The following is a 140,972-nucleotide window of genomic DNA, read 5'->3' as shown; positions in this document are numbered from 1 at the left end:
TGGGGAAGGGGACATTGAGGATTTAGGGCTCTGTCACATCCCCCATGTGCCCTGATGTCCCAGCTGGCCCCGGGCTGCCCCACACACAAATATTCCTGGTTTTCCTGAAGTGTTGGCATCTTTTGGCCCCCTGACAGCTGGCATACGCGGGCAGGGTGGCACTCAGTGGCACAATGACAGGAAACCTGCCCTCTTTCTGGGTCAGAAAGGCCTGGGAGCTGTCTGTGCTCAGCTCCTGCCCTTCCCAGCGCCCCCATCCCAAATCCCACTGTATTTGCTGTCCCTCAGGCCGCTCCCTCTTACTGCTCTCCAAATGTCTCTCTCCCAGTCTCCATGGTGTTAAATTATATTTCCCCAGCTGGATTACTTTGCATTTGTTCAGAATGAATTTCATTTGGCTATTTCCTTCCTAGGCCTGACCCTTCTTTCCCAGTGCATTATCTTTTAGCTCTTTGTCCTCACCAGGATTTGCAGCACCTTCCCATTTCATATCCTCTGCAAATTTAATTAACAGGCTCTTTACCCTCCCTCTTTCAGATCAAATGAAGATGTTAAAGGAGAGCAGACCTGGCACAGATCTCACCACTAACCACTAACAACAATACAAGTACCTTGCACTTAAATTATGCACTTTCCATCAGAAGATTTCAAGGGCCTGTGCTGCAGAAGGATAATTATTAAAGCCGGGAACTCCTCTCCACTGGGGAATTTAATATTTGAGGTCTGCCTCAGGGCATGTGTCTTGTTGACTGTTGTGTTACCACTGGCCTTGACAGGCCTGGGATCGATGGCCCTGCGGTGCTGCTGTCCCTGTCCCTGTCCCTGTCCCTGTCCCTGTCACGCTGCTGTGGAGCTCCCCGCAGGAGGGACCCCCAGCTGGAGCCCCAGGCAGTGACCTGGCGCTGCTTCAGCACTGTCACCTGCTGTGGTGCCAGGAAATGACTCAGGGAAACGCTGACATTTGGCTGGGTTGGGAAATCCGGGGTGTTTCAGCCTCAGTGTGGTCATGGCATGGGGACAGAGGGGTCCTGGGTGGGGCACACGGGCTGTGATTCACCTGCCCTGGGCCATGGCAGGAGGGACTCTGGGGGCTCCTGGGGCCAGCAGGGTCAGCTCCTGGTGGGAATCACTGCCCTGGGGATGAGCAGTGTGAAAATGCGTATTTTATGATTGGCTTTTCGCAAATATTCAAATGAATATTATATGTGTTGTGTTAGAAAGTAATGCTGTATTAATTCTCTTAAGTAGTGTGTTAAACATAGTTTTAGGTTATAAAAAATGTTAAAATAGAAACAATGCTTTGTAGGATATTTTTTTAAAGAAAGGACTCACAGCGAGATAGCAGCCACAGGACACCTGAATCTTTCAGAGAACAAGGATTTATTGCCCTCTTATCAGAAGAAACGAACATTTCCCGCCTCGAAGGCACTGTTAGGATTCCGAGGAAGAAGCTGAGAATGACCAGACAGAATCCTGTATTTGAATGGAATTTATGCATCATGTATGAAGTGTATGAATATGCAACAGGCTGTTGTTTTTAAGGGTTAATCCTCTGTTAACGTGGGTCCTTTTTCAGGCTCGTGCTGCCCAGAAAAAGGTACCCGGACATTTGTAACTCTTTGTATTTATTGTCTCATATTGTCCTAATTCAAATTGTCCAAATTGTTATTACTCTAATTGTATTACTATTTTTTATAACCATTTTATTAAACTTTTACAATTTTACAACCAAGTGATTGGCGTTTTTCACAGCAGTGCCCCCGGGGCAGGGCTGAGTTCTGAGGGTGGGGCAATCCCACCTTGTTTTCCCTTCAGCACACACTGGAAACTTCCCGTGCTCTCTGCATGGGGATTACAAACTGGAGCTTCCCATGGGAATAGAGGGTGGCAAAACCCCCCAAAACCTCTCTAAAATCCTGCTTTTGCTTCATTTTAATGGTGGCACAAACTGTGGGACAGCTGCAGCATAAAAGGGATTTGCAGGACAGAGTTCTTCACACAGCAATGGCCTCTGTTTTTTTGCTGTTTTCCAACATTTAACAGCTGAATGTTCTCCTGTGTCAGTGCTACCTGCATGATGAATAATGCACGCTGCTCCTGCTCTGTGTGACTGTGTTCCCAAATCCCAGCTGCATTCTGTGCCTGCACACGAATCTCCAACCAAATCTGCTGCTGGCCCCTCCTCCAGGGCCACCACCCTGGCCACAGCATCCTGCTGGGAGTGTACCCCAAAAAGGGCATTTTCTGTGCTCACTGCTCCAACTTCCTCAACAAAAATTGCCCTCAGACCACGGGAACTGAGTGCACGAGCTGCCAAAGGGAAAATCCCATGGATACAGGGGTGCAAAGAGGATCCAGCATCCCTGCAGAGACTCTCCCTAAGGCTGGACAGTAGGGCTGGAAAAACCTGGCTCTTGGAAGGTGCTTATTAGTGCCTTCCTGGTAATGCTCCCAAAGTCCCCTGTGCTCCAGGCTCCTGCCTTGCAGGAGGAATTCTGTTATTCCCTGGCTGTGCAGTCCCTGAGCCTGGCATTAGTCCCTGTGACATTTTTCTCTCCTGATAAGTCAGCTCATATCCTTGATTTTCACAGCAATATTTCAGAGAGGCTGAGCTGGAATTCATCTGCTGTTCATAACAGAAGGAAAATAACCCCCAGTGCCATTTCAGGGGAATATTGATATGGCTCTGAACAGGGGGAAGGGACTGTGCAATTCCAGCTGGAAATTGGGACTGTGAAATCCCAGCTGCAAATTGGGGCTGCCCTCCCAGCACTGAGCTCTCAAACACCCCCTCCAAAGAGCAGTGGGATTAAGAACCCAAATTCCTCACAGGATAAACCAGGAGAGAAATGAGCTGACAGTGGTGGGAGCTGGATTTTTGGTGGGCCGGATTTTCCAGAGCAGCTGGGGCTGCCCCTGGATCCCTGGCAGTGCCCAAGGCCAGGCTGGACACTGGGGTTGGAGCACCTGGGACAGAGGGAGCTGTCCCTGCCATGGCAGGGGTGGGATGAGATGGGATTTAAGAATTCCAAACCAGTCTGGGACTCCCTGATTCTATTCCATGACCTACTCCTGGTAGTTCCTGCAGCACTGGGCTCTAACCCTAATTGATAACTAATGAGTTAACCCTTAATCAGCCACTCAGGTTGCCATTTCTCTTTTCCACATGGGTTTCCTGGCTCTGCCTCAAGGAGTTGGGACCCATTCCTATATTCCCTGCCTTTTGTTTATGCCAAATTTTCAGCACCCGCCACGGTTTTGCTCAGGCAGTGAATCAGCTGAGATGATGACAGCCAGTCCCTCTAATCTTCTCCCCAATTTTCCCACCTTTTCCAGCACAATCCGTTTCCTCCACACCTGCAATCTCCACCCTCATCCATGGCCAGGGCCGCTCTGGCTCTCGTTCTGTGCTGGAGATGGGAGATAGAGCACATCAAAGTCAGGATTTTCCCCTTTTCTTGCTGTTCTCTGCACAATTTATTATCAGGGAGTTGTGCCAATCTCGTGCTGCCAGGGCTGGGAAGGCGCTGCTGCTGCTGCTGCTTCGGATTAATTCAATCCAGGTAAAGTTGTCTGGGCTGTGAATTGTCCCTTTCCCGGTGCCAAGTCTGCTTGGCCAGGTTATCACTCCTCGGGAGCAGCAGCAGCCAGCTCCTCCTGAGGCTGGAAAATGCTCAAAAAATAAAAATATAAAAATATCCACTGCAGGTTTGCCTTGGAGAGGAGGGAAATTGGAAATTAGGGAGCAGCAGGAATGAGGTGGGGAGCCTCCAAAAGCAGCTCCTAGCTGGGTGGAGTGGCCAAGCTCAGCTCTGTGGAAATCTCTCAGATTCTCCATGCCCTGAATTCCAGTTTGTCCTGGTAAATTATTAATCCAGCAATAAAAGCATTTCCCCTTTCCAGGCCTCAAAGCTCTGCTCGGGGCCTCCCGTGGCTTTTATCTCCTGCTCCATCCCAGAGGAGGAAATGAGGTGATGGGATGGTCCCAGGGGAGACAAAGGGATGCATTTGTGTCCCTGAGCTGGTGTTTTCCATGTGCTGCATCTCAGGAAAAGCTGCCCAGGCACAGCTGGGTGCTGGGGTGTCCCAGCAGTGAGGCCACAGCAGCATCACTGCCAGAGGGCAGCTGGAATTTGGGAGCAGCTGGCACCCAGAGGGGCAAAGTGCCCCATGGGAATGTCACCTGGGGGGTCTGGGCTCTCTCCCACACCCCCAAGGAGGCCAAGAGATTCCCTGGGTCTAAGAAACCAAGGCTTTCTTGGCCAGGTGCAGTGAAAGCCCCCTGTATCCTTTCCCTGGATCGTGTCCCCTGGGGGGCTCTGCTGGGGAAATGGGGAATGCTGGGGCTGGAACAGCAGGAGTGGGAATGGAAAACCCCAGTGGGACCATGGGATGGCAGAGCAAGGAGAAGATGGACAGGGCTTGGAGCAGCCTGGGACAGTGGGAGGTGTCCCTGCCCATGGCAAGGGTGGCACTGGGTGGGCTTTGAGTTCCTTCCAACCCAGCCTATTCCATTATCCTGTAATTCCATGATCTCTGCTTGCCATTTGAAACTGGAGCGAGGATTTCCCTGACTGGTGTCCCTGAGGACAGGATCTGCAGCGCACTTTGCCATTGCTGTATCCCACAGCTCTGCCTTTCCTCCTTCCCTCCCCCAGGTGTTCCCTGCTGTGCCCCTCCCTGCCCTCTGGCAGTGACTTCCCCCCCCTTGGCAGCTCCGTGTCACCGACACCGGCGCTCCTGTCACCCTCGCGTCACCTCCAATCGCGGCCCGGCTGCGCTGCTGCAGCCCAGGAGGAGGCAGCCAGGCAGAAAGCAGAGCAGATGTCAGCCCTCCTCGTGTTTACAGGGGAGAACATCACCTGGCATCACCAGAGACACGGGCAGTGCTCAGTGATCTCCTCCTGGGGAGCCCAAGGACGGCCCCGCACCTGGGGCATCCCTGAGCCTGGAGCCAGGAGAGCTTCAGCATTCCCTCATCCTGGCTCTCAGGAGGGAAACCACATTTCTACAGAGCACAAAAGCTCCTGAGAGCAGAGCCTGGCCTGACTGCGTGGCCCTGAGGCCCTGAGTTGCTGCGGGCTCTCCTGGCAGAGTTTGTCCCCTTTGCTGTGTCACCAGAGCCTGGGACAACTTCTCAGCATCAGCTCGCTCTTGGATGTCTCTGTCACTCTGAACTGCTTCTCCTGCAGGGCTTGGCTCTGTATTCCCACCTCTGGACAGCTCTCCTGGAGCCCCTTCAGGCCCTGCAAGGGCTCTGAGCTCTCCCTGGATCCTTCTCCTCTCCAGGTGAGCACCCCCAGCTCTCCCAGCCTGGCTCCAGAGGGGCTCCAGCCCTGGAGCAGCTCCATGGCCTCTCTGGACTCATCCAGCAGCTCCTGGTCCTTCCTGTGCTGGGACCCCCAGAGCTGGAGGTGGGGTCTCACAAGAACAGAGTAGAGAGAGACAACCCCCTCCCTTAAATCATCATAATCAGCTGCTCATCCACGAGCTGTTGGTTCTGTTCCACGTTCCAGTGGGAATCCATGGCTCTCTGGGATTGCAGGAGCTGTGAGGGGCTGGGAAGGGTGGGAAGGCTGAGCTGGTGCACACCTGTAATGAGGATGATTGAAGGCTGAGTGCAGGATGATACAGAACAATATCAGTAAGTGGTTTTAGTGTCAGCAATCTTCAAACTCGCTGTCAAAGGGAACATTTAAACGATTTTCCTGCTACTCCAACGCATCCAGGTTATATTTATATCCAGAGAAAACTGGTGCTATAAATGTCAGCTTTGGAGAAGGGCTGGCTACATCCATCAGAGCAGGAATTAAGAAGGAGGGAGGAATGATGTATCATTGCCAGCTGATGGACTTGTCTGCAAGGAAAATCCCCGAGGCCTGATCCATGGCAGGGAATGTCCCAGCCCAGGAATATCCCAGCCCAGTCCTGGTGTTTGGGGCATCCTCTGTTTGTGGGGACATGTCTTGGTTTGAACAGCCAGGTGTCTGCTAGGGAGGGCAGGAGCCTCCCCTGAAATGGAAAATGCAAACCCCCTCCCTGGAATTATTGTAACTTTGAAATTAAGGGGCTCTCAAGCAAAGATATGGGAATAGTAATAACAGTTCTTCACTAGGGAAGAAAATAAAAACTTAAAAATTAAGTAATACAAACCAACACTGCCAGGGTCAGAGCATGCCCTGTCCCCTGTGTGTCAGGGGGTGGCACAGCCCCATCCCATGGGGGCTCAGCCCTCCTGCAGTGCCAGCTGTGGTTCTGCTGGAGCAGGGATCCTGCACAAGGGGGGAGTTTTCCTCTGCAGCTCCAGGGCTGCTGGAGATGGGCCTGGGCTCCCTCTGGCATTGCAGGGCAGCAGAAGCTGCTCCTCTGGCAATGCACTGGGCCAAGGCTGCTGTGCTGTGCCAGGCTCACATTGGATCCAGGTAGGAATGCTTGGCTCCTGCCCTGGGCGCAGCATCTCCCCATGGGATGCTGGAATTGGATCAGCCCTGCAGGGACACTCAGTGGCCATGGACAGCAGAGATCTCCTGCAGGGAGGATTGGCTGGGGGAGAGATAAAGAACAAACTGCCCAATGAGCAGCTTTCTGCTGCCCTGCATTGCCAGAGGGAGCCCAGGCCCATCTGCAGCAGCCCTGGAGCTGCAGAGGAAAACTCCCCCCTTGTGCAGGATCCCTGCTCCAGCAGAGCCACAGCTGGCACTGCAGGAGGGCTGAGCCCCCATGGGATGGGGCTGTGCCACCCCCTGACACACAGGGGACAGGGCATGGTCTGACTCTGGCAGGGTTGTTTTGTATTACTTAATTTTTAAATTTTTATTTTCTTCCCTAGTAAAGAACTGTTATTCCTGCTCCCATATCTTTGCCTGAGAGCCCCTTAATTTCAAAATGATAACAATTCATAGGGAGGGGGTTTACATTTTCCATTTCATGTGAGGCTCCTGCCTTCCTAAGCAGACACCTGGCTGTTCAAACCCAGAGAAGATCCCACATCTGATGTCACCATCCCACCCTGGGCCAGGGCTGCTCCAGAGCCCTGAGCCAGCACAGACCCTCATGGGCACTTCAGCTGCTCAAAGCATGCTGTGAAATTTGTTTTTCCCTGGTAAACTTCTGCCCATATCCTGTCCTGCCCATCCTTTTCCAGGTGGGATGAGGTTGGAATAAATGGCCTGTGGGTTGTTGTTGCAGATGTGACAGAAATATGATCACATTTTCAAACATGACACAGGGCAAATTGGCCCTGGCAGGTGAAGCAGCAGCACAGGGCTCCTGCTAAATGCAAGGACTCGCTGAAATCCCATTAATTGCTGGGCAGAAAATACAAACAAACAAGGGGAAACCATTGACATTCCCGAGAACCTTTGGGTATCAGCGGGAAATCATTCCCAGCTCGGTTCACGGGTTCTGCTGACAAGTCCAGGAGCAGGGAAAGGTCAGCACTGCAGGGCTGGGAGGGCACTGGGGGTTCCTGTGGCAGCAGACACGGCTGCCTGTGTGTGCCTGAGCCCTCCCCCAGCTCTGCCTCCCATGCCTCCCTCCGTGCCTGCACTCCTGCCTCCTGCTCCGAGCCATCTGCCCCTACAAAACGCTCTGGGAACGGAGCCCAGGCCATCCCTGGAGCTGAGGGAAGGGAAAAGCTTGAACCTCCCCTTCAGTGAGCAGTGGATTCCTGCCAGGGAATCACCTGTGCCCACATCCTGGCAGTGCCAGCCGGGTCCTGCCTCCATCCTGGCTGTGCTGGAGGGGAACAGCCCCGCTCCCATCACAGCCAGACTGCCCCAGCACCTCCCTGCTCCTTCACCCCACAAAGTGAGCGCAGGGAAACCAGGGATTGGCATCCCAGAATCCCTGAATGGTTTGAAGTGGAAAAAGCCCATCCAGTGCCATCCCCTGCCATGGCAGGGACACCTCCCACTAGCCCAGGGTGCTCCAAGCCCCATCCAGCCCAGCCTTGGACACTTCCAGGGTGATCAGCTTGAAAAAAAGGGAGGTGAAAGAGTAACTTTCTCAGTCTGGGGAATAAAACTTTGATTATTGGTTCAGGGATTAAAGCAAAACCAGAGCCAGAGCCAGATATTGGTAAATTCTGAATAGATGGAGAAGTCTAGGGGCAATTAACCCTCACACCCCAGGGCTGGGGCAAGTTCCACCTTGAGTCCTTATTTTCCCTCAGGGAAAACCACATTTTAATTCAAAGATTTGTTGGAGGGAAGGGGCAGCACCCCACAGGATGTTCTGTCAGGCCTTCAACGCTCCACTGGATAAAGGCAGCAACAGCTGTCCTTGGGCCATGGATGGATCATCTCTGCATTGATCTGAGCTAAAATCATTTAAAAACCAGTTTTTAATGCCTGTCCCCTACACTTGGGCTGGCACTGCCAGCTGGCAGGTGGAGCAGGAGGATCTGAGGGGATCTGGGCAGGGGGAGCTCCTCCGTGGGATTTGGGGATCAGGCACATCCTCACACTCCTGCCTCCACCTCAGGAGGATTTTGGGACCTCCCTTCTGGGGTGCTGCTGAGGAGGATGGGGCACAGGGGTGGGCACTGGGATGGAGGACAGGGATGGGCACAGGGATGGGCACAGGGATGGGCACAGGGATGGAGGACAGGGATGGAGCACAAGGATCGGACACAGGGATGGGCACAGGCATGGGCACAGGGGTGGGCACTGGGATGGGCACAGGGATGGAGGACAGGGATGGGCACAGGGATGGGCACATGGATGGGGCACAGGGATGGGCACAGGGATGGGGCACAGGGATGCAGCACGGAGATGGAGGACAGGGATGGGCACAGGGATGGAGGACAGGGATGGAGGACAGGGATGGAGGACAGGGATGGAGGACAGGGATGGGGACAGGGATGGGGCACAGGGATGGGGACAGGGATGGGCACAGGGATGGGGCACATAGATAGGACACAGGGATGGGCACAGGGGTGGGACACAGGCTGGGTGCCCAGGATCTCTCTCCAACAGGAAATAGGAATAAAGGCCAGCCAAACAGACACGATGTTCCTCTCTAATCAGCCCCATCCTCCTCCAAACCTCAGCTCAGGCACCTCCCGGGCCAGGTATCATGAGTGAGTTGTTAATCACCCTCTTGGGCTCCTCTCCAGCCCATGTGCCCTTGACCCTGGGGGTTTTTAGCCCCCTGTGTTCCCTGCACCCCTTCCCTGGAAGAGCAGCGAGCTCAGCAGAGCCTGGCTCTGCTTTCCGACAGCACCACGGAATCCGAGACGGCTCCGAGAGGGGCGAAGGATTCCTGGAGCCTGGGAACATTTCCATGGCATCAGATAGTGCTGAGGGTGGAGAGGGAGCCTTGAAACCAGACCCTGGGCACTCTCGCCTGGATTCGGAGGCTGCCGGGGTCGGGTTTCAGCAGCACAAAGCGGAGGAACTGTCGCTGTCCCTTCAGGACACGCAGCTCCTGTGGAGGGGAAGGCACCACCCTGCCCTTGCCCGGCTCTCCGGGCACTGCCCGGGCACAGGGGGGTTCCCAGCAGTGCTTCCCACACCTCCACCCTGCCCTGCTCCTCCTGTGCTTGGGTTTGGGGGTTCCCAGCCATCCCAAGCACCCCCCCAGCTCCAGGAGCTGCTGGGCACCCCAGTCCCAGTGCTGTGGGAAGGACAGGGGCTCCCTGAGCTCCCTGGGGCTCTGGGCTCCTCTCTCTGCTCAGCCCATCTCCCTGGTGGCTGCTGCAGACAGCCAGAATCCCATTGTGCCATTCACATCCCCTGGACATGATCCCTTCACCCAGGGTTTTTCTCCTGGGAAGCTGAGAAGCCTCAGAGAAAAGGAAAACAATTCTGATCTCATTTGCTTCTCCTGTGTTGTGCTCATGTGGAATGTGTTTGGAGATTGTTCACCCACAGGTGATTGTTCCATTGCATTCTGATGGGAGTTGTTTTGGCTCTTTGGCCAATCAGGGCCAAGCTGTGTCAGGACTCTGCAAAGAGTCAGGAGTTTTCATTATTATGATTTTAGCATTCTGTAAGTATCCTTTCTGTATTCTTTAGTATAATATAATATAATATAATATAATATAATATAATATAATATAATATAATATAATATAATATAATATAATATAATATAATATAATATAATATAATATAATATAATATAATATAATATAATGTCAGCCTTCTGAGAACATGGAGTCAGATGCATCATCTCTCCCCTCGTTGGGTTTCCTGAATTTACAATACCCATGGGATTTTCTTCTTTCCCTGCTGGAACTGTGTCTCATCCATGGGGCTTTTGCCTTCCCAGTGCCTCAGACAGCCTGGGCACTCCCAGGCAGGCCAGGGCTGCCAGTCCTCAGCTCAGGAATGCTGGAGGGATTAGTGCTTTCCCTGACCTGAGCCGCTCACCGAGCCTTATTTTTGTTAGGGAGAGAGGGGATTAGGCAGTGTTATTTCTTGGTTGTAATCCTATTTTGAAAGATACTCGGAATCCCGTGGCCCTGAGCAGGCAGGACCTGTCTCAAGCTCCTTTCCCAGCTGATATCCCAGGCAGCTCCAGCCTTCCCAGGCTTTGGCACCCACAGGTGCAAAGCACAGGTGGGAACACCCTCCCTTCCCCAGGCACTGCACTGGGACACTTCCCACACCACAGCTCAGCTCTGGAGCTGTGTTTTTATTTCAGGCTTTGGTCTGACCCAGCCTGAGTAAAGAACGCTGGCCTTGCCTGCACTGAGGCATCTCCCACCTTCCCCAAACCCCCTTTCTGGGAGGATTCGGGGATTTTTGTCTCCTTGCAAGTCCTGCAGTGTTTTGTCCCAATCCTTCCCTTCCAGCAGTTGAAACATCAGAGGAGCAAAACTGGAGCAGATCCCTGAGCCCTGCCTGCCCCCCCTCAATTCCTCCCCAGCTTTCCCCAAGCTTTTATCCCAAGTTTCCCTCCAGCACATCCCCCCCATGGCATGCTGCTTTCTGGAAGGGCTCACATTTCCTGTCATTTGCTCTTTCCAAAGGGCTGGAAAAATTGGGAAATGAGGATGTCTTGTCAGCCACAGGGGAAACCACAGCATTGCTGGGATTGCAGAGCATCCCATGGGGAGTAGCAGCCTCCCAGGACTGTCCCACAAAACCTTTCCTGGCCTTTCCATGGTGCTCCTTGCTCAGGGCAGGGACCCACATCCCCAGGGAGAGGTGAGGAGCTCCAGACACCTCTTTGCACAGAATTCCCTCGTTCTTTAGGCAGGAGGGGGTTCCTGCCATGGTTAATCCATGGGAAGCGGTGTCTATCCATGGGATTTCCAGCATTTCCCAGAGCTCTCCCCTTCAGTGCAGCTGACCCAGTGATGTTCTGGTGCCCATTTAGGAGAGCACACTCCGAGATGTTTCCAGAAGGATGAGTTAAAGCCTTCCCACATCCAAAAGTCCTGGTGGTCCTCTGAACATGCCAGCAATCCCTGCATGCAGGGCAATGGCCATGCTGAGGCTGAGATGCCCTCAGGAGATGTGGGGCCACGGGATTGAGGCCCCTGCACTGGGATTTGCTGTGGGGAATGAGAGCGTGGCAGGACTGGCCCAGAGCTGCCCAAAGCCAGGGAGTTCTCCCCCTTGCCAGTTGCTCTGGGAAATCTCATTTTCCATCTGCCTGGAACTGGGAGTGTCTGAGTGCAGGGCAGGGAGTGCTGAGCCTTAGCAAAGCGTGGAGGCCATTCCTGAATGCCATAAATCTCCCTCTGGGCTCCGAGGCAGGTGTGAAATACAGGATGCTCCTCGTGTGTCCCGCAGCTGGGCAGGATTTACTCCACGCCAGGCTCTGGATGCACATTTCTTATCTCAGCCCCGAGATTTATGGAGTCCCTGAGATTTATTCTGCCTGTAAAACGCTGTTAAATGCAGGGCTGAGTTGTGCAATGGCCATTGTTTGGGAATGCTTTGTGTCTGCTGGCAGAAAAACGGGCACAGCCCCTCCCCGAGCAGCTGCCAGGTGGGAAGAGGCTCAGGAAGGATGTGAGGAACCAGCCAGGGGCTGGAGAGGGGCTGAGATGCAGCAGCATCCTATCCTGGTCCTGCTGAGGAGGGCCGGGGGCAAGGGGGTGTCCAGGAAAGGGGGAAAGCACGGAGGGAGTGAGGGGATGGTGAAAATCCCAAGGCTGTGCTGCTGGGGATGCAGCTCCATCCCTCTGCTCCTGCTGGAAGGGACATGTGGGCAAGGGGGTACTGAGACAGAGAGGCCAAAAAATGGGGAATTCTTAGGAAAAGGGATGGAGGGAATGAGGGGATGGTGAAAATCCCAGTCCTGTGGTGCTGGGGATGCAGCTCCATCCCTCCCTGCTCCTGCTGCAGAGGAACACTTGGACAAGGGGACACCAAGGGATAGGCCAAAAAATGGGGAATTCTGGGGAAAAGGGATGGAGGGAGTGAATGGCTTGTGGAAAACTCACTCCTGTGGCTGCTGGAGCTGCACCATCACCCTGCTCCTGCTGCAGAGGGACACCTGGGGAAAGGGATAAGAGCCAAGAAATGGGAATTTTGTGGGAAAGGGATGGAAGGAGCGAGAGACCAGCCACGAACCCATCCTGCTGCTGCACCAGCTCAATCCTGCTGCACAGCAGCTGCTCGGGGGGGATTCCCATGCAGGCCGAGGGCAGATGGGCAGTGGGAAGAGTTCCCCGAGCCCCAGGGCTGTCACCCCACTGCCTGATGGAGGACAGGGATGGGTGTCCCGGGATGCGCCCTGAGCCCCGGGGCTGTCACCCTGAACCCGGGACTGTCACCCTGAACCCTGGGGCTGTCACCCTGAACTCTGGGACTGTCACCCTGAGCCCCGGGGCTGTCACCCTGAACCCGGGACTGTCACCCTGAACTCTGGGACTGTCACCCTGAGCCCCGGGGCTGTCACCCTGAGCCCCGGGGCTGTCACCCTGAACCCCGGACTGCCACCCTGAACCCCGGGACTGTCACCCCTCATCTCACTCCTCGGGACTGTCACCCTGATCCTCGGGACTGTCACCCTGAATCCTGGGACTGTCACCCCTCATCTCACTCCTCGGGACTGTAACCCCGAGCTCTGGGACTGTTCCCCCGCTCCCCGGGGTTGTCACCCTGAACCCCAGACTGTCCCCCCGCTCCCCGGGGTTGTTCCCCCGCTCCCCGGGCCGGGCTCGGCGCGGGCTGGGGGAGGCGGCGGCGGCGCTGCCGGCAGCAAAGGCTCTTTTGATGGAAAGGAAAATGTTCGCTTTTGAAAAAGCTGGAGCCGGGGAAGGAGCCTGGGGGTTCCCATGGAAACGCTGAGCGGTGCCGCAGCTCAGCCGCAGCTCCGGGGGCTCGGGCACAGCCCCGGGCGCATCCCGGGACAGCGGCCGGGAAACGGGAGCGGCTGCCGGGAAGGGCTCGGTCCGGGGGCTGGGGGACGGAACCCGGCCGTGCTGAGCGGAGCAGGGACCACCACCAACCAGCCCGCTGTGAACAATTCCTGCTGGGGAGGAGTGACAGCGGCGGGAGTGCCGCCCATTGGCTCCCGCTCCTATCTCCGGGAGGATCGATAGAACAAATGAGAGCGGGCAGAACAATGCGAGAGAGAGCCCTGCAAACCCCAATTACCCCACAGCTAATTAATGTGTTTTTAAACAAACATTATGGCAGCGCTTCAAACGGCGCCGAGGCGGCCGCAGAAGTTCCACGAGGGCGGCGGAGCAATTCCTTAGCCCGGGGCGGTGGGGTGGGAAGGATCCCAAAACAAGAGTGGGGAGGGAAAACAATTGCTCGATCCGAGCCCAGCTGGGGGAAAGCGGGAGCTCTGTGCAGCGCACAGCGCGGGGACTGCGCTCCCCCAGCATCCCGCAGGGCTGCAGATCAATAGTCCTGGAGAAAAACAGGGAACGGCGAAGAAAAGGAGGAAAATGCACCGCAGCAGCTCACGCAGCCCTTCTAGGAAGGAGCAGACAAAGGGATGCAAGGCCCAACCTTCCTGCAAGGACTGTGACCCGGAAAGCTGACCCCTGAACAAAGGGGATCCTTGGGAAAACAACGGAGCACGGCCCTGATGCTCCCTGACAATGCGGGAGAGTTATCCCGGGCCGGGCTGAGGAAAACACAGCAAGGCCGGGAGCCCTGGAGATCCCTGCACAGCTCCCCGACACACCCCGGGCAGCTGGAAACCCCCCCGGCCACGGCTCCAGGGGAATTCCAGCCACAGGAGCAGCATCCTGAAAACCCAGGGGAAATTCCAGCCACAGGAGCAGCATCCTTAAAACCCAGCTGGATCCTCCCGAGGAGGGGCAGCCCCACAGCTCCAGATGCTCCAGTGCACACCAGAGAGGGGTTTGCCCACCCCAGAGATTGGGGAAATTGCTGCCTGAAGGAATTGGAGATCATCTGACAGCACTGAACCTGTGCATGGACCCATCAGGCTTGGGATAAAATCAGAGAGGCTGAAACCAGGCCTGGATGAGCACAGTGCAGGCTCCAGAGCTGGGCATTGTGCAGGAAACATCCACTGGGGATCCTGGAAAGCTTCTGAGCAGCCAAAAGGGGCTCCAGGAGAGCTGGAGAGGGACTGGGGACAAGGCAGAGGGACAGGACACGGGGAATGGCTCCCACTGCCAGAGGGCAGGGATGGATGGGAGATTGGGAATTGGGAATTGCTCCCTGGCAGGGTGGGCAGGCCCTGGCACAGGTGTGTGCATCCTGTCTGCAGCTGGCACCCTGAGATTCTCCTTCCTCCTCCTCAGCTCCAGGACATCTCTCTAAATCCATTTCTGGCCCTGATCATGGACACTCAGGCTGAGATCTTGTAAAGAGGGCAGGGTTAGATTTGATTTCAGAAAGGTTAGGTTAGACTTTACAAAGCCTAGATTAGATTTTAGGAAGAAATTCCTCCCTGTGAGGGCGGGCAGGCCCTGGCACAGGGTGCCCAGAGCAGCTGGGGCTGCCCCTGGATCCCTGGCAGTGTCCCAGGGACACTGGGGCTGGGAGCAGCCTGGGACAGTGGGAGGTGACCCTGGCATGGCAGGGGTGGCACTGGGTGAGCTTTCAGGTCCTTCCAACCCAAACCATTCCATGATCCTGTGATTTCCCCCAGACTTTCCTGGCTCCTGCCATGTGATTCACAGACAATTCCCATGAGGGTTGTTGTGTTTTTTGCTCAATCCAACTCGGCAAATTTTTCTCCCAAGAATTTGTCGAGGCTGTTAGCACTGACACACTTTTCCAGACTCTGGGTGGAGTCTGCAGTTGGGGAAGGAGGATTCTGGAATTGCCCCCTGTTGGTGGCCCAGGCCCTCAGCCAAAGTGCTCAGATGGCAGCTGAGCCCCTGCTGGGAGTCCTCTGTCCCTCCTTAACCCAGCAAGGCCTTGTTTAGCCCTGGAAAAGCAGCTGGAGGATCTCTAGGAGGGATTTCACTGCCCAGTGATGGGGGACTGGGTTGGATGGACACAAATCCTGCAGCCTGGATGAGATGGGACACAGGGAATGCTGGATCCAGCCCAAATCCTGCAGCCTGCATGAGATGGGACACAGGGAATGCTGGATCCAGCCCTGGTCCTGCAGCCTGCATGAGATGGGACACAGGGAATGCTGGATCCAGCCCAAATCCTGCAGCCTGGATGTGACAGGACATGGGGAATGCTGGATCCAGCCCTGGTCCTGCAGCCTGGATGAGATGGGACACAGGGAATGCTGGATCCAGCCCCAATCCTGCAGCCTGGATGAGATGGGACACAGGGAATGCTGGATCCAGCCCTGGTCCTGCAGCCTGCATGAGATGGGACACAGGGAATGCTGGATCCAGCCCAAATCCTGCAGCCTAAGCCTGAAGTCCCCTGGGGTCAGTCCCTGCTCAAACAGGGTCAGTGTTGGAGGCACCTCTGGCTTTTGGCTCTTCCTCCCTCCTGATGGTCTTTGCCTGGTGCAGGGGAGCACCCAAGCCCCAGAAATCCCATTTTTGGGTCATGACTCCAATTCCTGGTGCAGAGGAGCACCCAGCTCCTACAAATCCCATTTTTGGGTCACGCCTCACTTCCAAACTCCCTGCCAGGAGCCCAAGGACAAACTCCCAGCTCTATGCACTGCCAACCCAGGCACCCACCCCCAGCCAGTGTCGCTGCAGCTTCTCCTTGCTCCCAAACCCGCCGGTCCCAGCCTGCCCTGGGTCCCCATCCCTCGCCTCCTGTGTCCAGCCGGGATGCACAGGGATGGAGCAGCAGAGGGGGCGGCCCCAGGCAGGCAGGGGAGGTGTCACAGCCCTGGGGCTCCTTGTGCCCGGGACAGAGGAGCTGTCAGCGCTCAGTTGCAGCCCATTAGCAGGGTTTGAGCCCAGCGCTCCTTGTTTGGGATAACTGATGGGAACAGGCCGGAGAGAGGCAGCAGGAAGCCCCGGGAAGGAGGTTTGTGCTCTGCTGCTCTGGGGGAGTGCAATCCCAGCTGCTCCTCCCTGGATTTCTCAGTGCTTTGTTATCTCCTTCCCTCCTGCTCCTGAGCCGTGGCCCAGGCGGAGCAGGAAGCAGCTGGGGCCTGGATTACCTGGGACAATTCCGTGCCCTGACAAAGCTCTGGAAGGAGCAGGAAGGAAGCAGCACAATGGCCCGAGGCAGGATGAAGGGTCCGTGCAGGAAGGCGCCCCCCCCTCCCTCCCTCTCTCCCATCCCTGCCGTGTCTGGGGAGCTCTGCAGGCATTCCTTCCCTTGGATGCTGGGGAGGAGGGGGTGGGAACCTCCTGCTCCTCGTTTCCCTGTGCTCCAGGTGCTGCAGGATCCCAGCCCTGGAAGCACAGGTGAGCAGCCTGGCCTCGGGGCTCCCCAGGGAGATGCTGTTCCACGAGCTGACCCTGCAGGAAGCTCCTTGGTGGGAGAGATGCTGCTCACTTCCAAAACTGTAGAAAGGTCTATTAAACCTTATCAAAAACACAACAGCAGGCTGAATAGAGAAAATATTACAGCACCAGGAGCAGAGGATTTCCCCACCATGTGCTCACCCACACCATGGAGGTTTCACCTTTTAACCCTTTAGCCCCCCCAAAGTTCTGTCCATCGACTCCTCCTTCCCTGCCCAGGGGTGGAGATCCCTTCCTGACACCTTGAGTGGGGCTCAGGTGCTGCCACAGGAACGAGTGACCCTCCCAAATGTCCCAAACCCAGGGCACCCCTGATAACAACACAAGGGGGTAAAACACAACTATAAATCCATAAAACTGCTCCTGGCATACACACAGGATATTTGCCTTTTAACTGTGAGGGTCAGCCATGGCATTGCTCATCTGTCACACTGGGAGAGGCTCAGGAGCCAGTGGTGGTGGTGCCCTGTGTGTGGTGTGGCAGTGCCATGCAGGTGGCACTGTCCCCTCTGTGCCACTCTGCCCTGAAGGGTGGGGAAAGCACAAAGCAGGAGAAGCACCAGGGGAGCTTTGGATTGGATATTAGGAACAATTTCTTCTCCAAAAGGCTTGTCCAGCATTGGAACAGCATTTAAAAGGATTTAACAGGGATTTAAAAGGCGTGTGGATGTGGCACTTGGGGACATGGTCAGTGGTGGCCTTGGCAGTGCTGGGGGATGGTTTGGCTTGTTGATCTCTGAGGGTTTTTCCAACCTAAGCAGTTCCATGTTCCCTTGTGCCTCCAGGCTGGATTCCCCCTCCTGCAGCCCTGCCCATGTCCCTTCCCCGTGCTCCATCCCATCCTCCCTCTCTGTTCTCATCCATGCAGATCCACGGGGCTCCCTCTCTGCCACCCCTGGGGCCTCCGCTCTGCTCTGCTCAGGTCATTACTCCTCAAATTTCCTCTTCAACTCTGGCAAACCTCCCGAGGAAGCGCAGCTCTCCAGGCAGGGAGCCTGCTCACCTCTGCCCAGGCTCCCTCCTTCCCCTGCCTCCCTCAGCCCCGCAGGTGCTGCCGAGCTGGGAATTCAGGTGTTCGCCTGGATGGCTCCCATCAGGAGCATCAAACGGGAACGGAGCACAAAAGGCACCTGGGGGGAAATGAAAGCTCCTGGTGCATGGCTGAGAGGGCTGAGGGGGAGCAGGGCAAGGAGCAGCGGGGTTCCAGCAGGATTCCAGCGGGGTTCCAGCGGGGTTCCAGCGGGGTTCACCCCCTCCCCTTTGGCACAAGCAGGGGCTGGGAATCACAGGATCCGGGGGTGGTCTGTGCAGCTCCGTGTGAGCAGTGCCTGCCCCTGCCTCAGGGCACGGATGCAGCCCTGGTGCAGCAGAGCTGGGAATCTCCGATTGCTTCCTGAGGCTGCTCCGAGCAGTGGCACCGTGGGAATTGGGAGGGGCAAGCCAGGGACAACCTCAGTGTGGCTCTCAAAGGCTTGGCCTCGCTGGGATCGGTGCTGGAGGACTCCAAGGACGTGTCATTATCCTGTGTGGAGAGCTAGCAGATGTCTGCTGGGATCTGTCCATCCCTTCTGACTCACATTCCCCCGGGACAGCTCTGGCTGCTGTTTCCCGTTCAGAGCTGGGAGCACACACGGATCAAACCCTCTGCAGGGCCCTGAAGCCTTTGCCAGGGAAGGGTGGCAGTGCCAGCTGCCCTTCCTACCCCGTCACGCCTTGCTGGGGTTTAGAATCCCAGATCCTGAGTGCTCACATCCAATTCCTGCAGCAGCGCCCGGGGCCTGCAGAAGGGACTCCTGCAAGGAAGCATCCACTGCTCTGAGCCACTCAGCCTCGGGCACAGCAGAGGTCACCTCATCCCAGGATATCTGGCCCTGTCCTGCAGCCCAGTGCCACCCCCAGCCTCTCCTCCCCTCCCTGTGCTCCTGGATGGCCCAGCTGCTCCTCCTCCCCTCTCCCACAGCCTCCCCCACAGCCTGCTCTGACATCCCAGCGTTATTTAATGTCTGTTTTGCTGCTAGGAAATGCAGTTTGGTGGCTGGAGATGGGGAGGGAGCCACGTGAGCAGCAGCAGCAGCAGCATCCCCACGGATCCCTGCAGGCTCTCAGCCCTTCCCTGGTGCTCCAGGGGGTATGGGCCCCATAGCTTGTTTAGCTGACCCTACTAGAAAGTAACATAAAGGAAGTATGGAGGGTTTGGATTGCTCTGGTGTAGGTTCGATTCCTGCTTTTCTAAGTGCTAGGAAATGAGAGGCAGCCAGGGCTTGGAGCATCCTGCCTTCCAAGGGTTAATGCCAGCTGCAGAGCCCTGATTCTCCCTGTGCCTGGACAGCACTCGGGAGTGCAGTCAGCACCCCCAGACCCCTCATCCTGCTTGCCCTGAGCTCGGCTTTCAGCACAGGGAGGACCAGGAGCAGCTTCTCCCCGATCCAGGAGCCCTGAACGTACAGGCAGATTAATTTAGCATGAACAAAACGCTCTTGCAACACAAATGCCCTGCAGCGCCAGGGCCCTGGCTGTGCTGGGAGCGGGGCTGCCGGGTTGGAGCGGCGCTGCCCGCCCCGGGTGCAGGCAGGGATGCGGGAGCAGCAGGACAGGGTCACAGGGAGCCTGGGAGAGGGGCTGCAGGCGGTCCCTGGGGAGCAGAGCACGGAAATGGAGGCAGCAGGACAGGGATGCTGCCAAGAGCTGTCCCAGCGTCCCTGCCCCGGACAGATCCCGGCGGGAGGAGCAGAGCAGGGAGCGGGATCTGCCCCGGGACACGGCGGGCACGGCCCGATCCGGGCTGGGAGCAGCACGGAATTGTCACTGGTACCGCGGATCCATCACCCCCCGGGCAGGGCAGGGGGGATGTGACAGGCAGCAGGCTGAGTGACACGGGACAGCGGGACCAGCCCGGCCCAGCGCCCTGTGCTGAGCTCCCCCAGCCCTGCACACACAGGGACGGGGGCCCTGGAGAACAGGAGTGGGAGCGAGGTGACCTGACAGGCTGGGAGAGCTGGGGGTGAGCAGCCTGGGGAAAGGGAAGGGCCAGGGAGAGCTCAGAGCCCCTGCCAGGGCCTGAAAGGGCTCCAGGAGAGCTGGAGAGGGACTGGGGACAAGGATGGAGGGACAGGACACAGGGAATGGCTCCCACTGCCAGAGGGCAGGGCTGGATGGGATATTGGGAATCAGGAATTGTTCCCTGTGAGGGTGGGCAGGGTACCCAGACAGCTGGGGTGCCCAGGGTGCCCAGAGCAGCTGGGGCTGCCCCTGCATCCCTGGCAGTGCCCAAGGCTGGGCAGGGCTGGGATGGTGGGAGGTGTCCCTCTGGCAGTGGGAGCCATTCCCTGGGTCCTGTCCCTCCATCCCTTGTCAATTGTCTCTCTCCAGCTTTCCTGGGGCTCCTTCAGGCCCTGCGAGGCCACCCTGAGGTGCCCCCAAAGCTTCTCCTGTGCAGGTGAACAATGGCAGCCGTGCCAGCCTTTCCTCCCAGCAGAGCTGCTCCATCCCTCTGCTCATCCTGGAGCCTCCTCTGGCCTGGCTCCAGCAGCTCCAGGTCCCTCCTGTGCTGGGCCAGGGCTGGGGCAGCTCTGCAGGTGGGAAATCACCTGAGCACAGGGGCAGATTTTATCGAGGTCTCCTCTCTTCTCCAGGCTGAAGAGGTTCCTCAAGCCACTCCTCATCACAGAGATGCTGCACACCACTTTCAATCCCATTTTTCCTGTTGCCCAGGAGAGGAAATTCCTTCTTGACCCATCATGAGTTCATTTCCCAGCGAGTCTGATGAGGGACATTGCCCAAAACCTTTTGCCAATCCCTGCAGATCCTCTTGGGCAGATCCCCCTGTGCCCATAGAAAAAAAATAAAAGAAAATTTGGGAATGGAATGACTCCAACCAAATGGATTGGGATGAAATGAGGTGCAGTGAAAGGGACTTGATGCCTTCAATGAACATTCATGGATTCTTGATGCACAATTTCCTTCCCTACTCACTGAAGGAAATTTTCCCCATTAGAACCCATTTATTTATGTACCCAACAGCTCCATTTCTATTTTCGTGACACAGAGTCTGACCCAGTGCTCTGTGAGGCTCCACATCCCATTTAATCCTTACAAAACCCCACACAGCCCCCTCAGGCCACATTTGATCCCTTCCCTCCCTTTGCCACCGAGCCCATTTCCACGCTGGGTTTTCCATCAGCAGATGGGAAATATCATCTTTTCTTTCTGTACCACTCTTGGGGTGAATCTCCCTGCTTCTGGCAATTAGCTCCTATTCACACCATCAATTTGCTCTAAATTCCCTCTCCTGATGGCAATTCCATCAGAATCAATTCCTTTGATTCCCAAAATCAACCTGCAGTGGTACCTGAGGCTCAGCCTGCCTCGGGGACCCCACCAGCCCCATTTGCTCCTTCTTTCCCCTCTCTCTTTCATTTCCTTCCTGCCTCTCCAGCTGAGTTCTCCCCCTCCCTCTCTTGCTGGGCCTGGCTTTGTCTCCTGCCAGCCCTGGTGTTTTCCTGGGATTTACAGCCTGGCTGTGTTCTCAATTAGCAGGTTCCTTCCAGCTTTTATGGCTTCCGAGTCACAACATTTCCAAGGCTGTGGCAACATATTAGAGACTGCAGATGTAAAATAGGTATTAAAATAGGAATTAACTGCACTGAGATCTCCTCAGCCTCCAAATTCCCAGCTCCTGGGAAGGCTCCACGAGCCTTGGAGGCAGATGTGGCTTCAGACCAGGCTCTCTAAATTACTTTTCCTGGAGCATCCCAAGGAACAAAATCCTTCCTGCCTTTCACCTCCTACCTTGGACACTTCTCTTGCATCCAGTTGGAAATAAAGGTCCTTCCAACCCTCCCCTGCTTTTGCCTCCTCCTCCTCCTGCAGCTCCTCAGGAGCTGGGCAAGGCTGGAGAGCCCTCCCTGGTCAGGTTCACCCCTTTCCCAGGACAGATCCCCTCTGGGATAAGCTGGAGCATGGTGGGAGCAGGAATTATTTTGTGGATGGAAACAGCCCAGCCACCTGCAGAACTGGGATGAAACATCCTGGAGCAAGGGGTGGCTCCCAGGGGGGAGGTTTGGGATGCCAGACTGGAATTTTGGGCATCCAGGACCCTCTTTCACAGCCTCCCAGTGGGACACTGCTGATGGCTCTGGGTGTGATCCCTGGGCTGGAACATCAGGGCTGCTCTGGGGACGGTTTGGCTTGGAAAGGCACCCCTGGGGCTCTCCTCATTCCTGGAATTTTGCTTGGAAAAGCATCCTTGGGGCTCTCCTCATTCCTGGAATTTTGTTTGGAAAGACATCTCTGGGGTTCTCCTCATTTCTGGAATTTGGCTTGGAAAGGCATCCCTGGGGGTCTCCTCATTTCTGGAATTTTGCTTGGAAAAGCATCCCTGGGTCTCTCCTCATTCCTGGAATTTAGTTTGAAAAGGCACCCCTGGGGCTCTCCTCATTTCTGGAATTTGGCTTGGAAAGGCACCCCTGGGGCTCTCCCCACTCTGGGAATTTGGTTTGGAAAGGCATCCCTGGGTCTCTCCTCATTCCTGGAATTTAGTTTGGAATGGCATTCCTGGGGCTCTCCTCATTCCTAGAGTTTGGCTTCTTAAGGCACCCCTGGGGCTCTCCCCACTCTGGGAATTTTGCTTGGAAAGGCACCCCTGGGTCTGTGCCCATTCCTGGAATTTGGCTCGTTAAGGCACCCCTGGGGCTGTCCCACTCCGGGAATTCTCTCTCACACTCCAGAGCCCTCTCTGGGTCTCCCTGCAGCCCCTGCCGGTCCCTCCCGAGCTGCCAGGCTGATCCCGAGCCCAGCCCTGCTGCCTCTCCTCTCCTCTCCTCTCCTCTCCTCTCCTCTCCTCTCCTCTCCTCTCCTCTCCTCTCCTCTCCTCTCCTCTCCTCTCCTCTCCTCTCCTCTCCTCTCCTCTCCTCTCCTCTCCTCTCCTCTCCTCTCCTCTCCTCTCCTCTCCTCTCCTCTCCTCTCCTCTCCTCTCCTCTCCTCTCCTCTCCTCTCCTCTCCTCTCCTCTCCTCTCCTCTCCTCTCCTCTCCTCTCCTCTCCTCTCCGTTATTGGCTCAGGAAATGAAGCCCAACATCCCTCAGGAAAAGCCTGGGAACTCGCTCAGCTCCCCCCGCTGCAGCCGGGGCCGGGAGCAGCGTTTGGGCAGGAGATGAAGCCTGGGGAGATCACAGGGAGGGGTTGGGGTGGGGAAGGAGCCGCTGGCAGAGTCCATTCACACCTGAGCGAGGCTGGAGCCGCTTGGTGACCCCGAACTGCAGAGCAAACAGGGTGGGAAGGATGGGCAGCAGCAGAGCCTGGCCCAGCTCGGTGTGGGGGACAAGAAATTGTCCCCTTGTGCCTTGGAGCTCCACTCGAAGCCAAGCAGGACAAAACTCAGGGGTTGTGCCCCACAGCAGAGCCAAGCCAGTGAATGCAGCTGTAAATACAATCAGGGAAGCGTCCATGGGTGTGATTCCTGAGGAGGGGGGGTCAGGACGTGGCAGAAATGGGAATTCCCTCCTTGGCAAGGTGGGTGGCAGGAGCAGCAGGCTGGAGCTGTGGCTTGGCTGGAGCCATGTGGACATCAGGAATGCTGGGGAATGTCTGCGGGTGTTTGCTCTGCTCCCAAGGCGTTCCAAAGAATAATAGCACTGATCTTGGAGGGATTTCAAGCAGCTGAAATTAGAATGAATGCTGTTTTTAATTTGGACTAACGAGCTTAAAGAGCAAAATGAAAGACTCCCAGCAATTTTGCAGAGTCAAGACACTTAACACGAAGCCGGGGAACATCAGAATGTGATCTTTGCAATGTTTCCCATCTGATCGGCAGAAAGAGCAAACAAGCCCCAGTGTTTGAGTCAGATTAAATGGTTAATTATTACTGCTATTGTTGAACTCTGACAGTGTGGCAAATCAGTGATGGATGGCAGAGAAACGAAGCTGGGCTGGCTGGGAGCAGCCTGCAGTGCTGGGGGAGCTCAGCGCGCTCCGGGGGCTGGCAGTGTCACAGCTGGAACTGTCAGGGTCACCCCCTCCTCTGGGGACACAGGGACCTTCAAATGGGCCTGGCTGGAGGGGGGCATGGCCTGGGGGGAGCCATGGGGTGAGTGTGAATGAAAACCCCAAAGATGAGGAATACCTGCGTTTGTTGGGGTGCTCCCTGCTCAGCAAAGCTCTGTCTGTGGCACAAAACCCCCGAGGGATTTGCTGGACACTGACGTTGTCCCTGAGCAGCCTCTCTGGGACTGAGGTAAAATTAAAACTCCTCCTGCTTTGCCCTAACAGACTCTGAGGTTTGTTGGGAGAGCATCTGGCCAGATTATCTTAAAAAAAAAAAGTGCAATTACAACAGCGGTGAGGTGCAAAAAGGAAAATAAATGTCCCCAGCTGTGCCACAAAGGCTGTTGATGTGACAGCCCCTGTGCCAGCTCCTAATTTCTGGAGAACCAGGTCTGTGCAGCTGCTGCTTGAACTCCATCCCACAAGGGGGAAAATGAGGGCTTGGTGATGATGCTGCCCACAGAGGGACCTCAGGTGCTGAGCCACAGTGTCACAGTGTCGCCCTCAACAGTGTCATCCCCTGGATGATGCTCCCACACTGCTCCAGCCAGCAATTTAATTGTTTTTCCTGTGGAGCTGAGTTAAGCCAGGCAGGAACATCCAGCACTTTCAACTTTCAACCAGGCCTCGATGGTGCCTCTCATCACCTTTCAGTAGAGGTTTCCAGCTTAATTTGTTGCAAAGAAAACCTTTAAAATAAAGGTTTCAAATAAACCTCAGTGTTTCAGGTGGACACCAACATTCCAAGGTTTTTCCAGCTTGCCAGGACAGTGGTGCTGGGGTGAGATGAACTTCCAGGTGTTTGGGGAGCTTGGATAACGCCCTGATCACATCCCAAAGGCTCCTTGGGATGTGTGAACAGCCCGTGCTGGGCCAGCACATCCAGGGGGAGATCACAGGGAGGGGTTGGGGTGGGGAAGGAGCCGCTGGCAGAGTCCATTCACACCTGAGCGAGGCTGGAGCCGCTTGGTGACCCCGAACTGCAGAGCAAACAGGGTGGGAAGGATGGGCAGCAGCAGAGCCTGGGTCAGTGTGGGGGGACAAGAAATTGTCCCCTTGTGCCTTGGAGCTCCACTCGAAGCCAAGCAGGACAAAACTCAGGGGTTGTGCCCCACAGCAGAGCCAAGCCAGTGAATGCAGCTGTAAATACAATCAGGGAAGCGTCCATGGGTGTGATTCCTGAGGAGGGGGGGTCAGGACGTGGCAGAAATGGGAATTCCCTCCTTGGCAAGGTGGGTGGCAGGAGCAGCATCCTGATTTCTTGTAACAAAGATCCCTCCCTTCCCTCCCAGCTCCAGCCACATCCCTTGTCCTTCCCTCTCCTGAACTCTCCCCTTTTCCAAACACTGCCCAGGAAGCAGAGAGTGCCTGGGCAGGGGGCAGAGGGAGGGACTGTGACCGTGTTCACAGGGGTCTGAGGGTGAGGGAAGAGATGAGGATCTGACTCCATGTTTCAGAATGCTGATTTATTATTTTATGATATATATTATATTAAAACTATTCTAAAAGAATAGAAGAAAAGGTTTCATCAGAAGGCTGGCTAAGAATAGAATATCAAAGAATGATAACAAAGGTTTGTGGCTCGGGCTCTCTGTCCAAGCCAGCTGACTGTGATTGGCCATTAATTAGAAACAACCACATGAGCCCAATCCCAGATGCACCTGTTGCATCCCACAGCAGCAGATAACCATTGGTTACATTCTGTTCCTGAGGCCTCTCAGCTTCTCAGGAGCAAAAATCCCAAGGAAAGGATTTTTCATTAAAGATGTCTGCAACAAGGGACGTGCCCGGAGCTGGGCCCTTCCTTCCCACCTTGGGCAGAGTCCCTGCCATGGGCACCGTGCCCGTTCCAGCTGCCAGGCCGATGCAGAAGCGGCTCCATCCTCCCTGGCTTCCCTCCCTCCCTCATTCCCAAGCCCTCCTCCAGCCAGGGTGGGTGGAGGAGCCTCCTTCCCGCCCCCATCCTGTGCGAGGAGCATCAAGGTGAGGATGGGGAGTGGGGTGGGACCTGCCAGGCTCTCAGGGCCAGCAGGAATTGAAACAATCCAATTTAGCCGCTGCTGCTCCCAGGGACATGAATAATGGGAAGTTGATGCTAAACTGGAGCCATAATTTTCATACCAGTGCAAACAGATCCAAATTGTGATAAAAGGTTTTCATCTGCCGAGGCTTGGAGAGGCCCCCGCGCGCTGATTTACGGCGCCTCTTAATGTCGCATCTGACAGCACTTTGCAAACAAAATGTTCTGCCCATAAACTCCCAGACAGGGACTTGGGGAGCCTGGGGGAGGGGGAGGGAGGCAGGGGGTGAGGGGGTGCTGCTGGGACACTGAGATGCTGGAGCTCATCCAGAGGAGGCAGCAAGGCTGGTGAGGGGCTGGGAACACAGACCCTGCGAGGAACGTTTGAAGGAGCTGGGCTTGTTCAGCCTGGAGAAGAGGAGGCTTAGGGGTGACCTTATTGCTCTCTACACCTTCCTGAAGGGAGGTTACAGACAGGTGGGTCGGTCTCTCCCACCAGGCAGCACTGACAGAACCAGAGGGCAGAGTCTCCAGCTCCAGCAGGGAAGGGATAGGCTGGAAATTAGGAAGAAATTTTTCACCAAAAGAAAAATAAAATACTGGAATGCTCTCCCCAGGGAGGTGGTAGAATCACCATCTCTGGGTGTGTTTAAAAAAAGACTGGACATGGCACTGGGTGCTATGGTCTGGGTGAGGTGTTGGGGCATAGGTTGGAATCAGTGATCTTAGAGGTCTCTTCCAACCTCATCATTCTGTGATTCTGTGATTCTGTGATTCTGTGTGTCTGTGATTCTGTGATTCTGTGATTCTGTGTGATTCTGTGTTTCCCAGTTTTCCCACCAGGGCAGCCAGAGAGGCTGTGGAAGGTGAGGCTGAAGGCAAAGCAGCCAGGCTTGGGAGGCTCCAAGGAAAGCATCCATCTCCTGCTGCCCACATCCATGGCCGTGTGTCCAAATGACAGTTCCCATCCCAGAGGGGATGTCCCCAGCCAGCAGGAGCAGGGAATTGGCTGCTCTGGCTGGGAGCATCCATGGCTTGGCAGGGCCATGCTGCCCTTGTGTGCCTCCTCCCCTGGGAACTGAGCACCAGCAGGTCTCCTTGGGGAATCCATGCTGGCATTCAGTCAGATGGATCCTTCCATTCTGGATCACGCCTGTAGGAGCATTGGGGGGTGGGACGGTCAGGATGGATGGAGAGCAGAGATCTCTGCAGCCAGGTCAGGAATTTGGGGTTTATTGCAAAGGGCCTGGGGGCAGGGCCCTGCTGGGAGCTGCCAGGCACAGCTCAGAGCAGGACTGAGAGAAGAGAGGGGCAGAGAGGATGAGAGGATGAGAGAGTAAAAGGGGCATAAGAGAGTAAAAAAGGTAAGAGAGCGAGGTTCCCGTTCCAATACAATAAATCTTCTTCTGTGTTGAATATTCTGATTCTCACTAACCAATCTAGTACACAATATACAAATCCTATAACATTTACATACAGCCTATAAGAATCACTACATTACCACACTGTGTTACATTTTAAACCCTAAAAACTCCTCTTTGGGCCTTTCTGCCAAGCTGTAGGGTCTGCTCTGACCCTTGGAGCTGTCTGCAGGCAGAGGGTGTTGTTCCATCAAAAGGAGATCACCTTCAGTGGCCACACCATTGTTTTCCAGGTGTTCAGTAACTGAGGTATCTCAAAGCTTGCTTTCATTTCAATCTCGCTTATAGTTTCTACATTCCCCAAATCTTTTACCAGACAATCATATTTATAAGGCTTTCCTGTTTCACCTTCCCCAACAACGCCTTTTCTGAGACCCTGTGACCCAGCCCAGGAGGTTTTGTCACACTGTCCCTCGGTGTTTCCATCCCTTTCCTTCCCTGTGCCATGGGCACATCAGATCCTGGTGCCCACGGCTGCCTGAGCCAGAGCCGGGAGCCATCCTGGGGAAAGGATCCCCAGAGCAGCAGGAGCAGTGTCCCTGTGCCTGTGCCTGTGCCTGTCCCTGTCCCTGTCCCTGTGCCTGTCCCTGTGCCTGTCCCTGTGCCTGTCCCTGTCCCTGTCCCTGTGCCTGTGCCTGTCCCTATCCCTGTGCCTGTCCCTGTCCCTGTGCCTGTCCCTGTGCCTGTCCCTGTCCCTGTGCCTGTCCCTGTGCCTGTCCCTATCCCTGTCCCTATCCCTGTCCCTGTCCCTGTGCCTGTCCCTGTGCCTGTCCCTGTCCCTGTCCCTGTCCCTGTGCCTGTCCCTATCCCTGTCCCTATCCCTGTCCCTGTCCCTGTGCCTGTCCCTGTCCCTGTGCCTGTCCCTGTGCCTGTCCCTGTGCCTGTGCCTGTCCCTATCCCTGTGCCTGTGCCTGTCCCTGTGCCTGTGCCTGTCCCTGTGCCTGTCCCTGTGCCTGGGCAGGGCTGAAGGAGCCGCTGCAGGGCGGGCCGGGCCCGGCAGGGATGCGGCGTTCGAGGGGAGCTGCGGGAGCTGCGGGAGCTGCGGGCTGATGGATCCCAGCCCCGGGCACCGAGCACGCAGATCTGCTGCAGTTTGCACCAGTGGAAGCTTTCTCAGCCTGCCTGGCTCCCTTCCCGGAGATAATGAGCTGCAGTAATTGAGCCCGGAGGTCAGGAATGTGCGGCTGCTGCTGCCAGAGAGGAGAGGGCACTGTGCTGTGCGGGGAGGCTCGGCCGGGGTGATGCCGTGTCTCCATGGATATGGGGATGTGAGCGGTGCTGCAAGGACCAGGAAAGCTGGGAAGAGCAGTGCAGGCACACAGAGCCAGAGTGAACACTCGGTGCTGCCTTCCAGAGCAGAGGGGAGCAGAGCCAGCAGCACCCCGGGTCCAGACGGTGGCTCTGGGGCTCTGCAGGAGCTGTGCCCGGGGGCAGGGTGGGAACAGCCCAGGGCTGCTCCTGGATCCCCTTTAGGATCCAGCTCCAGGCTAGGGTGGGATCTTCTCTGGGTTTGAACAGCCAGGTGTGTGCTGAGGAAGGCAGGAGCCTCCCCTGAAATGGAAAATGCAAACCCCCTCCCTGTGAATTGTTACAATTTTGAAATTAAGGGGCTCTCAAACAAAGATATGCCAATAGCAATAACAGTTCTTTACTAGGGAAGAAAATAAAAGTAAAATAAACAATGCAGTAACACAAACCAACCCAGCCAGGGTCAGACCATGCCCTGTCCCCTGTGTGTCAGGAGGTGGCACAGCCCCATCCCATGGGGGCTCAGCCCTCCTGCAGTGCCAGCTGTGGCTCTGCTGGAGCAGGGATCCTGCACAAGGGGGGAGTTTTCCTCTGCAGCTCCAGGGCTGCTGGAGATGGGCCTGGGCTCCCTCTGGCAATGCAGGGCAGCAGAAGCTGCTCCTCTGGCAATGCACTGGGCAAAGGCTGCTGTGCTGTGCCAGGCTCAGATTGGATCCAGGTAGGAATGCTTGGCTCCTGCCCTGGGCGCAGCATCTCCCCATGGGATGCTGGAATTGGATCAGCCCTGCAGGGACACTCAGTGGCCATGGACAGCAGAGATCTCCTGCAGGGAGGATTGGCTGGGGGAGAGAGAAAGAACAAACTGCCCATGGACAGCAGAGAACTGCCCCAGCTCTGACAGATGGGGATAGAACACACACCCCCAAACCATATCTTGCAGCCCAGGACAGATCTCATCCTGCTTTTCCTGTGTGGAAGCTGGGCTGGAGCTCTGCTGGTCACACTCAGCTTTCCCTGTCATGTGGGTGACAAGAAATTTAACAGGATCTGGTGCTGTGAGCAGGTAGGGAAGGAATGATGGCCCCAAATGCTGAGACCTTTTTATTTCTCTTTCTCTCACAGGGGACCCTGGCTGGGAGCAGGAGCCCTGAGACAACAAAACCTGCTCAGGTTTGGGGGAACCTCCACAGGGTCCCTGCTGCAGCCCTGAGTGGCTGAGCTGGAAACACCTGGAACATGAGAGATTTATTTCAGGCACTGGAGCTTTTAACAACCCATGGTTTGCTCCAAAAAACAGGACAGAGGGGGAGCTGGGGCAAGGAAAAGCACAGGATGTGCCCTCAAACCCACGGGGGAGCTGCTGGGCACATGGAGCTCTCCTGGAGCTTTTCCCCTCCTTGCAGGCCTGGGGATGCTCTGGCTGTTGTCAGAGCACCAGCAGCTCCTCGGCAGCTTCTCCTGGCAGGGCAGCTCTGCTCTGAGCCTCAGCACCAGCTCCCTGGCCTCCCAGCCCAGCTGCACCAGCACAGAGTGTGTTTGGAGCTGCTGCAGGGAGCCCCAGGCAGGAACACCAGCCCCATTCCCTGGTAATTGCCCCTGGAAAGCACAGCAGGACACACAGGGCACGTCCCTGCTGCCAGCTGTGCTCCCACCTGCGCTTGGTGGGATCAGGGTCTGGAGCTCTGCTTTGGGCTGGGTGTGGGGTTTGTTTGTGCCCAGGCACTGCTGGCAGGTTCAGGGCCAGAGCCTCAGCACAGTCCCACCTTCTGGAGGTGGAATTCCATATGCCACCCTCCTGCCCCCATGGGTGTTGGGGAAGATGAAACAGGAAAGCCTTATAAATGTGATTGTCTGGTAAAAGATTTTGAGAATATGGAAACTATAAGTGAGATTGAAATGAAAGCAAGCTTTGAGATCCCCCAGTTACTGAACAACTGGAAAACAATGGTGTGGCCAGCTGAAGGTGATCCCCTTTTGATGGAACAACACCCTCTGCTTGCAGGCAGCTCCAAGGGTCAGAGCAGACCCTACAGCTTGGCAGAGGGGCCCAAAGAGGAGTTTTTAGGGTTTAAAATGTAACACAGGATGGTAATGTAATGATTCTTATAGGCTGTATGTAAATGCTATAGGATTTGTATCTTGGACCAGATTGGTTAGTGAGAATCAGAATATTCAACACAGAAGAAGATTTATTGTATTGTAATGGGAACCTCACTCTCTTACCCCTTTTACTCTCTTACCCTTTTACTCTCTCACCCTCTCATCCTCTCTGCCCCTCTCTTCTCTCAGGCCTGCTCTGAGCTGTGCCTGGCAGCTCCCAGCAGGGCCCTGCCCCCAGGCCCTTTGCAATAAACCCCAAATTCCTGACCTGGCTGCAGAGATCTCTGCTCTCCATCCATCCCGACCGTGCTACCCCTCAATGCTCCCACACACAGGCAAGGAGATTTTGGTCCCTGGGTGTTCAGTAGCCCTCAGGAGGCAAGGAAAGCCCCCATGGCACTGGGGCACAACCAGGAGCTGGTGTGGCACAAAACCTTTCTGAGTGCACATCAAAACCAGATGTGGATACAGAAAACCCCCCAAAAAAGGAAAAAAATTAAACTTATCTCAGTTATTAAATATTTTAAAATATTAATATTTAAATATTAAACGTATTTTAAATAACAGCCCCAAATGGGAAGGCCTGCAGAGGTTTGGGGTCCAAAAAAAGCCAGGGATGAATAGCAGAGGTCAGGGCTGATGGGTTTCCAGCCTTCCCAGCGAGCTGGATGGGGCACCAGGCAGCTGGGAGCAGGGTGTGACATCAAGAGGGTTTTTTGCTGCCTTTTGGTTGCTGCTGGGTGTGAGAATTCAATGCTCATAAAGCCCCCTGGGAACCCCCGCCCTGCTGGGTCCCTGATTAGAAAGAGTTCCTTTATCCCAGTGCCAAAGGAGCCAAACTTCACCATTCCCATCTCCCCCTCCAGGAATGCCTCTGGGTCCCTGCTGCACTCCAGAGCCTTTGAAATCCTCATTTCCAGCAGCCACAGTGGAGCTTTCATGGCCGGGGTCACGGCTCCTGCCCAGAGCTGTCACTGTGCCTTTCTCTGGCCTTGAGAGCTCCCTCATTTCATGGTCCTTCTCTTGCTGTTTGCAAAGGATTTGCTATGGATTTGCTGCTGCCAGAGCTTTTCTGGGGGGAGTTTTCCCTCCAGTGGGGCTGACGGTGCCCCTTGGCTCTGCCCCTGGCTGATCTCTGAGGGGCTCTGGGTGTGGGGATCTCTGAGGAAATAAAAATCAGCAGCGTTGATTTTCCAGGCTCCCAGATTGCCAGGAGGATGGGTCAGGGCTCCTGCCAGGGGCATCAGCACAAACAGGCCCCAATTCCAGCAGTGCCAGGGCTGTTCCATCCCTGCTGGACCCTTGGGGTTTGTACCCAGGGCTGGAATTCCTGCCCCAAAGGGCTGAGTCTCCCTTCTCCCCCCAGGCATTTCCCACCCTGCTTGGGACAGCCTCATCCCACTCCTGCTTTTTGTCCCCTCTGCTCTGCACAGGCAGCAGCACATCCCTGCTCTCCCCTCTCCACACCTCAGGCAGTTTTCCCCAGAAGTCTCCCAGGATCCTGCAGCAAGGATGAAGGATGAGGCACCTGCTGGAGCCTGGGAAGCTCTGGCAGGTCCTGTCTCCAGGGGACAACCCCAGTTTGCTGCTTCCTTCCAGACTCACCTGGTGCCATCAGCCCCTGGGCTGCTGTCTCAGCCATCTCCAGGCTCCACAAAGTCCTGCCACACTCCCAGAGGGATCCCTGAGGGCACAAGGGGGTGGTTTCTGGCCCAAAGAATGCAGGATTTTCTCCTGGCTCAGCCAAATGTGTGATCCTGTCCAAGGGTGGCCCCAGGGACCTGGTCTAACCCATTTCCAGGTCTAACTCTCCTCTGATCCCTGCTAAATCCACATCCTTGGGTGTTCCCTGTGGCCATGGGTCCCTCCAGCTACACTTTTGCTGTACACAGGAATCTGATTCCTTTTATCTGCTTTCATTGGGAGCCTTCTGCCTTCCTGCTCTGGCACTTCCCACGTGGAGAGAAGGGGAGAGGGGCACAGGGCTGTTCCTGGCCCCTGTGATGGGCAGGCACCTGCACCACATCCCAGCAGCATCTCCTCCCACACAGAGTGACCCCAGCCCTGCAATCAGGGAATGGTTGGGGCTGGGTTGGAAGGGAAATTAAAGCTCATCCATGGCAGGGACACCTCCCACTGTCCCCAGGCTGCTCCAAGCCCCAGTGTCCAGCCTGGCCTTGGGGGATCCAGGGGCAGCCCCAGCTGCTCTGGGCACCCTGTGCCAGGGCCTGCCCACCCTCACAGGGAACAATTCCTAATTCCCAATATCCCATCCATCCCTGCCCTCTGGCACTGGGAGCCATTCCCTGTGTCCTGTCCCTCCATCCCTTGTCAATTGTCTCTCTCCAGCTTTCCTGGGGCTCCTTCAGGCCCTGCAAGGCCACCCTGAGGTGCCCCCAAAGCTTCTCCTGTGCAGGTGAACAATGGCAGCTGTGCCAGCCTTTCCTCCCAGCAGAGCTGCTCCATCCCTCTGCTCATCCTGGAGCCTCCTCTGGCCTGGCTCCAGCAGCTCCAGCTCCTGCCTGTGCTGGCCCAGGGCTGCAGGTGGGGTCTCACCTGAGCAGGACAGTTCCTCTCCAGTTCCCTGCAGTCCCTGGAGTGCAGCACCTCCATCCCCTCTGCCTGCTGCTTCCCAGCATTCTCATATTCACACTCCCAGCTCGTTGTCCCTGTGCCCCTCCAGGCCAGAATTCATTATCCATGTCCTATCCCAGGTCTCTGCTGTCCTTCCCCTCCGTGTGACCAGCCCAAGCTCTGTCCCCAGCTTTGTGTTCCACCACCAGGCAGAATCTGTCAGATCCTGCCCAGCACAGGAGGAAACATTCCAGCTTGGGAAGGCAGGCAGAGCCCCTGGGGGAAGGGACACGTGGGATGGGAGGGGGGAGAGCTCATGCCCTTAGCTCAGAGCCCTCAGGAGGATCCATCCCCTGGAGCTGAGCTCCCCTCTCAGGTGTGGATTCCGTGCCAGGGCTCCTGAGGAGCTCCTGCCCTGCTGGCCGTGCCCAGGGTGTGAGTGTCAGCAGGGATGAGCTCAGCACCTGAGCTGAGATGTTCCCACTTGGCTCTGGTGTCTGTGGCTCACTCCTCACTGCTCAGCCCCATCTCCTGCACACTCCCTGCAGAGGAAAATCAGCCACAGGTCTGACAGAGGCTGGCACACACCCCTGAGCTGCTGCAGGAGGAGCCCAGGGAGATGAGGAGGGTGAGGCTCCCACCTCTGGCCTGATGAGTCTGACCTGTGTCTGCTTTCATCTTCTCAGGAGGACGGTTCTGCACGCAGGGCCAGCAGCACAGAGCACTGCAAAGGGGAGCTGGGAGCTCTTCTTCCTAAATGGGAGCAAAACAAAGAGCTGAAAAAACCTGAGAGGGCTGGAAGGAGTTCAGGCCCTGTGCAGAGGCTTTCTGGGAGACACAGAGGGGCCAGACCCAATTGCCTGGGGCAGCAGCCCTGCCCAGGGCTGGGTGTTCGGGGTGTCAGGGGCGGCCTCCAAGTGCCCAGGGCTGGGGAATGGGTGAGGGGCTGACCCCAACACATCCCCCTGGAGCCAGGAGAGGAGCCAGCGTGCCCTGGCCTGGCACTGGATAAGGGATGGGGGCCTGCAGAGCTGGGGCTGGCACAGCACAGGTGTGGCACCCTGCTCCTCCACGTCCCCTGCAGCACAGGCTGTTCCCACCCGCCCCAGGGCACCCCGGTCCTGCCACTGCTGTCACCTCCTGCGGGCAGCTGTGCCTCAGGGCCATGGGGAGCTCCAGGGACAAGGCAGGCATGGAGCAGGAGGGAAGATGGGACAGGCAGGAGGATGAGGAGGAAGGGAAATGAGGCAAGGAATGGAGCAGGCAAGGAATGGAGCAGGCAGGGACAGGCAGGGGATGGAGCAGGCAGGAGGATGAGGCTGTCAGGGATGAAGAGGGAGGGAAGTGAGGCAAGGCAGGAAGATGGTGCAATAATCAACATAAAGAATAAGGTGGAATACTAATATTTTGACTCTGGAACACTTAGAATAGTTTTAGGAAGCCTCAAGGAATAGAGGGATGCTTTCAGGCCACTTTCTACAGCTCTTTCTCCTGGTTCTGGCAGATTCCCTTTCCCTCCTATCCAGCCTCTTTAGTCATGGTGATACCAACGTTTGTGGGTCTGTATAGCAGACAGGACCAGATTCAACACATACATATTTTTAATTTTGACTCTTTAATCAGATCTATTGCCCAACTTCCTGTCCACCTCCACGGTCAACCACACCAAACAAAGAGGGATACACAGGGATAAAGGCAGACACAGATAAAGAAGAGGATGAGGATGAAGGAGGAAGGGGATGAAACAAGCAGAGAATGAAGAGGAAGAGAATGAGGCAGGCAGGGGATGAAGATGTGGAGGATGACGGAGACATGGAATGAAGAGGCAGGGAGTGAAGAATGCAGAGGATGAAAGGCAAGGGATGAAGCAGGCAGGGATGAAGCAGACAGGAGGATGAAGAGGGAGGGGATGGAGCAGGCAGGGAAGAACAATGCAGAGGATGAAGGAGGCAGGGAATGAAGACATAAAGGATGATGGAGACCCAGGGAATGAAGAGGCGGGGAGTGAAGAATGTAGAGGATGAAGAGGCAGGGGATGAAGCAGGTAAGGAATGAAGCAGGCAGGGGATGAACAATGCAGAGGATGAAGCAGGCAGGAGGATGAAGAGGCAGGGGATGAAGCAGGCAGGGAGTGAAGCAGGTTGATTTTGGTCCAAGCAGCCAAGCCCTGCTGCTGCTGCAGGAGTTTCCCTGGCCTGATTTATCCAGGGCTGGCCCTGATCCCTGCGTGCTGCCTGGGACAGAGCAGGGCCTGAGGGGCTGGAGCTCACAGGAGACCCCGGTGAGGAGCTCCAGCAGGGCAGCAGGGGGGCACACAGGGGGCACACAGGGGGCACACAGGGGGGCACACAGGGGGCACACAGGGGGGCACATAGGGGGGCACACAGGGGGGCACACAGGGGGACACACAGGGGGCACACAGGGGGTACACAGGGGACACACAGGGGGCACACAGGGGGCACACAGGGGGGCACACAGGGGGCACACAGGGGGCACACAGGGGGCACATAGGGGGGCACACAGGGGGCACACAGGGGGCACACAGGGGGGCACATAGGGGGGCACACAGGGGGCACACAGGGGGCACATAGGGGGACACACAGGGGGACACAGGGGGCACACAGGGGGCACACAGGGGGCACATAGGGGGACACATAGGGGGGCACATAGGGGGACACATAGGGGGGCACACAGGGGGCACACAGGGGGCACACAGGGTGGCACACAGGGGGCACACAGGGGGCACATAGGGGGACACATAGGGGGGCACACAGGGGGCACACAGGGGGCACATAGAGGGGCACACAGGGGGCACACAGGGGGCACATAGGGGGCACACAGGGGGCACACAGGGGGGCACACAGGGGGCACACAGGGGGACACACAGGGGGCACACAGGGGGGCACATAGGGGGGCACATAGGGGGCACACAGGGGGGCACATAGGGGGCACACAGGGGGCACACAGGGGGCACACAGGGGGGCACATAGGGGGGCACACAGGGGGCACACAGGGGGGCACATAGGGGGACACACAGGGGGCACACAGGGGGCACACAGGGGGGCACACAGGGGGCACACAGGGGGCACACAGGGGGCACACAGGGGGGCACACAGGGGGCACACAGGGTGGCACATAGGGGGGCACACAGGGGGCACACAGGGGGCACACAGGGGGCACATAGGGGGGCACACAGGGGGCACACAGGGGGCACATAGGGGGACACACAGGGGGACACACAGGGGGCACACAGGGTGGCACATATGGGGGCACACAGGGGGCACACAGGGGGCACACAGGGGGGCACACAGGGGGCACATAGGGGGCACATAGGGGGGCACACAGGGGGCACACAGGGTGGCACACAGGGGGGCACACAGGGGGCACACAGGGGGGCACATAGGGGGCACACAGGGGGCACACAGGGGGCACACAGGGGGGCACATAGGGGGCACATAGGGGGGCACAAAGGGGGCACACAGGGGGGCACACAGGGGGCACACAGGGGGACACACAGGGGGCACACAGGGGGGCACATAGGGGGGCACACAGGGGGCACACAGGGTCAGGAAGAGCAGGGCTGGGGACACGGTGACACCCACGGGCTGTGCACACCAATGTCCCTCACGTCCCTCTCATTTGATTAATGGTCCTTCTGGAGAGCTGGAGAAATGGTTGGACTCGGCAGTGCAAGAGCAGAGATTGGCAATCATGTGAAAAATAAGGGAAAGGGTTCAGTGAAAGCCTGGCACTGTGAAATGATTGGAATTAATTCAAAGGCAGCCAGGTCACGGTGTCACCAACGTCACAGTGCCCTGCTCGGGGAGAGGGCAGAGCCTGGCAATGTGGGCATGGCCCCATGGCCACCCCATCGATCCAGGCAGGAGCCTGGCCCTGGATGAATCAGGGAAATGCCTGGAGCCACATCTGACAGCTTGAGCAGGGACAGGAGTGGATGTGTGAGAAATGCCAAGGGCTGGGGGGCAGAGCAGGGGCACAGGGCAGGGCTGAGGCACAGCCTGAGGGAAAACAGCACCTCTAGTGCTGCAGGGAGACATTGGGGACATTGGGGACAACGAGGAACCGCCCCAGATTTCATCAAATCCCAGCTTTGGTGACGGGAGCAGGTTGGCAGGTGAGCAGAGCAGGCTGTGTGCCCTGCAGGCACCCCAGCAGTGGGGATGTGCGTGGGCAGCGGGGTCAGGCTGCAGCCAAGAGCTGCAGTGACAATGTTTGCTGCTGCTGCTGCTGTGTTTGTCACCTCAGAGCAGCTCTGAGTTCCTGGCTGGGCACAAAATGATTCCATTTCATGAGAACAGAGAGAAAAGCCCAGAGCAACAAACCCATTGAGGGACAAAGGGGAGCTGTCAGCACTTGGGAAATGAAAAGGAAAGCAGCACCAAGCAGTTGCCAGGGTGCTGGGTGGGCTCCTCCAGCAGGATCTGCAGGACAGCTGGAGGGATGCAGGGATCCAGGCAGGGATGGGGTGCGGTGGAGGGAGGGCTGGGGGATCTCATGCTGGAGAATCCCTCCCATAAAACCTCCAAGTGCAGCCCAGCAGGGCCAGAGGGAGCACAGAAAGCTCCTGGGATGGTCCCTGCTGGACTTCCCAAGATGCTTCCTTGGATATTTAAATCCCTGAGGCAGCCCTACCCATGAGGGTATCCAAACCCTTCACACTTCAGCCCTGCATGGATTTAATTTCCACCTGTGGGTGATGCTAAGGGATCACAGGGCTCCTCTGGCAGGATCAGAGCAGGGAAGGGGGATCCCCAGGCTGTGGGATGGGATCCAGAGCACACCTGGGACCCAAAGCACACCTGGGATCCAGAGCACACCTGGGATCCAGAGCACACCTGGGACCCAAAGCACACCTGGGATCCAGAGCACACCTGGGACCCAAAGCACACCTGGAATCCAGAACACACCTGGGACCCAAAACACACCTGGGATCCAAAGCACAACTGGGATCCAGAGCACACCTGGGATCCAGAGCACACCTGGGATCCAAAGCACAACTGGGATCCAGAACACATCTCTTCCTTCCCTGCCTCTTCATTCCCTGTGTCTCCATCCCCTGCCTGTTTCGTCCCCTTCCTGCTTCATCCTCATCCTCTCCCTCTTCATCCCTGCGTGTGTCTCATGGCTCCACCCTGGCACTGCCCATGGTGTCATCCCAGGTGCACTTTGGGATGGGGCAATGTCCCTCTGACCTGCTGGATCAGCTGGCTCCCTTTGGGAAGTGGCAATGGGAGCATGAGGGACTCAGCAGGAGCAGGAGGGACATTTCCAGCTGAACATCCCGATTTTCCCAGCTGAGAAATGGGAAGTGACAAAAGCCAGGCTCCTTTTGCCGAGGCAGGAGATGCTCCTGGCGTGGGCAGCACACTCAGCATTCCTCAGGGACACGTTCCCTGGAGCTGCTGCCACCACGGCACAGGCAGCACCCAGGGATCCCTTTTCCCCTGCAGGGATTTGCTCCTGCAGCCAGCCAGGCGTGGGACATGTGCTGATCCCAGTGTCAATCCCAGGAAAGGCCCCACTCTCTAAACAGGGCTGGGATCAGGGGAGTTTGGTGGAAGGATGAACCTGGGCTGCTTAGGGTGAAGGTTGAGTAGAAGCTTAGATGGAGATAGGACATAAAGTTACAGGGTGGAAGTAAGGAGGGGCTTGACAGCTGGCCTGCAAGCAAAGCTGAGTTAGAAGAAATAACAATGGATGATTTTGGAGTGTATCCATAGCAAGGAAGGAGACAAAGCTGTCAGCATAGAAACAGATTTAAAAAGATACATGAAAATTTTTGTAAGCTGACTGTGTGCATGGGTAGATGTGTACAGGTGCCTTATTAAATTTCTGTAAAATTTTGCCAATTATATTGATGCTAATTGCTTTGCACCAATGAATATAAGAAGTTATTGTGATGTAATTAATGACTTAAGATCACACTTTGTCAAGAGTATATAAGCTGAAGAACACACAGAATAAAAACCTTTTTTCCTCTTAGCCCCTGATCCTGTGTGCATGCCACATCCAGCCTAGCAGTGACATGGAAGCTCTGATTTGTTGGGTTGAAATCAACCATCGTGGTTACACTAACTTTCTGTTATTCTGCTCATTCTAATGCACCTTGAATTCATTCATAGACTAGTCCTGGTGTAAGAGGGAGGATGAGCAAGGAAGTTCAGGATAGGCTGGTGGTGGGTGTTGCAGTGTGATGTCAGGGTTTGCCTCAGCTACCCCGAGTTTCTCCCTGATAATTCCCTCCCAGGTGTGTCAGTCACCTCTCCTTTCCCCTCCCAGCACTGTCTGTCAATCCTGGCATTCCAGAGTGATTGGCAGATCCAAAGGATGCCCTCTACCCCTGGGGGGCATTGGGCCATCCAGGTGTCCTTTGTCCCTCCCCTCCTGTACCTCCTTGGTGGCTCCCTGCCCCTTCCCTGCCCCTCTCCCCGGGGTTAAAGGAGCAGCAGCCACGGGCTCAGGGAGTTCTGTTGGAGCTGGTGCTGCATTCAGAGGCCTGAGGGCCAGAATAAAGCTCTGGATCCAAACCCTCCATCAGAACCGACTCCTTTCCTTCACCATCTCCTTAAAGCTTCTCTGCCAGAGGGAAACCTGAGGAGCAGCCCCTGTTATGGGGGGAAGCTCCATCCCAGCACCACCAGAGCTCCTGCAAGGCTGGACTTGTCTCCATGTGCCCAGCTGCAGCACCCAGGCAGCCAAAAGTGTCTGTGGGGTGAAACACCACACACCCAGCCAGCCAAAAGTGTCTGTGGGGTGAAACACCACACATCCACCTAGCCAAAGGTGTCTGTGGGGTGAAACACCACACACCCAGCCAGCCAAAAGTGTCTGTGGGATGAAACACCACACACCCAGCCAGGCAAAAGTGTCTGTGGGGTGAAACACCACACACCCAGCCAGCCAAAAGTGTCTGTGGGGTGAAACACCACACATCCAGCCAGGCAAAAGTGTCTGTGGGGTGAAACACCACACATCCAGCCAGGCAAAAGTGTCTGTGGGGTGAAACACCACACACCTAGCCAGGCAAGGGTGTCTGTGGGGTGGAACACCACAGTGCTGCTGTTTGGTTCAGCCACAGTGGCCAGACAAGCTCAGGCACGTCCTGTCCAGCTGTATTGGCAATATTCCAATGGGTGGGGGATTGTAGTTGGAGAGCTCATGGTAGTGGGAGGAGTAGGGTGATTTCTAGGTCGAATAGGAGGAATAGGATGGCTACTAAGAAGAAGCAAATTGAGAAGGGGAATGGGGCAGATCCCAGGGAGTCAAATCCACATTCCTATGGGATTTCTGAGTCAGGGTTCATTTGGGCACGTCAAAAGTTTAGCATGGTGAGGAGGATGCTTAGGGTTAATGATAGGGGCAGTATAAACAGGATTATGTTTATTACTCTTCTCTGGGTTTAAACCAGACTTTAAGGATTGGAAGTCAATTGTAATTAATATACTGGAAGAGCAAGATCCTCATCAGTAGATAGAAATGCAGAGGAATAACCATACAACATCTATGAAATGTCAGTACCAGGCTGCTGCTTCAAATCCAAAGTGTGCTTTGGCATGAAGTGGTGTTTGATTAGGGGTGAGAGGCACACTAGTAGGAATGTAGAGCCAATAATCTCATGTGTAGGGGTCTGAGGGCTCCACCTGGACTCTGCAACCTTCCCAGAGAGATGTCCTGCAAGAGACAACTTTCCAGGGCTGTCAAGCAGTGCTTCAGCCACTGAGTAACCTCAGCAAGGGGCAGGCAGCTCGGCTCCGAGCAGGGATTTCAGCTCTGAGCAGGGATTTCAGCTCTTGGTGATTTCAGCTCTGCCTTGTGAGGTGTCCCCAGGCCAACACAGGGACACAGAGACAGGAGCTCCGTGTGGTTATTCCAAAGAGTTCCTTTATTCCAGCACCCTGCCAAGGACACCAGTGATGGCAGCTCCCCCCTGAACAGGGCAGAAATTGGGGTTTTATGGGGAAAAAGCAGGGGTGGTACAAAGGGGAAAAACCAATGGGTCCCAACAAATCTACATGGGGTTCCAAAGCGTGCTGGGAACTCACCATGACCAAGGAGGAGTCCTCAATCCAGGAGACTTTGAGAAGATCTGATCATAGCCCATCCAAGGGATACCTCTCCAGGGGAGGGGGCTGGCATGCCCATCTGTCTCCACAGCCCCTGACAGCACAGCAGGTTCTGGGTGCTCCTCGTGCTCCACACTCCAGGGTGTGCAGGAATTCTGGGTCTCCAGCCTGGAGCACTTGGTTTAGCCCTGGAAAAACGCAGCTGAAATCTCCAAAGATACCCAATACTCTGCAGAAACTCCAGAAGAGACAAGGATCTGTCTAGGTTCTGGACATGGAAGCTGAATTTTCCACCCTTGTCCTGCTTCTCCAGTCACTTGTACTGGGATGTGTTGGTGCATTTGGAGGTTGCAGCCTCTGCTCCAGGGAACAGGGACAGGAGCAGAGGGAACGGCCTCAGGCTGGGTCAGGGCAGGCTCAGGGTGGGCACCAGGAGGAATTTCCCCATGGAAAGGGGGCTCAGGGATTGGGAGGGGCTGCCCAGGGAGGTTTGGAGTCCCCATCCCTGGAGGTGTCCCAGTGTTGCAGTGTGATGCAATATCCTGTTTCAGCTATCCCAGTTCCTCCCTCAGGTGTGCCAACCTCTCCCTTCCTGTCCCCCTTGCCCCCTTGCCAAGTGCTGTTCATCAATCTTAACATTCCAGCAGTGGCGTTGTCTGATTGGCAAAGTTCAAAAGATGCTTCTCAGCCCTGGGGTCATTGGCCTATCCAGGTCATTGTCATCGTCCCCTGAGACTCCCCCCTGGTTGGTGGCACTCAGACCCCTTCCCTCCCCCTTTCCCCGGGCTTAAAAGACACAGGACCAGGCGGTTCTTGGTTCTGTTGGAGCTGTTGCAGCATTCAGAGGTCTGTGACCAAGGAATAAAGCTCTGGATCAAACCCTCCAGCAGGACCCGACTCCTTTTCCTTCACCATCACCTGAAGCCTTTCCACCAGAGGCAAACCTGAGTTCCTGCTTGCCTGGACTTGTCCCAAGCTCCAGCTGCAATCCCCAGCCAGCCAGGGGTGTCTCTGGGGTGAGACCACCTCAGCTGCTGCCTCTGGTCCCGCAGCAAGGCCAGAGGAGCCCAGGCACGTTCCATCAGGCAATATTGGAACATATTCCAATATCCCAGGAAGGGCTGGAGGTGGCACTGAGTGCTCTGGGCTGGGGACAAGGTGGGGATCAGGCACAGCTTGGACTCAATGCTCTGGAAGGGATTTCCAACCTCAGTGAGCCTGGGATTCTGTGCTTCCACATTCCCCATCCTTACCTGATAGAGAGGAGGAGAATGGCAGAGGATCCATGGATGGAGATGTGCTCCTGGAATGGGCAGGAGCTGCTCCCCATGAGCAGCCTCTGCTTTGGAGCTCCCTGTGATTCTCAGCTTCAGGAGCTGCTCCAGTTCAAAGACATTGCCAGGCTGGTTTTGGGAAGATGTGGTGAACTCTGCCTGGGTGAAGAGCACATATGAGGGATTGGTGTCCAAAATCCAGGCTCTGGGGAAACTCCAGGAACTCCTTTGACCCTTTCATCCCCCAGTTCAAAGACGTGTGATGTTCTCAGCACTTCAGGCTGCGTTGGGAACTGACCAGAAACTCCAGCTCATTTGTTTATAATCAGCTCTGAGTTTTCCCTGGATCCATGGAAGCTGGCAAGGGGACATGGCTGTTTATTCACCAGAGCTTTGCAAACACAGAGTGCAGGGGGAAGGGGCTGGGAGGCTGCAAATGCAGCTTCCTGATCCAAATGTTTGCTCTCCCTTTTCCCCTTGGGTCTGCACAGTGTGGAAAGGGGGTCAGGGAAAAGCGTCCCTGCTTTGGTCACATTCCCATAGGAAGCATCTGCTGCTAAACATATGGTGTGGAATAAAACCCATCCCAGAAACACAAACACAGCCTTCTCCTTGGTTTCTGCCTCACAGAAAATTCAGGAAGGGGTTCTGGGAAGAGGGGAGATGGTCTGTGGGATGTAGGTGGCACAGCAAACTCAGAGTGGGAGTGGATCAGCAGAACTCCCCATGGATCCATCAGCTGAAGGTCAGGAGGGAGCTCTGAGCTATCCCAGCTGTGCCAGCTTCCCTGGAAAACAGAGCATGAGGAGATGGAAATGCTAGGATGGGGAATGCAGGGCGTGTCCAACCCATCAAGTACCTTTGTGCCTTTTGGGCACGGGTTTGTGGCTGCTGCTCTGCCTTTGGTGTCCTGATCCATCACCAAGAGCTGGGAACGCGTCCTCCATGGAAGCTTGGCCTGGAGTGTCCAGGGATGTGACTCTGCACCCTCAGAGCCTCTGCCTGGTGCTGCAGGTCCCTGGACTGGGAACAGACCCAGAGCTCTCCTCTCATCCCTGTCCTCAGCCAGGCACAGCCGTGCTGGGAGAGCCTGGGCTGACCAAAGGGAATTCCACACCTGGAGCATCACATCCAGGGTGTGAACTGGGAGAGTTACTGGGAAAGGGCTGAGCTGGGCTCCAGAACAGGGGCCTGGCATCAGTCGGGAGTGGGGAGTGATTGTTTTGTGCATCACTTGGTTTTTGCCATTATTATCATTATCATTATTATCATCATCATCATCATCATCATCATCATCATCATCATCATCATCATCATTATCATTATTATTATTATTATTATTGCCATTATTATTATTATTATTAACCATTTTTATTTGCCATTATTATTTACTCTTAGTACAGCATTTTACTTCATTTTCAATTATTAAACTGTTCTTTTCCCAACACACAACTTCTATTTTGATTCTCCCCATTCCACCAGGGTGGGTCACATCTGGGAGGCTTCTCCAAGCTGCTCAGCCTTGCCCAGGCTGGATTCCCAATAATTCCCCTCTCCTACACCATTGTGCCCACAGGATTTCTTCCCTGGGATGAAGAACTGATTGACCAAAACCAAGGAAAAAACAGGATCTGGAGAAAAGACAACTTGAGACCTGACCTGAGCAAGAGGCTGGGCTTTAGGACAGACTTTAAAAGAAACTGTAATTAAAAGCACTGAAATAAATAGAAAAAGGGATTAAATCCCACATGGATTTACCAAAGGCGCTCCATGGCAGGTTGGCTTTTTTTTTGGAAAGTAGCTGCTTTCCCAGACAAAAGAATTCCAGGAGATCTCATCTCCCTGAACCTCAGTCAAGCATTTGATGTAAGGCACAGAAGAAATTATTAATTAAACTGGTGAGGATGGGGATTAATGGAGAAAGGAACCTGGGAAATGCCCAGAGGGGAGGTGGCAATGGATGGAGTTAAACCAGCAAGCTCAGAGCTGCAGGCAGGCTGCTAATGGAGTTCCTCAAAGATCCATTTGGGCTCTGATTTTCTTTAATATTCCCACTAATGATCTTTGCACAAAAGGTAGGAGGCTGCTGATAAAACCTGCTGGAGGTTCAAAGGAGAAGCCGGTGATGGCAGCAGTGGAATATCAAACAGAAGAGCTTGGGTGACCTCAAAGGCTGCAGGACAAGACCTGGAAGGGAATTCAAGAGTCCAAATGTGGGGTCAGGGGCTCAGGAGCTGATCCAGGAAATGCAGAGCTGCTCCAGGAAATGAAGAGCAGGAGGAGCTGCTGGGGAGTCCCTGGGAGAAGGAGCATCAGCTCAGTTTGGAGCACAGGGGAAAGGGAGGGTCGGTCAGCTGAGCTCCAGGAGCTCCTGGGGACAGAGATCCCTCACTCCAGGACCAGCCCTGCCACTCCTGCTCCCTCTGAGCCTCTCCCCCTTCCCACCTGGGAAGGATTTGGTTTCCCTGCCCACCAGGATTGCTCTGCCAGCCCAGAGTGCTGCAGGGAGGGGATGGAGGAGAATCCTCTGAGCTCAGGGGGGATGTGGCACAAAGGAAAACAGGGCTGGACAAGTCATGAGCCCTGGAATAACAGAGGGAAGAGGACAAGTTCCAGCAATGTCTACTGATCATTTGTGTGACTCTGGGAGGGCTCTGGGAACCCCCAAGACCTCCAGCCCTGTGGCCACACAGAGATGTGAACCCCATGCTCCAGATTTGTACAAATTTAGCAGGAATTTCCCCATGGAAAGGGGGCTCAGAGATTGGGAGGAGCTGCCCAGGGAGGTTTGGAGTCCCCATCCCTGGAGGTGTCCCAGGAAGGGCTGGAGGTGGCACTGAGTGCTCTGGGCTGGGGACAAGGTGGGGATGGGGCACAGCTGGGGTGATCCTGGAGGGCTTTCCCAGCCTCAGTGGCTCTGGGATTGGGGAAGGAGCCACTGGGGCAATGCTGTGTCACTGCTCTCTTCCCTGCCTGCTGCCAGAGGTTTGGCACTGAGCTGGCCAAAGGGACATCCATCAAAATATGTCACCTCCTCTATGTCACTTGGCTGTGCTCCACACCTCAGGTGACGAGGTGGCCCCACGTCACTGTGGGCAGGGGCCAAATCCCCTCCCTGGGAGCAGCTGTGCCTTGGCTTCTGCTGTGGGGGACAAAGCCCCAGGGGTTCCCTGGGGCCACACACCCCTGACACCCCTGACACCCCTGACACCCCTTCCCAGGGCTGGTCCATCCGAGATGTCCCCTCTGTGCTGCCAGGCAGGGGGAGGTGACAGGGCTGGCGTGTCACCACCCCAGAGAGCTGCCAGCCGAGGGATCCATGGCGGTGGCAGGACACACAGCCTGGCGTGGCTCATCCCGGTGCCAGCTGCTCCTGCTTCCACTCCATCACCCCTTGGAGCAGCTCCACTGCTGGCAGGGCTCCTGCTCGGCAGGGCAGCTCCTGGAGGAGGCCTGGGCGTGTGGCAGGCTGGTGACAGGGACAGGGACAGTGACAGTGACAGGGACAGCCAGGCTGCCCCAGTGACACGGCCCCACTGCCAGGGCAGGGCAGGAGCTGCACATGGGGTGGAGGGAGAGGGAAATGCCAGGAGAGAGCTCTGGGTGTATTGTAAATGCAGGGCCACCAACAAAGGAAGGAATGATGAGGAGGATGTTGGTGACAGTGTTCAGAGGGGTTCTTGGATGAGGGGAGAGACGAGGATCTGACTCCATGTTTCAGAAGGCTGATTTATTATTTTATGATATATATTATATTAAAACTATACTAAAAGAATAGAAGAAAGGATTTCATCAGAAGGCTGGCTAAGAATAGAATAGCAAAGAATGAATAACAAAGGTTTGTGGCTCAGACAGAGAGTCTGAGCCAGCTGACTGTGATTGGCCATTAATTAGAAACAACCACATGAGCCCAATCCCAGATGCACCTGTTGCATTCCACAGCAGCAGATAACCATTGGTTACATTTTGTTCCTGAGGCCTCTCAGCTTCTCAGGAGGAAAAATCCTAAGGAAAGGATTTTTCATAAAAGATGTCTGCAACAGATGCCATCTTATCAGAAGGCTAATTTACTACTGTATATATTCTATTCTATTCTATTCTATTCTATTCTAGAATGTCATACTATACTATACTATACTATACTATACTATACTATACTATACTATACTAAAGAATACAGAAAAGATATTTACAGAATGCTAAAAACATAATAATGAAAACTCCTGACTCTTTCCAGAGTCCCAACACAGCTTGGCCCTGATTGGCCAAAGAGCCAAAACAACTCCCAGCAGAAGGCAATGGAACAATCACCTGTGGGTGAACAATCTCCAAACACATTCCACATGAGCACAACACAGGAGAAGCAAATGAGATCAGAATTGTTTTCCTTTTCTCTGAGGCTTCTCAGCTTCCCAGGAGAAAAACCCTGGGTGAAGGGATCGTGTCCAGGGGATGTGAACACACATGGGGTGCTCATGGGGTTACCTGGAGGGGGTGGTTAGAGGAGGGAGCCCCTCCCTGGGCAGAAGGTGCTGCTGTCTCCAGGAGATTTCCTGAAGAGAGGCCCAAGGCTTTCACGTCCTCCCTCCAGGGCCTCTCCCTCCTTCCCTGGAGGACATTCTCTCCATGTTTTCATCTGGAAACAGCCCCACTGCCACTCCAGAGATCCCAAACTGCTTCAGCCTCGTTCAAACCAACCCAGCCTGGGCTGCCTGGGCCCTGCTCACAGGACAGAGCAGTTTTCCAAACATCCTGAAGGAACAGTTTGATCCTGGGGGATGGAAAAGGAGGTCCAGGAACCTGCTTAGTCTCACTCTACATTGTCCTTAGGATCTTCCAGCTGCCAGCTCAGCAAGGCCATCCCTGTTTACCCCAGGGAGAGCTGGGGAAGGGGTGTGGATTGCAGGATGGATCCCTGGTGCTGAGGACAAACCACATCCCTGTCCCTTCCTGCAGCTTCCCCAGCACCACCACTGCCATTCCCTGAGGGATTACCCAGCTGCTGCTGCAGTGCAGAGCTCTTTCCAGGCACTTCAGCCCTTTCTCCACATTCCTGCTGGTATCCCAGCACCCAGAAATGGGAGCTGAGATCCCCAAGCCTGGCTGGGGAGCCAGTCCCACACAGTCCCAGCTCCATCACTTGGAGAGTGCATCCCAAGCAAGTGAGAAGCAGCAGGGAAGTCGTTGTGTGGATAAAGAATTCCCAGTGGCCTCGTTGTGCCTGGAGCAGCAGCTCTGCAGCTGGAGTGGAGGACGTGCCCTGAGAACAGGGACAAGCTGGGAATGAGCCCTTCCAAGCCCTTCCAGCCCATCCTGGCAGGCTGACCGTGTTTCCACAGCATTGAATATTGATCTGTGGGCTGGGAGGCACTGGAATGACCTCTGTGCTGGAGCAGGGAAGGGAGTGCCTGGAATGAGGCACAGCTTGGAGTCACTCAGGGCTGCCCTCATCACTCTCACAGCTCCTGAAAGGTGCCTGTGCTCAGCTGGCCCTGGGCTCTTTCTCCAGCAGCACTGACACAACCAGAGCACACAGCCCCAAGCTGCACCAAGGGAAATTCAGGTTGGATATCAGGAAAAAGTTTTTCACACAAAGAGTGATAAAGTTCTGGAATGGCTGCCCAGGGAGGTGGTGGAGTCCCCATCCCTGGGTGTGTTTAACAAAGCCTGGATGTGGCACTGGGTGCCAGGGTTGAGTTGAGCTGTTGGGGATGGGTTGGACTCGATGATCTTGGTGATCTCATCCAACCCATTAATTCTGTGATTTCTGTGATTCTGTGACTCAAGGACCTGCCAGCACCCAGTGTGACTCCACCCTGTCACCACCCTGTGCCCACCCCAGGACATGGGGATGTTGTTTCTGGGCGTCAAGCGAGCCCTGAGTCCACCCTGAGCATCGTTTTCCTGCTGCTTCCCTCAGCAGCTGCCATGGAAATCCAGCCCTCTCCCAAACAAGGGCTGCTCCTGTCCCCTCCATGATTCACTCTCCTCATTCTGTTCACTGCTCGTGCTTGGCTGCTGCTCTCAGGGCATCCCCCTGCCAGTGCTGCCTTGTGCAGGCTGGCCCAGAACAGAGACCAGACAGAGCTAAGGAATAAAGCAGGGATTTATTAAAAGCCTTCAATGGATCCACCTTGGGCAGTACAAGAGCCCAGCCAGGGCTGCACCCAAGATGAACCAAAATGGTCATAAAATGCATGGCCGGGCACGGGGTCTCACACTCTGATCAGTTCTGCTCCATTTGCACCTTGCAGTTCATTGTCCAATTCCAGCTTTAGCCCATGCAGCTTTTCGTTTTTCTCTCTTCAGCCCACGTTGTTTGTGCTCTTGGGCCTGAGGTTTGGATCATTTGTCCTTGGTCCCCAGCTGGAGCAGGAATTGTTTTGTCTCCCTGCTCTGTGCACAGAGCTCACCATGCCCTGATATGAAGCACAGACCGACACACTAAAGCAGCACAGAATGTGAAAATATAAAAGCTGAAACCTGAGGCATCACAAGGGCTGCTGATTCCTGCTTTTCTCCAACTGGAAACAAATCACTGGACATGCCAGTGTGGCCCTGACACACCAGTATGGCCCTGCTGTGGGCTGCAGCCATGCTCCTGCCCAGTTCCAGGGATGGGATGGGGCAGCAGGAAACCACCTCTGCTCCTGTGGGAATGCTGTGAGTGCTCCACAGTGCTGTGCTCATCCCATTCCCAGTGGATGCACTGGCAATGGGAATGGTGTCTCCTCAGCTTCACCAGCAGGGCAGAGTGCACTGATGGCCAGGGATGGAATTCCAGGATTTGATGGGTGGGGATGGAATTCCAGGATTTCCCATGGGATTTGAGCTGGATCCATTGCTAGGGAAGCAACACAATCCTGGCCTGGGGCAGGCTGGGACACAGCCCTGGCTCCCTCCTAGGCAGGGGCTGCGTTTTCCAGCTGCCAGCAATTTCCATGAAAAACCTCATCAGTGCAGTCAAAACACATTGGCTGAAACTGTGCAATTTTGAGGGAAAAAAAAAAAAAAGATATTTTAAGCAATGTCTTGGTCAACAGATAGAAAACCTGGGGAGCCTGGAGGAAGAGATGTGGGAGATGGGGAATTTTAAAGGGAATTTTTGAGGGGCAGAAGAGCTTGCGAGGGTGGGTTTATGACAAGGCATGGTGGTGACAAAGTGGCCCAGACCTTGGTGTGGGGACAGGCACTGCAGCTGTGAGGAGCTGTCACATGTGGAAATTCCCAGCTTGGGAATACAGGGAGAGATCTGACAGGATTCTGAGCAAATCCCAGGACAAAGGAGCCACAGCTGCTGCCAGCCAGGCTCCGTTTTGCTCATTCCTGGCATCTGCAAACCAATTTTGCTGTGACAGGTCCAGTTCCTGATAACATTTTTGTCTCCTAACTTGATGGTGCTCTGGAATGAAGTGGCCCAGGAGTTCATCAGTCCCAAAACGTCCTTGGGAGGCAGCTTTGGAGCCAGACTCAGAGGTGCCCAGCTGGAAATGGAGGAGCTTCAGCACTGCTGAGATCCAAGGTACTGTGAGCACATTTCTTGCTCAAGAGACCAGCATTTGATGCCCTGTCCCAAAAAAAGGGATTTTTTTGGTGGGTAAGTTATTCCAGAGGTTCCTCAGCACATGGCCAACCATGGGATGATGCTGTGGGTGCACCCAGATCCTGCAGGATGAGGGAGTGGAGCTCCAGAGCTTCTTCCCCTCTCCTGACCAGCTGAGACATGGAATAAGAATTCCAAATAGAGAGAAGCTGCGGCTGCCCCTGCATCCCTGGAAGTGTCCAAAGCCAGGCTGGATGGGGACTGGAGCAGCCTGGGACAGTGGGAGGTGTCCCTGGCCATGGATCTGATCCTTAAAGACCCTTCCAACCCAAACCAGTCTGGGATTCCATGATGCAGTCATTGCCACAGCCCCGAATGCCTCCAGCACAGAGCATTCCTTGGAGCACACATCCTCTCTCAAACAATTCAGGATTTTATCTTTTATGGTGATTTTGCCCAAATCAAAGAAAAAAAAAAGAAGTACTAAAATATGTCTATTCCCATCTTATTTTATTTTAATAGGATTAAGTATCCTTGTGCCATCAAAATGTCTGTTTCAACATTTGCAGGCTGAGGAATTTCTCTCTCTGTTCCAAATGACATTTAGGAACAAAATTGAATCTAAGTGTTCCTTCTACTTGTGTTTGAAACAGTCCAAATTGCAGTGACGTATTTGGGCTTTGTTGACACGGAACATTTGGATTAATCCAAAAGAAACACTTCCCGAACTTCATCTCCAGAAAACACTCAGACTTTGATGGGCCTGTTTCATTTGCAAATGAAGGGGAAAAAAAAAGAAGGAGAAAAAGTCACATCCTCAGCATTTCCTGGGAAACTGCTGCTCCTTTCCTTCCCTGTGGTCTCTGAGGGCTGGGATGTGCTCCAGGGAGGAGCCAGCCATGGGATCATGGGCAGCTGGGGCTGCTGGTGCTGGGAACACTGGGGGGATGCAGTGCAGGTGGCACTGGGCAGACTGGGACTGGGACTGTGGCCCTGTCCCCAGCAGTGGGACCTCCCAGTCTGATCCAGGGGGGTTTTCTCAGAAGCCCAGAGAAGCTGGAAGTGTCCAAGGCCAGGTTGGACAGGGCTTGGAGCAACCTGGGATAGTGGCAGGTGTCCCTGCCCATGCCAGGGGACAGAATGAGATGAGTTTTAACATCCCATTCCATGACTCCATGACTCTATGACTCCATGATTCCATGATTCTATTATTCCATTATGCCATGAATCCATGACTCCATGAGTCCATGATTCCATGAGTCCATGATTCCATGATGCCACAATTCCATGATGCCATAATTCCACGATTCCATTATTCCATCATTCCATGATTTCATGATTCCACAACTCCATGATTCTATAATGCCATGATTCCATGAGGCCATGATTCCATGATTCCATGATTCCATGATTCCATGATTTCATGATGCCATGAGTCCATGATGCCATGATTCCATGATTCCATGATGCCATGAGCCTATAATTCCATTACGCTATGATTCCATAATTCCATTATGCCATGATTTCATTATTCCAGGATTCCATGACTCCATGATTCCATCATTTCATGATTCCATCATTCCATGATTCCATGATGCCATGATTCCATGAGCCCATAATTCCATTACGCTATGATTCCATAATTCTATTATGCCATGATTTCATTATTCCATGATTCCATGACTCCATCATTCCATCATTCCATGATAAACTGTCCCAGAAGATGCCACCCGCCCTTCTCTCAGCCCTCAGCCCCAGTTCCTACAAGCTTGGCCACCAGAGGATCAGCCATTACTGCATTCCAAGGCACGGGAAGCTTTGGACACTACTTCCAGCCAGGCCTGGAGCACGTCAGGAGCACTCCCAGCAGCTGGAGTCTCATGGCCTGCAGGGAGCTCCAGCAGTGATGGGTTCAGGGGATGTCTCTGCTGCTGTGGGTCAGAGGAGCCTCAGCCTTGGGGCTCCTCTCCCGTCCGTGGGTGCTGTTTGCTGATCTGTGTCCTCCATCCATCAGCTGTGGGCTCTGTGTGCCAGGGCACGGCTCACTGGGAGAGATTTCACAGATCCCAGAATTACTGAGGTTGGAAAAGCCCTCCAAGATCATTGAGTCCAAACCGTGCCTGATCCCCACCGTGTCCCCAGCCCAGAGCACTCGGTGCCACCTCCAGCCCTTCCTGGGCACCTCCAGGGATGGGGACTCCAAACCCCCCTGGGCAGCCCCTCCCAATCCCTGAGCCCCCTTTCCATGGGGAAATTCCTCCTGGTGCCCACCCTGAGCCTGCCCTGGCCCAGCCTGAGGCCGTTCCCTCTGCTCCTGTCCCTGTTCCCTGGAGCACAGCCCGGCCCCCCGGCTGTGCCCTCCTGGCAGGAGCTGTGCAGAGCCACAAGGGCCCCTGAGCCTCCTTTGCTCCAGGCTGAGCCCCTGCCCAGCTCCCTCAGCCTCTCCTGGGGCTCCAGCCCCTTCCCAGCTCCGTTCCCTGCCCTGGACACGCTCCAGCCCCTCCAGGGCTCTCTGGCCATGAGGGCCCAGAACAGGACACAGCCCTCGAGGTCCCCCAGCAGTGCCAGCACAGGGGACAGGCCCTGCCCTGCTCCTGCTGTCACACTGGTTTTGATCCAGGCCAGATGCCCACGGCCTCCTTGGGCACCCCTGGGCACCCCTGGGCACCCTGGGCTCGTTTCCTCTCAAGTCTGATGCTGCTTTATCCACTCAGGCAGGGCTGGAATTTTGCTGGAATTAATAAACCAGCAAGGCACAGGCCCTGCACTGTGTCCCCTCCCTGTCCCCCCATATCTGGTGGGAGATGTCACCAGGACAGGGTGGCATTTTTGGGGTGGGGTGAGGAGAGCCTGAGATATTCCCTCAAGAACAGGGCAGCTTCCAGCAATCAGCTACCAAGGAGCAGGCAAGGAGCAGGCAGCAGAGCTGTGGTGGCAGGGACGTGATGTCCTGGGGACAGGGGGACAGTGACTCACTGCAACCTCCTCGGGGGGGAGGGAAGGCAGATGAACTCATGCTGCCAAAGAGGGGAAGGGGAATCAGATGGGTTTTGCAAATATATCAGGGGAGTCTCAAATACTGGCAAGAAAGTAGAAGCCATTAATAAATTAGGAAGAAGATTAAATTAATGATGACTCTCAAATGGCTGAAGCACTGCAGAGCCTTCTAAAATCTGCCTTTATCCAAGGAAAAAAAAAAAAAAGGAAGAGAAGAGAAGCTAAAGAGTTTCTGTGGACAATAAGAAAACAAAGGAAATCTTGTCAAATTATCACATTTGAACCTTAAGGAAAGGCAGGTGCAGCTGAGCAGGCCTGGGGCAGGCAGAGGGCCCAGGGTGGGACCAGGAATAAAGCAGAGCCCCAGAATGGAGTTGTTTGAGTGAGAGAGGGGCAGGAAATGACCCGAGGGGCTGGGCAGGGAAGTGCAGCAGCTGCAGGAGGGACAGACAGCAGCAGCCACCACTGCAGGATCCATCTTCCACCCCCAGTGGGGAGCCCAGAGCCAGGGAGGCTGCTGGAAATAAAGGATTGGGGCAGGGCAGCAGCCCAGCAGCCACAGCCTCTGCAGGGGCTTTGCTCACCCAAAGGGAGGCTCTTCCTCCCTTTTCCCCTCTGGAGCTGCCAGCTCGGTCCTGCTGCTTCCAGGGGAGCCACTCTGGCCTTCTGGGTCTGGGAATACACTGGGGGATCCAGAGAATCAGAGGAGATGGGGGAAAGTCCTCACTGGGCACAGAGATGGGAACAGCAGCTGTAGGTCCAGCTGCTGGATGGTTCTGGAATGGGAATGTTGATTGCCAGGGCACCTGGACAAATGTGCACAGGAATGGGAGAATCATGGAATGACAGAATATCCTGGGCTGGAAGGGACCCCCAGGGATCATCAGTCCAACCCCCAGCCCTGCCCAGACCCCCCAGCAATCCCCCCTGTGCATCCCTGCTGTCCAAAGGCTCCTGGAGCTCTGGCAGCCTCGGGGCCGTGCCCATTCCCTGGGCAGCCTGGGCAGTGCCCAGCAGCCTCTGGGGGGGAGAAACTTCTCCCAAAATCCAGCCTGGCCCTGCCCTGGCCCAGCCCCAGCCACTCCCCGGGTGCTGTCCCTGTCCCAGAGCAGAGCTCAGAGCTCAGAGCTGTCCCTTGCTGCCCTCAGGCTCCTCTGGGAATGAGCCAAGTGCCCTCAGCCAGGATGCCCCAAGCCCTGACCCAGAGGAGCAGGACAGATCCCTCTCTCCAAGCTGCTGGCTCTCTGCAGGATCAGGGAGGCCTGGCTGGATCAGTCCCACATCCTCACCCCCGTCAGGTTTCACATCATTTTGCACCATTTTCCCCCACAAATACAAGAACCAGGGCTGGGTTTAGCCCAGAGCAGGGATTTTGGCCCAGGTTTGGCAGGGGAAGCCGTGCAGGAGAGAACCCCAGGCAGAGCCCTGGAGGAGCCCTGGAGGAGCCCTGCAGTGCCTGGGGCTGGGCTGGGGACACTGGGAGGCTGAGGCAAGGGGGGGATGCTGCAGGACCAGAATGCAGAGAGGAGTGGTTCCAGAGTGTCCCATGGCTCCTGTGCCCACCCTGTGCTCTGGCAGCTGTTTCCCTCCACACCCACCCCAGCACGGGGACAAAAGGGGTCTCAGGGGGTCACTGAGGACCACCCCCAGCAAAGGGGACACCCCAGATGTCCCCAAGCATCCTTAGGGACCCAGCACCCTGCAGGGTCAGGCCTGGTGGTGCTGGCAGCAGATTCCCAGCAGGATCCCAGTGCCTGGGCACAGCTGGAGGCCCTGCTGGCCCCAGGAGCCCCAGGAGAGAGGCACAGGGAGCTGCTGAGGGGCTGAGGGATGGGATTTGGGAGGCAGATGAGGTGAACTCAATCTGTGCAGCTCTGCTGATCAATCACACAGGCAGGGCTGGATCCTCTGAGTGCCTGTAGGGTGGAACAGAGGAGGTGGAAATTGCTCACTGGAGTTGGGGGGTCAGGGGGGTGGGGAGTGCCAGGGCTGCTGTCTCAGCTCCTCCTGCCCTCCATGGGGTCCTTCAGGGGCAGGGATGGGGCTGAGCCCCAGCCAAACGGTGCCTGGCAGCAGGGGAAGCTCCTGGCCCATGGCTGAGGGTCCAGGAGCTCTGTGGGAACCAGCTGGGATGAGGGGATGGAGCAGAGAACAGGGTGGGAAAAGGGCTGAACAGGCGAGGAAGGTGGGATGGGCAGGTAAAACCTGCAAAGGTTGGACACATGAGAAGCTGAAAGCTTGAGAAATGCCAAGATTGGAATTTCTGTGGTGTCTGTGCTGTTCCAGAGCCTGTTTTGGCACCGTGGGATGTTCCATCAGCCCTGCAGGGAGCTGCTCCTGGGGATGTCCAGGCAGGAGCCATGGTGGGAGAGCCCAGGAGAAGGGAATGGGGTCCCTCCATGCAGAAACCCAGGCACAGGGATGGAGTTGTTCCAATAGCACAGGGACAGAGGATGTGGGGAGGCCCGGGGTTGGGATCCACCCCTGCAGGCATCACCCCCGTGCCAGGCACATCTCCAGGGCCATGGAGCTGCTGTGGGTGTCCCCTTCTCTGTCTGGAGCAGCACTGGTGGCTCTCAGGTGTCCCCCCTCAGTGTCCCCCCCTCAGCCCTGCTGTTCCTCGGGGCCTTGGGCAGAGCTGTGCCTCGTTCAGGCTCTTTATCTGTTTTCATTTTCTATGCACACCTCTGGGGCACTGCTCAGATATAAAATAATCAAAATGACAGTCCCCAGATAAAGGCCACTTCTGTTAGGAGCACGCCAGGCTCTCGTGGCAGAGCACACAAATGGCAGTTTATTTTCTACCTCAGCACCTTTTGGGCCTTGCAAGTGTTGGATCCAAAGCAAAACCTCTTGCTCAGCTCTTTCCCACCTGTGAAACGTGGTGCAGTGCATAAAGTTCAGAGGCAGGAGTGAATAACAGCGACTTTCATTAAGTGTCAAGTGAAAGCAGAGCCAGGCTGGAGCCTAATTCCAGTTGGGACCCGTTCAATAGCAAATTAACCTGCCAGTGATCTCCCAGGAGGCTGCTGAGCAGAGCAGGAGGAATAATTTGAAACCAGGTTTGGAGAGCTAGGTAATATCTTTTTTATTAGATCAGTAGATAATTTGTAGCCAGATATTTATTCCGTGAGCCTCTGTGTGCGTGAGGAGCCCTCGGCCTCCCCCTGTCCCTCCCAGATCCATGAAAACACCTCTGGATATTCCATCCCAGGGGCCAGACCCCAGCAGGGGCTGGGGGTACCCGGGGAAGGGCAGGGGGCACTTTGGGTTTCTGTGACCCCTCCCTGGCCGTGCCTGGGGCAGGGGAGACAGAGCGAGGATGGCCACGGGGATGGCTGAAAAGGCTTTTTTCATTTTTTTCCTATTTTTTTTTCCTTTTTCCCCCCCCTTTTTCCCCCTTTTTCCCCTTTTTTCCCCCTTTTTTCCCTTTTTCCCTGGATGCTGGCAGGGAGAGGCCGGGCGGGCAGTGCTGTTGCAGCATTACCTCACCAGCGCCGAGCCGCGTTGGCTGCAGCCCGGGGAGGAGGAGGAGGAGGAGGAGGAGGAGGAGGAGGAGGAGGAGGAGGAGGAGGAGGAGGATGTTATCTCCTGGCAACCCCCGCGCCTGTCACATCCATCAGGGCAGCGGATGCAGCCCCGGTGCCACGGGGGTCCTGCTGAGGAGGGCTCCCATCCCTTGGGATGAGCTTTTCTGGGGCTGTGGGGACAGGGATGGCAGCTCAGGGATGAGGGAACAGCAGCGAGGGCACTGTTGGGAAATCAGGCTGGAGAGGATAAGTCCAGGGGCAGAAATCCTGAGCTTGTCTCAGCTGGTGGGTCAGGACCCCCTCACCCCCAAGGAGGGGCTGCCGTGGCTCTGAGGGTCCTTCCTGCAATTCCAGCTGGGATTCTGCCCATGCTGGGACACAGAGAGTGCCAGCACGGTGTCCCCCAGGAGCAGGGAGCCCAGCAGAGCCCAGCTCCTCGAGGAGCTGCTCCAGTCTGGCCCAGGGGATCCCTCTGCAGCCACAGCCAGGCCACTCCGCCTTCCTGAGTCCTCCAGCACCGCAGATTTTCACCTCTGCCTCCCAAAAGGGGCAGCATGGGGTGAAATATCTGTGGGGATATCCTCTCTGCTGGGGGATGCAGCCAGTCTGCATCCATCCTCTGCCTTTACCCAAAATTCCTTCCTGAGCATCCATCCTCTGCCTCTGCCCAGAATTCCTTCCTGAGCATCCATCCTCTGCCTCAGGCCAAAATTCCATCCTGAGCATCCATCCTCTGCCTATGGCCAGAATTCCACCCTGAGCATCCATCCTCTGCCTCAGGCCAAAATTCCATCCTGAGCATCCATCCTCTGCCTCTGCCCAGAATTCCTTCCTGAGCATCCATCCTCTGCCTATGGCCAAAATTCCTTCCTGAGCATCCATCCCTGGCTCTGAGCCCTCCCTGGGGGTTGGGACATCCCAGCAGGAGCAGCAGACGCCTGGGGATGAGAGGCAGGAAAAGGTGGGAATGGCCCTGGGGCTGCCAGGCTCAGCCTCTGGAGATACCAGGAGAGCCTTCAGCCTCACCCAGTGCACCAGCAGCAGCCTGGTCAGGGACTTGCACTGGAATGGGAATGAGAGTGGGAGTGGGAATGGGAAAGGGAATGGGGGATGGGAATGGGAGTGGGAGTGGGAATGGGAATGGGAATGGGAGTGGGAATGGGAATGGGAGTGGGAATGGGAATTGGGCATGAGAAGGAGTGATGGGAATGGTGGATAGGAGTGGGAATGGGAATGGGGGATGAGAGTGGGGGATGGAAGTGGGGGATGGGAGTGGAGAATGGGAATGGGAAAGGGAATGGGAATAGGAATGGGAGTGGGAATGGGAAAGGGAAGTGGAAAGGGAATGGGAATGGGAGTGGGAGTGGGAAGGGGAATGGGAATGTGAATGGGAATGGGAAAGGGAATGGGAATGGGAGAGGGAGTGGGAATGGGAGTGGGAATGGGAAGGAGGCACCGAGCAGTGCTGGGATGGACTGCAGGAGGAGCAGAGGGATGGGGAAGCAGGAGCAGAGCAGATCCAAGGGGATCCAAGGGGATCTTGGCTCCTCCTGAGCTGCTCTGAGCCATGGGCTCAGCTTGCAGCCGATTCAGCACCAGCCCCGCCAGGGCTGGAGGCGCTCGGCAGCCCCGGGACGCTCCTGGCAGCTCCGGCAGGGGTGGAGAAGAGCCGCGATGGCCCCGCAGCTCCTGAGCATTCCTCAGCACTCCTGGGCTGCCGGCAGTGCGGGAGAGGGGAGGGGAGCGGGGAGGAGCGGGGGAGGGAGCGCCTGATGAGGAATCCGGGAATGGGAGGCAGACAGAAAAACTAATCGGGGATGATTGAGGGAGAGCAGGAGGATGAGTGAAAGATTGAAACACAGTGATAAAGAATATGTCAGACGGACAGGAAAACTAATAAAGAATAATAACAGCCCCTGGCCCTGAGCAGCGCCCGCGCCCGCCTCGGGCTGAGCGGGGAGAGGGGGGGACAGGCGGGGTGTGACACCCACCCCTGCTCTGGGGACACACAGGGACACTGTGTGTGTGTGTGTGTGTGTGTGTGTGTGTGTGTGTGTGTGTGACACCCACCCCTGCCCTGGGGACACACAGGGACACTGTGTGTGTGTGTGTGTGTGTGACACCCACCCCTGCTCTGGGGACACAGGGACACTGTGTGTGTGTGTGTGTGTGTGTGTGTGTGTGTGTGTGTGTGTGTGTGACACCCACCCCTGCCCAGGGGACACACAGGGACACGCTCTGTGTCCCCACCCCCCGGACACCTGGTCCTGCACAGAGCAGCTCTGGTAGCTCAGCCTTGCACTCACAGCCATCTCACCAGGTGTGTCCTGCTTGGTTAGGGGCACACCCAGATGGCCAGCCCAGCATGCAGGACCCCACAGAGCCCCTTCCCTTCCCTTCCCTTCCCTTCCCTTCCCTTCCCTTCCCTTCCCTTCCCTTCCCAACAGAAGGGAAACCTGTGCCCTGTGCCTGCAGGGTAACACCACAGTGGGTTATGGGGGATTCCTCGATGTTATTACAGCACTAATTAATCACTAGGCCTCATGCTTTTCCTATGGGATCCTTCCTGTGCTTCCCAGAAAGCCAAAGTGTCCCTGCAGTGCTGGAGCTGTGACAGGGCTGCTGCAAACAGGGAACTGAGCAGGGGCTGCATGTCCAACCTCTTCTAAAACCTCCTTTTTAAAGGTTTTGGGAAAGGATCTTCTTTCTCTGGAGTCAAACCCTGCAGTGTGGGGTTATTTAGGAGTGTGAGTGCCCTCAGCTGTGTCCATGTGAGATCAGAGCAGTGAGATGGGCACAGGGAGGTAATTCCCAGTTTTCCAAAGCTGCCTTTCCCCAGGAATGTGGGAGCTGGGATGTGACTGGCACCTGTGGGCTGATGGACAGGCAGGGGGGAGCAGGGAGGGGGCAGGCACAGCTCCCTGTCCATGGAGCAGAGGTGGCTCCTGCTGTTCCCGTTAATCCCATCAGGGCTGCTGGCACCAAGCCCCGGGGCTCTGGGCCATGCCCCGGGCCAGCCTCAGCTCGGGTGGGTGGGCAGGAGAGCCTGGACTGGGCAGCTGAGCCTCCTGGTGGGGTTAAACCATGGTGCCAGGCCAGCCTGAGCCTTCATACTGGGATAAAGGGGGGCCTGGCACTGGGAGGGGCTGGGAGCAGGGCAGGGATGGGGACAGGGTGGGGTGAGAGCTCTGGGGATGGGGACAGGGACAGTGTGGGGTGAGAGCTCTGGGGCTGAGAGGACAGGGACAGGGTGGGGTGAGAGCTTTGAGGATAAGGGGACAGGGTGGGGTGAGAGCTCTGGGGCTGAGAGGACAGGGACAGGGTGGGGTGAGAGCTCTGGGGCTGAGGGGACAGGGACAGGGTGGGGTGAGAGCTCTGGGGCTGAGAGGACAGGGACAGTTTGGGGTGAGAGTTCTGGAGATGAGGGATGGGGACAGGGACAGGGTGGGGTGAGAGCTCTGGGGCTGAGAGGACAGGGACAGTTTGGGCTGAGAGCTCTGGGGGTGAGGGGACAGCTCTGGGGGTGAGGGGACAGCTCTGGGGGTGAGGGGACAGGGGCAGCAGCGTGGGGCATGATCAGCTGGCCACGGAGGCTCTCCCTGTGTTGGAGGAGCACAGTTCCCCGCTGGCAGAGGAGCAGAGCCCCTGCCCAGCTGCTGGCAGAGCACCCCAGCCTTGTCCCCATCAGTCTGCAGGGGGAACAAACGGAGCCGAGCGTTCTGCTGGGCTCCAGCTCCAGAGCCCCCCGGGGAGGGGGCTGGGCTGCCTCTAAATCTCCTAATCCCCTTCATCAGAGTGCCAGACAAGCAGAGACACCGAGCAAACTGCCTGGGGCTGGGCCCCCCTGCTCCTCTGAGCTGCTGCAAATCCCAATCATCCTGCGGGCGATTACAGGGGCTTCTCCTGGAGCACAATATCCAATCTCCCCCAGAGGCCACCGCAACATATGCAGGGCCAGGCTCCGGGGCCACGGCGGGCTTGTCTCTGCTCATCCTATTACCGGAGAGCCTGGCAGGGATGTGCCAGGGGGGCGGGCACTGCCAGGGGGGCCGGGCACCCCCCGAGCCAGCGGGGAAGGAGCGAGCGGCTCCCCCAGCACTGCGGGCTGTGCCCGGCCCTCCCTGCCCTCTCCATGGTCCTGCTCTGCAGGCTTCACAGCTGCCTGCCGGTGGGAATCGTGGATTTAAACACATTTGGTGATTAAAAAAAAAAAAAAAAAAAGAAAAAGTCAGCTTTTCCCGTTCTTTTGGAACCTCCACCTTGAGCGCTGGGCTGGCTCAGCGGTGATCCAGAGCCCTGCTGCCGTGCCAGGGGGGATTTGTGGCCATCAGCACAGCAGAAAGAGCTGTCCCGTGGCTCATCCAAGGAAAAATCCTCCCTGCTGGGCTCTCCCTGCCCAGGCAGCTCTGGGCAGGGCTCTGCTGGCTCGCTCCAGAGTTGCTTGGCCCAGGAACCACCTCAGCACCTTTTTTTAAGGATGCAGTGAGGAGAGGTCAGGCTGTTCTGAGGTTCCCAGCTGGCTCCCTGTGTCCAGCTGCCAGAAATGCCCATTGCTGTGGGAGGGAGGAACCTGGGCAAGCACAGACGGGGATGGGGGTGAGGCCCTGAGGGTGCCCAGAGCAGCTGGGGCTGCCCCTGGATCCCCCAAGGCCAGGCTGGACACTGGGGCTTGGAGCAGCCTGGGGACAGTGGGAGGTGTCCCTGCCATGGATGAGCTTTAATTTCCCTTCCAACCCAGCCCCAACCATTCCCTGATTGCAGGGCTGGGGTCACTCTGTGTGGGAGGAGATGCTGCTGGGATGTGGTGCAGGTACCTGCCTATCACAGGGGCCAGGAACAGCCCTGTGCCCCTCTCCCCTTCTCTCCACGTGGGAAGTGCCAGAGCAGGAAGGCAGAAGGCTCCCAATGAAAGCAGATAAAAGGAATCAGATTCCTGTGTACAGCAAAAGTGTAGCTGGAGGGACCCATGGCCACAGGGAACACCCAAGGATGTGGATTTAGCAGGGATCAGAGCTCCTTCCCCTCCCCTGACCAGGTGGGACATGGAATAAGATGCCCAGAGCAGCTGTGGCTGCCCCTGGATCCCTGGCAGTGCCCAAGGCCAGGCTGGACAGGGCTTGGAGCAGCCTGGGACAGTGGGAGGTGTCCCTGCCATGGCAGGGGTGGCACTGGGGGCCTCCAAGGTTCCTTCCAACCCAAACCCTTCTGTGCTTCTGTGATCCTGTGGCTACTGAAAATCCAGCTTTAAACCTCCCAGTGCTTAGGGCTGAGCCAAGACCTGCTGGGAGAACCCTCAGGAGGAAATGGTGCCACTGCACAGCTGGAGCCAGCAAGAGATCCCAAACCTCATCCCCATTACCATGCAAGGCCTGGAAATGACCCTGCCAGGCCCGTGCAGGCAGCTGGACAGCTGGGGCTGCAGGTCAGGCCCTGGGGAGGCACAGGAATTAAATTTCCCATCAAAATGGATGTCCCTGGCCTGGCACTCTCCCAGCTCCTGCTGTAAGCCAGGACCCAATTAAACCAGAGGTACCTGGGAAAGGCAGGTCACAGCAGAGCTCTGGCATGAGCCAGCCCAGCGCTGTCACACGCTGTCCCCAGCAGCCACCCCTCACTCCTCAGGGATGTCCAGCAGCTCCCACCTGCTCCACCTTCACCAGGAATGAATGCCCAGGGACTGGGCAGGGACAGCGAGGCCACATCACCCCAGGCAGCTGGGACAGTCCTGGGGGGCAAGATCCCTGTGCCCACCCTCTGCAGGGCTCTGGGGGCACTGATTCCCATCCTGAGGGTGCTGCTGCTGCTGGGGTCCCTGTGCCCATTCCTGTTTCAAATCCTCCTGCAGGGCTCCCTGGGCACTGAATCCCATCCTGAGGGTGCTGCTGCTGCTGGGGTCCCTGTGCCCATTCCTGTTTCAAATCCTCCTGCAGGGCTCCCTGGGCACTGAATCCCATCCTGAGGGTGCTGCTGCTGCTGGGGTCCCTGTGCCCATTCCTGTTTCCCACCCCCTGCAGAGCTCTGTGGGCACCAATTCCCATCCTGAGGGTGCTGCTGGGATGGATCCCTGTGCCCATTCCTGTTCCCATCCCCCTGCAGGACTCTGTGGGCACTGAATCCCATCCTGAGGCTGCTGCTGTGATGGGGTCCCTGTGTCCATTCGTGTTTCCCACCCCCTTGCTGTGCTCTGGGGGCACCAGTTCCCATCCTGAAGGTGCTGCTGCTGGGGTCCCTGTACCCATTCCTGTTCCCAAACCCTGCAGGGCTCTGTGGACACTGAAGGTGCTGCTGATGGGGTTCCTATGCCCATTCCTGTTCCCAAACCCTGCAGAGCTCCATGGGCACCAGTTCCCCTCCTGAGGGTGCTCCTGCTGGGGTCCCTGTGCCCATTCCTGTTCCCCATCCCCCTGAAGCATTCCATGAGCACTGAATCCCATCCTGAGGGTGCTTCTGCTGGGGTCCCTGTGCCCATTCCTGTTCCCCATCCCCCTGAAGCGTTCCATGGGCACCAGTTCCCATCCTGAGGGTGCAGCTGGGTCCCTGCACCCCCTGGCAGTGCTGGCAGCCTCCGCAGCCGCAGCACCGCAGCCCCTCGCAGCCAGGCGGTAATTGATGTGTGCTGCCATGGAAACCAGAGGGCTCCAGCCCGGCTGGATGTGAGCTCAGGGCTCTGCCGGAGGAGGGGAAGGCTGGAGTGCCGGTGTGGGGTGAGGGGAGAGCACAGGAACGGGAGGAGAGGCCAGGAGGGAACCAGGAGGGCAGGGAGTGAGTGGGATGGGTGGGACAGGGCTGGCAGAGAGGGGAAAGAGGCACAGATGGCATCAGGGAGGGGTCTGGATATCCTGGGATGGCTGAGGAGGAGGGACTGTGAGGACATGGAATGTTCAGGGAGGGCCTGGGACTGTCTCTGCTAAGGAAAACACCCTTTGGTCACCTGTCCTGGGGGCAGCTCTGCTCTCTGTGCCAGCTGTGCCAGCCTGGAACCACCCTCAGCATCCAGACCCTCTTTCCTTGGGATGGCAGCAAAGGGCACGGGGCTGCCCAGGGTCCCTGGGGACACATTCCTGCTCCCAGCTGGCCTGGGCCTGCCCCGAGGAGCAGCTGGGAACCCCCCAGGCCCCAGCACGAGGGGAACCCCTCAGGAATGGGGGTATTGGATCCCCTCTGATGGCCCTGCAGAGCCCTGGGGAGGGGATGGCTCAAAAGGAGTCCCAGCAAGGAGAGGGGAGGCTGAGCTTCATCTCCACATGGGAACTCCTCCTTCCTGGAGTCCTCCAGGCTGGGAAGGAGCCTGTGCCTGGTGGTGCAGTCACAGTGAGCCCAGAGCTGAGCAGGGAGAGTGCAAGGCTGTGTGTGAGCCCAGCACAGCCCAGATGTGCCACAGCTGTATGGAACCCACCAGAGAGGGGACAGCCCTACCCCGAGCCAGGAAACCTCCCGGGATCATCGGGATCCTGTGCAAAGGCAGGCAGGGAACCCCACAGCCAGGGCAGGAGGAGCTGGGGTGGGAACAGCCACAAATGCTGGGCCAGGTTTGGAATAACCCAGATGTTTCCAAAGGGTCTGAAATACCCCCAAACCCCCAGCCGTGCCTCGGAAAGGAGATGCTGAAATGGTGGGAAATGGAGCAAGTCTCCAAGGAGCAGTGGTGGAGATGGGACGGGGTCCAGAGAGCTTGGATGGGATTTTCCCTGATTCCCACCTTGGCTGGTGACAGGTGCAGGCAGCCTTGGGGCTGGAGGTGTTTTTTCACTGAAATATTTGGGTTTCAATCACAGAATCAATGACAGAATCATGGAATGACTTGGGTTGGAAGGGGCTTGGAAGCTTCTCCAGCTCCAACCCCCTGCCATGGGCAGGGACACCTTCCACTGGAGCAGGATGATCCAAACCCTGTCCAACCTGGCCTTGAAGGAGTCTGGTCTGTGGGACAGTGCTCTGGGGGCATATCCTCCTTTTCCATGTGCAGGAGCATCCTCGAGCTGGCAAACAGGGAGCCAAGAGCAGGGCAGGGAAGCAGGCAGATCCCAAACCCTCCCCAACCCTTTCTTCCCCTGAGGGTGCTCAGGGGGAGGCGTGGGAAGGAGCAGCCAGGCCCAGAAGCAGCCGGGTTTTCACACTTTTATTGTAAAGCTTTAGGAAGGGCTAATTACAATGGAATTGGTCATCTTGACAGCTCAGCAAACGAACGGAACAGAGGAGAACGGAAAGAAAGGGGCATCACGACGGTGTCATGCTCACGGCTCCGAACAGAAAGGGTTACAAGGGAATCAATTGTGCTCACAGCGCCCGGGGAAAACCAAGCCCAAGGCCCAAAGGCTTCCCCGCACAGGGAAATGCATCACACATTGAGCAGTACAACCTTAGCAAGAGGCATCGCCTTAGACATAGGGCACCATCTGAAAAATAGTGGGGGGACTTTACTCTGCCATAGGATTTCTCCTTTAGAAAAGCTACACCTGCATGTACATAAAACTGTACAAAAAACAAGGCATCACAAGCAAGGAAATGAAATCTCGTATAAATAGAACCAACACTGAAGAGCTACAAAGGGGTCGCTTAGATCCTTCCCACGCAGCCCGCCTGCTCCCTGGCTCCCACCTTTGGTTTTCCCCCTGGCTTGTCCTAGTGCAGTGTGAGATACAGTGAACCCTCCTCCTCCTCCTCCCTGTGCTTGTCTGGACTGGAGCCCGTGGGGAGCTGTCCTCCCCCCACGCGCACAGAGGCTTTATCCTTCTGGCTTATAATTGTGCAAATGAGCTTCTTCCCACAGCACCTCTTCCTCGCCCTCCCCCAGGACTGATCCCCAGCCACACTGGCAGCTTCCCCCCGGGACAAATCCCCTCAAACCCCTCTCCCAGGACTGATGGCCGGCACCCTCTCCTCCCCAGGCACCCATCCCTGCACCCCTGGCACCCCATTGAGGCCCCGGTCCCATTGCCCCCCTGTGGCCTTGCCCACACACCCACCCAGTGCCCCAAGACCCCCAAGCCCTCTGCACCCCCAGACATCCAACTCTGGCCCCACCGTGCTCCCCTTGAAACCCCCCCAGCCCTCTGTGCACCCCCACAGGACTCAGCCACCCCCAAACCCATCCCCAGCCCCATCCCCCGGGGACCCCCCTGCGCTCCCCCCTCCCTCCCTCCCTCCACACCGTGCTCGCACTGAGGACCTCGCCAGGTGCTCCAGGAGACAGCACAGCAATTCCAGCCACAGCAATTCCAGCCTCGGGATCCCTCTGGAGACCCCAGCACAGGGTAGGGAGCCCCCCGGCCGGGATGAGGTGGTCTTGGACAAGCCCCCCTCAGATGTGGCTCTGCCGGGGGTCCCCGAGAGGGGCACTGGACACTGCCACTGCCTGGGCCCAGGGGAGGCGTGAGCAGCCGAGTTGGCAGTGGAGTCAAAAGATCGTGGCCAGCGCGGCCAAATTGCACATTCTGCCCAGTTTGGCCCTGAAACTACAGAGCTACAATAAAAACAAGGTCAGGAGCGGCACCTGCTCCGGCAGCCAGAGCGGGGAAGCGCGGCCCCGCAGGGCAGAGCGGGAATCCCGGCCGGGCGGGGCGGGGCAGGGCAGGCCGCTGGATCCCACCGGAATGGGAGCACCCCGGCCGGGCAGGCCGCTGGATCCCACCGGAATGGGAGCACCCCGGCCGGGCAGGCCGCTGGATCCCACCGGAATGGGAGCACCCCGGCCGGGCAGGCCGCTGGATCCCACCGGAATGGGAGCACCCCGGCCGGGCGGGAGCAGCAGCGGGAGGAGGGTCCTGCCTCCTCCGGCTGGCACCGCCGGGGCCGGGCCATGCGGGTGGCAGCGGTGCCACCCGGGGAAGGCAGGGCTGGGGCACGAAGGGCACGAGGGACATGAAGCAGAGGTGCGAGCAGGCGCCTTCTGCCGCCTTTCCTCTGTGCCCCGGGTTCGGCTGGCACCGTGCCCCCTCAGGGAGCCAGCGGGCAGGTGGCTGCGTGTGCCACCGCCCCATGGGGGAGAGGAGCTGCTCAGAGCGGGGTGCTGGGGGAGAGGCTGAGCAGGGGTCCCGACAGGCACTACAGCTATGGCAGGGCATAGCCCCAGCCCTGCGGGGTCCCTGTGCCCCCGGAGCCCCGCGCCAGCCCCGCGGGCACGGACCGAGGGCCGTCCTGCCGGCCTCGCTCCCTCGGGAAGGTGCCAGAGCTGGAGACGGGAAGCACAAGGGTGCAGCACGGCCCCTCCCGCGGCCCGGAGGGGAAGGGCTACCCAGGAATGAGGCGCGAGTCGCCCGGACCCCTCCGGCCAGGGGTGCACCCCAAAACCAGGGCTGTGCCCCGCTGCCAAGGGAGCAGCGACAGAGCCGGGGGTGCCCCTCAGGAAGCCCTGTGAGGGGCAGGGGCTCCTCTGACCCTGCACGGGAGCTGAGGACGCCGGGGCAGCAGGAACCTGCCGGGAGACCGGTGGACCTTTGACAATGGAAGAGAAAGCTGGACCCCGTGAGAGTGGCCCTGGGGCCTAAGGGCAGCGGAGTCCAGCGGGCAGGGGCTCGGCGGCCCCCGGTGTGACCCTGAGACAAAGCTCCTCCTCACAAAGGCAATGGTGGCTTTACAGGCGGGTGGGACGGAGGTCGAGGGCACGGCACAGCCTGGCCTCGTGGGCATCCCCTGCCCCAGAGGAGGCCCGAGGCGATGGGCTGAGAGCCGGGGCCGCTGGCGGCCTCCCTGCCAGCAGAGGCGGACTGAGGGCTTCTCCGGACCCAGCCGGTCCCTTCCTGGGGACATCCCCTCCCCGGACCCAGCCGGTCCCATGTCTGGGGGCTTCCCCACCCCTCCTCCACCCGCCAGGCGCAGGGCCACCACCGGGACCCCCCCCACACCCCCAAAGCAGCCCCCACCTATGGCACCGGGCAGTCCCTAGGGACCCTGCAGCTTGTGGGCACAGTGACAACGTTCAGAAAGAGATCCAGGCTGAAAAACAGCAAAGTCCCTACAGTCCGGCCAGGATGCTGCCCCTCTCCTCCAGCTCCCCAGCTGCTGTTTCAGGGACTGATCACATCTCTATTTACAATATAGAACACGAGTGCGGGCTGGACGCTGCGCTCCCAGGGGCTCTTCCACGCAGGAAACCATTCAAAGCTGGAACTTGCTCCCTGTGGTTTGTTTTTTTTTTTTCTCTTTTTTTTTTTTTGTTTTGTTTTTCCTCTTTTTTTTTGTCTGCTTTTTTTTTCTCATTTTGTTTTGTTTTGTTTTCTCTTTAAATGTCTTTTTGTTTGTTTCAAGGACAATAAAAAGTTGCGATCAGGCAGGACTTGAATGTCATTCCTATAAGATTCGTATTTACAGGAGTCTACAGCAAAGAGACAGGCAGCTGGCTCCCCGTGCTCGGGGACACTCCTCGTCCTATGCCCCAGGAACTCCACCAGCTCTGCGTGGACCTTTGGTACGTAAGCCCTTCTCTCCCTTCTCCGTGCCCTCCGCACCAGGAGCCTGCCCAGCCCTCCCCGGCAGCAGTTCGGGATGCTCGGCAATCGGGGTCGGGATACTTTTCACCCTCCCCACCCACCCCCAGCCCCGGGCAACAGGGGGTTAAAAAGGCGCTCCTCTCATCCCTGCCTCACCCTGCCCTGCTCCCCGCAGAGCCCCCTGCCTGGAGAAGCGGCCGGAGCCATAAAGCATCGAAGTGGAAAATGTTCCTCTGGCCTCAGCTCCCTGCCCCTCGCGCCCAGCCTCACAGGTAGATCTCCCTCTTGGTGGTCTGGGCCGAGGGGGTGGTGGCTGGCTGGAAGTCCGAGGTCTGGGTGAGAGGAATTTCCTCCATGGGAGAGTCCTTGCAGGGCTCATGGCTACTATTGGAGAAGGCACTGTACGTGGGGAGCAGGCGGAGGTTGGCCATTTTGGTGCTGCGCTCTTCCGACAGTCTGGGGCTGCCGTTCCCGACTTGCTCTTGACTCCCTCTGTCTTGGTAAGGCACAAAAGTGGAGAGTTTGAGGGCGTTCTTGGGCCTGCGGCTGGGGGAGGACTGGCCAGGCATCCAGCAGGTGTCGGAGTGGCCGAACTCTGTGCACTCCCGGGTGCAGGTCCCAGTCATGGCTACATCGGGCAGAGGCCGGAGATCTGCAGGGAACAAGGGACAGCAGTGTTAGCCCCAGGAACCCCAGCTTGGGAACCCCACTTGGGGAACCTGGCCTTGGGAACCTGGCCTCAGGAACCCTGCCTTGGGAACCCTGCCTTGGGAACCCTTCCTCGGGAACCCTGCCTTGGGAACCCTTCCTCGGGAACCCTGCCTTGGGAACCCTGCCTTGGGGACCCTTCCTCAGGAACCCTGCCTCGGGAACCCTGCCTTGGGAACCCTGCCTTGGGGACCCTGCCTTGGGAACCCTGCCTTGGGGACCCTTCCTCAGGAACCCCACCTTGGGAACACTGCCTTGGGAACCCTTCCTCAGGAACCCCACTTTGGGAACCCTGCCTTGGGAACCCCCTCTTGGGATGCAGGGAGGAGCAGCAGGGACTGGACATCTCCGTCCTACCCATGCTGGGACAGACAGCTGGATTCATGGACACCCCAGGAGCTGGACCCATGGACACCCCAGGAGCTGGACCTACAGACACCCAGGAACTGGAGCCACAGACACCCTAGGAACTGGATCCACGGACACCCAGGAGCCAGACCCACAGACAAAAAAAACGGGAGCAAAGCAGAGCAGGTAGGGAAACCAGAAGCCACAGAGAAACAGGAGGCAGAGCACAGGGCAGAGCTCCCCAAGCCCCTCAGGAGACCAGGATTGCACAGGGAGGCTCCACAGCTTGGATTTGCAGAGCAGGACAGGCGCTGCCACACCAGGCCTGTGATCCCAGAAGGTGAGGCACCACCTGGAACCTGCTAAGCTCCAGGAATTCCCATTGGGCACCACCAATGGCATGCCATGGATCACTGTGCAGGGACAGAACTGCCCTGGACTCAGCCCTGAGGCACAGCCATGTGTGCTGGGCAGCATCCTCGGGCATCCCTGCCCTGCTCCCACCGGGCATTCCAGGCCACATTCCAGCCTCCCCTGGCACCCCCAGCAGGAGCCACAAGCCCAGCCAGAAGTCCTGGTCTCCTGTGGAGCCTGCAATCCCCAAGCACACTGAGGCAAAGCCATGCCCACCCGAGAGAGGCTGGAGATGCCCTGGGGTGCCCCGTGGAGATGTGAGGGGTGCCCTGTGCACCAAACCCCTGCCCCAGAGGGAGCCCAGCACCCCAGGGCACCACAGCTCCCTGCTCCTGGCACAGCTGGGACACTGAGCACCAGTTAGACCAGTTCACATACTGGTGTCCTCACATGCCAGCCACCCCCTGCCCCAGGTGTCCCTGAGCCTTGGCCAGGTGTCCTTGGCACAGGCAGCACCTGTCACGAGGCTTCTGAGGCTGGAATTTGGCACTTCCATGCAGTCCCTCCCAGAGCCATCCCAGTCACGAGGCATTCCTTGATTTCTGCCCCAGTTTGGGACACCACAGAATGCCCCAGGACACATCACTGCCTGCTGCCACAAGCAGATCCAGCCTGGTGCTGATGATGGGGTGGAAGCAGCTCAGAGGCTCTTGAGGCTGCTCAGACTTCCAGATGTCCCTGTGGTTCCCAAACATCCTCTCCATGTCTCCACCACTGTGGAGCTCTCTGCATTGACAAACTGATGGAGGGAGATGCTAAGGAGCTCTGGGGACCTGAAACCTGTTGGGGCACCCCCTTCCCATGGGACACACACTGGTCCACACAATTCCCTTATCCCAAAAGCAGGGCAGACCCACAGGCACTCCTGAGCCTGGGGAAGAAGCAAACCAGAGCACCATGGTGGGGTTTCTGCCCTGGCCAATGCTCCCTCCTGCCACCAGTTTGGGACTGCCACACATCCGAGTCACCCTGGCACAGCTTTCACACACAGGATGCAGGAGAAGGCTCCAGACAACGCTGGGAATGCTTGACACAGGCATGGACGAAGGGGTGAAGTCAGCAGCCAACCATTGTGTGAGCACATCTTGCCCTAAACCAGCCCCCAGTGATGCTCCCCAAACCCTCAGCTGGGGGCTGGGGCCTGTGTCCACTTTGCATCCCTGGCACCCCCGGGAGCTCCCCCTGGCAGCTGGGATATCCTGGCAGGAGCCACACGGACATACCTGATGGCAGCCCCCCTTCACAGCCTGCTCCGCTCAGGGGACTCTGATGAGGGGCAGAAAAAGGACGACAGCGTCACATCAGTGCACAGCCCCGGCCTCCACACCCCCTTCAGCCTCTGCCACCCTGGCCCCCTGGTCCCCTCCTCGGCCTCTCCTGGCCCTGTCCAGCCTCCTGGAGGCCGCTCAGCCACTGCTGCTCCTCCCTCACTCCTGGCTCCAGCTACGTCCTGATCCTCCCTGGAGCCCAGCGGCCCCGCGGGACTCACACGGGGACACCGGAGCCACCTGGGTGGTGACACCAGAACCTCGGGCACATGGAGGGGTTGGGGCTGTGCACACACACAGGGACACACACATGGACACACATGGATACACACACATGGATACACACACATGGATACACATGGATACACACACATGGATACACATGGATACACACACATGGATACACACATGGACACACATGGATACACACACATGGATACACATGGATACACACACATGGATACACACATGGATACACACACATGGATACACATGGATACACACACATGGATACACACATGGATACACACATGGATACACACACATGGATACACACACATGGATACACATGGATACACACACATGGATACACACATGGATACACACATGGATACACACATGGATACACATGAATACACACACATGGATATACACATGGACACACATGGATACACACACATGGATACACATGGATACACACACATGGATACACATGGGTACAACACATGGACATACACACATGGATACACACAGGGATACACACATGGACACACATGGATACACACACGGACACACGCATGGATAGACACATGGACACACACACATGGATACACACACACATGGACACACACACAGACGCACACACATGGACACACACACACACATGAACACACACATGGATAGACACATGGACACACACATGGACACACACACACACACACACACACATGGACACACACACATGGATACACACACATGGATACACACACACAGGGATACACACACATGGATACACACCCAGATACACACATGGATACACACACACAGGGACACACACACACACACACATGAACACACACATGAACACACACACAGATGCACACACATGGACACACACACACAGACACCACACGGATCCACACCGGGATCCACCGCTCAGGATGCTGGCCCTGCTCGCGGCGCGGGGACAGCCATGCTCACACGGCGGGGATGAGAAGCAGCAGCACAAAAGCAGCCCAGGGGACACGGCGGGGGCACGGGCAGCACGGGAGCACAGCTTGGCAGGGCACGTCCTTGGGGCTGGCCGTGCATCAGTGACCTGTTTCCTCGGGAATCGCCTCGATTCTCTCTCCCACATGAGATACACAACCAGAGGCACGAGGGCTCTGTTTCCATCCCTACTCTGGGCAAGCAGAAGCACAGAACGGAATCTGAACCCAAGAGGATCCATCCATCCCATCCAGAGATCCATCCATCCAGGTTTTCCTCTCAGGACCACAGGATGCTCCAGTGGCCACGCAGAGCCCTGGGCACTTTGAGGTCATGTTCTGTGGTCTTTCCCTTGTGTCCATGAGGAATTATTGCCATCCTTTCCTCACCAGCTTTCCTCCTGCATGTCCTTTCCTCTTGGAGAGAGGCCCTGCTGCTCTGTGCTCCCAGGGGAGTGGATGGGAGCCATCCTCTCTTCCTGGGGCAGAAGGAGCTTTGCCGAGCCTGCAGAGGGGACTGGCAGGACTGAAATAAAATCCACCTCTGCAGGGAACAAAGCTACGGAGATTTCCTGGTGCCAGCAGCAGCTTGGGAATGGCAGGATCAAGCAGGAACGCTGTGTTCAGGGTCTTTTATTCTGCTCTACCCATTGTCTGCTTCTGGCACTGGAGCCTTTTTCCAGCGTTGTCCCCTCGCTGGCAGAGCGGATTCTGTGCCATGAGCCCGGAACGGGGCAGGGTACAACTCCTGAATAGCTGGGACTGAGGGAAAACACGACCCCATGGCCTAATTCCCAGCACATGCTGGTGGCTCAGGGACTCCAGTGTGCCACCAGACAAGCACAAATCCCTCCTTGGTGGGAATTCTGCCCGTGGATTTTCCCGTTTTGTGGGGTGGTGAGGAGGCAGGCCCTCCCCTCGGGGTGCACAAAGGGTGCTCGGGATTTCCCATCCCTCCTCCACACAAAATGCCCTTTTGTGCCTCTGAGGCCCTGGAATGTGACGACCACGCCCTCTCTGGTATCAGGGTGTCCTGGTCACACCAAGTAAAGCTTTGTGCATCTGCCGTGTTTTCCTGAGCTTTGGCCCATCCTGGTTATTCCAGGCCACCAGACTGTGCTTCCCAGGCAGGGAAGTGGGTGCTTGGGCATTCACAGCCCTCACATCCTCCTGGCTCTCCCCTTCCTGCAGCTTTGCCTCTCTCTGGCATGTCCTGGTCGGCTGCCTCGTAGTGTTTTCCTCCTCAGGTATGAACCCAGGGCAGGAAAAGTTGGATCCCTTTGGTTTCTTGGGGAGCACCATTGGGGTTTTACACCAGGATGCCCTCAGAGATTCCAGGTTGGCTCCTCTGGGAAGAGGCACAAATTGGTGCTTCTGCTAATTATTCCTGTGTCCCTCTCTCCCCACCCAGGGCAGGAGCTGATCCTGTCACAGAGCTCCTCCAAACCTTTACTGGGGGATTCCAGCACAGCTCTGGGGCACTTTGGGAACAAGACAAAAGCAGCAGCCTCAGTCAGCATCCATCTCCTGCAGGAGATGGGCAGAGGTTCCCTCACCCTCTGCAAACCTGGGAGCTCCAAGCAGAGGCTGAGCCAGCCCCCAGCACGTTTTTTATGCCAGCCTGGTTTTTATCCCCAACCTGGTTTGGTCTTCCTGTGTCTTCCACTTGTGTCAGTGCAGGGAGAGCAGGGATGGATGATGCAGCACAGGAGAAGTCTTGGAAGGGAGGGGAAGTGCTGGAGCAGCTCTGGAAGGGGAGGCAGAGGGGCTGTGACAGAGCAGAGCAGGGCAGAGGATGCAGAGAAGCCCAGGAAAGGGGAGGAGAGAAGCACAGCATGCCAGGAGGGACTGGAGAGGCTCAGTGGTGTGGGGAAATGGGCAAGGGGAGCGTGGGGAGAGCAGCTGGGAGGAAAATCAGATGCTTTCCCAAAGCTGGGATCAGAAAGAGCCTTCTTATCTCTCTGGGGAGAACTCATCCTGCCAGCTGCCCCAAAAGCAGAGCCCCAGAGCCCTGACCTGTGCTGGCCCTGGGGAAAGGGGGATAGAGCAGGGCCCACGCTGCACCCTGGGCTGCCAGGGGTTCCAGAGGTCTGTCCTGAGCCAGGGAGAGTGGCAGGACTGGCCACCATGCTGTGGACACCTGGGAATGCCTCCTCTCCCATTCCTGGCCCTCAGGGCTCTGCAGACCCCTCTGGGATGTCCCTGAGGGTGGTGGCCCCCATGACATCACTCCCAGCAGCACTGTCCCCCCTCCCCGTGCAACAAGGACTCCCTTCCCGCCCCACAGCTCCTGGCAGTCGGCACCATTCCCTATTTCACCATTCCTGGTGCCGTTCTCCTGCACCATGGCTCCTCCAGGAACCATTCCCAGGAATGCTGCTCCCTGCTGCCCATGGCAGAGCTGCTGGCAGGCCCCATCCTGCCGTGCCAACATTCTCCACAGGTGCCACTCTCCCGCAGTGCCACTCCCCACAGCTGTGTCCCCCCAGGTGTGTGTCCCCAGGTGTGTGTCCCCAGGTGTGTGTCCCCCACGGCGCACTCCCGAAGGCACAGCTCTCCCATGGTGCTGCTCCCTCCAGGTGCCATTGCCTGCAGTGCCATTCCTGGGAAATGCCATCCCCACGGCGCTGCTGCCTCCAGGTATGGGTCCCCCAGGGTGCCACGTCCTGCAGGTGCCTCCAGGTGCTGCCCCCCCTGCTGCTGCCTTCCCTGCAGGCAGTGCTGCTGCAGTGGAGCCATCTCCTCCAGGTTCCATGTTTTACAGCACTGCTCCCTCCAGACACCACTTCCCTGCCGAGCTGCTTCCTCCAGGCACCGGTGCTGCTGCTCCCCTCCCTCCGCAGGCACCCTTAGGAACAGCTGGGATTGTGCAGCCCAACATGCCATGTTCTTATACTGGCTAGCCCCATTCCTATGCTATTCCATCCCATGAATAGAATCCCATCCTGTCCTATCCCATTGCTATCCTATCCCATCCCATTCCTATCCTATCCTATCCTATCCTATCCTATCCTATCCTATCCTATCCTATCCTATCCTATCCTGTCCTGTCCTGTCCTGTCCTGTCCTGTCCTGTCCTGTCCTGTCCTGTCCCGTCCCATCCCATCCCATCCCATTCCTATCCTATCCCAGCAGGAGTTTCCTGCAGGGAACAGGCATGTGGCAGCTCTGTGCCTCATTCCCAGCACATTTTCCCCTTGCCAGTGCTGTTGGGAGAGGGGAGCTGTGTTGCAGGTGGCTCTGGAGCCAGGATCTCCTTCACAAGCTCACAGACAAGGTGCCCCTTCACGGTCCCCAAATCAGGGTGGCACAGCCAGTGCATTATCCCATCAGGGAATCATGGAATATCCTGAGCTGAAGGGACCCACCAGGATCACCCAGTCCAGCCCCTGTCCCTGCTCAGACCCCCCAGCAATCCCCCCTGTGCATCCCTGGTGTCCAAAGGCTCCTGGAGCTCTGGCAGCCTTGGGGCCGTGCCCATTCCCTGGGCAGCCTGGGCAGTGCCCAGCACCCTCTGGGGGAGGAACCTTTCCCTGTGTCCATCCCAAAGCTCCCCTGCAGCCGTTCCCTCCTTCCCTGAGCTCTGCCCTGGGCTCCTCTCTGCAGCTGCACCAGCCCAGAGCCCTCAGCCCTCTCCTCCAGCAGAGCCTTCCCCAGCCCCGGCCCCTCCTTTGGGCCCTCTGGAACAGCTTTGGGCCTCTGATGTTGTGGCACCCGAAGTGCCCCAGCCCTGGAGCAGGACAATCCCTCCCTGGCTGACCCCCAGAACACCTTTGGATGCAGGATCCCTCCTGCAGCTCCTATGGGAGCTCCTATGGGCTCCTGGCCCAAATTCCCGTGTGGACGAGCCCAGAGCTCAGCAATGTGCCCTGCAGAGCTGCCGGGGCGCTGTCTGTCCCCCGTTGGGGATGGATGGGCACGGAGCGCTCGGAGCCGGGACAGGGGCAGGAGCTCCCGCAGCCCCGGGCTCCCCCCGCACCCTCCCCGGCTGCAGGACCACCCCTAGCACCCCATCACCCAGCCAGACGGGACCGATCCTAGCACTACAACACGCGGCCAGATGGCTTCCCAAAGTTCCCTCCCTCGCTCCACATGGCTCCCGCTATGGGAGCCCGACCCGGCACTGCCCACCGAGGGGTGACTGCGGCTCCGAGCCACACCTCCGGCTCCCGGGGCGAGAACGAGCAGCCCCCGCTGTTCCACACATCCCCGGAGCTGCCCAGTGCTGCAGGGCACGGACCGGCTTCTCCTGGGCTCTGCGGTCAGGAGATGGAACAGCCCCGGCATCCCCGGCCCCTCCAGCCCCGCTGCTCTGCCCCTGTGCCGGGCAGCACACACGGAGCAGCCGCAGCCCCTGCAGGGCATCCCGGCACTCCAGAGCTGCAAACGCCTTCCCAGCCCCTGCCCAGGGCAGCCTAGCACGGCCAGGAAGGGATGTGGAGAGATGGACACACCCGGCTGGGGCTGGGGAGCTTTGCCTGGCTCCCAGGGGATGTGTTCTTCCTCTTCCTCACTCCCAGGGGATCTGTCCTTCCCTTGCCCTGCTCCCAGGGGATCTGTTCTTCCTCTTCCCTACTCCCAGGGTATGTGTTTCCATTCCCCCACTCCCAGGGCATGTGTTTTCTCTTTTCCCCCATTCCCAGGGGATGTGTTTTCCCTTTTTTCCCTGTTCTCAGGGGATGTGTTTTCCATTTTTCCCTGTTCCCAGGGGATGTGTTTGCCCTTTTTCCCTGTTCCCAGGGGATGTGTTTTCCCTTTTTCCCCCACTCCCAGGGGATGTGTTGCCTTTTTTTCCCCATTCCCAAGGGATGTGTTTCCCTTTTTCCCCCATTCCCAGGGGATGTGTTTTCCCTTTTCCTCCCATTCCCAGGGGATGTGTTTCCCATTCCCAGGGGATGTGTTTCCCCTTTTCCCCCATTCCCAGGGGATGTGTTTCCCATTCCCAGGGGATGTGTTTCCCTTTTTCCCCCATTCCCAGGGGATGTGTTTCCCGTGTGTGCAGGAGGAGCCGCCTCCCTGCTGCAGTCACAGCGGCCACATCGCCACAGCAACGTCAGGCAGAGCACCCAGATGGATGTTCCCAGACACTGAGTGTGTCCCTGCAGGGCTCAGAACACACTGAGAGCTCCCAAAATCCCCATCACCCCACAGCTTCCCTGTGATACCCAGCAAAACAAATTCAACCTCCCTATAGCAGATTTTGTGGTTGTGGTGCCACCCCCATGATCTCCTACCCTGGCACAGCAAGGCTTCAACCTTCACTGGACTATAAAAAGCAGAATTATTATATTAAACTGCCAAATAATTATGTTAAGAAGCACCTAAATAGGATTACAGGGTCCAAAGGTTAGGAAATGCCAAAATTAGGATTGTCCAGGCAGCCTTAATTCTCCTCCTGCTTCCTGATGCAGAGCAGAGTCTCACTCTGGAGGGAAATATTTTCCCTGGGGTCCCTCTATGGCTTCCAGGGAGAGGACAAACCCCTGGGAGGTTTAACAGGGAAGGAGCTGATTTGCCACTGAGACTCTGCCCCAGAGGCTGCAGAAACTGGGGAGGGTACAAGGAAGGGGTCAAGAGATCACAGAAAACTCCTCCTGTAAAAAGGGGCTGGAGGATGGGGGGGTGTTGCTCTCCTAATGAGAAAAAACAGCAATTTTCTCTCCTCCTTCCAGAAATAAAATATCTGGGCACTTCCCAAAGCACTTGGTACCTGGCACATGCCCTCTATGAAAAATCAGGTCCCTGCAGCTAAAACTCACAGCAGGCAAAAGCAAAGGCACAGAATGAGCATTGCTGGGCAATCCCCTCACTCACCCTGCATAAAACAATCCAAACCCTGCATCCATTCACATCCCAGCATTATCCTCTGGCTGTCCTACAGACCAGAGGCATTCCACAAATATCCACCAGAAATGCTGGGGAGTCCAAACGAATCCATGGAATAAGCAAAGCCTCTTCCAGCACCGGCTCCTGCAGCCCCAGGTGAGAAACAGCACCTGAGGTTCCTTTAGGGGCACACAAAGGCCCTAAACCCCTGGGATTTGGGCAGTGGAGCTCCTGCCCTCCTTCCCTCCCTGCCCCAGGAGCTGGGACAGGGGGAGCTCAGGGCTAATGATGGAAATCCCAGGGGAGGGAGCAGCAGCACCTGCCACCCCCGGGGCTGCCAGCTCATGCATGCCTTGGATGCACATTCCTGCTGCCCAAATTGCTCCTGATTGCTCCTGCCTGCATTCCCCAGTCCCACCCGCTCTGCTGATGGGGATTCTGCCCCTGGGGGCTGGGGATAGCCTGTCCCTCTGCAGGTATGGGCTCCCTGGGGACACAGGAATGGCCATCCCAGAGCTCCCTGGGGACACGGAATGGCTGTCACAGAGCTCCCTGGGGACACAGGAATGGCCATCCCAGAGCTACCTGGGGACACAGGAATGACAGATATCCTTGGGGACAGGGAATGGCAGAGATCCTGGGGGACAGGGAATGGCTTTCCCAGAGCCATCAGAGCTCCCTGGGGACACAAGAATGGTATAGATCCCTGGGGACACAGGAATGGCCACCCCAGAGCTCCTTGGGGACAAGGAATGGCTCTCCAAGAGCCCTCAGAGCTCCCTGGGGACATGGGAATGGCAGAGATCCCTGAGGACAGAGAATGGCCACCTCAGAGCTCCCAGGGGACACAGGAATGGCTGTCCCAGAGCTCCTTGGGGACACAGGAATGGCCATCCCAGAGCCTCCTGAGGACACAGATGGCCAGTGCTCCCTGGGGAGACAGGAGTGCCCACCCCAGAGCTCCTTGGGGATACAGGAATGGCAGAGCTCCCAGGGGACAGGGAATAGCCATCCCAGAGCTCCTTGGGGACACAGGAATGCCTGTCCCAGAGCTCCTTGGAGATATGGGAATGGCCATCCCAGACTTCCCTAGGGACACAGAAATGGCCACCCCAAAGTTCCTTGGGGACAGGGAATGGTCATCCCAGAGCTCCCTGGGGACAGGGAATGGCTCTCCCAGAGCTCCCTAGAGACACAAGAATGGCCACACCAGAGCTCCCTGGGGACATGGGAATGGCTGTCCCAAAGTTCCTTGGGGACACAAGAGTGCCTTTTCCAGAGCTCCTTGGAGACATGGGAATGGTCATCCCAGAGCTCCCTGGGGACACAGAAATGTCCAGAGATCCCTGGGGACACAGGAGTGCCCACCCCAGAGCTCCCTGGCACACTCCGGGTGCCCTGTGCTGCCAGCCAGGGTGACCACAAGGGGCCAGGCCAGCAGCAGCAGTGTCCCCAGTGCCGCTCTGAGCACCCACTGCCCTGGTGACACAGTGCCCACAGCCCAGGTGCCCTTCCCAGCCCTCTGGTGTGCTTCACTCTCAGCTGCACCTGGGTGAGGGACAGGGGGTGGCCCTGGTGGCACCGGGTCCTGGGGAGCTGCCAGTCCATATTACCACAGGTTGGTGACACACAGTGCTCCTCCTACCCTGTGTCCCCAAGTGCCCAGCTCTCAGAGAATCACTGGGCGTGGTCCCAGAGGGGCTGGAAACCTGAGCCATGGCAGGACTGTGCCCTATGGGGCTGGGGACAGTCCCCCCAGCCAGCAGGGACATGGCACAGCAAGCAGCAAATGCTTCTTCCAGCAGGAGCAAAGCACATAATCCTTGAGCTTTGAAAGTGCCTGAGCCTGTGAGAGGCCAGGTCTGATCCTCCCTGACCTGTCCCCTCTGCCCCGGGCTGGGGGGAGCACAGAGGATCCCCTGCAGCCCCATCCCACCCAAACCATGGCATTGCACCCTGGCATCCCTGGGGCTGGCCTGGCACCCTCCTCCTGCTGCATCCCCGTGCTCACCCAGCCCCTGCAAGGGTTAATCTGCCTCTCCAGAGCTTCTCAAAGCTAATTAGAAAGAGACTGGGCAAGTGTGGTGGCAGACACCACTGCACTTATCTCCCCACTTCCGGGGCTCTGCCCTTATCATTTAATTAAAGCTGCAGCCTGCTGCCCTGGCTGCCAGCAGCTCATCACCGAGGGCACTGGAGCTTGAGGCAGCCTCTGCCAGCTCGCCAGGAAGAGCAGGAGAAGGCAGGAACAGGCCCTGGGAAGGACAATCAAAGGGAGAGAAGATAGAGGAAGAGTCCCGGTGTGCTGGCTGGGACTGGGGAGGCAGTGAGGGACCCCAGAGTGCCAGCCCTGTGCCAGGCATGGGGGGATGTGGGGACAGCTCTGCTCCAGGGGGACCTGGGCAGTGTCACAGCCTGGGAAGGAGTCAAGGAAAGGCCTTGAGGGGAGGCACTTCAGACTGGTTCCATCTCCCAGATCCCCAGAGCAGCTCTCCCACAGAATCCCAGGATCACTGAGGTTGGAAAAGCCCTCCAGGATCACTGAGTCCAAGCTGTGCCTGATCCCCACCTTGTCTGCAGCCCAGAGCACTGAGTGCCACTCCCAGCCCTTCCTTGGACACCGCCAGGGATGGGGACTCCAAACCCCCCTGGGCAGCCCCTCCCAATCCCTGAGCCCCCTTTCCATGGGGAAATTCCTCCTGGTGCCCACCCTGAGCCTGCCCTGGCCCAGCCTGAGGCCGTTCCCTCTGCTCCTGTCCCTGTTCCCTGGAGCACAGCCCGGCCCCCCCGGCTGTGCCCTCCTGGCAGGAGCTGTGCAGAGCCACAAGGGCCCCCTGAGCCTCCTTTGCTCCAGGCTGAGCCCCTGCCCAGCTCCCTCAGCCTCTCCTGGGGCTCCAGCCCCTTCCCAGCTCCGTTCCCTGCCCTGGACACGCTCCAGCCCCTCCAGGGCTCTCTGGCCACGAGGGCCCAGAACAGGACACAGCCCTCGAGGTCCCCCAGCAGTGCCAGCACAGGGGACAGGCCCTGCCCTGCTCCTGCTGTCACACTGGTTTTGATCCAGGCCAGATGCCCATGGCCTCCTTGGGCACCCCTGGGCTCCCAGCAAGGCTCCCTCAGGTGCACCCTGACCCCAGCATCTCAGAGCAGAGCCACCCTCCTTTCTCAGCCACACCCCCAGCTGACACTGAGGTACCAACCTGAAATTTTCCAAACTTTGCTGGATTTCTCCAAAACTGAGGCTGCCAGCAACTTGAACTCTGCAAGTCCTTTGAGCCCCAAAGGCCACCTCTGAGCTGATACCCAGACCCTGGAGAAATGACTTCTTTTTCCTCCCAGAGGAAAAGGACAATCCCTGCCATGCTGAACCCAGCTTCCCAAAGAAACCTGGGGAGCACAGAGCACTGGGAAATGTCCAGCAGGGAGGGAGGCCACCGAGCAACTGAGGGGTGTGGACCAGGGAACAGCATGGGTGTCCATGAAGCAATGGCAGCAAACCCTGGCCTCTCCCCAAAAGAGAACACGGATCACAGGACCATGGAATCACAGAGTAGTTTGGGTAGGAAGGAACCTCAAAGCTCATCTTGTTCCCTGCCACGTGCAGGGACACCTTCCACCATCCCAGGCTGCTCCAAGCCTGGCCTTGGACACTGCCAGGGATTCAGGGGCAGCCACAGCTGCTCTGGGCAACCTCAAGGCCTCACCACCTTCACAGGAAAGATTTTTTTCCCTAATATCCAATCTAAGCCTCCTGTGTCAGTTGGAATCAATTCCCCCAATGGATAACCCTGGGAATGCTGTTGTCTGAAGGCCACGCAGGGCAGTGTGGGCACAGCTCCCCAGGGATGTGTTCTGAGGTACATTCAGAGCACATTTTGGGACAAGCAGCCCCCAGCTGCTGCTGGCAGCTCCCATGGCAAATCCCACCTCTCCCTCCCCAAGCGTGGTTAAGCTAATGGATCTTGAAAGGAAATTTTAATAATCACTTTGTTAGCAGGGCTGAGGCAGCACGGCTTGTTCTCCAAAACTAGCTGGAACAGCTCAGCTAAAACTCATGAAAAACAGAAAGAGAAATCAACCTGAGGGAAACCCAGCATGGAAAATTGAAGCTGTGGTGCTGGAAAGCAGCTGAGGCGATAAGCCATCGGAAAGGAGCCTGTGCAGCACAAAATGTCAGCGCTGAGGCTGTGCAGGGCAGGATCCTCACTGCAGAGCTGCTCCAGAGGCACAGCCTGGCTGGAGCCAGGGAGCACATCCTGACCCCCTCCTCCTTTTCCTGCTGCCTCCTCCTGTGTGCCCGGCACACCCTGAGCACCAGGAGCCAGAGCTGTGCTGGGAACGGGAGCACCAGCCAGGGAGGGGCTGGGAAAGGGGCTCAGATGGAGAAAAGGAGGTTCAGGGGACACTTTGTGGCTCTGCACAACTCCCTGACACGAGAGGAAATCAGGAGCTGCTCCCAGGATGAGTGGGCTCCAGCTGCAGCAGGAGAGGTTCAAGCTGGACATCAGGGAACATTTCTTCCCAGAGGAATGGTCAGAGCTGTCCAGGGCAGTGGTGGAGTCACCCTGGAGGGATTTCAAAGCCGTGTGTGTAGCTATGATATTTTCTGAAAAATCTTTTCTTTAAGATTTTTTCTCTTGAGAAGCTGAGAGGCCTCAGGAACAAAATGCAAAGAATGGTTATCTGCTGCTGTGGAATGCAACAGGTGCATCTGGGATTGGTCTCATGGGGTTGTTTCTAATTAATGGCCAATCACAGTCAGCTGGCTCAGACTCTCTGTCGAGACACAAGCTTCTGTTATTATTTTTCTTTTTCTATTCTTCTGATGAAATCTTTTTTTCTATTCTTTTAGTATAGTTTTAATGTAATATATATCATAAAATAATAAATCAAGCCTTGTGAAACATGGAGTCAGATCCTCATCTCTTCCCTCATCCTCAGACCCCTGTGAACACTGTCTCACATGTGGATGTGGCACCTGGGGACAGGGGTTAGTGGTGGCCTTGGCACTGCTGGGGGAATGGTTGGACTTGATGATCTCAGATTTCCAACCTTAATTCCACGATTCTGTGCAAAGGGTGGTCCTCTCCCACCCCCTGCTCATGTCCTAATCACACAAGCTAGTATTAACAGGCAATAATTGGATTATTTTTCATTAATTTTCAGCACGGCCAGGCCTCTCATCTCACCTACAGCCACGGGGAGCACTCCAAGGAGCACCAGTTCATGCACACAGGGATTTGGGAATCCCAGCCTGGCTTTGTGAATCCTCTCCAGTGTTTGCTCCTTGGTGGCTGCCTCTCATTGTTCCCGGGTATTAAAGCTCTTGTGTCAAGGAGAAAAGAAGTGGCGTTTGCATGTCTGCCTTTGAACAAAACCATTGTTCAGCTCCATCAACAATTTAATAATCCTTCCCTGGCAGGACAATGGATGGGGGGAAATGGTGGGTGCAGGGGGGCCGGGAGCCACAGAGCCAAGTGCTGTTCCTGGCCTTTGAAGTCAAGGAGGTGTTTAAGTGACAAAAACCCCACAAGTTTATGAAAAGGGCTCCTCTCAAGGAGGGGATCTGCAAACAAAGGGAACCGAGACCACTCGGAGGGAAGCAGAGCAGGGAGAAGGAAGAGCCCTTGGAAGAGAGTCAAGCCAAACCCCAAGGAAACCAGAGGAAATGACAGTGTGGATTTGCATGTGGACGCTTTGTTTCCTTGCCACGGATCTTTCCTGGGCTGCTTCCGAGGCAAGGGAGCACCCTCGGATCACTGCAGCTCCTTCACAGCCTGTCCTGAGCCTGTCCTGCAGACGCCCAGGGGGAAGGGGCAGATCCCTGCCGGAGTTTTTGGTGGCTGTGGGAAGGATCAGGGGACGGGCACTCAGTGCAGGGTGAGGCTCTTGGGCTGTGCTGTCCCTGCTGGAGGCACACACAGCCCTGGATCCCAAACCCAGCCCTGGGGAACCAAACCCACCTGAAATCCAACGCACAGCACTCCTGGGAGCATTGGAGCAGGGATACAGCCAGGGAACCCTGCGGGAAGGATCCCACATCAAATGGGGCCGTTTCTCTGCCGATTGCTCTGAGATCCAGAGCCCCAACCCCTGGGCTGCCCAGCCCCTTTCTCTGCAGTGCAGCCGTGCCACAAAGCAGCTGAAAACGCTCCTTATTGACGCCTCCAACGCCCACAGACTGCGAGGCTGAAAATCTGCAGTGGGAGCACCACGGGGAGAGGGTTTGTGGCTGGCACGTGGCAGGAGCAGCAGCGGTCACATCCTCCTGTGGTGCAGGCAAAATTCACCCCAAGGAATCAACCCCGGGGCTTGAATTGCAGCATTTGCCCTCCTGCTGTGATTCCCCACCAAGCACTGAAAGGATCTGCTGCCCTAATGGCCAGGATTGGGGAGAAATCCCCTTCTCAAAATGGTCAGGATAAGGGAGAAATCCCCTTCTCTGATGGCCAGGACTGGGGAGAAATCCCCTTCTCTAATGGCCAGGATTGGGGAGAAATCCCCTTCTCCTGGAAAAGCATGAGGGATCAGCATCAAAGCATCCATCTGAAGGAGCAAACACGGGATATGGGGATGTTTAGGAACAGGGCAGCCTGGTGATGGCTCATTTGGGAAAAAACCCTGATCCTGATGAATTTTGCTGTGCCCTGTGTTTGTTTTTAGGATGGCAGCAAGAAGCCCTTGCGGGAATGCAGGGAAAAGACAGAAAATCGCTTCCAATAGGGAATATCAACCTCCAGCTACCCCTGGGTGCTGCAGTTTACAGGCTGCTGGAGGAGAGATGCAATAAAGTTTGCACCACTCGAGGGAGGCCTGCCAGAGGCAGTCCTAAAGGCTGCCATGAATAAAACACGCTTTAAAGAGCCAGCGAGGATTACAAAATCCTGAAACCCAGGCGGGACAAGCGGGATGCATCATCCCCCCCGCGTCAGAGGGAGATGTGCTCAGAGCACAGCACCAGGGAGGATGAGCATGAGAAGATTTGGGTTTCACAATCCAACAGTGATGGATGAAAATTTCCAGAATCGGTCCACGGGCATAATTTTTTGCAGTTATTTTTCCAAAGGGAGGAGACGGCAAGAGCAGGTCTGCTCCTCATGCGAGGGAAAATCCGTGTGCGGCAGGCATGGAGCAAAGCAGCGTCTGTGCCCAGGTACAGAGCTCCGAGGGAGCCGCGATTGGAGAGGTCCCGGCCAGCAATTGACCCTTTGAAGGAAGCCGTACATCATCATTAAAGAGCTCCACATCCCGGGGGGCCCGGAGGCGAAACAACCCCGGCGCTGCTGCACCGGTGTGGGAGCAAATAGGGCTCAGGGAATGACAAATGGAATACGCGGGGGCGGCAGGGTTTACCTGCGGCCCCAGCACGGGAAGGGCTTGGGATCTGCTCCTCAGGGAAGCTGATAGGGGAACAATAGCCTGCAAGTGGCATTGTTTGCAGGAAAGGCGAGATATTTGCCTTTTCTCACTGATGTTGCTGCATCTCTGTGGGGGCCCCTTCCTGTGTGGCTTATAAGCAGCAAGACGCCAGACGTGGAATACAAAAATTCCTTTGGCTTTGATTCGTTTTCTTTCTGGATAGAGTCAGCTTTACTTTTGTCAAGATCCCTGTTGTCTGGGTAATTTCATCTAGAGATCCTCAAGGAGCAGAGATCTCCACATCACTCCGAGTTTAATATCTCAGTTTGAGCTGGCATATATTCCAGCAATAATTTATACAGCTGAAGAAGGGGGAAAAAAATAAAAGATTACTTCTGTCTAATTGGCATTACACTAATTACCAGCAAAATACATCAGGCAAATATCACATCTCCTCACTCTCTGTCATTTTGCATTCCCTGCTCCATTTTCTCTTTCCTCGGCAGCGATAAAACAACACGACAGCCATTCCAACATCCCTGAGCAGGGAGCACATCCTGACCCCCTCCTCCTCCTCCTCCTGCTGCCTCCTTGGTCCCTCACGTCCAGGCAGGTTGTACTAACCCAGACACACGCAGCTGACTGAGAACTGCTGTTCCCAGGAACCTGTGCATTCCAGCACCCTGCTCTTCCCTGCTGCATCCCTTCCCCAGCCTCTCCCATGCTCCTGGTCCAGAGGGTTCATCCCTGGAAGAACATTTTACACCTGAGTGATACAGAACACAGACTACAGGAGAGTCACAGGTTTCACCCATGGGCCACCTGAGCTGATTTCTTCCTGAATTCACAGCATCCCTGCCAGTCTCCCCCAGATTATTGGGAAAATGATGTTATTTTAGCCCAACACCAGTCTCACACCAGATAAAGGTGCCAAGGGTAAATCCAAGCACGTCCAAGAGCTACCACGAGCAGAGTCCTCATCATCCAGCTCATTCTGACGTGAGCTCCCTGCCAGACAAGAGCCCTGGAACAGAGCACTTTGGAGGGATCCTTCCCTGTTCTTGTCCCCCAAGCCCAGGAATGAGGTCTGGATGTTTGTTTTTGGGGATACAGCCCTGGAAGGAGCCTCCAGGTAGGGCTTGGTGTCCATAGCACCCTGGGAGGTTCCACGCTCCCACCAGTGAGGTTCAGCCCTCAGGACTGAGGCTGAAATGCCTCACAAGGATTATTTGGGAGCCTCGTACCCCATTCAGAGGCACAACCTCCTCTCCACCCCACTGGGGACAACACACACAGACGATGTCCCTGCGTGTCTCTGCTGGGAAAATGAAGCCTTACGACCATCAACACATAAATTCCCCCATTCCTGCTCATTGGAAGCTTCTTGTCCTGCTCAGAGGAGCTGGAAAGGGAGCCCAGCTCCAGCAACACTGGCCAGGGAACAAGGACCGAGCCCCACGTGGCCTCTGTTGTGTTCCTGAGCAAAGCGTGGCTGGGAAATGAGCCCTGGATGCTGGCAGGGAATGGAGCCCTCGGGAAGGAGAGGCAAACGCAGGGGCTGCCACGGTTTGATAACCTCTGAGGCACAGCAGCCTGGCCCTGGATGGCTCAGCACATCCATGACTAATGGCAGATTTATGGAGTGTCCTCTCCACCGGGGAAGCAGAGTGCCGGCGTTCCAGCCACTTAACGGAGGGGACTTCAAACCAGGATGGATGAGAGCCCGTGGGAAGGAGACAGGAAGAGAGATTCTTTAATGGTGACAGCACAAAGGAGCAAATCCCAGGGAAGAGCCAACAACTGAGACTGACACCTGACCTGTCTCAACAGCAAAGCTCCCATTGATTTCACCGGGGACAGGGATGAATCCCTTATCCTCTATCTCCTGCCGGCGAGAGGGATTTTCCATGTGAGGGATCCACACCTGACCGATCCTTCAAACTCAGCCACCTGCTATTTTTATGAGAAAGAAGCTGCGGTGTGGAGTCCACGAGAAGCTCAAATGGGAGAGTTTGTAAGCTCCTCTGGCATTAAGTTTAAATCCCACGCTAATGCAGGTCCCTTGCACGGGCAGAGGCACTGCCAGGCAGGTTTATGGAGACATTCCGGAGCATTGGGAGGCAGATAAAGGGGAATAACTGCGGTAGATCACACAGGAGCTGGAAATGGCACGTCAAATTACTTCAAAAGGAGCTTTCTAAGGAAGCAGGTCTTTGAAAACAACAAATAGTCTGGGGCTGCTGAGGGATCCTGCCTGTCTGTTGCTTTTACACTCGGTGGCTTTTTCTGGTTTAGACGTGTTCTAAAGCTGAATGCCAAGCTCAGAATCCCTGCCTCCCGCAGAAACCCGGCTTCCTGCAACTTCAGCTCTTTGTGGAGCCACAGAGCAGGCAGGGTGGGAAAACTGCTCTGTCTGGAGGGCAAAAATGGCCAAAAAAATGTGACCCAGCAAAACCTCAGCCTGGTCACTCCCCTGTCCAGCTGACCATGGAGCTGTGCTGGTACAGCAGCATGGCCCAGGGACAGGGGTGAGCCAACCAGGAGGGACAGGAGGGACCTGCCTATTCTGCTCCCAAAACACACAGAGTGTTGTGGCTCTATTCTCTGTAGGAGAACTCATCATTGCCATTCCTGGCTGTCCCCCACCTGTCTGAAGAAATGGCAGCAAGTCCCAAGTTCAAGCGTGCATTTTAAAATGGGCTGGGAAACACAAAAGAAGAGCCTGAAGCAGCTTCACCCAACCCCTCACTCCAAGGAAATGTCCTCCCTGGAGAGGAACGTGGGACAAGCAAAGAAGGGCCCCACCCTCCCATTCCCATTGCAGATCTAATTTGGAAAACTCTTCCTGGAGCCGGGTTTAACGAACCCGAGCTGAAGACATGAATAGTTGGAGGCTGACGTAAACTATTTTTGGAAAATCGACTTTCTACCAAAGAAGGGATGTTGAGATTTGGCCCAGAGATAAGAATAGCTGTGCATGACCATTTGCATGGGCATTTGCATCGGAATTTGCAACCATTGCCAGGGAAAAGGAAAATGCCAAGTCCTGTGTGGGTTGGGTTCCTGTTTTAATGTCACTAGGGCCATGTTCTGCCAGGTGAGGACCTCTTCCCAGGCCTGCTGAGGTGGAATGTGATGGAAAACATGCCTGCCTTGGACTGGAGGGGTTCCATGACACAGTTTGGCCTCTCTTGTTGGGAAGATGGGAAATCCTCCCTTCCCTGGGGCAGAAGAAGGCACCTTTTCTCAGCGAGTTCATTTATAATTCTTAGCTAAAACCTTCCACATTCCCATCTGTGTGTAGCTGATTCCCCTAAGGAAAGTCTCAACGTTTGCCATGGAGCTGACCAAGCCCAAGAGTGGTTCCAAGGAGCGGGGTGAGGTTGGGGTCAGCAGCTCCCAGCTGGTCCCCAGGCCTGGGGTCTCTGCAGGATTGCCCAGAAAATCCACACAACGAGGGCAGGGTCACCTCCCCATGCACAGGGACAGGAGCATCCTGGGGAGGGCTTCCGGAGGGAAAGAGGAATAAAGATTAGGAGAAATGATAGAATTTTCTCCACCCAGTAAATTCAGAGCAGGAGGAATGTGATGGACATAACACAAGCGAGAGGGCATTCGTGGATTTCCACCGGTTTGCCAAAGACAGTGAGGGAATGGAAGAGATCCCAGCCCAGCCCAGGATGGGAAGGACCAGCAAGAAACTCCCAAAATCCAACCTTGAATGCAGCAGGCACACACAGAGCCATGGGGACCTGGAGATGCTCCAAGAGAAGGCACCTTCCCACTGAAATACAGAGTTTTTGTCTCTTGGGCGTTGACTCCGAGTGACTGCACTGCCTGGACCTTTCACAATCACACCACGTGGGCTCAGGGACAGAAAGGGGGGGAAAAAAGCAACCAGAATCCAACAGGGAAATTTGGGTTCTACAAATAACTCCTCTAAAGATTTCCAGGATCCACCAAGGATCTTTGGAGAATTCGAGGACAGCCTTATGTGTGTGCTAGCACATAATCCTGGGAGGCAGGAGAGGCAGATAAATTATTGCAGCTATTTTGGACAACGTCTGAAGCGAGGAGCAGCCTTCTTAGAAGGTCTTGAGAGGATTAAAGGCAGTGTCTGGGAGCAATGTGCTTGCTCCTGGGGCAGGGGAACAGCGTCCCCTGTTTACCCCGGCCTGCTGGGGACAATTAAGGAAGGTCACCTGGCTGGCTGGCAGGACAAGCGCCCTGCCCTGAGCAGCTCTGGCGTCAGCGTCTGCCCAGACACAGCCACTGGAAAACATGGAAAATAAGGAAATAGGGCTGGAATTACAGCTCAGGCAGAAATGTTGAAACTGGGATGGGGTAATCCAGGGCCATTTGTGATCTGCTGGATGTTGTCTGTCCTGATAAAAATCTTTTCCCAGCAGTGATTAAGCAAACCAGGAGCCGGTTTTGGGAATGAACCAACATTAAGTGTGGAAAGGAGAGAAGCTCCCAATTTCTTCTGCAGAAGAAGAGGATCACTGAGGGACCCAGAAAGAATTTTCAGAGTCAGATGATGAGCAAAACACGGTCACAAAGAATGTGGACACCCTAAACCCGGGCAGCAGTGGGAGCTGCTGGTCAGGACAAAAGGAATTCCAGCCCTGAAGTGTTAAAAAGGGTGAAGATCAGTAACAAAAACCCCAAACCCACAATGTCTCAGCTGGAGAGGAGTCCAAGCAGCAGCCAGGCCTGAGCCCAGCTGGGCAGATGTGTGACCTGCTGGATTCCAGTCAGCAAAGACCAGGAATGGCACAGATCTAAGTGGAATCCCACATCCCAGACAAAGCCCACTCCAAAGCATCCCTCAGCCTCTGCAACAAAGCAGAAGTGCTGCATGGTACATTTGAAAAAAAACAAAAACAATTCCACAGACTGCAAATGTGCCTGGAACTCTTTCTGCAAGACAAAAGGGACATTTAGAGATAATGTAGGAAAAAGAGAATAGATTTTAAGATCTAGAGGAGTCTCTGTGCCAGGGAGGAGACAGAATGTAATTTTTTTGTCCCATCTGTTGGCTGCAAGGAATTGAACAACAATCGCAGTGAGAACCTTAAAAAGCAGCTCATGACTGGCACTAAAGCAGAGGCAGGAGGCAGTGACTGCCCAGGGCTGCAAATCCATCCTTGTGGTGAGCAGGAAAAGAGAATGGTCAGCTCAGGAGTACTCTGAGCCATCCACTTTCTCAAGGAGCACAAAACTGGGGGTGCTCAGCATTGAGAAAACTCCAGGGAGAGCTCAGAGCCCTTCCAGGGCCTTCCAGGAGAGCTGGAGAGGGACTGGGGACAAGGGATGGAGGGACAGGACACAGGGAATGGCTCCCACTGCCAGAGGGCAGGGATGGATGGGATATTGGGAATCAGGAATTGTTCCCTGGCAGGGTGGGCAGGCCCTGGCACAGGGTGCCCAGAGCAGCTGGGGCTGCCCCTGGATCCCTGGCAGTGCCCAAGGCCAGGCTGGAGCAATCTGGGATAGGGAAAGGTGTCCTTGCCCATGGCAGGGGGTGGGACTGGATGGGCTTTAAGGTCCCTTCCAAGCCAAACCATTCCACAATCCCTGGCACTGCAGGGTGCACACACAGCCAGGTGCAGCCACGTTTCCATGCCATGGTGACACTGTGAACACAAACACTCCCAGACACATCATCCCTGCACCTGGCGCTGCTGTGGATGTCACCAAGTGCTGCTGGGGGGCTGTGGGACATCACCTGGACACATCCAGCCCACCAAAAGCTTGAGGGCAAATTGGAGACCATGCAGAGAGGAAAATGAGCCGGAGGAACGGAAGGCTTGAACTATAATCAGAAATTAGCAAAGAGGAGGAGGGAAACTTCTCGCCAGGCTGCCTCTGCAAGGGTTGCCAAAAAGCACCACACACATCCAAGATGTGCCAGATGTTGCTGCTGCCCAGGAATGAGGCTGCAGGTCTGTGGTGGTGGCAGGAGCAGATGGCAATGGCTGGGAGGAGCGCGAGGAAGGGTGGGAGGAAGGAAGAGACACCCAGCTGCCAAAATCCCTTGCCTTGGCTCTGCTCACGGGGAGGGACTTGACTCAGTTTTCTTTCAGAGATCTTTAAATGTTGAGTTGCCTGAATGGGATCTCTGAGTACGCACCAGGAGAGGGAATTCTGGGGAATTGTGGGACTCGGTGGGAAGAAATGGGAGGAGCTGAAGCAGAGTTTAAGCGTAAACTGGTGAAACTGGGGGCAGAGAGGACCTTCCACTGGGAGGCCTCACCTGGGGTCTCACACACTGGGCTAACCAAGTGGGAAATTCCTAAAGGGATGCTCCCAGCAGAATCACAGGCTGGGATTTCATGGCCGTGCCACACACAGATAAAGACAAGCTGCTCCTTCTTCCTTTGCAAAGCATCCCTCTAAATCTTCCCTGAAACAAAGCAAAACCTGGACAGGGGGGTTTTATTGAGCCCAGCAGCCAAACCTGGGAAGTGGAATCTCCATCCATCCACTCCAGCTGTGCTGAGGTGTTGGGAGGGGCCCGGACAGCACCAGGAAAAGGCTGGGCTTAGCAAAGCCTGAACCAGGCAGGAGAGCTTCAAACCAGCTCTGCCACAAAGTCCCAAAGCCAAGCTCTGCTCCCACCTCAGATGTCAGCAGCAGCCTGGGCTTTGGTATCTGGGAGCAGCTGGATTCCTGCCTCGTGCCTCTGGAACACCAGGATCCCAGCACAGAGAGGGAGGAGCTGCCAGCTCATCCAGGGTCACCCAGAGGGAGCAGCGACCTCCGAAAAATGCAAATTGCAATTTTCTATTTCATTCCCCACCTATGGCGGAGTTGCTTCCCTGGAACTGTGACGATAAACTCATGAACATCTGGGAAGTGCAGATCCTACGGCACAGAGAGTGTTGGGAAAGCTCATGAGGTGGTTGTAAATTCCATACTCGGAGCACAGTTGTAACTGCATGCATTGAAAATGGCATGGGGTCCCCACTTTAAATAACAGCCATAAAACAGATTTTGGGGGTGGAAAAACACGAATCAGGAATGCTTCATCCAATAAAACACAATCTCAGATATATTTGCACCACACAGGGAGAGAGGGAAAACAAGCTCCGTGTAACAATTCCTAAATTTCTCATATTTGGTCCTGAAATCCTGTGAAATTCCCTCGATGGCTGCTGGAGAGTGATGGGCACTGTCCCCATCCAAGCCCTCCATGCATTATGGCAGGGCAGAGCCTCCATGGAGCACCAGCATTCCCAGGCTCCTTCCAGCCAAAGCAAATCTGGGATCCGGGGGGAACAGATGTCTTTGGGAAAAGCACCGGGTGGCCAAGTGGGAGCCTGAGCTTCATTCCCAGCTGAGCAGGCCCCACCAAGGTGGGGAACAGCACAGGGAAATGTTGGGGAGGAAACAGTGGGCAGAGAGGGAAAATAGCAGGGATGACAAACGCCTGGGATGACTGAGGAGCTGCCACGTCAGTGCCAAGCTCCTGGAGAAGTCTTCACCAGAACCAGCGTAATTCCTCCTGCAAAGGGCCTGGCTCAGCCCCTGCAATACAGCATTTTACTGCAGTCTGCACAGCAGAAAGGGTCCAAAAAAGGAGGACACTGAGATGTGTGTTAATCAAGTGAAGAACCATCTACAAAGAAAAGGCATGGATCTGTCTTCCAGTTGAAACGCTATAAATAGCCTTGCATACTTGCTTATCAGATTGGTTCGGCTGCAGGGATAATCTCCTGGAGAAAGCAATGGAAGCCCTGTTATGTTGGATATTTATAACCAGATGAAAGCTGAGAAAATGCACAGTGGTGTCAGCCTGGTGCTCGTGCCGCGGGATGGGGGTGCGGCATCCAGCGCGGCTCCACGGTTTAACAGAAGGTCAGGAACAGCTCAGTCTGCCCAGCTCCCCAAAAACCCAACATCTGACCTCTCTGAGGGGCTGGGGATGCCCATGGAGCCAAGGCAAGGACATGGCGGGACAGTCCCCAAAAGGTCGTGATGGTCCCACATCACTGGAGAGCCTTTGCAGGAAACAAGTCATGATCCTTCTCGGGACTAACAAGGTCTGGCTGGAGGCACAGATGTGGATGTGCCACACCCCGGGCAGGGCACAGAGCAAACACAACTCTGCTGAGCTGCTCTAACACCCCAGTGCCTCCTAATCCCCAAATGGCCTGTCCCAGTGCCAGGATGCCCTCACAGTCTGCTTAGAGGATCACGACCCTGAGCCCAGCTCCTCAGGTCCCCCCTGAACGGCTGTGCCAGATTATCTGCAGAGCACCAGCACCAGCTCGGGATAATACTGGGGGATTCCAAGAGCCTTGAGCTGCCATGGCCTCTGCACCCAACAGGATGTCCTCCAGCGCCAGGACAGATGCTGGAGCCCCTGGAGCCTGATTCCCAACCACTGCCATGGAAGGGAGCCAAGGCAGGACGTTCTGGGGATGGAGAGCGGAGCAGGGCTGTGGTTATTCCTGGGAGCCTCCGCAGGGTCTGTACCACCCCGGGATCTGGTGGTGGCTGGGTGTGGGGTGATTCCCGCTCTCCTGGGAGGTGAGCACACACAGGGCACCCTGTGCCAAGGCAGGGAGCTGGTTTGTAGGGCAGGTTTGTGATGCTGTGGGCAGGCAGCCATCCCTGGCAGCTCCAGGCAGTGTCCCCTGGCCTTCCTCAGCTCTGCCCATCCAGCTGGGCACACAATGAACATTCCAAGGAATATTCCAAGACAACCCTCTCTGCCCTCCAACTTCCAGGTGCTCCTCTCTCTCCCCTCTTTGTACTTTCAGCCCTGCTCCTCCCTCATCATCCCCGAGTTTCCTGTCACATTCCAGGGCTCAACCTTTCCTCTTCCAGGTCCATCAGCCCCACTACCTCGCCGTGTCCATCAGCTCATCCATGGGGCATCTCCTTGCTCACCACCCTTCCAGCCTCTCTTCCAAGTACTGTTACTGAGTGCCAAGGCTCCAGGAACTGCTCCAAACTGCTCTTCCCAGGTGACTGACTGGCACTTTTGGGGAGAAAGTCATCTGCACAGCACTCATGGACAGAAGGGTGCAACAGATGGATTTGGGAACCCCTCCACGCCTCGCTCCAATGGTTGTAACACAGAGAACTCCAGTGTTACTCCAGGAATAACCCGGGAATTGGGAAGGGATGTTCCACTAGACCTGTCCATTTCCACAACAGAGGGACCCAGCAGGTTTGCAGCTCCCTAAAAACCGTCTGAACGCACACTCAGCCATCTTCCCACCACACACACACCTGTCCCAAAGCCAAGGATGCTCCAAGAAACAGGAGGAGACTTCAGGAGAACCCTCTGCCACCTGCTCCTCTTCCCTCCCAGAAGTTTCTTTGACCCTGCCACCTCCACAGCCACCTCCCCTGGGGACACAAGCACAGAAGGCAGCAGGTACAGGAGAGACGATGTTATGTGCACAGCCAGAGCCAAATCCAAGGAAGCAATGGGAGCTGGCCAGAGAAGACAGCTGGGGGGGTGGGTGGGCTGCAGCCAGGGGGGCAGCACGGGGGCAGCATGAGCAGCACGAGCGCGGGGAAGCAGCTCTCTGGTGGTGACACCACAGACACCTCCAGGGGTTCTCAGGGAAAGCTGGACCCCACTGGGAGGTGACCTGAGGGGCAAGGTGAAGGGACATGTCGCTCTGGGGTTTGCCACCACCACCACCATGCTCAATGAGCCTCCGCTCCACGGATCTCCTGAGCCCAGCCTGTGCCACTAAACCTGCTCTGCGCCCTGGAACCCCCATAGCTCTGACCCCAAACACACACGGGGAGCTCCAGCACACCCCAATCCCCCTGAGGTGGGGGTGGGCAACCATGGGAGCCCTGAGTGCAGCACACGAGCTCCCCATGGGCTGGGATACAGCCCCTCTGCTCGCCCCTGTGCTGCCATCTCAGACCACAGTGTTGGGCCAAATCCACCTGTCCCTGCCACACCCACCTGCTTCCTGCCACACCCATCTCCTGCCACCCACCTGTCCTGTGCCCCACCCACCTGTCTCCTTGACTCCTCCCAGACCTCCCCTCCCTCACCCACCTGTCCCCTCCCCACCCCTCTTGCTGGTCTCTTGCTCTGAGCCTCCCCTCTTCTCCATCCTCCCATCCCCACCCAGCCGAGCGTGTCCCAGCCGAGCTCCCACGTCACCCGCACCGGGGACAGGGATCATGGAGGACCAGAAGCCTCGGGGACAGGTGCCAGGGAGGGGACAGGCGCGAGGGCGGGCACGTACCATTCTCGGGGTGCTCCATCTCCCCGATGCTGCCATCGGGCGTGGTGCGCTCGTAGTGGTCCTCGGGCAGGGCCAGGGGCCCGATGCGGGGCCCTGATGAAGATTTGCTGCTGGGGGTCTCGGATTCCTCCAGCCCGCTGTCGTAGTAGCTGTGCTGGGAGGGGTCCTGCAGGTCCTGAGCCTGGCTGGCTGCAGAGAACGTCACTCGGCGATGAGGTAACTGCAGACAAGAGAGAAGATGTTGCATCACCCACCTGACAGGTGAAGAAAAAGGGTGGGGTCATCCAACCTGAGCCCATCCTGAGCCCCCAGAGCCATCCTGGCAGACTCAGCACCAGGCTCCATCCCAGCCAAGCGCTCCCCATCACATGTAGGGAGCACACTTTGCATGGTCCCTGTGCTGCCCCAACCCATCACTCCCTCCACGGCTCTGTCCCAGCCTCGTCTGTCACCCAGGTGTCCCCTCCCATGTCAGGACAGCTCTGGAAAGGTTCCCCCATCAGCACAGCCTCCTGAATCACTGTCCCCACCCTTAACCAGGGCTCCCCACTTGGCAAGTTCCCAACACAACCCCAGAGCCTCCTGTGGCCAAGACCGCCCCAAAGCCTCTCCGATGGCATCACTGCCCAGCACAGAGCCACATCCTCCCTCCCCTGCCAGCCCCTGGCATGACCTCAGCTCCCATCCCCAGGATTCTCCTCCCAGGGTCACCTCGTTAAGCCTTTCCAAGACCCCACTTCACACTCTCCCTCCCCAGCCCTGCCTCACGCTCAGAGCAGCTCCCTGCCAGCAGCCATTAAGCCACATCATTATCCTGCTCCAAATCCTTCCACCAAATCCTTCTTTGGTGTGATTACCGAGGAGTGGAGTGGAGAGTTCAAGGGGCAAGAGAGGGGAATGAAACACAACCACCGAGAGCAAGAAAAAACCACCACAATGTTTCCCCACCAGAAACGTGGGGAAAAGGCCAAGACAGGAATTATTTGATGGGGAGCTGAAGGTGATGAGGTGAGAGAGGAGCCAACACAACGTTTAGGCTGAATACTGAATACCTTTTTCTGTGCTGGTGTCTTTCCTACAAATCAGTGGCAATCAGGCGTCCCACACACAGCGAGCACCGGCCAGGAAGGGGAAGGAATTGAGACGAACAGAGGGAAGGAACACAGAGGGAGCATTTAGATGAGCTGCTTTAAGGTTGGTTGGACCTGATTAAATTCACCACAGATGCTTAGAGACCTGATTTAAGTAACTTCAGAGCTGTTAGGGCTGCTTTTTTTTTTTTTTTCCCCAAGACTTTTTTTTTTTTTTCCTGAGGAATTTGTAGAGAATCAGGGAGCTTCCAGAAGACTGGAAGGGAGCTAAAATAGCGCCTGTCTTTAATGATGAGAAAAAAGAAGAGCTGGAGAATTATAAAACAGTTAGCTTAATTTCAGTTCCTGGAAAAATACTGAAGCAGATAAAAGAACTCTTTGTAAGTACCTACAAGATAACAAGGAAATGAGTAACAGCCACTGTAGGTTTGTCACAAACAAACATGTCAAGCCATTGAACTCCTTCCTTTGAAAAGACAGCAGGCCTCGTGGAGGGAGGAGGAGCAGTAAATGTTCTAGCTCGACTTGAGGAAGTTTTTTTTGACACTGTTTTAGCTGATTTTCTCATAAGTAATGCAAGCAAACAGCAGAGGTGCAGCACGGTACATCCCTGCCTGGGTAATGTGGGTGCAAATCATTTGGAAAGTGTTATTCCCGAAGGAATTACTGCAGACAGCCTTTTCAGCTGGGATCATGGATCAAATTAAAGCTCTGAGTTGTGTCCCGAATCCATTGCTGGGCTGTGTTTTCATTAGCTGCTGGCATGACAGATGTGGGGTGGGTCTGTCACATCTGCACCCTCGTGAGGAGCAGTCACAGCTGGCTGAGGATCACTGCAATCACAGGCTGGGGATCCACTCCTGCTGCCAGCCTCCCACCAAAAATGCATCAGTATTGGGAGGTGTGAACGGGCTGGGATGTGCCAGCTCTGCTGGGTGCCAGGAGGCTGAGCTGGGCACCAGTATTGAGGGGAGTGCCCCACTTCAGCAGAGAAGAACAGACAAGCAGTTGTTGGAAACCATGATGAAATATTTCAAAAAAAGAGAGAAATTGGTTCAGGGAAGAGAAGGTTAAGGGTGGCAAAGGCTGGAAAGGAAAAGCCTCTGCTTGGGACCACTGGCAGATGAGAAGGAGTGACCTCTACCTGCAGTGGGGAACACTGGGTTAATCACTGGGGCAAAAAACCCACACTGGTAGCTTTGGCCAGGTGCAATCACAGGATCATGGCAGGGTTTGAGCTGGAAGGGCCTTAAAGCTCATCTCATCCCACCCCTGCCATGGGCAGGCACCTTCCAGTAGCCCAGGTGGCTCTGAGCCCCATCCAGCCCAGCCTCGGACACTGCCAGGGTGGGGCACAGCACAGGGGGCACAGGATGGGGCTGCCAGAGCAGGGGGTGCAGCCCCTGCCATTAAGGTGAGCCCCTCCTGGGAGGGCTCTGCAGGAGCTGAGGATAAGGCGGCGCTGCCCAGGTGCCAGTGCCCCTCTGGAGTCCCCTCCCAGCCCACAGGGATCGAGTAAAGCCTGGCACTGCCCTCCCCCGGCCTTGCCCACCCAGCTGAAACCATTTCCTGCCTTGCCTGGCGCATCCCGAGCTCCTGCTTTCCCTCCGTGCTTGCACCAGCCCTGCCAGACCAGCCGGGCTCCTCGGGGTGCTGAGATTACACAAATCAACAAGGTCCCAAAGCCAGCCTGTGACAGCCACCATCCCCCCAGCCCGGGGGGCTCCATCCCAACAGCAGCGCTTTTACCTGAAAAACACCTCCTTTAAATGTCACCAGGCAGCCCTGGAAAGGGCTCCTCTCCCTGCAGGGCTCCCCAGCCCCGTCCCTGCAGCCCCACAGGGCAGCGTGGCACTGGCATGGGGAGTGCCCCCCTCCCTCTGTGCCCAGCCCCACCAGCGGGTCCCTGGGACGCTCGGCAGCCGCTCAGCCCGGCTCTAGAATCATGGAAAAGCACGGAATTGATTTGTCTGGCCTTGACTCACAGAAATTGGGTTTGGTGTGACCTTTCTGGGGGAGGGTAAAGAGCCTTTGAGCAGGCAGTGCCCTCTGCACAAGGAGCTGCCTGTGCAGTGCAGTCCAGGCACAGCAGAGCCTTCTGTTTGAGGAGTCAAACACAGCAGCTCCAAGTCACAACCTGCAAACAGCAAATCTGTTTTGGGGCCCTCATCTTTGCTTGCCCCAGTTTTTCCCCGTTTCCTCATCAGAGGTGACCTTTGCAGGTGCCATCTCACCAGGGCTTCCTGCAGTGCCTTCCTGCCCTTCCAACCTCGCAGGTTTTTCCACCTGAGGTCTGTGCCAGCCTCCTAACCCTGAGCTACTCATGCAGCATGACCCTTGAATCCATTTTAAAGCCAGCACTTCCCAGGATATCAGCCAGCACTCCGTTCCTCCGTGCTGGGCTGCGTTAAAATGCACTTTGTTTAAATGGGCCCAGTTTACCAAGCAATCTGGATTGCTCTGCATGGCTGCTCCATCCTCAGCACCATCTCCCACTCCACCAATCTCCATGGCAGGCACGGGTTTATCAGCAGTGATTTCAGATTTCCTTCCAGACCATTGATTCCAGTGGTGAATGGCAGCGGGTGCTGAGGAGCAGCTCCAGGAGAACCTGGCTCCACGAGGGATCCCAGCCAAGCTTCCCTTTCCTTCCCTAAGCTCTGGATAAACCGGATCTGCCTCACTATGCCGTGCTCAGAATCCCAGAATCCCAGGTTGGAAAAGCCCTCCAAGGTCACCGAGTCCGAGCTGTGCCTGATCCCCTGCCCAGAGCTGTGAGTGCCACATCCAGGTGTTCCTTGGACACCTCCAGGGATGGGCGCTCCAAACCTCCCTGGGCAGCTCCTCCCAAGGCCTGAACACTCTCTCCATGGAGAAATTCCTGCTGATGTCCAACCTCAGAGCAGTGTTCATGCAAAGCAATAAAAATAATAATAATGATAGTGATAAAATCCCCATTATCAGCTGGGAACATCCATCAGTCTCCAGCTGCTCTGTAACCAACACAAACCAGCTCTGCCTCTCCAGCCCTGTGGGAATGCTTGCAGCAGCTCTTGTTCCTCACAGAGGCCAGGGCCATGCCTAAGGAAAGGTTTAAAAGCCAGACCTGTCACGTAATGCCAGTGTCCCCTGCCATCAGCCACAGTGACTGACGTCAGTGCTATTTCCATCAGCCATTCCCTGCTTTAGCCATTAATCCAGTTGTTCCCTGGGGCTGCCCGGGGCAGTGAGCACTGCACAGCCCCAGCCAGCTCTTCCAGCTGCTCGTGGCATCGCTGCCCTACCCGTCCTGCCCACCCCAGGCTCCCCAGCTCCATGGACACCTCCAGAGCAGAGAGATCCCACTCTTTGCTAGAAATTATTCCATTCCATTATGTCAAATATCTCTGTTTGGAATGCCTTTGCAGGTTCCCAACACATGGGCAGGTCCCACATCCTACGTTGTTATGTCTCAGCCCAAATTACTCCAACTATTTAGTCAATACTTTTGCATTTTTCTCCATAATTAACAATTTTGCAATCTCCACTTGGAATTGACAGTTCCTGAATTCCACCTCTTCCCGGCACATTTTTTAAAGTACTTATTGTGTTGACTTTGTAATAATTGATTTTCCCCCAATGTCTTTGGCTTTGCTTGTTAATTTTCTACACTCCAGAACGACTCATTTCTCTTAATTGCTGTAACTCCCTCCTTTTACCCCCAGTATTTATTAGTTTCCTACTTCCAACTGCTGCCTCTGTGCTGGAATGGGATTTGGGGCAGAGCTGTCTATTTTCTCAGCTGAGAAATTGTGGCTTTGGATAAAAAACCTGCATTTTCAGGGTTCCCCAGTGCTCACTGTGATATTTCTGATGGGGAAGCCTGTGCCAGCACCAGGGACAAACTGAGCCCCTGTCCCCCTCTTCCTGCAGGGATGCTCTGATAGGGATGTTCATGAAAATCCTGCAGGCTGTGTGCTGCTGCAGCTCAGGGATTTTTCCTGAGGAGGAATCCTTGGCAGCTCTCCCTCTGGTGACCCCCATCCTCTGTGAAGTGCTCTCCTGCCTTTTTGAGCCCCTGCCTGCTCTGGCCTCCTCAGATTCCAGCAGCAGTGAACTCCAGCCCATGTGCTCTCTGGAAAAGCTCTTCCCTTTGCTCCTGCCTCTGCTGCCTGCTCGTTTTGCCTTGAACTTCTCCTACCTGCAGGGTTGTGAGGAACAGCAGTAATTACTCCTCACTCTGCCCCTTCCAATTCCACAAATCCAGGCTGCATCCTGCTCTGCCAGGTCCTGCTGCAGACACCAGGCAGGTCTGGCCAGCTCTGCTGCTCTTCCCTGTGCCCCTTCCATCCCATCTGCCCGTCCCTGTGCCCCTTCCATCCCATCTGCCTGTCCCTGTGCCCCTTCCATCCCATCTGCCCGTCCCTGTGCCCCTTCCAGCCCCGCTGCCCTTCCTATGCCACTTCCATCCCATCTGCCTGTCCCTGTGCCCCTTCCATCCCTGCTGCCCTTCCTATGCCACTTCCATCCCATCTGCCTGTCCCTGTGCCCCTTCCATCCCATCTGCCTGTCCCTGTGCCCCTTCCATCCCATCTGCCCATCCCTGTGCCCCTTCCAGCTCTGCTACCCTTCCTATGCCACTTCCATCCCATCTGCCCTTCCCTGTGCCCCTTCCAGCCCTGCTGCCCTTCCCTGTGCCCCTTCCATCCCATCTGCCCTTCCCTGTGCCCCTTCCATCCCATCTGCCCTTCCCTGTGCCCCTTCCAGCCCCGCTGCCCTTCCTGTGTCCCTTCCATCCCATCTGCCCGTCCCTGTGCCCCTTCCAGCCCTGCTGCCCTTCCTGTGTCCCTTCCATCCCATCTGCCCTTCCCTGTGCCCCTTCCAGCTCTTCCCCAATTTTCCAGCCACAGGGAACCCACAGCTCCAGTTTTGGGGCTCGTCTGGCAGTAGCAGGAGCTTTGTTTTGGTGAGGAATTTTTGTGGGCTGTCCCCGACCTGCCTGGTCCTGGCTGCACATCCCAAACCCCCCCAGCACCAATCCCTGACTGTGCTGATTCCTTCTGCCAGGAGGGCACATTAGGAAAAATCATACTGGGAGACATTTCTTCCAATATTTCTTCGTGGAATATTGAGAGACCTTTCTTTCAATATTTCTTCATGGAAAGGGGGTCAGGCATCAGAAGGAGGGTGGTGGAACCACCATCCCTGCAGGTGTTCAGGGAATGACTGGAGGTGACACTCAGTGCTCTGGGCTGGGTGACATCAAATCTTGATGATCTTGGAGGGGTTTTTTTCCAACCTTAATGATTCTGTGAGGATTCCCACTCATGGATGCTGGATGGGGCTAAGGGGACCCCGCAGCCCTCAGCCCCTCTGCTCCCTCATTCAAACATCCCCAGCTCCCAGCACATCCTGCACCAGGCTGATTGTCCTTGCTAAACCCAGGGAAAACAAACTCAGCCCAAGTGACAGCAATGCCAGGAGGCAACAGGAATTTGGGATGTCACCATGTCCCCACAAACCCACTGGCACCACTGCCTGTGCAGAGGGCAGGGACTGAGCAACAGGAATTTGGGATGTCACCATGTCCCCACAAACCCACTGGCACCACTGCCTGTGCAGAGGGCAGGGACTGAGCAGCAGGAGAAATTCCATTGTTCACAAAGGAAACCACAAAATCCGCCCCGGGCACCCTTTTCCTGCTGGCAGGGACAGAGGGGAGCCACCCTGAGCACAGGGGCAAAATCCAGCCCCTGTTAACTGGCTCACTGCTGATCCCAAAGCAGGATCCACGCTCCCCTGGCCTCCTGTGCCTCCCCACACGCCAGAAGCTCCTTTCAGGCAGCTGCCAAGGGAGCTGCTTCCCCTACAGCCGCCACAATGCAGCAACTCACAGGGCCGGGAGTGAAAGGCAATGTCAGAGCCAGCGCCCGGAATATCAAAATGAGCGACAAGGGAGCCATTGTGGCCCTGGAGTTACCCAACTTCACATGGATTCATCAGCCCCTCTCCTTCACACACCAACCTGGAGCCATGCAACATCCCTGGCTATGGAGGGGAAGAGAGAAGGATAAGGCCAGGGACCGTGCTTTGAGTGAGCCAGAGCCAGCGTTCCATGGGTGGAGGCTTGGGAATTGCTTTGCCTGGCGAGGAGCAGGGCTCCAGTGCAGTGCAGCACAGCCTTGGGAGCAGGAGGCTGAGGGGAATATTATGTCCATGGAAACCAGGGCAGGCCTCGAGGAAAGCTGGAGCTGAATTGCCAAAACCACCCAGGGCAACGCTCAGGCTCCAGGAAACAGGACACAGCTCGTCCCTGAGCCGACCATTTTACAGCTCATCTGAGCCACCAGAGCTTCTGCTGCCCTGCTGGGGTGAGAATGGAGCTCAGACAGCTCTTCCCATCCTGTTCCATGACCCTGCAGCAGCACATTGTGCAGCCACTGCACTGGTTTTTGGAGGAGAAGCCCCCCAAGAGCCCTCCCTGCTTGTTCTGCACTCACCCTGCAGGTGATGGGAAGAGCTCAGGGTGTTTCCTGGCACAGCAGCACCCTGAGGAACAGGGACAGGGACAAGGGACAAGGCAAACACTGCCCTGGCTTGGTGTCACCTCCTGCTCCTGCCCTCGGTGGCCTGGGGGTCCTGTTTGCCCCAAGGGCCCCTCCCTGCCCTGCCACAGCATCTCCAGGGGTTCAGTTGGTTGAGCAGACCCAGCTGCATTCCCAGCTCCCTGTTTGCCCAACATGAAGGAATTGAGGGAAGGGCTGGGATCAGGTCCCAGGGGCTGCTTTGGACAAGGGAGGGACATGGACAGAGCCATCTCTAAGCCAAGATCTGTGGTCTCACACCTGTGAGACCCATTATTTTTTTCAAAACACTCCTTCAGGCCCTCCCAAGATTTTGTCCCTCCCAAAGAACCCTGACAATTCTGGAGCACAGTTAGAGGCCCAAATCTGTTATCTGCCAGCCTGGCCTTCCTGGGGTCACCTCCACCACAGCCCCTGGGGTCCCACAGGGCACATCAGCCATGGGGTGACCGCTCTGCTCCATGATGCCCACGGGGTCTCGTGTGGTGGCTGTGTCTGCCCACAAATTCCTGTGTCCATCCCCAGCTCCCAACACCCCTTCAGCTCTTCCACTGTTGACAAACCAGAGAAGGAATCCACAACCAGAGGAAAAAAGCACAGGAACCCATGGAATCCCAGCTCCCAAACCCAGGTATTATCCCCAAAAGCACCTGGTCCCCTCCTGAGTGGCTGCTCAGCCGACAATTAGCAAGTGCTGACCTTGCAGTCAGCAGAGGCAGTCTCCAAGTGCTGCCCAAATAATGATAGCAGAGCAGCCAGCCTCAAATGGACATCAGCTCCCGAGGCACTATTTAATGAATAAATCCAGGAAAATGCGGGCTGACTCCACATAGGTGCCCTGAAGCCTCCTGAAATTTGCATGATGCTCAAAGAAGCCGCCAAAGCCCGGTGCCAACCTGCCTGGTCAGATCGAATTTATCTAACTCAGAGCAAGATCTAACGCAATTAGAGACCCATTTAGGCAGCCTGGGGACAGAGCCTGCCTAACCCTCAGCCTATCCCAGCTCTGAGCCCATCCAGGAGATGCCATTTGGCTTTTCTTTGGGTGAAATGAAGACGGGCAAGGAAAACACGGAAATATATCATGGGAAGGGCGAACGGTAAAATGGAAAGGGATCATAATCTTTATGGAATAATGTTTAAATTGGTCTGGCCGTGCTGCCCTGGAATGTCTGTCACCATCCAGCTGATAATGGAGCTATTCTGGAGATGGTTGGTGTGGAGTGGAAATTGCCCTGGCCGCAGCAGGAGACCTCATAATCACGTTAAAACCATCTTAAGATCCCAGGGAGAAAAAGCTTTCCGGGACTGGGAGCAACACTTGAATAAAACCCTAGAGGAATCCAACAGCTGCAGAGTGGGAAAATGATGCTGGGAAAATAATGAGCTAATCTGGCTCCCAGTTGCACCCAGTGGAGCTGACAGGGAGCACTGAAGGCTCTGGGGAGAGCAGGGGGTCCGAAGCTGTAGACTCAGGACTCTATTAAAAAAAAATGGAGATAACCAGGAATGGAAGCCTTTCCACAGAAAACCTGTCAATTTGCTGAAATCAGATCATTATTCAAGCAAGCTCCCTGTTTCAGGGCTGGGGCGTGGGGGGAGATCTTTGCTGACACGTGAAAATGAAAAAATGATGCTCTTGCAAAGGTACCTTTCACTTCAGGACTCCAGCCAAGTATTAATTATGGAGCTCAACTCAAAAAGGTCAGGCAAAATCATGCCTTTAGACATTACTAGAAAAAAAAATATTTATATATAATATATATTCTGATTGACCTGGGAAATGGGGGGGAAAACTGTCAGTTCTTCCTGATTTGCTTTCAAATTGAAAATTTTCCTCTGAGGGCAAACCTGTTTTGCAGCCAGTTCTATTTCCACAGGCAAAGGGCAGCAGCTTTTCCTGTCTGCCCAAGGAATTGTGCCTGCTCCAGAGGTCTGGGCACCCACACACTGCAGAGATGGGCAGAGCCCTCACTTTAGTGGTCTGCACCTCCTGATGAGTGGAGATACCAGGTGAGACAAACCTTCCTTTGGAGACATCAAACAGGTAGGACAAGTCATAGGAAGGCTTCTTAGGGCCACTTATCTTGCCTGCACTGCTCCCATTCCCACTGGCACAGGACCCCTGGGATGGGTGAGCTCCTCAAATCCCAGGATTGCTATCACATCCTTGGCCAAACCAGATCCTGCTCGAAACAAATTCCCAGCACATTAGCAAAGGTTTCTGAGCTCTATGGGCAAGGGGTGCCCCAATAGTCCCTAATAAACTGTGATCCACTTGAAATCCTTGTGAAAAAATCCCCCCAAGCTCCTCCAGGCACTTGCAGAGCCTGGAATCACAACACCTCAGAAGGTCTTGCCCAGCCTGAATGAGAACCAAGGGCTCTTCAAACATCTGAAACACGAGTTTTTCCTTCCACGGGGCTCAAGTGCTTTTGATGAACAAGCAGGGAGATGAATGGATGAGTGTGAGGGGAACATCACATATGGCTCCAGCAGGACACTTCCAGCAGGATCTCAGTGCAGAGCTCAGCCACGAGGTGCCCCCCCAGCAGCTGCTGCTGAGCACGGGGGAGCTGGGAGGATGTGAAAACCAGGCCATGAGGGAGCAAAATAGCTGCAGGCTCTCAGGTTGCTGGGGCCTTTCAAGATGTCTCGGAGGAGCTGAATCAGGGCAGGCTGCTCTGACAGCTCCCAGGGAGGGAGGTGGGATCGCTGCCCTCCCCAAAGGATGGCTCCCAGCTTTGATGGAGCGTGCCAGGATCCCTGTGCCATGTGCAGGCAGATCAGAGGGGTGTTTTGCAAGGCAGGAGGAGATCAGCAGGATGTTTACATCCCAGCAAAGGGGCATCTTCAGGGATCTCTGGGCAGGACCCACAAGGCCTGGCTGTGAGTGCCACAAGGATGGAAATAATGAGGTGGTGGAGCTTTCTGCTGCTCTCCTGGCAGGTCACAACCCACGCTCCCACCACAAACTCACCCACGCTTCCCTGCCAGCAGCTCAAGGGCTGAGGCAGTAAACAGCTTCCACACATAAGGCATTGATGCAAAACAACCAGGAATGTTTCTAAAGGGATCTGGGGGAGTTGTTTTCTTTCTGGTCCTCTGCCTGACCTCCTCTTCCTCTCAAGAGGGTTGGGTTGGGAATCACACTCAGAAAAGAAGCCTTTACTACAGGTAGAATGTGGAAACCAGGTACTCAAGGGTGAGAGACCTCCAGAAAAGTTCAGAAAGTCAGAGAATAAAATCATGGAATGGTTTGAGTTGGAAAGGAACCTTAAAGTCCATCTCATTCCACCCCTGCCATGGCAGGGACACCTCCCACCATCCCAGGCTGCTCCAAGCCTCAATGCCCAGCCTGGCCTTGGGCACTGCCAGGGATCCAGGGGCAGCCACAGCTGCTCTGGGCACCTGTGCCAGGGCCTGCCCACCCTCACAGGGAGCAATTCCTTCCCAATATCCCATCTAAATCTCTCCTCTTTTAGTTTCAAAGGGTTCCCCTTGTCCTGTCGCTCTCTGTGTAAAATCTCTCTCCATCTTTTCTGTAGCTCTCCTTGAAGTACAGAAAGGGTCAGGACAAAAGGCAAGGTCAGTGAAGGACCTGTTGGTGGGAAGCTGAGTGAGGCTGAGCTGCAGGTCTGACTCCAGAGGTGAAGCCAAGGCTGAGCTTCACCCAGGCTGGACTTGTGGGTGCTGCAGCCACAGTCAGAGGTGACCAGAAAAGGGGCACCAGGACACCAGGGGTGACCTCCTCACCCCTGTTTAACCCTCCTGTGCCCCAGCTGAGCTGTCTGTGCCTTCTGGGGTGCTGGGCACATTCCAGAGGAGGAGCCTCTTTTGGAATAATCTCCAGTGCCCATCTTGGTTTCTGCCGGGAGCAGAGCTGGGTTGTGCAATGGCAGCACAGCCGTGCCCTGGGGATGGGCCGTGCCCAGGGCTCCTGGCAGGTGCTCTCACAGGACAGGGGTGTGTGGGGATGAGGGTGGAGGGGCAGGAAGGTGATCTGGGCCTGGCACAGGGCTCAGCATTCCAAAGGATGTGCTAACCAGCAGGAGGTTTGCCAGGGCACCACGGGTGCCGCATGCCCAACACCCCACAAACCACAAAGGGGCTCTTTGGGACCTGCCCTGGCACGGCCCCACACGGGGGGATTCACTCTGGGGGTCCCAGCTGGCCCCCAGAGCACAGCAGCCACCCCTTTGCTGCTGTCCCAGGGCTCCCAGGGCTGCCCTTCCCAGCCCTGACACAATCCCAGCCACTCTGTGCCCTTTGCTCCAGGCATTCCTTAGCCCTTGTTCCCTCCACAACAACCTCCCTGGCCTGTCCTACATCCTGCACCCTCTCATTACTGCAACCTCCTTCCATCCCATCCCAGAACATCCCAGAACATCCCAGAACATCCCAGCTCTGTCCTCACCTGGGAAAACCCCACCCTCCACCCCCTCCAGCTGCATCCACCCTCCGTGTTCACCCCATCCACACCTCTGGGTGCTCTGTGGGCTGAGGGGCACCGAGTGCCTGGGGACACACAGAGACCATGGGGACACACAGGGACCATGGGGACACACAGAGACCATGGGGACACACAGGGACCATGGGGACACACAGAGACCATGGGGACACACAGAGAACAGGGGGACACACAGAGACCATGGGGACACTCAGGGACCACGGGGACTATGGGAACACACAGGGACCATGGGGACACACAGGGACACACAGGGACCACGGGGACACACAGGGACACACAGGGACCACGGGGACACACAGGGACACACAGGGACCATGTGGACATGCAGGGACTTAGGGGACATACAGGGGCCACGGGGACACACACAGAGACCATGGGGACACACAGGGACCATGGGGACACACAGAGACCATGGGGACACACAGAGAACAGGGGGACACTCAGGGACCATGGGGACATACAGAGAACAGGGGGACACTCAGGGACCACGGGGACTATGGGAACACACAAGGACCATGGGGACACACAGGGACACACAGGGGCCATGGGGACACACACAGAGATAATGGGGACACACAGGGACACACAGGGGCCATGGGGACACACACAGAGACCATGGGGACACACAGGGGCCATGGGGACACACGGGGACACACAGGGACCACGGGGACACGGCCTGTCCCAGCCGCAGGCTCTGCCCCAGGGTTTGGTGCTGGGTGTTGCAGCCTGCAGGGCTGGGCCCCGCTCCAGGGAGCAGCACTGCAGCTGAGCCCGGCCGAGCGGGCAGAGCAGTGCTGGGAATATCAATCAGGGAGGCCTGGAGCGGGCGGCTGCACACACAGCCAGGGCTTTCATCCCCCAGCATCCACAGCAGAGGCAGCCAGGGGCTCAGCCCTGCACTGGGAGGGCTCAGCAGCCCTCTGTACTGCAGCCAGCACGGTCAGGAGAGACTGGGGAAAGCCAGGGAGAAGGGAGAGATCAGGAGAGAGGGTGGAGAGGAGCAGACACGGTTGTGAAAGAAGCAGGAAGATCTGAGGGGGAAAAGGAGGAGTTCCCCTGATCCAAGCTAGGAAAGGCCACTCCTGGCTCCAAGGGTATCAGGCAGGGGAGAGGCTGAGGCTGCGAGGAGGGAGAGGAAGAGGAGGGCAGGGAGGAATGGCAGGAGGGGAACTGGGCAGTGCTGTCACCCAGCCCCACGTGGGGAGCCCCAGGCAAGGAGCACAGGCTGGGGGAGCCTTCAGGGGACAAAGGACGAGGTCCCCAGTGCTGGTGGGGCCAGAGACTGCCAGGCAGGAGAGACCCGATGACCTCCCTGATGTGCTGGGGACAGTCAGTGCCTCTGTGTCCTTGCAGACACTGCCTACAGAGCTGTCTCCTGGCCTGGGCTGCCCACCCTGCTGTCACCTGCTGCCACTGTGTCCACCCCATGCCACCCTCCACACAGCACAGCCTGTGCACAGCCCTGTGCCCTCTCCCTGGGGCCGTGCACCCCCTGTGCCAGCCCAGGCTGCACAGTCTCCACTGCCACCTCCTTGGGGACAGGGCTTGCACCCTGCCCCGTGGCACCTTCCCCCATGGGAGGCTGCAGCTGCATCCCCTGTCCCTGACACACAGCCTGTGCCTGTGTCACCACGCTGCCCTCTGTGCCACCTGCCCAGGGTGCTGGCAGTGAGCATCCCCCTGTCACCTGCCCCGTGTGGGGGCACGGGCTGGGTACACTCCGCTGTCACCTCCCCCTGCAGCACAGCCTGCACACACCCGCGCTGGCTCTGGCTGCACATCCAGCCTGTACCAGGGGCTGCTCTTCTCCCGTGGCTGAAGCTCCTCATTTTGAAGTCCCAAATGCCCCATGGTGCTCTCACTCATCAACCCAAGTCCCCAGCACAGATGCACCAGGAGCCACCACACCTTCCTGCCTGGCCCCTGGTGCCCTCAGCACCCTCAGCAATGCTCCAGCACGGTGCACTGCCCACTCCCCACCCTGTCCTGTGCTCCCCCAGCCCCCCCAGGCGCCCCAGTGATGCTCACAAGCTGCTGTGCTTTGACACAGCCACTCTTCCCAGCAGATCCAGGGACCTGCAGCCCCTGGACGCTTCCCTCATTCCATCTCAGCCCGGCAGAGCCAAATCTGACCCAAGCCCCGTCGATCCCAGCAGCAGGAGCTGATTCACAGTGTGGAGGAACTGCTCCCAGCACAGCTTCTCTCTGGAACTGGGGGAAAGCAGGGCAGGTCCCCCATGAACCCTCAGCTCCATCTGCAGCTCCTTGCTGGATCCATTTATCAGCTCATTCCACGTGAACGACCTTGAGAAAACCCACTGACCCAGGACAGTGGGAGACTTTCCCAGACATCTGCCAGCACCTAAACCTGCAATTTATGGAGACTCTGAGCTAAATTCTCAAACAAGACGATTTCATTTCTGTCCATTACAGCCACAATATTCCTCTCCTCCCCTCCCGCAGAGAGTAATTAATGCTGAACCGCTCCGAGCCCGCGGGCAGGTGTGCAGGAACCTCTGCTGAGCTCGCTCAGTTCACACCGCTCCAGCTGCCTTCCCGGGTGCTGGGGGGCTGCGAGCACCCGGGGCAGCTCTTGGGAAAGGATGGAGAATATCCCCTCCCGGTGAAAAAGGGACGGAGCCTGGGAGCCAGGCAGAAGAAAGAGCCGCTCCCCACGCCAGCGCCTGAGTTCTCACCCCAGGTTCATCAAAGAGCTGCCGAGGACGAGGAAGGGAGGGAAACTTCTCTCAGAAAGTTCCCAAAGGGAAGCAGATAGCAGGGCTGAGCCAAGCCCCCAGACTGCCCGGCCCAGCCCTGCGGGGAGCAGTTATTGAGGTGGTTGCTGGTGTCTCCTTTCCTCCTCTGCAGCCATCGCATCTCCCTGCGGGTCCCAGCCCTGCCTGCCCAGGAGGCCCAGACACTTCCTGGATGGTTCAAGATAAAACCTTATGCTGTTAGCAAAACAAACGAGGAGGCTGTGAGAGCCAAGGCTGGCACAGGGCTCAAACCACCGAAGCCAGAACCACTGGTTTCCCCGGCTGATCTAATCTCTCCCAGCGCCAGAGCTCCTCAGCCCCAGCAGCCTGGTGAGGCCACTGGAGGCCCTGGGGAAGAGGTGAACTGGTGTGACAGGAGCAGGGACGGGTGCCCCAGTTTGGAAGAAAAACCAGGAGAAACAAGAACAGGTGGCCAGGGAGGGGGGCCCTGAGATGGGATAGTGGGATGGTGGGAGAGGGGTGGTGTTGGACTGTTCCTGCCTACCAGGGTCCATCTTTTCTCCAAACAGCTGGAGACAAGACCTCGAGCGAGCCCCATGACATTGGCATCACCCCCATCCATCCCGCCAGGAGATCCCATCCAGGGCAGAGCCATCTGCGTGGGGAGCAGGACCACCTGGCTCCAGCAAGCCTTCCTGAGAGGATCTCTCCTTCCCATCACCTCCCAGGGTGGGGGAGCACTGGGATCTGGGCGCTGCTGACACGCCAAGGCTCCATCTGCAACCGCGTGCGCCCTCATTGCAGCACTGCGGCGCACGGGAGCGGCGGCTGCCAGTCCGCGCCAGAGGGATTTGGGTCAGGCTAGCCAGGCACAGGGATCTGCTCCACCACGCTCTGGCTGTGGGACGTGGGTGTGGCTCAAGAGGATGTGGGGATCAGCCAGGAGAAGCTTTGAGGGAGGATGTTGGTGTGAAATGAAATGAAAGCTGGGCGGGTTGGGCCATGGCTCGGACTGCGTCCACATCCACACAAGGTGTGTGTGTGTGTGTGCAGGTGTTGGGAACCCTGTCCTGGAGGGACATCTGCAGAGGGCCAGGTAGTGACTAGACATGGGACATGTCAACCTGGGGATGAAGGGTCAGCACCGTGAGGCCTCTGGACTGACCACGCTGGGGTGTGGTGGAGGGTTTGTGGACATGGCCAGCTCACATGAGCATCACTCCTGGCCTCCACAGGGCCGGAGTGCTCCAGTGGCCAAGGACATGGAAAATATGCCTGGGAAATTGCTGGGAGAGCCTTCTCAGGGGCAGCAGGGAAAATAAGGCACAACCGGTCAAAAATAGAAAACTTTATTGAAGTCAAATCCAACAGGGCAGCTGAGCTCAGCCCCACGGCAGGAGCCCAGCCTGCCGCTCACTGGGGTACAAAGAAAGGGGCAGGGGTCTCATGGAGCACAGGGGGTACAGCACGGGGGAGAGTGGGTGGTCCTCACCCATGGGGCCCCAGGAAGAAGACAAAGCCACAGGCACTCGCTCCCCCTCTCCCTCCCTGGCTGGTTAAGGACAGAAGTGCCAAAGCAGAAATGTGGTGCAAGCTCCTAAGTGGCCAGACAGCCCGAGAAAGAGGGTCCTGCAAGCTCCACACTCAGCCCACGACCTCGTGGCTCAGCTCCAAGCTCCAGTGCACACCAGCGAGCAGCCAAGACCTGCCTCCGCCCTGCCCCGCACGCAGAGACCCCCCCGGCAACACCAAGAGCAGTGACCTGACCGCAGCAGAGACCTCAGTGCCCCTGTCCCCCGGCCCCAGCACAGCCCCAGCCCTGCCACACGGATGGGTCATTCCTGTGCCACCAGGATCTGCAGGATCCCCCCGAGCCTGGGGGAAGCCGGAGCCTGAGCCCGGGAAAAAGGCAGAGCTTTGCTTCTCCGCCCAGCCCCACCTGCCCAGGCAGCCACAGCGGGCGCAGAGCTCCCTCTGAGGCGCCCTGGTGCAGGGATGGTGGCAGTTCAGCCACACCAGCAGAGCCAGGCAGTGAGGCCAGAGCCTTCCCAACTGCTCCCTGGAGCAGGGCAGGGCTGGAACCCAGCTGTGGCAGGAGCAGGACCAGTCCCTCCTCCCCATGAGCCAGCCCAAGTGGAGGGAGGGATGGGAGGGTGGGCATCGCCCTCCTTGGTGCTCTTAGAGTGGTCCCCAAAGGGGACGCAGGCAGGTGGCATTCCCTGCCCAGAGCCCCACATGCAGAGCCACACACATGCAGTGCCCTTCGCGTCACCGTCACCCAGGCAGCGCCACCAGGACCCAGCCCCGGGCACTCTGACAAGGGCTCGGACAGTTTTTGGCCTCCCCCACACCATCCCCATCCCCTCCCTGCACCACGCCCAGGCTCTGTGGGTCGGCTCCGGGGTAGTCCAACGCCAGCCCACTGGGCCACACATGCAGGGCTGGGGGCCAGTCCACGCTCACTCCCACACCTCTGTCCAGATGGCTCCCCGGTGCAGCGGGGGCGCCGCTGCCGGCCTCAGGATGAGCTCTCCTACCTGCTTGTTGGTGTATTTCTGGGGGTTGGTGCGGTAGCTGTAGTCCGAGTACTGCTCGGAGCCCGTTGAGTTGTTGTCCCCGGTGCCAACAAAGGTGTTGGTGGCCGGCAGGTCCTGCACCACTTGGTGCTTCTTGGAGGCGGAGGGTGACTGAGGCTGCAGCTGGATGGAGGGCAGCGGCGAGTTGGAGCGGTAGTGGCGGCCCAGGTCCGGGCTGCCTGGAGGGTAGTTCAGGGGCAGGTGGATCCGGGGGCTGTCACTGACAGAGTCATTCATGAGGTTGAACTTGAGCGATTTCTGCAGCCCCGTCTCCTCCTCATCCTCCGTGGGCTTGGGTGGCTTGGGAGACTTGCTCTTCTTCACCTTGTTCTTGCTCTTCCCGCTCTTGCTGGCCTGCTTGGGTGCATACAGGTCCTTGGTCTCCTTCTTGCCCGCCTGGTAGCCGCTCTTGGCCTCGCGCTGCCGGCAGTAGCGCACCAGGACCACCAGCACGATGACCAGGGTGACAGCCACGATGCCGGCGATGACCCCGAAGAGGATGTTGCTCCGCTGCTTGCTGCGCTCGTACTCAGGGTCGCCGGCGATGTCGATGTCCAGCGGGGTGTCCAGGCTGTGCCCCACCAGCGTGTCCAGCAGCGTGCGGTTGGCCAGTGTCTCGTTGACGTAGAAGTGCACCAGAGCCGTGCCATGCCGCGAGGGCTTGCCCTTGTCGTTGACGCGCACGACCAGGCGGTGCAGGCCGTGGTGCTTGCGCAGGATCTCCTTCTCCAGAGTGATGTCACCGCTCTGCGGGGAGATCTGGAAGAGCTCGAAGGGGTTTCCTCCTGTGATGCTGTAGATCAGCTCAGCGTTGATGCCCGAGTCGATGTCCTCCGCCTTGACCTTGCTCACCTGCTGGCCGGGGCTGGTGTGAGGCAGGATGTGCTTGTAGGTGGCATTGGAGGGGGAAGTGATGAAGGGGGCATTGTCATTCTCATCCAAGACATTGATGGTTACCCCCACATAGGCAGACCTGGGGGGATCCCCACCATCCACTGCCTTGAGTCGGAAGGTGTAGGTGCTCTGCTGCTCCCGGTCGAAAGAGATGCTGGAGAGGATGGTACCAGTGCCATTTTGGATGACAAAATCCCCATTGTCTTGCTCCACCGACAGCTGGATCCGGGCATTTTCTCCTTTGTCGGCATCGATGACGGTCACCATGCCCACAGGGCTGAGGGGCGGCATGTTCTCCATCACTGAGAAGTTGTAGCCGCTCAGCATGAACTTGGGGTCGTTGTCATTCCTGTCCATGACATTGATGGCCACAGACGCTGTGCCCTGCTTGCTGGGGCTGCCCTTATCTTCTGCCACCACCAAGAACTCGTAGCGTTCCCGCTGCTCTCGGTCCAGCACCGCCTTCACTCGGATCTCCCCAGAGTCAGGGTCAATGGTGAAGGCGCCCTTGGAGGAGGGGTCTGTCACCAGGGAATAAACCAGCTTGGCGTTGGAGCCGCTGTCAGCATCAGTGGCACTCACCTCCATGACCAGCTCGTCGGGCTCATTGTTCTCAGGGAAGGCCACCTCAGTGAAGCTCTGGCTGAAGACAGGGGCGTTGTCATTGACGTCCATCACCTGCACCTTCAAGGAGTTGGTGCTGGAGAGGGGCGGGTTCCCCGAGTCCACAGCCACAATCTCAATCGTGTACTCCTTCACTGACTCGTAGTCCAGCGGTGTGGTGGTCTGCAGGAAGTATTTCTTCTTGCTGTCACTCCCTGTCTCACTGGCCTGGCGCAGCTGGAATGGGACATCACCGGCCACCACGCAGGTCACCACAGCGTTTTCACCCTCATCTCGGTCGGACACCTGCACCAGAGCCACTGCTGTCTCTACTGGCACGTCCTCCGAGATGTTGGCCATGCCATCCTGGTGGGTGACCAACCCTATGCCCCGGATCTCTATGGAGGGCGCGTTATCGTTCATGTCCTTGATGGTGACCACCACCTGCGTGCGGGCGCTCTTGGGGTTGGCGCCCTTGTCCTTAGCCATGACGGAGAACTTGAGGGTGCCGATGTCCTCGCGGTCGATGGGGCCCTGCACGGTGATGAGCCCCGTGGCGCGGTCCAGGCGCAGCAGCCGCCGCACCATGTCCGAGGCCTGGTGGAAGGAGTAGTCAATCTCGGCATTGGCGCCCTGGTCCGAATCGTTGGCTTTCACCTGGGGGACAGAGGGACAAACGGTAAGCAGGACAAGGGCACGGCAGAGCGAGCCCCTCCGCAAACTGGCGCAGCCTTCCCTGAGGACAGCCGGGGGGAAAAACCAGGATTTCCTCTTCTGGGGCCAAGGACTGTGGGGCAAAGAGCCTGGGACCGGCAGAGCAGCTGGGAGCCACCCTCGGGCATGGAGGCTCTGCCTCGCTCTTCCAGAGAAACCGGCTGGGCCGGTTGAATGCGCTCCCCTCCCAGCCGGCTCCGGCACGCAGGGAATCCTCCGGAACCATGGAACCGTGCCGCTGAGACCCAGCCAGCAGCAGGGAGGGACAGCTCCAGCTGTGCCTCCGAGGAGGGGCTGGAGCAGCTGCCTGGCTCAGGTGAGGGCGAGGAGGGAGGCAACCATGTGCGGAGCTGCAGCAGCTCCATCGCGGCATCTGGGGATGCAGCCATGCAGGGGCTGGGGCTGCCTGAGCCCCCACAGCACCGTCCATCCCTGCCCACCCGCCAGGAGCCCTGCATCCCCATAAACCTGCCTCTACGCCTATTATTTGCTTTCTAAAGAAGATGAGGTTTGTCTAACATTTGCCTCCCTAATCGGCTCTCTGAGCAGCCTCTTCTCTGCACCATTTGCTGCTCCGCCGTTATCTTGCTCAGCAGATTTGGATGGAGAACGAAAGTTGTTAAATGTAAATTCCACCTTTTACCTCCACTCACAAAACAGGCGGAAGTCATTTTCCCCCTGAAAGATAAAAGCTGAGCAATGGCAGCAGCGGCATCTCAGCCCATTCTCCTCCCGGCCATGCAGCTCCCTTATCTGCTTCCAACTCTCATTCTCTTAACAGTGAAAAATGAATTCTTAAAAAATTCACATCAGAATTAGCAGGCAGATGAGAGCTGGCCGCGCTCCGCTTATTAAGATGGCAGCTGCAGATAAACAGATGTCGACTACTATCATCTCAATGCCCCCTCCAAGCCAAATCCACCAAGATCCAGCCCCCTGGGCTCTCTGGGCCAGTTTGCAGCGCTGCCCAGACGAGGCAGAGCCCCCTCTCCCTGCAGACAGCAGGGCACCTCCGGAGCCATGGCCAGCCCCGCGCACGGGCAGCAGGGATGCTCCCTGTCCCCACCTCCTGAGTTTCCATGGAGCAGCCAAGGGAATGCAACTTATGAAAGGCTCTATGTCTTGTCTGCAGGCAGCACTGAGACCGCGCTGGCCCCAAGCCAGGCTCCTGGTGGCCCTCAGGTCCCAGCCCTCCCAGTAACCCGGAACCCTGCTCCCTGCAGCTCTGCTGCTGCCCCTCAGCCGTGGCCTGCAGCCCCACTCCAGCTGTGCCTTCCTGTGCATCCTCTCCAACCTCACTTGAGCATATATGATAACCAAGAGACCTGCCTGCCCGCTGGCCCTGGGTGACACTGAGCTCCTCCATCCAACCCTCCCTCCTCCCTGCAGGAACCACAGCCGTGTTGATGCTCCTGGGTTGCCCTTGCAGCCAGGCAGGAGGGGAAACAGTGAGGAGAAGAGTCCTGAGCACTCACCTGGAGGACGGAGTGCCCCACAGGGCTGTTTTCGGAGAGCTCTGCCTCATACAGGGCCTTCTCAAACTTGGGTGCGTTGTCATTCATGTCCAGGATGGTGATGCGGAGCAGGGCACTGCTCGCCCGAGGGGGGTTCCCCCCATCCTGCACCTTGATGGTCAGGTCGTAGGAGTCCCACTGCTCCCGGTCCAGGTTCCCCATGACGATCAGCTGAGGCTGCTTCTCATCCTGGTCCTCGGCCACCTGCAGCCCAAAGAGCTCCTGCGCCTCCGGACCAGCCATCAGCTCGTAGGAGGCAACACCGTTGGGGCCCGAGTCCCGGTCCATGGCCAGGGGGATGGGGAAGAGCGTCCCGACGTTGGTGTTCTCAGGGATGGAGAGGGTGAGGACGGGCGAGGCGAAGTTGGGGGTGTTGTCATTGATATCAAGCACCTCGATCTGCCCCTCGAGCAGGCGCGGGCTGCTGTTGGCGTTCAGGTTGGTGATGGACACCTCAAACTCCAGGAAGCAGGGATCTCCAGGCAGGAGGTGCTGGCACTCCCGCAGGCTCTCCCGGTCGATGGAGGTCTCTGTGGTGTAGATGTCCCCAGTCTTGCCATCCACACGGAGGTACGGGGCCCCCACTTCCAGCTTGTAGAGGTGTCCCATGTCCGGTAAGCCGTAGTCAGAGGCCAGGCTCCCTATGAGGGTGTTGGGGGGCTGTTCCTCCTGCACTTTGTAGACCGCACGTGTCCCCGAGGCCAGGGCAGGGAGCTGGCACAGGAGCCACAGGCCCAGGCAGGATGCCAGCGGGTTCATCCTGCGCTGCAGGGGAGCTGGAGGAGACACAGACACCGGAGGTTAGCGACCAGCCCCCTTCCCTGGCTTACCCCGCGCCATGCGGGACCGCACATGGTCCTGGCACGGCTCCCCAAGGGAAGGGGCTGCTGGGGCCGGCTCCTGGCAGCCTCCAGTGCCCTGAAGGACCCGTCCCAGCTTGCAAAGTTCCTGCAACGCCCTGCTGGAGTGAGTAACCCTGTCATTGAAACCTCAGCCCTGCCACTTGCAGGAAGCCACTCCTGCCACTGTCCACCCTCTTCGTCACCACACCAACTGTAATTAGACCCAACGAGGCACACTAACAGGGTGGACTGCAGGCAGCCTGCTGCCAACAACCCGATGGGAGCCGGCCAGACTCTGAGACAGCTTCTCACCACCCAAACACAAGAGCATTGTGTGCCACCAGTGCAGGGGCACTGCCTGCCACGCACGGCAGGGACACACGGGCACTGCACGCAGCTGCCAGCACTGCAGAAACCAGAGCATCAAACGGGGAGTTCTGCCTGCTCTGCGGGGATGTGGGGCTGACACCCATCCAGCACTGCAGGGATGTGGGGCTGACACCCATCCGGCACTGCAGGGATGTGGGGCTGACTCCCATCCAGCACTGTGGGGATTTGGGGCTCTCACCTATCCAGCACTGTGGGGATGTGGGGCTGACACCCATCCGGCACTGCAGGGATGTGGGGCTGACACCCATCCAGCACTGTGGGGATTTGGGGCTGACACCTATCCAGCACTGTGGGGATGTGGGGCTGACACCCATCCAACCCTTCAGGGATGTGGGGCTGACACCCATCCAGCACTGTGGGGATTTGGGGCTGACACCCATCTGGCACTGCGGGGCCATGGGACATTGAAAGGATACAGGAGTGACACCCACCCAGGGACACAGGGCACTGCAGGCATGCAGGGCTGCCACCCATGCAGGGATGGAGGGCCATGATCACTGCAGGGATGCAGGGCTGCCATGCACCCAGCACTGCAGGGACACGGGGCACTGCCAGCATACAGCTCCCTGCCATCCATCACTGCCTGCACGGCAGGAACAGCAGCAGCCATCACTTCTGGGACACCAGACACTGCAGGAATGCAGGACTGCCGCCCATCCAGCAGTGCAGGAACACCAGGCGCTCCAGGGATGCTGCCTGTCCAGCACTGCAGGGCTGCAGGGCACTGCAGGGCCATGGGGCGCTGCGGAGATGCAGGGCTGCCACCCCTCCAGCACTACAGGGCTGCGGGGCACCGCTGTGGCAGGAGCAGAGCAGCACTGCCCTTGCTGCACTGCCAGCACAGTGGCACTGCCAGCCTCTCACTGCCAGGTACAGAGGCACCACCCACCCGGCACTGCAGGGATGCAGGAGCCTCATCCCTCCTGCACTGCCTGTGGAGCACTGCCACCCCCGGTGTCCCGGCAGTCAGAGGGACACGGGGTCCCTGCCCAGGCTGCGCTGCAGTGCAGGAACCCCCGGGCAGCCCCCGGCAGTGCCCAGCCCCGGCTCACTGCAACGGCAGCACAGCATCCCCCTCGCTGCACAGTCACTAGGCAACCCCACACCCTGCGCCAGCAGCTCCTGTTCCCTTCCTCACTGCAGACACACTGTTCCTTCCCGTTCCCTCCCACTCCAGTCTGGGACATGGCACGCACTGGGTGCCCACCCGTGCTGGTGCCCACCTCGCTGCTGCAGCACAGCGCCGGGAGCGCTGCCCCCCTGCATTGCAGAGACACCCCTGCACCGCTGCACCCCTGCACCGCTGCACCCACCACTGGCATCTCTTGCCCGTGCCCACACATTGCCCAGGCCATGCCAGCCCCACAGGCTGTCCCCTCCTGTGCCAAGCCATATGCCACCAAGCCCCTGTCTGGTGCTGCGCTTGGCCACCAGCTTTCCTGTTCCATTCTGGGAACACATTTTCCTCCTCCAGGGTCCAGGTGCTTCCGCTGAGCTGTGAGCATAAAGTGGTTCAACACAGCTCACTGGCACCCAAAAACCCAGGGATTGGATGCCCTAAAATTAACAGCCACAAACATCTGCCAAGGCCCCACAGCATCACCCTGCTCTCGCTGCTCCCATCACTCCCTCTCTCCACACTCTGCACCCAAGGACAAGCAAATGCTCCACAGGCAAGTGCTCCATCACCATCCCCCTCCGTGGTGCCACGCTGCAAGTGCCCAGTTCCTAGTTAGCCTGGCATGGTATGGATCATCACCAAGTGGAACATCCTGCACTGTGCTCCTTGGTACTTCCCACAAGCCAACAGCTCCTGGTCCCTCCACCCCTCTGCTTCCCCATGGACATGGGGACATGGACGAGATGAGCTCTGCCTCTGCAGAGAAAATACATCTCCATGCCTGGAGAGGAGACTGCGGCCCTGGAGCCAAGCTTGCCTCTGCTCCCTTGTCCTGCCCCTTCCTTTGTGCAGAGCAGAGCCATCCCCAGCTGGCTGAGGCCATGCAGAGCTGCCCCCACCTGCGCTGGGATGTGTGACACCAGGAGGAAGGGATGAGGAGAGAGAGCAGGACAACTTCCACCCCTGGACTGGGCTGAGGATGGAGGAGATCAGGGGCCAAGCAGAAACACAACAGATTTTTGCATCAGCACGGGCAGTGTGCGCACACACGCGTGTGTGTCCGTGCTGGGTGTGCACTGTGAGCGTTCCAGAGTGTGCACCTGCCCGGAGCACGGCCCTGTGTCCTTAGCTAAAGGCACACAATCCCACCTGTGCCCTGGCAGGGTGTGCAGCTGTGTCACACGGGGCAAGGAGCACATCCCTGCCCGCCCCAGGCCCGTGCCCAGGGTGTGAGCTCACGCTCCTGCACGTGTGTGCGCCCCACACAGCGCGTGTGCCCGCGTGTGCGCATGCCCCTGTGCACGTGTGTGATGTCACCCGTGCGGGGGCACTGCCACCTGGGTCACGCTCGTGTCTGCCACTCCCTGGGTGTGCTCACACCAGACCCCCTCACCCAGCTGCCTCCACGGGGTGAACCTGCCCCGAGGTCTGCCAGCCCTGCGCTCCTGTTGGGGATGGCTGTGGATGAGGACAGGCAAGACGGGCGGCTCCAGCTGTTGGGAAAGGGCTCCTGGAGGATGCCCGGGCTGGGAGAGGCCCTGTGCCCGCTGCTGGGTTGTTTGCACTGGGCTGGGCCTGGCTGTTGGTGACGTAGCCACATCCTGACTAAGCCCTGGTGTGAGGTGAAAGATCGCCATGGAAGGGGAAAGTCTCAAGGCAGTGCTGATGCCTCACATGGCTCAGGGAGCTGGGAGGGAGGGCCCAGCAGCTGGAAACGCCAGGAGCCCTGTGCCAGCCTGGAGGAGGAAGGGTGTCACCCAAAGGTGCTCAGCACCCAGGATTTCTGCTCCAAAACCAGGGCTGGACTCTGAGCCCAAGCCCCATTCCTGCAGGTGAAGGAAGGCAGCCTGCAGAGCCGGCAGCTGCGAGGAGCAGAGGGCCTGAGAGCCTGAGGGGCACTGCTGGAAGGCACAAGGGGCCCTGGGCTGGGCAGGATAAGGAATCAGCAGGGTCAGGAATCCTGCTTGGCACCCAGGCACCCAGGGGTGTGAATGACATGGCGAAGACGTGAGAGCCCAGAGCTGGGCGTGAGGAGGAGGAGGAGGAGGAGGAGTAGGAGGAAGCCTCCACAAGCACGTCTGTGCAGGAGACACAGGCTTCCCAGGGGCCAGTCCAAGGCACCAGGCTATTTTCCCATGGGATCTAAGGACCATCCCACACTTTCTTCTCTGGTGCCAGGCACCTTTTTCCAACCTGCTGGCAAAGCACAGAGTACTTAAAAATAAAAGCCCCTCCCAAAACAACTATTCCTCCGCACACACAATTCTCCCTACGGGGAGTGTGTGAGAGAGACTGAACCACATGAGAGAGGCGTTAGTCACGCTGCTTAATGCATGACTGGGAAGCTCTCGGAGGACAGTGGCATGCAAAATCCGACAGAATTCAGCCATCCCCACCAAAAAAAAACAAGCCTTAATGAGAGAGAGGTTATAAAGCGCCGCAAATTTAAGCAACTGCTTGAACAAGCCTGTGCTCCCTGTGATTCCCACAGCCTGCTGGCCCCGTTCCACGGGAGGCAGCACCGCTTCGGGAATGGGCACCAAAGTCCAGCCTCTCCTCGCTCCCAGCCGCTGTTTGCGTGGCTCGGAGCCACGGCTCACAAGTCTGTCCAAACCCTGCACTGAGCACACAAGTGCTAATCCCCCCTCCACGCTCCCCCCAGCCCTGCTCCGACACCCGGAGCTGGAGCGACATCCCAGCGAGCAGCCAGCAGCTCATCCCAGCTCCACGCGGAGCTCAGGGACCGTGCGAGCCGAGAACGCGGCCGCTGATGGTCAGTCCTGCGCCGAAGGCACGGATGGGCTGAATCCTGGGTATTCCGTAGCACGTCCCAGGATTTGCTCCAGCTCCGGCTGCCACTGCGGCTGCTCGGCGTTTCTGCAGGCTGGGCCCGAGCGCCGGGAGCCAGAGCACCCCGCGAGGAGGAACCCCACTGGCCTGGCAGCAGCGTCACCCCAAAACCATCCCTGAGGAGCTGGGCGGCGGTGAAAAGCCGGCAAAGCTCAGGGCCCTCCCTCCTCTTGCTGCCTTCTCCACATCCCTTGCAAGTCTGGCAGCCAGCGAGGCAGAGACCTGTCAGAGCCTCCCTGGAGTGGCACCCTCATCCTCCAGCCGTGGGTTCCCCACAGCCACTCCGGGCTCCCGTTCCCCCGCGCCACCATCCCACCTTCCACCCCGGCTGGAGAGGAGCCCTGGGGCAAGACAAAAATGTCGCGGGCCTGGAACACCCCGGCAGGGCCGCTGGGAGCCGGGCACAGCGGGAGCGGCTCTGCTGCGGGGATGCAGCCGGGAGGGTCGGGGGGACCTTGGGGAAGGGGCACAGGGTCCCCCCCCCGGCCTCGCAGGAGCCGCTGCTGCCGCTGCGGGGGCCGCGAGGGAGGATGGAGGCCGGGTCCGCTGCCGGCCCCGCGGCCGAGGCTCCCCGCTCCCCGCGGCGCTGCCCGGGCTGAGGCTCCGGCTGCGGGCACGGAGGGAGCGGAGCCCCCGCTCCCGCAGGCGGCTCCGCCAGCCCCGAGCACACGCACAGAGACACGCACACACACACGGACACACGGACACACGGACACACGCGCGCAGACACCCGTGACAAAACCACGGGAGCCGCTCTGCCGGCACCGGCTTCGCGCTCAGCCTCGCGTACCGGGAAACAGGGATCATCTGCGGCGTGGGCAAACACAGCCCGCTGACACACTCGGAGCCCGCTGACACACTCGGAGCACACACACACTAAGAGCTCGCTGACACACTCGGAGCCCACACACACTCAGAGCTGGCTGACACACTCGGAGCACACACACACTCAGAGCTCGCTGACACACTCGGAGCACACACACACTCGGAGCTCGCTGACACACTCGGAGCTGGCTGACACACTCGGAGCTGGCTGACACACTCAGAGCCCGCTGACACACTCGGAGCTCGCTGACACACTCGGAGCTCGCTGACACACTCACCGCACGCACACCCATTACACACACACAGCTCCGCACATAGACACACGCACCCCACTCGCGTCCCCGCACCCCGGTGTCGCACGGACCCCACGCGGACACCTCTCCACACCCCCGGAGCCCCTCGCTCCCCGCCGCTCCGGCTTCCGCACGGCCCCGCTCCCAGCCGGCTCCCGGCTCACCCGCAACTTCTGCGGCTCCCACGCAGCCGCGCACCCCGCGGGCGCACACACCCAGGGCTGGACGAGGGACACACACCCAGGGCCACCCCCACGCTGAAAAATAAACAGGCGCGCACCCCCCGCCACAGCCGCCCTCCCGCAACCCCCGCCCGCCCTGCGCTGCTCCCGCGCTGTGCGGGGCTGGCCGCGCTCCGCTCCGCTCCGCACAACAAGTGGCAGCGCCGGGCGGGAGTGGGGACAAGCGGGAGCCGCCCCGCCGTGCGCGGAGCCCCGCGCAGCCCGGCGCGGAGCGGAGCGGAGGGATGCGGGATGCTCGGGAGCGGGATGCTCGCCAGCGCCGCTCCCGCCGCCGCCCGGCCCCGCGCTCCCGCACAGCGCCGAGCTCCGGCGCGGGGCATCCCGCACCCCCCCCGCGGCTCTGCCTGGCTGCAGGAGGGGGTCCCGGCCCCGCCGCAGCTCTTACTTGGATGGTGCCGGCGCTGCGCTCCGTGCCGAGCCCCTGCGCGCTGGTCCCGCGGCGTCTCCATCGCCTCCTTCCCGCCGGGACCGCGCTCACCCCACCCCCCCGGCTCCTCTCGAGCGTTATCCACGGATGAAAACCAAACGGAAAAAAAATACTGGGAAAAAAAAAAAAAGAAAAAAAAAAAGAAAAAAGAAAAAAAATGGGGAGGGGGGGCAAAAAATATAGAAATGTCCCGTGGGAACCGCCCCCCTCCCCGGGCCGGGGCTGCGGCTCCTCCGGCGGAGCGGCGGCTCAGGCTGGAGGCAGCCCCGGTGGGCAGCTCGGTCCGTGCCCGCCTCCGTCCCTCGGTGTGTGTGAGGATGTGCAGGGGAAGCGCAGCGCAGGCACGGCCCCTTCCCCCCCCCGCCCGCCGCTGCCTCCGCCTCTCGCCGCCGCCACCACGGGGAGGTGGAGCTCCGGCTCCTTATCAGATCCCGAGCCCCGCCGGGCTGCCGGGACGAGCGGGCAGCGGCTGCCGGGCAGAGCTCCGGGCTGCCGGCACCGCGCCCAGCGCCGTGCCCGTGGAGAACGGGGGTCCCCGCGGTCCCCCGGAGCCCCCTCACCCCGGGGACCCCTCCGCTCCGCGCCCGCACACGTGCGGTTCGGGTCTCCCTCCTCACTCCCCTCTCGGTGCTCTTAATAATTAATTTGCTCATTTATTCTTCCAGCCGGCGCTTCACAGCCCCACAACCCCGTGCACAGGGCCAGGGACCCGGGCCAGCGCAGCCGGGAGGGTCCCTCCGTGCGACCGCGCTCAGCGGGGACCGTGCCCTCCCTCGCCGGCCCCCCCAGCCTAGCAGGGCTGCGGGCAGGCTGCAGAGCCGCCCTGCTGGCTGCGGGGCCGGGGCTGGAGCCGTCACACCTCGGTGAATCACGGCTGTATTTACCGCGGGCTGTCGGGGCGCAGCAGGCACGGAGCACCTGCGGCTCCCAAAGCACCCGCGAGCTCCCAGCGCCCTGGCGATGCTTTCACAAGCTGTTCTCTCTCCCTCAGCTGGCTCCTCACCCCGGCACCTCGGCTGGCCGAGCCAGGTCCCCGAGGGCCTGGGGACAGCGTGTTCCATCCAGGGCTGCCCCTTCCCTTGCTGCCGCCGCCGCCTCCGCGCTCCTACAAGGAGCGGCTGCACTCCGTGCCGGGGGCTGGAGCTGCAGCCCGACCCTGCCAAAACCCTCGGCACCCTCCGAGGGTCTCGCAGCCCGTGGCGCTGCCCCTCACCCGCTTTCCGGGCCGGCTGCGGCGCGGATTTCTCGCCAGGATGCTGGAAAGTCCTTCCCGCTCCGCCGCAGCGAGGATGGGAGCGCGTCTCCCCGCTGAGCTACGCCAACCTGTTGCGCAGCGCCCTTCGCTGCACACATGCTCAGCTCGGCTGCATGACTGCACCATCTAGAGGCTGCGCCTGCCTGCTCGGAGCAGCCCGGCTCTCTCTCACCCCCTAAATCGCCTCGTTTTCCCCCCAAAATTGCCGTGCTTTTCTCCCAAATCTTCCCCGCTTTTCCCCGGCAACAAGCGGGTTCAGGCCGTGGCAGGGCTGCGTCCCGCTGGGCAGGAAAAGGGGGCTGGCGAGTCATGCCTCAGGATGGAAAGCCCAGCTCTCCTCCCTGACTTTCTGCTCCTCCAGAGATGTCGGCTCCTCCGTGTGTATGTGCAGGGTTTTTCTTCCGAGTGTCAATTCACATGAAGCCAATTTATCAGGAGATGTGAATTGAGAAGCCGGGGAAGGTCACAGCCCACCTTTGGGGCAGGGAAAGGAGCTGTGGGGTTTGTCAGGCTGTGCCCTGCTGATCCAGCATGAGCTGGGCAGGGGGAGGGAACGAAATTCTCCGGAGACAAGGGGAGAGTTGATGAATCAGTAACTGGCAGCCCTCCTTGGAGGGACAGAGAGCTGGAGCCAAGGGAGAAACCAAGAGGGTGACCCTGTGGATCTGAGGCTGCCCGTGGAGCAGGGACAGCAAACTTTAGAGATTGCTGGGGACCAAAGGTTTGCATTTCACAAGAGTCACGGGGCAGTGAAGGAGTCGATGGGCAGCGTCACTGGGAGTGCCGGGGAGCTGGGCACGTACATGGATCACTGGATGCCGCTGGTTTGTGGGACACCCGTGACTGGCACCTCAGGCTCTGCTCACACATGTTTCTGAAGGACAGGTCCAGGCTCTAGGAATGCAGGGGAGAAGTGTCCTGGCATCAGGAACCACCTCTGGGCAGCCCAGGGGAGCAGCCTGGCAGAGCCTCTGCAGTGCCAGCAGCACCCGTGGCCTGGGGACCTGGGGGGACACCGTGTCCAGGCCCCTGCTGGCCTGGCATCCCAGGGCTGCCTCATCCATCTCTGCCTTCCTCCTCCACCCCAGTGCCTTTGAAAGCCCCTCCCAGAGTGCTCCTTGCCCTCTGACAACACAGGAAGCTTGCCTTTCCCTGTACTTCCTTCTCCTGGGCGTCATTGTAGAATCCCAGAATGGTTTGGGCTGGAAAGGAGCTCAAAGACCATCTCATTCCACCCTTGTCTAGCAGAGGCACCTTGCACTATCCCAGGGTGCTCCAAGCCCCATCCAACCTTGCCCTAAACACTTCTAGGGATGGAGCATCCACAGCTTCTCTGGGCAACCTGCATCTCACCACCCTACCAGGGAAGAATTCCACCCTGTGTATGTACAGCTCCAGATGAGTCACCCATCCTCACCTTGTCTTCACCATTCCCAGAAAGCAGAGCCCGTCTGAGCAACAAGAAGCCCTGAGGCTGCAGCTCTGTCTGCAGAGTTATTCCGTGAGCCCCTGCAGGGCTGGCAGTGCCACCGCCCCCGGAGCTGCTGCTGGAGGCTCTGCCTTGCCCCGAGCTCCGGGTCCCCCGTGCTGGGCTGCTCCAGGTACCCCGTGCTGGGCTGCCCTGGCATCACACAGAGGCAGCTGCTCCTGGTGCCGGTGGGGCCTTGTCAGAAGAACAAAGCCTGCGAGGGAAGAGCATCCAGCTAAATCTCTGGGAAAGCGAGAAGAAAGGGAAACACGGAGAGCAAATGAACCTTACAAGAGAATAAATACCCCCCCCAACACACACACGCAGCAACCTGGCTGCCGTCTGCTGCAAGGAGTTCAAAGGCTCCACTGTTCTCTCTCTCATCAGCTCTGGGCTCCGCAGGAGAAGCAGCAGCTCGGATTTGGGCAGCAAATGCTAATAACACAGATGTTCTGACAATCCGCTTGTTTCTACAATTAAAAACAAAAAGATCCTCAAAACCCAAATGCGAGGAAATGAGCACATTAAAGAACTTCTCCTCCGCTCGCCTCCTGCGTCACCGAGGGCTGCAGGTTTGCGGGGGAAGGAGCTGGGTGGGCGCAGCCCCATCCGGAGCGTCGGTGACATGGAGTGGGAGCAGAGCAGCCCTGGATGGTGGTGATGCTCCGGCCAGGGGCTGGGATCCAGCACAGCCCTGGGATCACAGCAATGCTCCAGCCAGGGGCTGGGATCCAGCACAGCCCTGGGATCACAGCAATGCTCCAGCCAGGGGCTGGGATCCAGCACAGCCCTGGGATCACAGCAATGCTCCAGCCAGGGGCTGGGATCCAGCACTGGGATCACAGCAATGCTCCGGCCAGGGGCTGGGATCCAGCACTGGGATCACAGCAATGCTCCAGCCAGGGGCTGGGATCCAGCACAGCCCTGGGATCACAGCAATGCTCCAGCCAGGGGCTGGGATCCAGCACTGGGATCACAGCAATGCTCCAGCCAGGGGCTGGGATCCAGCACTGGGATCACAGCAATGCTCCGGCCAGGGGCTGGGATCCAGCACAGCCCTGGGATCACAGTGATGCTCTGGCCAGGGGCTGGGATCTGGAGCATCCCTGGGACTGTGGCAAAGCTCTGACCATGGGCTGGGATCCAGGGCATCCGTGGTAGTGCAGCGATGCTCCAGCCAAGGCTGGGATCCAGTGCAGCCCTGGGACTATGGCGATGCAGTGGCCACGGGCTGGGATCTAGTGCATGTCTGAGACCGCAACAAGGCTCCAGCCAGGGGCTGGGATCTGGAGCATCCCTGGGACCATGGTGATGCTCTGGCCACAGGTTGGGATCCAGCGCAGCCCTAGGAGTGCAGTGATGCTCTGGCCATGGGCCAGGATCCAGTGCGGCCCTGGGATCACAGCAATGCTCCAGCCATAGGCTGGGATCCAGAACACCCTGGGACCACAGTGACACTGTAGCCCAGGCTGGGATCCAGAGCATCCCTGGGACCACAGCGACACTGTAGCCCAGGCTGGGATCCAGAGCATCCCTGGGACCATAGCAACACTGTGGCCAAGGCTGGGATCCAGAACATCCCTGGGACCATAGCGACACTGTGGCCAAGGCTGGGATCCAGAACATCCCTGGGACCATAGCGGCACTGCAGCCCAGGCTGAGATCCAGAGCATCCCTGGGATGGCGGCGATGCCCCGGCCACAGGCTGGGATCTGGAGCATCCCTGGGAGTGCAGCAATGCCCCGGCCACAGGCTGGGATCTGGAGCATCTCTGGGAGTGCAGCAATGCTCTGGCCACGGGCTGGGATCCAGCACGGCCCTCAGACAGTGGCAGTGCTCTGGCCATGGGCTGTAGTGCTCTGGCCATGGGCTGTGGGCGGCCAGCCCCAGCTGGGATCCAGCAAGGAGCCGCGGGGCTCCCATGTTCGCCGCCTGTCTTGCCTGTGGGATGCTCGCTGCCAAATTATTGGGAGATTGTTTTTATTACTGTTTTAACTCTTTTTTTAACCTTGTTTTTCTCTTGGCTGCTCTTTCACTCACTCATTAATTTTGGTATTTTTCTCACGGTATATAACCCCTGTCACGGCTGCCATGGCAACAGGAGGGAATGTGCTCAGCGCTAAAATATCCTCTCAAAAATAACAAAAATAAGACAACAGAGGCAGCTTCTGTGGGCTGCTGCAAATGCAGATCTGGCCTGGCTTTCTGGTGACGGAGGATGAAAGATCCTGCAAGCTGGGGAAGCCCCTGAGCCCTGGTCCTCCCACAGTGCTCGGCCCACCCCACATCCCAGGGCAAGGGTTGGGAGCTCCTCCTGGGATGGACATTGGGGCTGAGCATCTCCACTCTCCTCCTCCAGCCCTGAAAGCTCTTCCCAGCCTCAGGACCACTGTTCCTTGTCCCTCAAGGCCCCATGAGCTCCACCATTGCTACACTGGGAGCTCCTCCTGGGATGGACATTGGGGCTGAGCATCTCCAGGCTCCTCATCCAGCCCTGAAAGCTCATCCCCTTCCTCAGGGACCTTTCCTTAGGGACACTTCCTCAGGGGCCACTACCCCTTTTCCCTCAGGGCACACGAGCTCCACTATTGCCACACTGGAAGCTCCTCCTGGGATGGACATTGGGGCTGAGCATCACTGAAAGCTCCTCCCCTTCCTCAGGGAGCAGCATTCCCTCCATAATGAGGAGGAAATGTGGGTCTAGGCTTGGAGAAGGTGCTGAGGGCATTGCTCAGGGGGGGTTGGTGGTGTCCCATGGGTTTCCATCCACACATGGATCCCTGGGACAAGTCCCACCTGGTGATGTGATGTCCCCAGGCACAGGAGCTGCAGGCAGCGTTGGTGGCAGGGCCAGCAGGGCTGTCACCCAGACCTGTCTGTGTGTGACAGGAGCACCGGGCTGGGCGAGAGAGGCACTTGTGTTGATAGAGCACACTCGGATCTCTCTGAGGCATTTGACTTCCTTCCACCTGACATTTTGATTAAAACTTGCATTAGAAGGAATTAACAGGGCACAGATGAGATGGATTCAAACTGCTTCCCTGGCAGATCTCCGAGGGGGCTGCTAATGGGGAGAGAGCAGAAAGGAGCATTATTCCCACCTCCCTCCCCCGGGGCCCCGCGCTTTGTCCGCTGCTATGAAACATTTTTATCAATGATGGAGATGAAGAGATGAAATCTTTGCTGGGAAAGCTGGAAAATGACACCCAGAGTGATGAGACAGTAAGGGAAGAGGATGTTTTCAGCTGGTTAAATGGTCAGGGGGTGTTTGACTGCAGATATCCGGAATAGATCTGTGTCTGAAGCTTGGATTTGAAGCCCTCAGGCTGGATCTTGGAAAGCAGTGACTCTGGACATGCCCATACAGGCTGGGGAGAGGAACCCTGGCTTTTAACCAGCAACCAAACCAGCTTTAAGTTTAAGCCCTCCCAGGAATATCTGCCTGGTCCAGCGATGCAGATTTGTCTGTGAAAGGGTAATTAGGGACCATTGTGTGCTGATGTGTGGGGGCTGCAAATCAGTGAAGAGCGCCCTGCTGGAGCTCTTTTTCTGGCACCCACACTCGGGGATGGCAGGGGAACACCAGAGAGCTGGGAGGAGCCCACAGACCCGACCACAGGCTGGAAAAGCCAGGCCTAGGGCTGTGATGCTGCTAAAACTCGGTTATCAGGTGATCTGAGCACCTGGCCTGTGTGCTCCCACATGGAAAACAGAGCGGGGAGCCCTTAAATCCCACAGCAAGGAGGAACAAGAGCAGGGCTGGAGCTGAAGAGAGGCAGATTCAGCCTTGGATTGAAATCCAGCATCCAAGTGGTGAGAGCATTTGAAGGCTGGAGGAGCTTTTCTTGGGGAGCTGATGGGCTCACAGCACTGCTGCAGCTTTTGTCACCAGATTAGATCTCGCTTTTAAAAAGAAACCATTTAATCCTGGGAGCAGCTCTGAGGCTGAGGCGAGGATGGGCTGGGGTGAGTGACCTGCCTGGCCCTATCCTCCACCTCATCCCTTCCCTCCACAGGGAGCAGAATGTCTGCAGTGCCCTGCAATTATTCAAGCACTGATTAATCAATCCCCTGCTCCAGGCTTCAGGAAGGTTTCTCCAGGCCCCACCCATCCTCTGCGGCACCACAGAGCTCCTCAAGAACAAGCAGCAGAGCCCCACAATGAAACCCTGGGTGCTGATGGAGCTTTGGTGCTCAGTGCCTGAGCTGAGCCTGGGATTCAGACTGGAGAGGAGCTTCCCTGGCACTCCCAGGATGTTGGAAACCTGTGGGATGCTCCAACATCCCCAGCTTGGGAGCCACCCCCAAGGGCAGCTCCTGCTGTTCCCAGCACCGTGCCCATTCCAGTGCTCTGGGCCGTGCTGGCCTCCCTCCCATCCCCTGCCCCTGTATTCCCAAACCAGTCACATTCCTGCTCCTGGGTATAAGGAAGGAGTGAGTGGGGCTGTACACGAGGTGTGGGGTCACAGAGTCATGGAATCACAGCATGGTTTGGGTTGGAAGTGGCCTTCAAACTCATCCCAATCCAAAACAGGGATGTCACCCACTCAATCACATCATTCATGTCCCCTGTCCCCCTAGGCTGTCCCCATCCTGGGCTCCCCAGGAGCTGGCAGGAGCAGCTTTGGGAACAGACACCTGGCCAGCACTCTGGTGCTTCCTGTCCTGCTGCTGGAGCTGCTGAGGCAGAGCTGGGGAGAGGCTGCAGAGCTGCAGGAAGGGGGAAGCTCTCAGGAAGTGCAGCCTTAGGAGGAATGAGCTGAGTTTCTCACGTCCTGCTTGCTGAGCTGGCCTCCCCTCCTCCGGGGATCTGCTATTCATTCCTCCTCCGAAGGAGAATTACACCCATTTCCTGCTTTTGTTAGGGTCCAACGGTCTCCTGCCTGAAATCCCACCTCCAGCTGCCGCTGGGAGATGGTCCAGCCCTGGAGACAAGCAAGCAGGCACCGGGGAAGGGAAGTTTCCACATCCTCCCACAGGAGCTGTCAGGGAGCCCTGACCTCCCTCCACAGGATCCTGCAGCCCAAGGGAGCAGGAGGAGACTCAGGGAGAGGAGACCAGACCAGACCTGCCCTGCCCGTGACTGGCACGGGGATGGGATACACAGAAACCTCTGCTCAGGCTGGGACTTGCCCCTGGAGTCTGGGCTGGGCAGGAGAGGAGCAGCTCTGGGCATGGAGACAGGGAGAGGCTCATCCCCATCCCTGGAGGGGAGGGACCCATGGCCAGCAGGGTTCTGTAGGCTTTGGGGACAGATGGGGACCATGGCAGGGTGCTGGGTGACAACAGCAGGGCAGGGCCTGTGGTGGGCACAGCAGAGGGGGCAGAGCTCAGGGGGAGCGTGGATTTGGCAGCAGATGGCAGGGACACACTGAGGGCAGGGTTAGGGCATGGGGACAGCAGAGGAGACAAGGGCCACAGGGAGCCAAGGTGCCACGAGCACCAGCAGGGCAGGAACAGATCCCTGTGGGCAGGAACAGATCCCTGTGGGCATGGAGGGCAGGAACAGGCAGGCCTGGCACTGGGATGGGGAGAGCAGGGCTGGGAATGGGGAATGGGAATGCACTGAGGGCAGGCTCTGGGTCATTGTCCCTCTGGAGCTGGCACGTGGCAGGAGCACAGGGGCTGGGGAGGGAAGGGTGGCAGCAGTGATGGACCTGAGTGACCTCTGCAGGGCTGGGGCTGTGTTTGCTCCCAGGGGTGATGCTGCCCCTTTATCTCTGCTCTGTTTGCTCTGCAATATCCTGGAGCCAGCACTTCTGGGGTCAAAATCCAGAGGCCCTGGGCTGAGCATGGAAGGGGAATGCAGGGCTAAACAAGTGGCAGACAAGCTGCGATCCGCAGGAAAGGCCAGCCAAGATCAGACACAGCCCATCCTGAGGGAGAGAAGGAGCCTCAGAGGGATGGCTGCAGTGGGGGATCCTGCTGGGGATCTTCTCTTGGGCTTCTCTTGGGCAGTGCTGACCCTGGGATGCAGTGGGGGAACACTGGGGATGGGACATCACTCCCAGCTGTGCCCAGGTGCCAGGGAGATGGCACAGAGCTCACAGCACATCCTGCTTCCCCCTGGGCCTGAGCATCACCACCCCAGGCTGGCACCCGGCATGGACCTTCACTCCTGTGGGGAGACAAAGTCTGTCTGTCCAGTCTGTCTGTCCCCAGAGACAGAAGCATTGCTGCTGCCACAAGGCCAGCATGCTCTGCCCAGGGTGGGAAGGCCATGGGAGCAGGGAAGTATGGCAGGGCTGAGCAGGGAGGGGGTGAGGCAGCTTTGGGGAAGGATCCTGAGGAACTGGGAGCAAGCAGGGAGAGCAGACTTTGCCCATGCTGGTAAACAAACAGCATGGATTACTCCAAAACAATCCCTGACTCCACCAGCCCTAACAGACACAACCTGCAGGGCCCTGAACTTTTGTGTGTTTATTTTAGGACAAAAGCATTGAAGGGGAAATATCAAACAAGAAGTAATCTCCATGCACACCGGCCTGCCAGGCGTTCTCTGCTCCCCAGGGCAGGCTGGCAGCACAGCCTGTGCTGCTGAGTGCCACATTCCATGCCCACATCTGCCTGCTTGGCCCCTCCACGTCCAGCACCTCAAATCAGCCCAGCCTGGGTGGGTTCCTCCACAGGGGCAGTTTTCCTTCAGGCTCATTTGCTGCTCTGGCCCTTGAATTCCTTTTCCCCTTGCAAAGGGGCCCTGTGGGTCCTGAGGATTTGAGCAGCCCCTGGCAGTTCAGGGTGTGTTTGAACATCTCCAGCACCTCCACATAATCCTCTCTCCATCCCTCTGTAGGTTGCCTTTCATGGCACACAGCTCCCAGCCTGGGAACCAGCCAGACCAGCTCACTGTGGGTGGGCTCTGCACCAGGGGCACCTTCCAGCCCGGGGGGCAGCTCCCATGGCCACAGTGGCCAGGCCAGGGCACCCCCAGGCCGGGCACTGCCCAGCGCTGCCCAGCAGCCCCGTGGCCCCAGGAGCTGCAGCTCAGATTGCTGGCGCTCACAAACAGCCTTGTTTCATCTCCAGAGGAAACTCTTCAAAGCCACCCAAGCACTTTGATTTCAGAAAGGTTTTCATTCCTGTGAAGATAAGAAAAGCTCCCTTGGCACGGTGCAAGGGGCCCCCAGGAGGGACTGCAGCCCACATGCCTGGGAGCCTGGCAGCCACGGGCTGAGAGCTGAGCAGGCAAACGAGTCCATGGCCACCAGCAGCATCTCTGGTGGCCTGGCACGGGACAGGAGCTGGCCCTGCTGCCATGGGACTGGGCACTGCCCTCTGCCAGGGCCAGGATGTGCTGGGGTGACCGTGAGAGAGGCTGGGGATGGGCTGGGCACCTCCAGGCACTGGGCACAGGGAGGAGCCTCCCTCCAGCACTGCTGGGACAATGGGTTGGTGGCCCGGGGGCTGCTCCCAGCTCTGGGCTCTGCTCCCAGGGGCTTGCTCTGGATGTGGGAGCAGTGAAATGAGGAAGAACCAGAGGAAAGGATTGGGAGCAGAGAGTTTTGGGTCTAAGAGCCCTGAAGGGGCTGGAGAGGGTATGGAGTAGGTTCTTGGGACAGTCTGGAATGATGGGGACAGTCTGAATGATGGAGTCAGTATGGAATGATGGGGACAGTCAGAATGATGGGGACAATCTGGGAATGATGGGGACAGTCTGGAATGATGGGGACAGTCTGAATGATGGAGTCAGTATGGAATGATGGGGACAGTCTGGAATGATGGGGACAGTCCGGGAATGATGGGGACAGTCAGAATGATGGGGACAGTCTGGGAATGATGGGGACAGTCTGGAATGATGGGGACAGTCTGGGAATGATGGGGACAGTCCGGGAATGGTGGGGACAGTCTGGGAATGGTGGGGACAGTCTGGAATGATGGGGACAGTCTGAATGATGGAGTCAGTATGGAATGATGGGGACAGTCTGGAATGATGGGGACAGTCAAGGAATGATGGGGACAGTCTGGAATCATGGGGACAGTCTGGAATGATGGGGACAGTCTGGAATGATGGGGACAGTCTGGAATTATGGGGACAGTCTGGAATGATGGGGACAGTCTCACCATGGGGGGAATGTTCTCCCTGTCACCTCTCCTGCTGCCAGAGCCTGGCCCTGACCCTCCTGCCTCATCCTGGCTCAGAGTCATCAAGGCTTCAACCACAAAAGAGACTTTGAGCTGCAGGATGTGGAGGTCAAGAAGCAGAAGCCCTTTTAGGGTCTGGGTCTTCTCCACAGCAAGGAGTAAAATGAATGAGACAATTTGGAGGGGAGAGTTGGATGATGAGATCCCATTGTCATGGGATAACGAGATCCCTGAGCCGCCTCAGCTTGAGGTCCCTGGCAAAGCCACCATGAGCTGCCCCAAAAGCCCTCAGGAAATCAGGATTGAGCGTGGAGATGGCACTGGGGGGGTCACAGGGAGCTGCAGCCTTTGGGGGGAGCTGCAGGAAACTGAACCCATGGTGTCCCCGTGCAGCAAATCCCACCGAGCTGTGCCCCACGGAGGTGCCACCAGGGTTAGGGAGGGCTGTGCCAGGCACTCCAGGGGAGAGGCAGAGGAGCAGAGGAAGGAAAATCACTGCAGAGTGTTGGCCTGGCTCACAGCAAGACGTTTGGAGTGGATCTGGTCACAATTTTGCTCACAAAATGAAACCTCTTGGCCTGATTGCAGCAGCACCACTCGCACCTGGAGAGGGCTGAGGGCACATCCAAGGGCACTGTGGAGAGGGCAGGGAGCTGCTCAGCCCCTCTGCAGCGTGAGGAAGGTGAAGGGGCAGCACTGGTGTCACTGGGGTGCTCGGTGACAGGAGGTGGGGCACAGCCAGCGCCAGACTGTGGAAATCTGGGCCAGAAGGAGATCTGGGCCCTCCTCCTGCTTCCCTGCCCCACAACCCACACTGGGCTGCTCCAGGTGGCATCTCCTGACCCATGTACAACACCCATGGTGTCACCTCCTAGAGATGTGGGATGGGGCAGCTGCAGAAAGCCAAGGAAGGATGGAGAGGATGCAGAAATTGTACCCCATTGCTGCTGTGCCAGCTCCACTGCTGTGCCACCAGCCCTGTCAGGGACACCAGCACCACCTCCATGGTGATGCTTGCTGAGTGTCCATCACCTCCCGGTCCCTCCTGGAGGTACCAGGGGGTGCAGGTGCCTCACCAGCACCAAGAGAGGCTCCTGAGTGGTCTTTTAGGTGGGTGAAGGGGCTGTCCCCAAGCTGGGAACTTCCCTTGGGCTCTGTGTGACCCCCCAGCTGCCCTGGGAGGCAGCAGACAGGCCCAGCTGAAAGGGGAGCGGTGAAATCGGGGCTCCCTTGGATGTGGGGATCACATTGGAGTAGCAGGAGAGGGCAGGGTTAGCAGGAATCAGCTGGAGACACGCTGGGACTGGTGGCAGGAGCACGGCAGAGCCTGGGAGACCTGTCCTACTTTTCCACCAGCGAGGAGCCAGGGCGGGGGTCCCTCCTGATTTCCCTTGTCAGGCCCCTGGGCTGGTGCTGCGGGAGCTCCCAGTCCCGGAGGTGCCCGAGCTCCCGAGGAAGGAGCACGAACGCCCCGGGGCAGCAGCAGGCACAGGCAGCCCTGCAGGGAGGCCCTGCTCGCCTTTCTGAGAACAGCCTGGGGCAGGAACGCTCCCCTGTGCCCCCCGGCCCCCTCAAACAACGGGCAGCTCCAGGGCCACACAAACAGGGCACCCCGAGCATCAGGATGATCCCAAAGGTGCTTTTCAGGGACCTTTGTTGCCAAAATGATTACAGAAAAGTCTTTCTCAGCTGTTATTTGGTGGTTTTTTCCAGCCTGAGTCAGGTATTTAAAACCCTGTGGACCTTTCTGGGCCGCTCCACCTCTTGAGGAAAGTGGGAGGGGAGGAAGCCATAGAGAGGATCCCATAATTGAGTTTTGGTTTGCAATCCTATTGTTAGCAGGGCAAAAATAAACCCCAGAGCTGCAGCAGCCCCAGCCCTGCACGGACACCCTGGTGCCTCAGGGGACTGCCAGGGCCTTGGGCACTGCAGGGTTGGGTTTCATTTCCTTCTCTTTCAGCCAGGTTTTCTGAGGCAATGAGGTGATTTTAGCTCCTGGCTGATGTCACCCATGTGAGGGAGCTCTGCAGGATTTAGATCCCAGAATCAGAGAATTGTTTAAGTTGGAAAAACCTCCAAGGTCACCGAGTCCAACAGTTAACCCAGCACCACCGTGTTCACCATGTGGCCATGTCCCCAGGTGCCACATCTGCATGTTTTCTAGAACCACGGGTTCTAAAAACTCTAATAACAGAATTATTTGGGTTGGAAGGGATCCTAAACCAGAATGGCTGCCCAGGGAGGTGGTGGAGTCCCCATCCCTGGGTGTGTTTAACAAAGCCTGGATGTGGCACTGGGTGCCAGGGTTGAGTTGAGCTGTTGGGGCTGGATTGGACTCGATGATCTTGGAGGTCTCTTCCAGCCTGGTGATTCTGTGATTTCTATGAATTAAACACCACCTTATTCCAACCCCCTCAGCTGACACCTTCTCCTAGACCTGGTTGCTCAAAGCCCTGTCCAGCCTGGCTTTGAACACTTCCAGGGACTCACTTCAATTTGAGGAGTCCCCAGATTGGTATCTGGATATGGGGAGGTGCAAAAGGTGCCCTGAAGGAGGAAAAGATCCACCAGGAGCAAAGAACAACCTCTGGCAGCATCTTCCTGGCACTGCAGCTCATGGGGTGGGTTCCAGCATCTTGGCAGAGTTTAAACCCCTCTAAAACCGGGTCCTGCTAGCCTGAACCTTCTGAGTTCTGATGGGTGGGACCTGCAGCTCTCAGGGTGGGTTTCAGCAGCTTGATAGAGATTAAACCTCTCTAAAACTGGGTCCTGCTGCCACCGAGCCTTCTGAGTTCTGCTGAGAGGGACCTGCAGCTCTCAGGGTGGGTTTTAGGAGCTTGGTAGAGCCTAAATCCATCTAAAACTGGGTCCTGCTGGCCTTGAGCTCTGCTGGGAGGGACCTGCAGCTCTCAGGGTGGGTTTTAGGAGCTTGGTAGAGCCTAAATCCATCTAAAACTGGGTCCTGCTGACCCTGAGCTCTGCTGGGTGGGACCTGCAACTCTTAGGGTGGGTTTCAGCACCTTGGTAGAGCCTAAACCCCTCTAAAACCGGGTCTTGCTCTCTCTGAGTTCTGCTGGGAGGGACCTGCTGCTCTTGAGGTGGGTTTCAGCAGCTTGGTAGAGCCTAAACTCTAAAACTGGGTCCTGCTGACCCTGAACTCTGCTGGGTGGGACCTGCAGCTCTCAGGGTGGGTTTCAGCAGCTTGGTAGAACCTAAGCCCCTCTAAAACTGGGTCCTGCTGGCCCTGAGCTCTGCACAGAGCTCTCCTTGCTGCCAACCCCTCCACCCCAGCCCAAACTGTGCCTGCTGCTGCCTGGGCAGGGCTCGTGTGTCCATGGGGGGAAGCAGCCTCAGGAACAGCCCAGCCTGGAAAGCAGGAGCTGCTGTGCTCATTTGAAGTGCTGGATACGGCAGCTCAGGAGCCCCTGCTCACCAAGATTTCTAATTATGCCTCTGCATAATTGTTCCAAGCATTTGCTCAGGCTGAAGCAAAGCTTATTGGTTTGTGAGGCCGAGCACACCCCGGGGCCTGCTTTCAAATGTAGGCCCAGCCTTTAGTGCCCCCAGAGCCGTAGTTGGAGGATGTGAATTTGTGTGTTATTGCTGAGAGCTCCATCACCAGGCTTGGGGCTCTTGGAGGCCTCCAGATGTGTCATCTGGGCCAGGGGATTTGCTGCCTTTGGTGCATTCTGGCCTCGTGGCTGTGAATCCTCCATCTCTGCTTCCCTGCCTGAGGAGGAGGATGGGTTTGGGAACATGGCTTCTGCTCCTGTGTGAGGTTGTCCCAGGATTTGGCCATGTATTCCCACATTCCCCCCTTCCCCGTGCTCCCTGTGCTCCCAGCCATCTCTGATTCCTGATCTCTATCCCGTGTTTCACCCCCTGCATTCTCTCCCCCTCTCTGTTGGCTTTCTGTGCCTTAATCCCTGTTTTCTCCACAGCATTTGGCTCCCTGTCATGCATCTGCCATCAGAGCAATATGGCCCTTCCCTGTTTCTCTTCCCAGTATTCCCAAAGCTCTGCTGAGCAGGGGCTCAAGCCCTGGTCCCTTCACATTCCAGTCCCTGCCATTCCCACAGGTCTGGAGCCATCTCCATGCCCCAGGAAATGTGGCACGGTGAGAGTTGCTCTTGCTCTGACCCCAGGCATGGCTCTGTGTCTCTGGGATTGCCTTGTGGGAGTCACAGCACCCCTGGGAGGCAGAATCAGAGCCAGACTTAGGGCAGGGACTGAGACTAAATCCAGCTCTGCCTCCTGCCAGGCTTGTAGGGCACTTGGATGGGGCTTGGAACATCCTGGTCTCTGCCCGTGGCAGAGGCTTGGAATGAGAAGAGCTTTCATTTCCAACCCAAACCAGTCCATGATTCCATGAGAACCTTTCCCATTTCCAGGAGCCTTTGTGGAGGGGTGGGAAGTGCTGAGCTCCAGTTTGCTCTGCCAGCAGTCAGGAATCCCTGCAGGGTGGAACACACGAGCTTCCCCTGCCCTCCCAGGTGGATTTAGGGACCCATTCCTGGCAGGGTCTGCATGGGGTCACACGGAAAATTGGGAATGTGTCTCCACCAAAGCCCCAGTAAGCCTTGGGAATTGGTGCCAAAGCCACCCATGATGTCCTTCAGGTGTTGAACACTGGGAACAGGGACAAGTGCCATCCAAATGGCTCCTTCCACAAGCCCCAAATCCTGGGGCTGCTGTCCCCTTGGGATGAGGGAAGGATTCCTTCTGTCAGAGCCCTGGAGGCTCCTGAGCAACCAGGAGGGAGCAGGTTTGGGGTCCAGGCAGCAGAACCTCCAATGGGACAGCAGCACCAAGGGATAAATATGCCCCTAGCAACAACTCCCCCTGCTTCAGGGATGCTTCCTGCTGCTTGATTGGTGATCCACTTATCCAGGCTGGAGCTCCCAGTGCTCCCATCCATGGACAAAGCCCCTGCAGTGTCTCCAGAGCTGCTGATTTCCCCAGGGGAGTCCTGAGCACCTTGGCCAGGACAGAGCCACCCTTCAGCTGGGCATCTCAGGCAGGATCTCCTCCAGGACAAGGCCAGCCCAGGTCCCTGGGGAGCTCCCAGGCCTGGCTGTGCCGTGGTGCTGCCCAGGAAGGGGAGCAGGGAGGAACAGCAGCAGCAGCCCTGCGCAGTTATGCAGTAATATCCAAATCTGCTTACTGTCTGCCGCTGTGATTGAAGGAGTTTCTGTAATAATGTATTAGCTAAAGCTTCCAGATTATCCCAAAAACATCAGCTTTAACAAAGGGGTAATGCCTCTTTAATCCCCGCATGATCCCGGTTCCCAGTCTCTGCAGGACATTAATTCACGGCTAATACACAACCAGGGGCTGCTAATGTGGGCTGCAGCCCAGCGGGGCCAGGGCTCTGCTTTGTCCCCTGTCCTGGCACTGCTGCCATCCCCAGCCTGGCCCTGATTCCTGGGCACAGCTCTGGGTTTGGGCTGGGATTGTGAGAAACAGCTACACACTTGTCATAGTTTAGGAAGGTTTATTAAACCTTACCAAAAATACAACAGAAGACTGAATAAAGAAAAAAGGTTATGGTGCTGGGAGCACAAGATTTTCCCCACCATGTGCTCAGCCCCCTTACAACGGGGGTTTTACCCTTTTTAACCCTTTAACGCCTCCCAAAGTTCTGTCCATCAAGCCCTTCACTGTCCAGTGGTGGAGAGCTCTTCCTCAAATCCTGACTGGAGGTCAGATGTCACCACAGTGACAAGCCAGCCGTCCCAGATGTCCCAACTCCAGCTGTCCCCTGATAACCACATGAGGGGGTACAATATAACTGTAAATCTATAAACTTATCTTAACCTACATACATGATACTTGTCCATTAATTGTGAGAGTCAATCATTGCATTACTCATCTATCACAGGATGTTCCTGTTCTGCCTTGCCTGCACCTGGCACAGCCACAGGGGGACCTTGTGGCTCTGCACAGCTCCTGCCAGGAGGGGACAGCCAGGGGGGTCGGGCTGTGCTCCAGGGAACAGGGACAGGAGCAGAGGGAACGGCCTCAGGCTGGGCCAGGGCAGGCTCAGGGGGGATTTTGGGGAAATTTCTTCACTGGAAGAAACATCCCTCACTGGATGCTGCATGTGGGATGCGTTCCTCACCCCCACATCCCTGGAGGAGGAGTAAAGGACACCCTGGAGAAGGTGCCCAGAGAAGCTGTGGCTGTTTCATCCCTGGGAGTGTCCAAGGCCAGGTTGGACAGGGCTTGGAGCAACCTGGAAATCTGCTGTGCCAAAGAGATTTCAGCCTGCAAAACTCTGCTGGCACCCTCTGATTGGTTTCAGCCAGCTTTGCAGAAAGCTTCTCTGGCTCAGAAGGAATTCTCTCCATCCTGCTGGGGTGGGCACATGGAAATGTTTGGTGGTGGGATAGTGGAAGGTGTCCCTGCTCATGAGATGATCCTTAGGGTTTTTTCCATTTTGTGAGTCTGGGATTCTGTGACAATCAGTTGTGGTTCTGTTGCACTTGGCCAACAACTTCTGGTGGGAAATGCCATGGCCAGGGGTGATGGGAGCTCCAGGATCCCAGCAGGGCTCCAGCCTGGGCCCATCCCTTGCTCCAGAGCAGCTGTCCAGGTGAGAGCACCATGGAACTGGGCCATGG

General features: G+C 57.3%; 1 protein-coding gene across 3 annotated transcripts; it reads right to left on the bottom strand.

Moving 5' to 3' along the window:
* Positions 1-67,746: 67,746 nt before the first annotated feature.
* On the bottom strand, positions 67,747-124,849 carry PCDH1 (protocadherin 1). Of its 3 annotated transcripts, XM_066559870.1 has the most exons (6): positions 123,503-123,663; positions 116,517-117,331; positions 112,792-114,984; positions 95,413-95,632; positions 70,746-70,788; positions 68,593-68,704 (listed from the first exon to the last, which is right to left on the bottom strand). In XM_066559870.1, exons 1-5 carry the CDS (start codon positions 123,564-123,566, stop codon positions 70,763-70,765), a joined length of 3,318 nt encoding a protein of 1,105 aa, XP_066415967.1. In that variant the 5' UTR covers positions 123,567-123,663; the 3' UTR covers positions 68,593-68,704; positions 70,746-70,762. The 3 variants fall into 3 exon arrangements, with proteins under 3 accessions (XP_066415966.1, XP_066415964.1, XP_066415967.1); XM_066559869.1 differs by lacking the exons at positions 70,746-70,788; positions 123,503-123,663 and adding an exon at positions 124,758-124,849 and having other exon boundaries at positions 67,747-68,704; XM_066559867.1 differs by lacking the exon at positions 70,746-70,788 and having other exon boundaries at positions 67,747-68,704.
* Between the last annotated feature and the right edge of the window lie 16,123 nt (positions 124,850-140,972).

The sequence above is a fragment of the Molothrus aeneus genome, chromosome 15 (assembly GCF_037042795.1).
Source record: "Molothrus aeneus isolate 106 chromosome 15, BPBGC_Maene_1.0, whole genome shotgun sequence".
NCBI classification, from domain to species: domain Eukaryota; kingdom Metazoa; phylum Chordata; class Aves; order Passeriformes; family Icteridae; genus Molothrus; species Molothrus aeneus.
The sequence above is the reverse complement of the archived record's forward strand: the minus strand, read 5'-3'. Positions and strand labels throughout refer to the sequence as shown.

Coding starts and splice junctions, on each gene's coding strand:
- PCDH1 (XM_066559867.1), bottom strand. CDS start 123,566: ATGGAGACGCCGCGGGACCAGCGCGCAGGGGCTCGGCACGGAGCGCAG. Junction 114,985..116,516: donor TGGGGCACTCCGTCCTCCAG/GTGAGTGCTCAG, acceptor TCTGTCCCCCAG/GTGAAAGCCAACGATTCGGA. Junction 95,633..112,791: donor AGAAATACACCAACAAGCAG/GTAGGAGAGCTC, acceptor TCTTGTCTGCAG/TTACCTCATCGCCGAGTGAC.